The sequence below is a fragment of the Corvus cornix genome, chromosome 6, assembly GCF_000738735.6.
Source record: "Corvus cornix cornix isolate S_Up_H32 chromosome 6, ASM73873v5, whole genome shotgun sequence".
In the NCBI taxonomy this organism is placed as follows: Eukaryota; Metazoa; Chordata; class Aves; order Passeriformes; family Corvidae; genus Corvus; species Corvus cornix.
Window position 1 is genome coordinate 15,700,651 of NC_046336.1, and position 144,179 is coordinate 15,844,829.

Here is a 144,179-nt window from a genome sequence, read left to right on the forward strand (position 1 = left end):
ACCAGCCACTCTTCCCAATGCCAAGGACAAGACCTGTCTCTTTTAACGCTGCTGTCATACTTTACTTCAAGGAGCCCCCCTCAGAGGAGCAGGAGGGCCTGCCGACTTGTATCTTTATGCTGTCAAAATTGACATAATTTACTACTTTAACAATCACACACTCCTAACCTTTTGAAATGTAGTCTTCTGGTGTGCATAGAACAAAGAAAAAAAACAGGGAAAGTAATTTTTCAAAAGCAACTCTGTAAAGCTGCACTAGGCAATTCAGTCTGCCTGTAGCCATGGCCTAAATTTACAGTTTCAGATTGGATAATTAAAATTCTGTCTTGTGCAAATATTTCTACCTTTATGTTACTAATTTTTCATACACTTAGAGGGCAACAGACGTGGACCTACTTAAGAGGTGTGGGATGCCATATGGGGAAGTCCTCTGAAACTTCCCTAGAAGTGCCTGGGAGCACTTCTGCAGCAATGCTATTTGGCCTAACTAGTCCAACTGGATAGCGGAAAATTACATTTAACATCTAATAAAAAACATGCACAGACTGATAGATGTAACATTACCAGTATGCAAAAATTAAAATGAAACAAATTAAGAACTCCAAACATTAAATTCAGATTGTTTATTGTAAACAGAATAACTCTAGCACTCTGTCATACTGGCTGTGTCACATGCACCCAATTCCACATCAACTGCTTAAAATAGCACTTGCAAAAATTACAGTTATGTAATAATAATTTATGGTTTCTTACATAAACTAATTAACAAGCACTAAAATTGAATTACAGTGTATTCTAGGTAGTTCTTTATTGCTTGTAGACACTGCAGCTTTGGATCCATTAAAATGAACCCATTAGTATGCCTGAGTTTATCAAAATTTACTGCTATATCAAACTCAGAAACTGTAAAATGCTGGAGAACACTTAAAAGCAATTAAGAGTTGTGGGAAAACTACATGGGTTTCCACATCCAGTCACAGAACTTTGAAGTTATACATTTTTTCCTCTGGAAAACATGATTTGTGAGCTTGTGTTAGATACACTGCTATTCCAATTTATTTATATAATCTGTTAGAGTTGATAGTACTTCCATGACTATATATATATATTTATTTTTACACACAATAGGAGCCATTTCATTGTATTCACCATAAGAGTGGTATGTTTAAATACTAAATCCCAAAAAATATATTTTTATAATATGTTGTCAAAACTTTTACTATATATAATACAAATACTTTTACTAAAGGAAAACTATAAACAAAAGTGAAATGCAAGAGGCTAAAAAGCCTCATGTGAAGGTTCCATGAAAAATGTGAACAGAGACATCTTGACTGGTTTTGTTTAGACTGTATTTATTTTTTTTTTCTCCTCATCAGGCTAAAAAAAATGCTAGTGGTCTTCCCTGGCAACAGGTTACATCACAAACTCTCATCAAATTTATTAAAAAGACATTGAAACACGTACCATTTAACCTTTAAAACAATTTTTAAACGCACTGTATTTATTCAGTTAGACGAAACTCTCAGATAAACCCAGCTTAAGGCCCTTGCCCTGTCAAGCATTCATTTAATTTGGCCTCAGAGCCAATGTAGGAACCAACATTGAATCAATCACAGAACAGCCCTATTGACTACCCCAGGATTCTGATATTGACACACATGCCTGTCACATCAGGGCATTATTTTCAGGTTCTTTTAGTAAGAAGCAAATTCTCACTAACACCTCTGATGAGCCAATTTTGTGTCTTCAGTGCTTTACATACTTTCTCCTAAGTGCCATCTCTTTTATGCACCCCAGAGGTAGGAGAATTTAATGCTCCTTGCCTTTTCCTATGTGGGTGCTGTCCCAAGCACTCTGCAGAAGTTAGCAAAGTTGGTGAAGATGAGACACCATATATTGTTTTATCATTTTACTACACTATGGAATATCTGTATCTATATCTGTATGTATAAACATTATTTCAGCATAGTTCTTGATCCTTCTAAGTTCTGCACAGCCTTCTTCCAAGAAGTAGGAGCAAACCCTTTGTGATGTAACCTGAAGCCCAGGCTGTGCTGTAGCGCTGCTACCCCAGCACTGCACTGTCCCAAACACCTTCCTGAAGGACAAGAAGGACCCATACATGTATCAAAATAATGACGTATCTGATTCTGAGAACCCCTATTTGACATGCACCTGTTCTTTAGTAAAGAACTAGTGTGTGTTTAAAGTTATTTGCACTAGTGAGTGCTTTGCTGGACTGAGACCAAACATAACAGGTGAGGCAAAACGGACTGTGTTCTCCGTCAGTACATATGCAACTGAAAACAAAAAATGACACCAAATAAAGTATTTGATATACCACATGGACAGTTCACAGTAATGCTGAAAAACTGAACGGGATGTTGACAGTATCGAGAGACTGGGACAACACTTTTGATAACAAAGATAAGATGCACTAATAAAGTGTTTCCAGCATTTTACTAGTTTTAATATAAAATGTCCCCAAATTTGTATAGAAAGATTAAAATCATGCCCTTATCTTCATTATTCTCCTTAAGACAATTCTCTCACCTATTACTGTGTTGTCAAATTTCCTTTTTTTCAGCCCCACTGGTCTTCATAAAACTTAAATAGAAAATATGTTGGTTGCATTAAGATCAATTAAAAAAGTATCATTCAACACGTCACTTCAAAAAAATGTGAAAGTCTCTATTTTTAAGAAAAATTGTTGACCCCATCCCAAAAAGGACTTACTTCTCTCACCCCCTCCAACTCCCAATAAGATAATTATTGGGATACTAAACAGTGTTTTTCAGGAGTAACAAGCACGTTTCAAGCAACTTTGTTTGCTCTGGAGGGTTATTTCATCAAAATGAAAATCTGAAGGGATATGTTATTTTAAAAATATACTGCATCTACAAGTTTTCTATTATTACTGTTTCAGTTGATTTTGGTTTTTAACAGGTTGTCTGTAATATAAATGACACATGACCACAACTGATTTTTATATACTCTCTATCCCTAACACACAGCTAATGTCAAATGAACCAAGAAGGAATTCGGGACTTTCATAATGAACAGAACCATTTATCCCAATGATCTTTAATAATTTTGTTCATCACAAAAGTCCCCTGAAACCATGTCAGTACTGATCATTTGCATTTCTTCATCCATTGGGGTTCTTCACAGTTTTGCAGCCATGAAATTGATATGTGGTTTCACCAGTGGGAAGAGCGGCAGACTGCGCTTGAATTCTGTCATATTTTCAATCACACTTGGCTGCAAAGAAGCGCATGCAAGAAAAAGTCTGCTCAGTACCTTCAATCAGAAAAATGACCAATTCCTTGCTTTCCATTTTAACTGTTGCTACAGCTACATATAAACATACCTGTCTTGCTCTTTTCTACAATATTAGTGATTCATACTTCATTATTACAGGAACCTCCAAAATACAACGTTATTTCTTACAGACTAACCGGTTTCATATTTATGTCATTTAAAACAGCTATAATGCAGTAACTGCATTGCTAATAATATCAGGATCTCCAATAATGCAGCACTGATAATTTCGTTTACAAGTTCTGCTTCAGACCACCCCACCCGTCCTTTGAACATCAGAGTAAGATCATAACCACAATAGCTATTCTGTGCTCTATTATTTTTAGATGTACTAACAAAGTAAGTTTCTAATATTTCAGTCATAATGGCTAATATGTCCCCATATCATTCATACAGAAATTTCTACCCATGGCAGTTATTTCACCTGTAAGGTCTGATGAAGAAGACAGATCTACCACACTGTGAGAAGTTAATCACCTATTGGGACAAACACTGCCATCCTTCAAGAAAATTCACTGAAGGCCCAGTAAAGGCCCAGTGCTGTCCTATCCACCTCAGCGAAATCTGTAATACTTGTATGAACAGAATTTGCCAAATTGTTTTCCTCCACAAGTTACACATTGACAGGAATGTGTATTAATATTTTAGGCTTTAAGATAATGACCAAGTAGTTGGTTTTGTTGTTGCTTTGGGGTTGGTGGGTTGTTTGGGTTTTTTTAACAAAGATGATAAATTTGTTGCTGCATATGCATCTCTTTCTTGACACCTGATTTATCTGATCATATACAATCAGTATTTTCAGACACTAATCACCTGTATTTACTCCATAGTGCAGATACTCAGTGCAGTTTACTACTATTAGCTTTCACTTCAGAGGGCTGAAAGGAACAGAGGTAACTGGACAAACTGATAAAAGGAAAAATCAGGAAAAATCGCTGTTGTTAGTGAGGACAAAAATGCATGTAGGAAAGAGCTAAAACATCAACCCCATGACAGCAGGAATTTCCAGAAGTCTGTTTCTCCCTATGAACTCGTATTTAATGATACTAAACCTCTAGATTAAGAATACAGGCTAGGATTTTTTTGTGTGTTGTATCTTTTTACCTGTGGTAGTGGTGGTGCTGGTGCCAGGTTCACATCATTTTGGCATGGAAATTCTCCAACAACAGGGCCTATTTAACATCAGCAAAATTAATCTGGGACCATAATTTAATGAGTATCTTTTACATAATTAATTGTTTTCTCTTATAAGACAGGCATCTAAATAAAGCACAGGTTTTTAATTTTAAAGTATCACTAAATAAGGTTTTCTAAACATTTTGCTTTTATATACCATGGCTGTCCATTATTTTATTTGAAAACAGGAGCTGAGGCAGTGGCTTTTATTCATTTTACTTACACATAAAGAGAATGTAGAAATAGAAATTGCTATGTTGATCAATGAATACTTGAAACTGCTTCTCAGTACAAATTATGAGAACAGTAGCAAATGCCAGTGGTACACCCAAGAGCAGTGCAAGAACAGCACATCATTTGATAAGGACATGCCTACAGAAGTGTAGAGGTTACTCCAGGTACCAAAAATCTGGACAGCAACCCCAAGTATTCCCTGCCTGTCTCCATGCACGTCCTACTCCAATTACTCCAAAACTTCTTTTTGCATTTCTAATCTCAATTTTTTTCATGGTGTAAGAGAGGCCAAATGCCAGATTAAAAGATTTAGGACTGGGGAGTTGTTTTAGGATTTGTTATAATTCTGTAGGTAACCACTTGTTAGGTTGTCTTGGAAGCTCATCCTCGTCTTGGGAAGATACCATTCCAAGCAAATAATTAATCTGGCAATACAGTTACTACACTTTAAAAAGTTTTTTTTCTAGATAGGAAAAGTTTTAGAATTATTTCTATTTAGCAATTGCTAGTCATGAAAACTGGAAAGATGTTTTGAAGCAAGTCTTCCTTACTCAGCTGCAAAGCTACAATTTCTACACTACCATCAAAGTTGATCCTTCAGAGGCAGAAGAGTATCATGACACGCACGCAGTATCTGCTTCTCTCTCTACTACAGACAAGTCTTTAATATTTTTGATTTTGCAAATAGATGCATGTTGGAATTTAAGTCCAGTATAAAATGGTGGAAGAATTGCAAACAAAATCTTAGAAGTTTCTCCTCTCAGTTTACTCAAATTAACACTTCTAGCCTTTTCCTTATTGCATTCTAAAATGGAACAATACAGTTAGAATGCACAACTGATCTATATTACTTCAAAATAAAATCTAAATAAAAGTTGACTTTCTTAAATTTAAATAAAATGTTTGACATTCCCAGAAGTTTTGGGTTTTGTTTGAGGGTGCTTGAATACTACTGGGGACATTCAATGCTTCTCAGGGAAAAAAACCCCCACACTGGACTTATAACTGCAAATCCTAATTTTGGGTTGGTTGGGGATTTTTTTCCCCTGTAGGACTATTACAAAGTTTTATGTTTGTTTTAAAACACCTTGTTGAAAACAGAAGTGCTATTTGAGGATATATTGTTTTATTATCAATATACTTAAGACTGGCTGAAAAACTTCTCTAAAAAAATTAACAAAAAATTTGATGCATCTATGTGAACTAAACCTAGAAAAACCCCCACCTTTTTCCTCTGAAAGGTATGTCATCTCCAAAGCTGAGTTTTTCTTACAGTGTATTTGTATGATGTAATATGGCTATCTGTAACTGTGACTTGCTGGAACAGGAATTGATTAATTACTATATTGAGCACAATACTTACAGGAATCCATTTCCCTTGCAAGGACATGTACTGATACCTTGTGCCTTCTGGGAGCATCTATTGCCAACAGCACCTACAGTAAAAAACATCAAGTCCTTCATGTGTAGGAAGTATCCCTTAGACATATAAAATAGTAAAAAGAACAAGAGCATTTAAATTTTAATTTAAGCCTTGAAATGAGGGATGAATTTTGAGATGTGCCTTCAAATATCATTAAAAGTCATCCATACAGTACTCTTGAATTATTTTACAATCAAGTTAAGCAATTCATATACTGCTTGGAACTCAGAAAAACTGTAAGTAACAGAAATTCAGCATTAACTATCACAGTATCAAGAATACAACCTAAAATCGCTGCAGAATTTTCTGTCCCTAGCAGCCTTCTGGAAGCACATCACCCTGAACACAACCATTAAATTCAGCTAGACTAGGCTCACCAATCTAGCCTGTTATTTCTGCTCTGGAATTCTGGATAATCATGTATTGAGCATTGGTGTAAGTGAAAAAGTATAGATTCCTACAAATCCAGAATATGCATACTTGTTCAAGTTATCATTTATTAAACAACAGGTACTGAAATTCCATCTACTAACTTTGCATTTGCTGCATATCTTCACCCATGCTATCATACTATTAAAAAAATTTGAAGTAAACAACCCCCTCTGCCCAAGAGAGGAAAAAAAGAACACAGACACACACATGCCCATGCTTCTTCATGGGCAGAAATTTTTCCATCCCATAATAAATTCTGAAGACATTAAGTCAATTTTATTTTCCAAAGAACCCCCTGAGCTACCAACCAGCTGCTCCATAAGTAATAAAACTCCATGAGCACTTTGCAATATAGTGAAATACCATCATCTATTACACATTACAGAACAGGAAGAATAATGCCCAATTTTTTTTTATACTGGTGGGGGGGTGTCAGGGACACATTTTGATTGCTTATATTAGATATCTATCTGAGTTAAAATGTATAATTACTGCATCTTTATGCTGTTCCTTTGCTCTGCCTAACCATTAGAGAAAGAAAAAACACCACTAATTTACAGTGAACAAAGCTTTAAAAATATCTGTTTCATTCACAATTCATGCCCATAAAATAAGCTGAATCACTGATTGGTTGAAGAAAAAGATAAAAGAACAAATGTGCCATTTTGGCCAGGCTTGGTCACAGAGCAGCACATTTTATGCCCATAAAGAAAAGACAAATGAAGTAAGTAGAGTAAGCGCTGGCAAGAAAAAAACCACAACAAAACCCTATCATTCTGTACAATTTTTACAGTTGCTATTAAACTAAGTAATATTCAGGAAATAAAAGGTACCTGCATCGATTTTATCATCTGCCTAAAACAGGTGTCAGTACGCCCCTTCATAGCATACACAAAGAAGATTCAGCTGTACTTCCATCTCATTCTAAGTAACATTTTAGCTACATGACTAACTTACCTTGTAGAACTGTATAATGTCATCCTTGGTCAGGGTCTTTAGATAAGCCACTTCAATGTTATCTGCACAACAATAGTACAAATTAGAGTGAGTCTGCAGATCACAGCTGGTTATTAGCACACTGCTTATACAAATTCAATACAAAGTGAATTTCTTTCAAATTCAGATGAAATTGACTGCAAATGATAAGCTTTTCATTGTTATCTTTCAAGTTAATACTTGCTTCACTAAAAAGTGTCAGTAGAATCTTGGCAGAAAATTGTACTTCAGTAAGTCTATTTGATTGGACTTACTAAAAAATGCACAATTGAAGAATACTGATTGCACTGTAGGATATTCAGTAGCTAAAATAGATATGCCTACTCTTGTATATTATCTTCAAATCAGTTGCATATTTCTAATGCAGACTGGTTATAGATGGCTTTTATTCACAGTTAAGAAACAGGATGGTAGGACATACTTTTAAAGAAATGTGCCTACATACCCCTTAAGAAGTAGTCACACTTTTAAGGTATCTGCAGACAACGTGTCTCAGTTGCTACATTCCTTCATATTAATTAAACTGTCATGGACTAATCACCTAATATCATTGCTGCTTAAGCAGAAGGGTTTCTTGTTGTAGGCGTGCTTGCTTTTCTTAGGATTAGCAAGAAGATCAAGGAAGAAATATGTGCAAGAGAACAGGCAGCTTACAAGTCTGTAAGGCAGGCTGTAAGTAATATGAAGTTCTATATGGAGGAAATAAAGTCAACAGTACAGTTTGGAAAACTAGGTAAGATTTGGGAGAAAACAGTAAAAGTAGTAATAATAGAAATGTAAAAACATAAAAAATCCTTCCACTTCTTAAGGCTGGAATATGAATTTCCGATTTTGACAATTCTAGTAATACTATAATCATTAATGATATAAAATTACTAGTGGGGAGAGGGGAATTAAAGGTATAAAAGTCAAGGGAAATAATATGTGGGATTGAGATATGAAAAATATGGCTATACTTTGCAGTAAGAAATTCTAGAGAGATAATAGTGATCCAACTATGGTATAAACAGAAACACTTAAGGCAGAGGAAAATCAGACTATTTCATCAGACACAAAAAAAAAGTACTTGAAGTGAAAAATTTCCATGCCCCTTCTTATGCTCAGGCATGAAACCTTGTCAGTAGCTCTCATTCTCTCCAGACCAAGCTAGATGACAAGTCAAAACTGTTCATTATTAAACAGCTCAGTGAGTCATCGTAAAGCAAAAAGACTGTATTTGCTATCATGGAAAGCCAATAGAGTGCACGTAAAGCAGAAGAGAAGTCACGGACTACAGAGAGAATTTTATGGAGGAAGCATATTATGCATGAAGACAGAAAATTACAGCTGTGAATAAGAGTCGAGACATGAAAATGAGGAAAAGCTGATCTGTACCTAAACTGATTTTTTTTTAATGTTAGAAACTGCATTACTAATGTATCTAACAAATGTATTACTAATATATCTAACTGTATTACTAATGCATGTTAGTATTTTTTAAAAAAAACTTAAAATACATTTGAAAAGTATTTAAAAAAAATACAACTTAAACATTATGTAGGACCACACAGTAAATAACTGTCTGTCCATTTTCAGTAATAATACTAGAAGCTGGATTTTATTTGGTCTCCTACAAACCTATAACTTTCAAAGCATCATAAATGGAAAAAAAAAAAAAATTAGTGTTTCTTCAAATTCACTCTGAGACAGACTGCATGTTAGTTAAGATATCTGCTGTTGCTTCCGCGAGCACTCCCTCAAAACAGCTGCACAATGGGAAGAGTAATAGGGTTCATATGAATGTGTGTACTGTCAGGAAAGTCAGCGTATATCTGAATGCACCTCAGAGAAATAGATAGTAAATTATGCACAGCTATGTAAAAGTTTAAGTTGTTCACAAATGAATATGACACTCAACAGTCACAAATGTAGCCAAACTAGAGCATTCAGTTTTAAAGGAATTACCATTTGTCTTACCTCTGTCAAAGTTATACTGCTGGGAAATTATTTCTCCCCAGTATTTAGCACATTCTGCAGACAGCTTCTTTGGTTTGTCTAGACGACGAATTGCTAAAGCTTGGATGTGTTTTTGGAAGGCCTCTTCTGTCATGTCTTCTATGCATTTCTCCATAGTTTTTAAGAACGCTTCAACTCTGCTCTCTAAATAGTGTGGTGGCTTTTCAGATTGGATAATAAATCGCAGTCCTTGGATGCCATTTGCCCGACGTGGACCACTGAACACAATGTAACCTTGGCAAAACAAGAGCAGCCACAAATTAAAAGAAATCCCTTGTCACAGCACTGTATTTGCCAAATGTGACATGTTTGACAAGAATGCAATGCTATGCTAACTTAATTCTGTAGTATAAATAAAATAATGCAGGTTTTCAAAATGTGTCACTGTATTTTTTTTAGAACATCTTTATTTCACTGAGGTCAGTATCAGTACAGGGGAGGGGCAAGGAGGAGATGAGGCAGACTAAGACAACACAAAAGCAATTCTGTCATCAGGATCAGGATACCAGAAATGAAGCTGTACTCTACTGCTTCATTAGACTCAACATTAGAAACTTACTGTTTTTCCATAACATCTAACCCGAATTCTCTTGGTTGCAATGTAAGACCACTACTTCCCACTTTATCCATTAAAGTATTATTCCCTTCCTTTTTGTTGCAGGATTTGCTAATCTGAACAACTAATCCTTTCTGCAGTATTCCTCCACCCTTTTAATAGCAAATCTATCTCGTTTCAGTCTTAAATGTTGTTTTATAGTTCTCTTGTAGTTTCCTGATGCTCACATCAAATCCGTTCACAGTATTTCAGAGTTCTTATCTGAATGATTTAGGAGTATGAGTGCATCTTGAACGCTTCCATTTACATATCCCAGCACTTCACACAGCAGCATGACACTGCTGATTTATGTCCTACTTTTGATCCACTGTACCCTGCAGAGTTTTCTACAAAATTTTTACTTAGCCAGTTGCTTCCTAGCTTGCATCTGTGCCATCGGTTGTTCCTGCCAAACTGTTCCTAACAAATTGCATCTTATCTTCATTCAAGTCATGTTTCCAAAATGTCAAACTAATTTTAAATTCTAACTCTATCTTCCCACACACTTGCAGCCTCTCCCAAATTAGTATTATCTGAAGATTCAGTGAGTATCCTCACTCTTCTATCATCCAGAATTTTAATGAATATACCACGTACCACTGGATCACAGTAGAGCTCTGTAAAACACTGTTTTCCAAATGAACTACTCTCTGTTCTCCAGTCATGACCTTCCAAAGTCCTGCACCCAAATCTGTAGCACTTCCACCTAGGTACTTCAGTAACAGTGTCTCAGTAACCTTCTATGAATTTAGAACTAGCTTGAAAGTTTATTCCACATTTTCCTGGAATTAGAATTAAACTGACTGATCTATAGTTTCCCTGCTTTTTCTCCTTCCTTTTTTTTAAGGAAACATGCACCATTTAGCTGTGTCTATCTTTCCAATACCCCATCTATCATCCACAAATTTTCCACTATAAGACTTTTAATTCCTAGATTTCCTAATTTCATCCTTTGGAATAGAATGCAGAGTTCATCACACTTTGAACTTTTTTAAAGCTTCTAATTTAATCTGATTAATCTGTTATTTTCCTGTTCAAAGGTAAGACACAGACTTTGATCACCAGTGTTTATTTGGGAAGTCATCTGGCCACAGTTGACATTTTTAGTGCAAACTAAGCCATCCTGAATTTTCTCATGATTTGAACATTTTGATTTTAATGATTTGAACACTTTGATTTTTTTTCCATCATTGCCAACTTTTCTCCTCCACCTTCTCATACTGCTTAAACTTTTATTGAAAGAATTCTTGTTACTAATTGTACTGTTTAGCAAACTGCTAATTCCTGAACTTCTTTTTCCCTAAGATGTCTCAGAAATCTTACTAACAATTCCACAAAGTTTACTGGATTTTGATGGTATTTCTACTGTCTCCCCTCCTAAGTCTCATGAACTCTATTATTTGGCAATTATGAAGTGCTGGACTAAACCAGTTCTTCCTCAGTTCCCCCCCGCTCTCTTTAGCTGTTACTTCCAACTTCTATACAAAACCGGCCACCAGCACACTTCAAAAACCTGTTAAATACCCTGGGTTCTATCCTATTTTCAGAAGGTATATAGATAGCTGAAGTTCCTATGATAAATATTGTATGGCTGGTTCTGCTAGTTGCTCATGTAAAGCCTAATCTTGCCTGACATCCCTGGCAGTCATCACACTGAAATATTTGTCTGCTTCTTACCTTCAGGAAACCTGTACTCCTCCTCACCAGTATTTCAATCATGTGAGCTGTCATGCAAAGTCCCTGCCTCTCCTCCTTACTCTGTTTGGAATACCTCACCAGTTCTCAGGCTTACTGGTACAGGTAACAATTATTTGTACTTATTAGTGAACAGCTATAGTCTTAAAAAGCCTGAAATGTATTTAGGTCTTCACCAACATGGTAGCTTACTATTACCCGCACAGCAGTATTCCTAAAATAGGACTTATAATTTAACTCAGTGATCTTAGAGGTCTTTTCCAACATCAATGATTCTGTGATTCTAGGAATCATGAAGTGCACCTAGAAGTAGGATCACAAGCAGAAACGATCAAACTACTTCTGGTTCTTTAAGAAGATCTAGAAATTTAGGGAACTGATCCAATCTCCTTTCGGTAAATTCTAACACGAAGTTTTCTGTACAGTGATTGCACTTTTTTTAGTCGGAGTTGATTTCAGGTATTTCAGATACCTTAAAAATCATGCCTGCTTGCTCTTATTTTAGACTCTGTGCACAGTAAAATTTCTTTGAGTCATCAGCAGTTAAGATGATTTACATCTACCAAGTGCCCTTTAAATGGCATTCACTAAGCAGGGAGAGAACACCTCCTCAGGTCTCGTGTGAGCGCGTGACTGTGACAGCTTGTGTGTACACAGACACACGAACGCTCCGGAGAACTCACCTAACTGCTCCTGGGTGCGCAGAGTGTTGAAGCATGGTTCTGAGATAATCTGGCAAAAGAGCTCCAAAAACATATTCTCAGAAGTGCTCTGCATGTCTGTCTGGTAATATATTTCAATGCCACAGTTGTTATGAACTTCATTTCTCTGTTGATACACAAACCAACCTCCTAAAAGACAAAATTAAAACATTGAAGCTCATGAAAGTGTACATTCTTATTGTCCACAATTAAAAAGATACTGATCTAACATTTGTGGAATGGAATTACAATAAATGGTTGAGGACTGTAAAAGCAGAATTTCCACTAAGAGCATACTTTTCATGAGACAAGAAAAGACTGTCTTATTTTAACATCACAATGTCAGCACTTGGAAATATCAGCAAGTAAACTGGAACTGGCTGCTTCTCTTGAAGCAAATATTTTTGGAACGGCAGTGAAATTCTGCATTGCCTCTACTGTGTAAACAGTTTCTAAAGACAATCTGCCAGAAACTATTATGAACATTAAAAATAACTCAGCATTTAATACCAACAGCTTCTTTTGTACATGGTAGCTTCCACAGACAATCAACTATGGGTAATTTATCTTGTCTGTATAGCTACATACGTCATCACTCGCAGCAATACCTTGAACCTCCTTCTTATAAAAAACCACTTTTTTCACCATGGAAGTAAAAGCATACAAGCACTACAGGACCAAAAGAATTTGTGTAAGAAAAAAAGAGTTATTTGTTTAAGAACTTTTCATTTTTCCAAAGAGTCATTATGGGTAATTCTCAACTTAATGGTCAATTAATACTCAGAAATGTTCAAAGAATGGTGTTTATTCAAATGTATATACTATGTGTAGGAGAGAGTGGGACAGGGCTCTTATTTCCATAAATTATAACAAGTCACTTAGAACTGAATTGCAGAATCATATGATCACAGAAGGGCTTTGGGCTGGCAGTCACCTAAAAGATCATCCAAGTCATCCCTAGAAGTCCCATTTACATACACAAATTAAAAATGAAATCAAATTAGTTGTCAAGTAGCCTAGAAAGATCATGTATTAGTACATAATTTTATTAGTAAAACCACACCCTAACTATATTTCTGAAGCTTAAAATAACTTGGAGTAAGTTTGACTTCAAAACACACTCCTAGCAACACATTAATATGCATTTTAAAATTTTGTTAGCAAGGAGAATCTCAATTTAATGTGCCTTAAATATCGTAAATAAATAATTTAACTTACTGTCAGGAAGTTGCACTTCTCTGTATCTCACTAGCTGACTGGGAAGGAGTGGCTTTGTATGAGCATGCTCAATGAGAGTGTCCTCAACCATCTGCATAATTCCTAATGCAGCCTGGAAAAGAAAACAGAAGATGATTTTTAATAATCATTAGTTATTCTGTATTGAACAGCAAGATAAGACCTTCCAATTGCTGATGGTGCTGTGAGAGAAAAGAAAAAAAAAATCAGGAATAGAAAGTAGGGATTTTGTAATTCAATACAAATACAGTAGAAGTTAAGTAGATGAGAGAAAGTGGGAGTGTGGAGGGCAAAAGTTTTTTTGTGTCTTCTTTATGTTTGAATTGTTTACATGTTTAACTACTTCTACTTCTCCCCAGGGCTCAGTGCTTCTGAAATTAAAGCTCAATGGGCTGCCTTTTTTTTTTTTTTCCCCCCACTTTCCCTCCACCACTTCATGTGGTCTTCTTTCAAAGTTTGAAAATGAGATATCTTAAATGTATGTTTGCAAAGCAAATGGCATTTCAATAGATAAAAATTTTCAGAAAACAAATGGTTACGGTCATGGATGCATTTCATTGATGTGTTGGTGGTGTTAAGACTCATTGCCCAAATACTTTCTTTTATTAGATGGATTACAATAATAATTAAAAAAATATATAAATAGTGAAAAAAAAATAAAAGTCGTTAGTTTCATTCAAGGATTTAACTTCAATAGCTTCATCTCTTAAGCGTTATGTGTTCTTGTAGCCTGCACACTGGAAATTACAGTAACTTGCTACAAAATAGTTTTGGCTGAAAGCTAAAATCTCTCTCTCTGCATTGCCATAAACTCACACAAGTGATTTTATCAGAAACATGCAAAATGTTTGAAAACTTAATAAACATACACCCTACCAACACCGCCAAAACCCCCTCACAGTATCAAAGACAAAAAGATTGAGGTCTAAAAACCACAGTTTAAAAAGTTAGAGAAAAATCCTACGTATTCTTTCAATCAAGTCACCATATTAAAATACTGACAAGAAGACTGCTCAGACAGATGCTCTGAACAGGATTACTTTACTATTCATTCACTTGCAGCAAATTAAGAAATTGTCAAAGAAAAAGCAAGTATCAGAGTGAAATCAAAGAAAAAAATATGAATTTCATGCAGCTAGATAAATCCAATTTTTCAAGTCCAGATTCACCAAAATTTTTTTTCATTATTGAAAGGTGTCACAAGACAATGTAGATTTTGGTTTTAGTTGGAAAAAATCTTAGGTCCAGGTTAAAATTGCTGAGCTTTGTCAATGATTATCACATCATGGGTACTGAAGGACAGACAACTTTTCCTACTCGCATCTATTCAGGTTTGCAGATGATTTCTAAACACTACAGAGTTATGGGCGTACCAGGACATCATTCCCAGCTCTTTAGCTGTAGGACTTTCAATAGCCACCCACTATGCCAAGTAAAGAATACACTTCTCTGATATAACTGCATCATCATGGAAATCCAAAACATCTGGACATTCAGTCCTATTTCTAGAAGGAACTGACCTTCATATACAAACACAAAAGAAAGAAGTAAGGAAAAAGAGATTATTTTTTAATTTCTCTGCAAGAAGAATACTCTACAAAATTTTTTAACAAGTACTTTAGAGACAGTCTTGAAAAAGTTTGTCTCTCCATGCTATTAGCTCCTTCCTCTCTTATTTTTCCCTTCTGTACTAGTTAATTTTCTTCTCCATACATTCAGCAGTCACTAGCAGTGTATTTGTAACAGCTCCTGCTAGTAAACTATCCCAGAGCTGTTGCAACACAAAATACTGTAAACAAGCTTTATGAAAAAGGACTGCAAAAACATACAAGAAAAGTACTACATTTTGTATTGGTATGTATATCAAGTATTAAGATTTCATACGCAAATACAAGCTGTTACTATCTTAATGGAAGACAAAGCAAATGTTTTCTGAGTTTTACTTCCCTAACTGAGAGCTGACACTTGGCTTTTTTATGGTCCACCATTCCTGTATAGCTATGTGCAAACTACTTAATTTGGAAGGATACTGGATTCTTAAATCTTTGCTAGTTATTCTGAAAATTTTTAATGGAAAAAAGCAAGATCTGCAGAACACCATTCCTTTTGCGGCTTGATCACAGTAATGACATGCAGCAGACTTTCAAATATGTAGATCCTAAGTTGTTTTTATTAAATTTCCAAGAGCAATATAGAGGCAGCACTCAGCTTAATAAATCTAAAGTGGAAAAAATTACACTCTCATACTCCCATAAAGATAAAAAAGTACAAAGTTAAATTATGAAATCACATTTGGCAAAACTGCTTTAAGATCTGCAAAGATTAAACTAGTGTTCCATTTTTATGCTGCTTTTAAATAAAAATTGTTTTATTAAGAAAGAATCACACCAACCTGTTTTGTTATATTGCCATGGAGAAGAGCTTCGATGTGTAACCGTGACAACAGCTGTGCTATGAAGGCCTTGAGACGGGGAAGAGTGACATCTACAATAGATATTTAGACAGTTAAATCACTCAAATGCATTTTTAAATTATGAAGGACCTAAGCCTAAGTCATCATTATATACAGCGCATTTCTCAGGAGGAGAAATTTGTCATTATGAAGAAGTGAATCCCTGCTTAAAAATGCAACACTGGAATGCTTCCAGGTCTAAACAGCAGCACTCATCATATAGTTTATTTCACTTAGAATTCACATGCTGTCTTGACCCAGATTCAAAAAAAAAAAAAAAGGAAAGAAAAGCTGCCTTTCCAATCATGCTGAACAAACACTCATTCTCCAGAGAAAACAGTTGCAATTATTCAGGTGGTGTTCCAAGGAAAAGCCTTAGTTATTAACTAAAAAACCAACATGTAGTTTATAATGTTCAAGAAGCACACTGTGCATTTACCATCCGGACTAAAAAAAGAACCTCAACTCAAATATAATGTTTTAATATTAATTTTGCAACAAACAAGACACAAGAAAAGTACTTTGGCAATATATTCTAGAGGACACATGCACAACACATACACATTCTATCCAGCCTGCCCTTGCAAAGCAGTTTTCATATGTACTCAAAGTATAGTTTAACACATAGAATCAATGGAATAAGAGAAAGGATGGTTGAATGCATGGGGTGTTCATGGATATGTGTTCTGAATCAAATCAATATAATAATAAATACAAAAACCAGGTATTCTTGAAAATAATGTCTTGGTGTATTCCAAGAAGATATTACAAGACATTTTGCAAACTGTCCCAGGAACAGCCTTTTAATACAACACAGTAAAATGCAGGTAGGGAAAAGTTCTTCAGCTATTACTACAAAAATAGAATCACCACAGAATGGCTTGGGTTGAAAGGGACCTTAAAGATCGTCTAGTTCTGACACCCCTACCATGGGCAGGGACACCTTCCACTAGGCTGGTTGCTCAGAATCCCACTCCATCTGGACTTGAAACATCAATTAAATCTCTTAATTTGAAATTTCTTCTTCCTTCAAATATACTGGGGTGCCTACTCTTTGTTTAGAGCCACAATACTCTTTATTCTTCATCATTGTTGTCATTATCTACAGAAAGTATTTATTTTTTCTTAATTAGCTACAGTTCTTTATTACCTACAGAAACATAAGCTAGGACTCCCCAATAACAGAAAAAACAAAACAGTTTGCACATTGGGAAGTACAGTGCGGATACATTCCAATGTGCCTGTAAGATGCCAACTAGAGCCAAATGATTTTACCAATGTTGATTAAGTATTGGATTCACCATATCCAGGTTCATACCCACAAAGTTGGTCAAGTTTTGCCTGAACTTTTACCTGCAAGTTTTGCCATTTGAGACCTTTTCCATGACCTGCTCTACTTCCCTGAAACTGGAGGGCAAGTGCAGCAAGGCCAGCATCAGCTCAGGTCTGGCACTGCAGGGGGTTCACTTGAATAGTGAGCAGAGGTCAAAACAAGTATCCTCAATAGTTAAGTAACATAAAAAAACCAACAAAGCGGCAGAACATTACCATCTAGAGCTTCTTTTAATTCATCTTTGGTCCAAGCAACTTCTGTCATCAGGAGTCGGAGATAATACATTGCATGCTGGTGAGGCTGTTCAGCCCTGAAGTTGTTAAGTGATCTCATGTACTAAACCAAAATAATTAGGTTCAAATTAGAAATTTAGAAACAGAGTTCTGAACATAAAATATTAACACTGCACTCTCAACTTTGCATCAAAAAGATACAATTCAGATATTGAGAACGTTCTCTTGCTTGTTAGAACGGTTAAAAAATTGTGTTAAATGACCTTAGTAATAATGTGGGCTTCTGAGCCTTTGGATTCAGCAAAAACCATTAAGATGGTTGAAATGAGCATGAAATCAAACTTGTCCATAAAATTAACGTCTAGAAATTAAACTACTGCAATTAAACAATGACTTAGATCAAGTCGCTCTGCCCAGGAAATCTGCATTCTATGATGACTGACCAGGGGTGGGAAAATACTGCTAAAAGAAAATGTATTTTTCTCCCTGTTGCCTCCTTTGGCTGACTGGATTAGACAAAAACTGGAGCATCTGGAAAATTCTTTGAATTTTTTGCATGGATAAAGGAGGTACGAGAGAAGAACCAGAGAGCTTCTGCAAAAAAACCCTCTTTTCTAGTCCAGCTGCACTTCTACAAAATAAGCAAAACCTTTTTCCTCTACCGGAGAAACTGGAAAGCACAAACTAAGTCTGGCAAACTGGAAGCATTTCCAGCATAGGAAAAAAGTAACTCATTTCAGGGCACATGAGTGACCAACAGTGAGCCTCAGGTTGCTGAGGATATATCCTTATATCTGCTCCAAACAGAAGCCAGAAGTTGGTATCTCCCTTATCTTGTTTAATGTAGACATGAGGAGAAAACTGCCATCTCCCCATGTGATGTAACTTCTAGAAATCAACATGTACTAAACCAGGTGGTTACCTGTGCACCAAAGGATCTTGGCACAGGAGCCAAGACAAATTTGGGGAAAAGAAATGTTGCAAACTTTTTCAACACTTCATTTCCCCTTTCACCCATTTCCCACTTCTTTTATGGCTAGGTCCTACTGAAACCTTTCCAAATTGCAAAACAGGACATAAAGTTAAGATTTGCCCCTCCATCCCCCTACTTAGATTTCTACTCCTACCAAAGCAAGCTGTGCTTCCTTGATACATCATAAGAAAGACTAGCTAAAAAAATACTCCAGGACCAGTTATTTTTAACCAAACAATGTTATATACACAACTCTGAGGAACTCACAGCCACAAAAAAGAAAAAAGCATCTGAAGTCCCACTAACAGAATTTCACTGTCTATTTCCATGGATAGTCAGCCCTCAGATTTCCTAACAAGTCAATGCATTCAACTTGCAATTACTCCAAAATGTGCATTTCTCATGCAGCTTACCGCTTCCTTGATAATTTCAAATCGCTTTTCATCGATCTCAAAAGTAGCCATTTTCTCAATGATCTTCTTGAGCAAGATATGTTGCTTGTCATTATAACCTTTTACAGAGAGCTACGGAAAAAGTGCATAAGTTGCTTTAAATGTGGAAGATAAAAGAATAAAACCATTACCACGTTTTGCATAATTCAAGGAGCACTACATTTTCAATACTTACGCTAAATTCACCGTTACTGAACATTTAATAATTCTTAAGTTAAATCCCTTTACCCACCAAAAAGTTACTGACAAATATAATATTGCATATTTGCACAGGAGTTCTAAATGCACAAAATTAATGTAATTTCATGTTGGTGTAAGTAAACTGTACTCAGAATACAGATTTTTAATGATCACAATGTTGAGTCTTGGAGTACTGAAATGGTTTTAATTTAGGTTTCTCACTTTAGCAATGAAGTCTAGATTCACAGCCTTCTAAAACACTCTCTCCAATTTACTTTCACCCTTATCTCTGTTGTTGATCAAAGAATATTTAAGTGGAAGTAAGCAATACTACAAAAAAGGGTGCCGTAAACAGCAGCACATTTTATAATCAGGATGCTGCTGAGCTGAAACATCAGGGTAGTTATTCTGCAATTGTAATGATACATTGATCTGATCATACATATTTTTGAAAGTATAAATGAAATAAACTTGCTCATTTTAAAAATAACATAAAACTTTAAAATTACTGTATGGTTTCATCAAGCTACAGAAAATTTCTCTGGCAAAAAAGGCATTAAAAGGTCATTTTTGCAGGGAAAACTTCAAAATTTGGTATCTTGAACCAAAATTGAATCGATTGGAATCACTTGGAATCCAACTGCACAAATCCAATCAAAAAGGAATTTGATTGGATTTGTGCAGTTTAATAATTAAGAGTAAAACTTAACTTTAGAACACAAACCAACATACAGATGGGATTTCTGCTTTTCAGAAGGAAGAATTTTTTTGTTCTGTAGTTGCTGAAACACAGCTGAACTTGAATGAATTTGAAGAAAAAGTTATCGTAAAAGGATTTATGACAAAGGTTGGTATCCTAAATCAGCATAGGAACCCAATGTTCAACAATCACCATGGGCGACTTTTCAGAGTAGCATCTGCCTATGCTCAAAGCATCAATGTAATACAGTTACACTTATTAATTATGAAACTTCTCACACTACAGAAAAGAATATTACAAGTTCTCAATATTTAAACTAACTTTGACTAAAAATGAAGAAAATTACACTTTTTTTTTTAAAAGGAATTAACTCTGATCATAGAAACATCAGCAAGCTTTGAAACCATGTTTGCAATAAGTCAAGTGAATGCAACCAGGAAATTGGATTTATGTTAGATAAAAAAAAAATTGCAGCACTCTCTCATATAGAAAATGTAAAGCCAATATACAGTACATTCTTCTACTAAAATGCTTTGGAAAATAACACTTCTACAGGACATTTCGAAAGACATTCTAGAATGTAAGGGTGGTTAACAAAAGCTTTGAACGGAACTTCAAGAGAGACTACTAAAATCTCCTATCATAAATCCCATGGGAGAAGCTGAGTAAGAAATAACCATTTATCAGAATACCAGTATTTATCAAGTATTGTCAGCCCTTTATAACAGATTATAAAATATGTGATAAAAACAAAAGAAAAAGGCATAAATATCCAGCATTGCATTCTAATGAACACATGCACAATCCATTTCCACAGCTCACTATAGCAGAATTAGAGAATTATAGCAAAATCTGTAAAGTTGAGGATTCATTCAACAGAAAAGTTAATCTTTTTATACAGAAACCAGCAATAGTACTTTCCAGATTATCATGCAAGCAAGTAAAAATGTGAACCAGAATGCAACAATTGCACTACACCCATGTTCACAAGTCACTGCAATCTTAAACAGGTCACTCAGTACTGATTAAAATACAGTCTTGCACCGCCTTTAATTCATGAGATATATGCAAAGAAAAAAAACATTAACCATCTCATTTAGAAATGCAGAAGTCAAATGTTTCTCCAAGCTCAGCAACTCCCAAACTGTTTCATTTCCTCCTGCGTTTTTTTCTTACTTACAAGTATTGCATTCATTCCTGATGCAATGCCATAGACCAAACCTGAGAGGCGTGCTGCATATGTATACTCTTTTAAATCATCCTTCAATAACCTGATAAACAGGTATGTCATGTTGCAATGGAGAGGATCAGCATAAATGTAGCGACTAACAAAAAGAAAAACAAAAGAAATGCTTTGATACCTCAGGCAGTGACAAGGTAATGGATGAAGAAACATGACTGAAGAGTATGTATATGCAGCCTCATGATCAGTAGTTCTTGAACAGAAAAGCAGAAGTATACTGTTTATTTAATAGCATGAAAAGGGGTCTTTTACCCCATCAGTCAGAAAGTTTTGGTAGATATCTGACCAATAGATATGTAAGCTTGGATTAGGGTTGCCTTTTTTTTAATGGAGGAAGAAATCTTACAACTAATTAATTTCACAAATGATATAAAAATAAAGACAAAAATTTGCTTAATATGAACTGAAAGACTGTTGAAGACTTTTAACAAAATTCAACTTAAAATTCAAATCAAAGAAAGGATGGTTAATAACCAAGATCAAAAGGACTAACAGCCTTTATTTTTTAAATAGAAGTCCTTCCATCAAATCAATATAAAAATGTTGATGAGTGGAAGTAGTTTTAAGGCTCTAAGCTTTTCCTTGATTTGGGTACTTACATACATCCCATAGATGGTATTTTGGAGATCATAGTTCAAGCCAGCTAGTTCTGCTGCATATGCATACTCGTTGAGGGAGTCTTTGAGTAGCTCAAGGTACAAATAGGCCATGTTACAATGCAAGGGATCCACGTAAGCAAATGGGCTGGAAGAAAATGTTGAAAGTAAAATATGCAGTTTAAAATTATTTTTCTGTTTCTTTTGGCCTTTTAAGTTTGATCTGAAGGAAACAGTATCTTCTGTGATTTTATGCTGATGGATCCCATTATGAAGGATTCCTATTTCAAAGCCAAATATGAATATACCTGAAAAGAGTTACTTAGCTTGCTTATGGTTTGATGCCTAAATACAGTCAAGATCCCAGACATATTCTATTCGTGCTCATAAATCAAGACATGTTTTATTTACATGGCTGCACAGTCAGAATTCACCAGGAGTAAAAGAAACTAAACACACCAACATAATTTAACAGACCAAAATGAAAGTCCACGTACTGAACATTAATTAATACTCATACACAATCCGTTCCTATTACAAAAATTAGGAGTTCAACAATTTGTGGTATGAAAATATGCAGTACATGCCAAGTTCAGCTCTGGAGACAAGTCTGACATACCCATTTTCTTACTACCGTAATTTTTTGTGTTATCTTTTTAATGGCAATAACTCCCCAAAACCTACTGTTGCATTAGAAGCACATGATCACACACAACACTGTCGCAAATTTCTCAAAAAGAGAAATGCAACTCAAAGACTCAAGCCATGTTTCAACTGTGCTAATTGTTACATACCTGTGTGTTTTAAAGATTTGAGAAGTCAAGCCAAGTCATGTGTACTATATGTATTTCTAAAGTCTCTGAAGTGCATGTAAATTCACTACCAATTTCATGGAAATACTCAGCAGTATCGAAGCATTTGCTGTCAGGATATGGCTTGCAATTCAAACCCATGCTATTGGCATTTCTTTTCCTGAAGCAGTCAGATATTCAGAGACATGCTATTACATTTGTTTACACCTATACAGCAGGGTATTTCACTGTGTGTATCAACATTAACTTAGTAAAGCAAAGATCACACGACCACAACACACAAACCAATAACTTCAAAACACATTGCAAAGGTATTTTTAAGAAGGTTCCTCCTAGCTTTTAGCTTCTCCTTCCTTTTAGACTAAGAAAAGGAAGCACAGGAAGGGATTTTAACAAACTAAATAAATAAATTTAGAAATATCTATTTGAGAAGCACAGCCTGCTGTAGCCTGAAATCTTAACCCAGATTAAACAAACAGGTCAGTAAAAAAGACAAAAGGACGGGTATTTGCATTTCTCCCTACAATGAGATTTCCCCAAACTGAGCAATTTCAATATGCCCAATGATATAAATCCAATTACTATTGAAATTTTTAATTAAGATCAAATTCAAAGCAAAACGTAGGTCAATCCTATAAACCTTCCTCCAAACTCATTATATTATTTAGCATTTTGATACTAGAATACAGACTTAATCAGTCTGAGTGATTACTATGTCTGTATCAGTTATAAATTCTGTGTTCTCACTTAGCTGGCAAAGGCCAACTGGAAGTTTTGAAAAAAATCACAGCTACTAGATCATTAATCCTCAAGTGAAAAGTAACAGAAAACAATTATTACAACACTGTTCTGGGAGTTGCTTCCTATTACTGACAGTTTTGTAAACAAATGCTTATTTCTAGTTTACCTTTTTTTTTTTTACTAGACTCAAAGAAGTAGAACAACTCAATCACTAATGATGCATTTAAAAAAACCTGTGAAGTCTAGCCTTTGCCTCTTTCAAACAGCTGTTAAGTGACGGAGCTGGAATCAACACTGAAGTGCTAAGTTGCTACCTTTAAAGAATTTTCAAAACATCAGCACATTACATGGTATAGCCAAGATATCTCTGCTTGTTGCAGGAGGGTTGGACTGGACCTTTACATGTCCCTTCCAACACAAACGATTCTATGATATTGTGTGTATGTGGAGACATTTATACCTTTGTGTGCTCTACATAAACCAAATTACTATCTTCTATTCATTCACAAACTATTAGAGACTGGACCACTTATAGTTCACCTGAATTGATTTAAAAAACCACTGCAACTATAAACTCAGTGTCCATCAGTAAAATCCTTCATTGGATTTTGGCCAAACATAGTACAAGGAAAAGCACTGCAGCTATTGTTCTCCGAGTAAGAGATGGGGAGTTACCGTTTTGCTCCTCCACTTCCTGACACACCGAAGTTGAAACAGTTGTAACATCTGGCCTGTGGTTTCAAAAAGCAAAAAGAGAAAACGCCCAGGCAACCTATTTTCCCCAACTAGTACCAAAACCAGTACCAAGACATGACGCACTCTGAAAAAAAACCTCTGTAAATCTTTCTCCTGCAATAAAAATTTCAAGTGGTCTCTCAAAACAAGAATTCAACAGTGCATCTACGGGAGCCCCCACAATGGTCCTTCCAACACGTAACTTAATTAGGCAAAAGGAGAGTCCCCGAATTTTTTCTAGCTTTCAGCAGTTCTACACAGAAACAGCTGCACTCTAAAAACAGCCGTATTTTTTTTAATTGAAATGTTAGAAATTTATTACTTGAAAGGAACATTAAGAAGGTCCATCATTGTCATGCTCACTTAAAAAAGAAACATTATCTTCCTATGATGAAAATCATGCAAGACCAGAATTAACATTACATCATTTTATCATACATCTTGAGGTCAAACATTCATTGATAATACAGACAATGCTCTTCTAAAAATAAAATACAATCAGTTATGGGTGTCAGTTAAGTAAAATCCCAAAATTTTAAGCATTTTTTAAACTGGTTTGCATTATGCAAATGAAAACAGGACTTGAGCCTAAAACCATTATGAGAATAGCATTTCATAAAGAAAACACATCTTAAAATAGCTGTGATATAGTAATTAATTTTAAAATACATAATTATTTCTAAAGAGGGCTACTGCAATATGTAGTGGGTTCTATTGGCAGGTATATTTCAGGGATAGTAAATAAAATATAAAAAGAAAATTTGGCTTAAAATTATTCTTAGATAAACTTTTCCTGTTAATATAGAAGGAGCACATCCAATTTCTTGCTACTCAATTACTGCGTATTTTTAGATGATGCTACTCAATACTGCATATTCCTGCTATTTAAGCCTTATTACATATTCAAAGTAAGGATGAAGATTCTAAAGTGTCAATACATGCAAGAAAGTCTTTGCTGCAGAAACACAGATTCCCACTAAAGAAGAAACTTTTGGAGACTACTTTATGTGACATAGTTAACATTGCATACCTGAAAAATTCAAAGTTGAGACAAGCTTTTGGCAAAAAAAATTTGTCATCTTGCTTGAACCATAGTTTGCTCATAGCAGTGTCCTGTGTCAAGAAAAGAGGTTTTATTAAGTCATCTGACTTTTAATTGCAGTATATGCCACTATTTAAAAAAAAGTCTATTCACCACTTCAAATTGTCGCTTAGAATTATCCCCTTAAATTCATATTGCTTGAATTGCTATGTTCAATATATACAGTAAATATAGATATATTCAATATATTTTGAGATCATTAAATGACACTTCTCTCCCTTTTTCCATGCAATCACAGGCGTTCTCCATACAGTTACAAAACAGCCTTGTCTACACACTCGACTTACTCAACACTGGTCAAAAAAATGTAAGAGTGGCAGTCACCCTCCGGCTGAATAAACAGCTCTACTGCTATTTTTATCAATTGTTGACACACTTTCAAAAGGGCAGAGAGAGTTCAAGCTGTATCTAGATTCACTGTCATAGGAACACAAATTGTCATAATCCAAAGTTCAGCAAGAATGAACTTTCTACTGTCTTTGTAGCAATATATTGAAGTTTTGTACTTTTTTGTTTACTATACTTTGGAATATGAGATGATTTGTATTTTAAAAAAGAGAGGAATTAAATTCTAACTAACTTCCCAGAAGGTTAGGCAGCAAACACGACAAATACAGACAGTTTACCTTGACAAGGGCAGGGTACTGCGTTGCATCTTTTTCCAATGGCAAGATCTCAAAGTTTGTAGGAATAAACTCATTCTTCATTGGAAGCTTGAATTTCCCATTCAGGTCAGCATTTTGCCATTTCTAGATCAACAGGAGAAACAATGAGGCTATGCCAATTTCTGCTTAATTAAAGCATATATGTGCTTATTTATTTTATGATGGAACAAAAAAATCTAAAAATGCATTCCACTACCCTATGTGTAAATACTATTAAGATAACAGGGCAAGAGAGAAATAGCTGGGAAAACAAGTTGGAGTAGGCTATCTGCAGGATGAATTGCTTTTAGAAGAAGGATGACAAATAAAAAATAATTTTGAAAAGTTTACAGTAGAGACGAAGGTGGGTTTATATTTTATATTTTCTGCTATCATGAACTGTAAATTAAGATATTAAACTAAACACTTAAACAAGAATTCTAATCAAGCACATAAGTATGGTCAAGCTAAAGGAAGTGTTCCTATACAATGTCTTCAGAGCACACTCAGAAGGTCCAATTCAGCCCTAAGGTACATTTTACAGACGTATCTTCTTAGAAGATTAGAACAATAACAAGTTTCCGTAAGTATTTACCCACCTTCTTTTTTTGAGTTTTGATTTTTACAATCTCATTTAACTAGCAAAACATACTTGCTTTCTATGTTGCAAAAACTAACTTCAGAAACAGTTACATATAATAGTTTTAAAAAACTACTTTTTAAAGTACTGATCAGTTCATTAACATACAATAGAGAGTTTTAAGTTTTTAAAAATTAATGCTTACATTGTTAAGCAGCCACTGCATATTAGGGATCTTCTACAGAGAAAACAGTATAACATTCCCTGTACTTAACATGGTTTATAACCATTAAAATATGTCCAACCTATGTAATAAATATTTGAAATCTAAAAACTAATTAAGATTCTTACTTCCTTTAACATTAAACAGACTCAGTGTATGATTTTTATGCTATGAAGAACAGCAGATTTAAGCTCTCCCTTCAACTAAATGGAAAATTAGACAAAGGATTTACCACTGACTTTCATTTGCAGATATTGTAATGTTACAAATTTTAACATGCCTTAATAACTTCATCGGAAATTGCTTCTTGCTTGTACTGTGTTCCATACCAGTCCTCTGTTCGATCAGTTTTTCCTTCAAAAGACTTGGAAACGATTGCAACTCTGAAAACAAAGAGACAAAGCACTTTGGCATGAATGTGTCTGAGAAAAGACTCCGAGAAATTATTCCAAGCACTGTTTCTGCTCCATCACCAAATACCTTTACTTCTGCGAACAGCCCCTAGACAATTACAAGGTACAACAGCAAGTGTAAGTATACTGAACTACATGCTAAGGTTTACCATGAAATCAGGTTACCATTGTCATTTAATGTCACTGTTTATTTCTAAAGTGTTACAACCTAGAGTTACACACCAGTAGTGCTGCATGCAATTTCTATTTTTTAGACGCTGTTGTTGCTCCAGAAAACAGAAAGCAGTTCTTGCAGTCTTCTAAAAAACTCATGAAGTGATTCTGTTTTACATATCACCTGTATCAACACCCAAATACGTGAAAATACTGATTAGAGAAATTTTATCCTAGTCCTAGTGTCATAGAATCATAGATAACCTCGAGTTAAAAGAGACCCCTAAGGATCATCACGTTCAACTCCTCGCTTCTTGCAGGACTACCTAAAACTAAACCATGTGACTAAGAGCATCATCCAGGTGCTGCCTGAACTATAGAACACACCCAAAAAAAAGAAATCCAGAATAAAGAAAATTACAACCTTATCAGTACTTTAGTAGTCTACGTGATAGGTATCAAGAAAACTCCTCTAATTCTATTAAACAATCTACAACACAAGAGTATTCAATGGAAGTGGCTAGCTTCAAGAGTAAACAGATGTTTCTAAGAAATCAGAAATGGTCAGAAAGGTAGCACAATTACCTGTTCTGGGCATGGCTGAACACCTGCTTGCCCATGGGAAGCAGTGAATTAATTCCTTGCTTTGCTCTGTGCATAGCTTTTGCTTTCCCTATTAAACTGTCTTTATCTCAGCCCACAAGTTTTCTGGCTTTTACCCCTTCTGATTCTCTCCCTGATCGCACTGGTAGGTGAGTGAGCGAGTGGCTGTCTGGGGCTTGGCTGCTGGCTGGGGTTAAACCACAACACAGGTACGAAGTTGCTAAGAGATTACAAAAACCATGAAGTCTCTTAGAATTTCAGAGCAACCTAGCAGGTCTTTTTGTGCATAAATAAATAATAAAAATAAGACAAAGATGTGAGCGTTTTAAGTGAAAAAACTATCCTGATAAAATTCCAATAATCATATGTTTAGAGCAGCAAGACAAAGATGTTTTATGCTAGAATATACTGTTAGAATATGTCTGTTATTCAACATTTCCTCCTCCTACCCTTCTCCAACATACTGATGCTCAAGCAGTAGTGACAATCCAAGGACCCAAACATTTCCTGCACAAACACAGTAAAATTCAAGAGCTAAAAATAATTGTATACTCACTGTATAGAAAATAAAACTGTGGAAATCAAAATTGTAATTCTTCAAGCAGTTCTGCTTCAAGAAATCCTCCTGCCTTCCCTTTATCCCAAATCACTACTGGAATGATTACTGACATTTTGAGCTGTCAAGAACATACCCACAATAATAGAAACTAATCAAAAGGCATTTTGTCTGCCCAAGAATTACAGCTTAAGACAAGACCAACAGGAAAGACGACCAGGACACAAGAAGAGGGGAAGAGAAGCACCCCAGGTAGAAATACTACGCCATGCAGGTATTTCAGTACATTGCAATCCATCTCTAAAATCACCAATTATTATTTTTGTTTTTCATTTCCCTGTTGTCCTGTATGGCACTATGAACATCCGTATGATTTAAGACAGTGTGGAAATGAACCAGGAAAGCAAGACAGGCAATCAGGTAATTTTCAACAGCACCTGCTTAAAGTATATTTAGACACAACCAGTGCAATTAGGCTTGATCCATTCATGGATATGGAACACAACAAACTAAAAATGCAATTTACTTCTGTATATTCTTGTATGTGCAACTGGCTGCGGTCCCCAATTTCAAAAACAAGCACAGCTTCTATAATGTGATACATATTTACTAAATATTATCTTGTTTTTCACTCTCCTGAAATCTAAATTTAAGCTACAATTGAGATATCCACAGGACAATGTTACTTGGGAAGAGAACGTGTGCTTTAAAATGAATGTACTTCCACAAAAGATTATCAACTATTATACTCCAGATTTTGAGTAACAAAACTCAAGGTTCTAAGGGTGAAAAAGTAATCGAGTTAGAAAACTTAGTCAGTATTTGCGACATTAATAAAAAATGTGTCAAAGCAAATTTATTCTTATAAAAGATTAATTGATTTTTTTAGGACCTAATTTAAACTTGTCTTCCAAATTATGGTATTGTCAAACAATGGAAAAAATTACTTCTATCTCATTCAAACGCATAACATAACGTGACAGACAAAAATAGCAGAAGCCTACATTTGTTCATAGATGAACAACGTTCCCTCACAACCATTAGTAAAACTGATGTGAGGCAACACCTGCTATTCAAAGCCACTCACATAAAAATCCCCCCAGAAACCAGAGTAAGGGGAAACTACATGCAGAGAGATGCTGCTGGGGTGCAGCACTCTGATCACTCTGCAGAAGCACAAGTTATTTCTTAGGGTTCAGTAAAACTAAGTTGCTACAAAGGATTTGTAGGGGGAAATAAGTGAATAAAATTGTGATTTTCAAAACTGTTGCTCAGATCCAGTGCAACTAAAAAAAACCACATACATTTCTAGCACGTTTACCTTCAGGGGTGAGCATCACCAACTGCACTGAGATAACTTTGCTCAGAGTCTGTGAAATTCCAGTAGTTAGAAATCTCTCTATCAACATTTTTTGGCATTCATTTTATTTTTCTTCCCTCTAGGATAGTACTAGTGCTGCACTTCTGCTATCAAGAGAGGAAAAAAGCCCACTTACTATCCAGGGGAAAATGTTCTTTAGCTGCTTAATCTGGTGAGTCACTATCTTTTTAAATTTTAATAAGAGCATTTATTTTGCAGATGTTGAAGGGAAAAAATGTCTTGGAAATGATAGGAAAATAACATTTTTCAGCTAAGGTTGCAACACATGCCAAGTCTATTCCCTTATCGTCACAGATGGCTGGTAAAACCCAATATAGTTTGAACAAGTAAAAATGATACTTACATTTTAAAATGTTTCTCTCTTAGGGGAATTAAGGCACTAATTGCAACAACTAGTGCATGGGGGTGGGAGGAGAATATGAACAGTTCCTGTTATGGTTCAGTCAAATGGAAGTACATGTGCATACTTACTACCATCTGTATGAATTTTTTTTTTCATACTTTTTAAACTCAAAGTTTGTTAAGAAAATAGTATTTGAAAAACTGTACTTTTTAAAAAGACATTAAATGCAGTTACTACAATATAGCTATGCCAAGAAGTCCTTAGTATAGGTGAATGAAAAGGAAATTATAAATAAAACCAGAATACAAAGGAAAAATTCAAATCAATGCCAACTGAACCACCTCAAGACAGAATGCATGCAAGGCATAAAAAGAAAAAAAATCAAGAAAACCATGAAAACAATGCCAAACAACAGGCAAAGCTGGGATGTGGCACATAATAATTCTTTCATAAAAAGGGAGAACAGAAAGGTAAACAAGAGGATACATATCAGTAAATGGTGGATAACCAAACATATAGATATTTAAAGCAGATGTGCACAGGTTTTTTTATTAGTATATAAAATTGCTCAAGAAAAGACGAAAGAAGGGAGCAGGCTACCAGATTAATAATTCATTACGTTCATATAGATACAGATTAATTTTTTTAAAAAGTTAACACAAAGGGATGCTTTTATTAACATCTGTAATCTCAACTCATTCTTCAAGAGAGCCCGCCAAAAATAAAATCCACAGTGGCTTTCTTTAATCTTTGTAATGTACCATGAAATCACTTACAATAATACTTAAACAAGTTTCCCCTTCCCAAGATAATGTATCTTGCCAGAAATTTAAAATAAAAGATACTATAAAATTATATTCCCTGTTATATCATACTATACTTCGAAGGATCCTAGTTAAGTAGAAGATTTTTTAAATTGCAGTTCATTTCATTCTACTTCTAAGGATAAGTGCTTAAAATACATCTAAAAGGAATATAGTACTATATGTAAGTTACTATTTTCCTTCAATCAAATGAAAGTAGGAAAGTCTGATTAGCTCAGATCTTTAAACATCTGATGCCCCAAATAAAAAATTTAATTCCCAATTAAAATTGACTTATACTTTTAAATCCAAATAAAATCAGCTTCCACAGAAGCTACAAAGAGGCATAACCATAACTTTTTAGTCTACACTGAAAAAAATGTGTCATCTAGGGCAGCAGGAAAAAGCAACATGACACTTGGGAATCTTAAATTTAGATTGATGTTTTGGGTTTCTTTTTTAAGTTATACTTCCTTGAGAATACAAATAGTCTGAACATGGAGAGAACTAAGATGTGAATGTATAGTTGTTGTGGTAAAGACAAACACCAACAGTCTTAGTCTACACATAATAAGCAACAGAATTATCATTACTCTGACCATATACCATTCAAACTCAAAGCATGCCTGCTGCTACATCATTACAGACCTGCAGGCCTCATTCCATCCATGTTAGACTTGCACTGCTTTGTTGAATTTGGATGCTAAAAATGCATTTAATCAATCTTTGGACAGTCTCCATGTTGTACATATTTTTATTTAAGCCACAGCAGGACAGCTGTCAGCATAGCTATGGGCACTTAAGCTTCAGAGAAGTAACCCACTTGTATTTATTATCTTTAAGCCCTACTAAAATCTCTGCAACAAAGATAATATATAATTTCTTTAACAATTAACTGAAGAGGCCATAAAAACAGGTTTATTCCAGTTCTGGAAGTCCTTTTTTTCTCCCAATATTTAGCACCCTTTTTATCCAAAATTTTTAAATTACATATTTCTTCATCTATTAAATTACATCTATTTCTTAAGCAGGTAAAGTGAATAGATAACATAATTAGTCCTGAAGGAAGATTAAACATCACATACAGCATCCAAAAACCACCAGCTAGAAGAAAGCAAGGTGAGACACATGACATTTAAAGCCCACAATTACAGAGACCCACCTAAGTTACTAATGACCAATTCTGAAACACCTATCTCCATTATCTGAAGGATCAAATTATTATTTATAGTTGCTTAATATACCAAAGTTCATCTTCAGTTCGTATTTGTTCTAGGTATGTTCCATCCTGAAAAAAATCTAGTTTTTATTTAAAATTAATCCGCAATTACCAAGTGTGGAGAAAATGTCCATTTACCAAAAGTCACTTTGTCAAACGGGAGAAGGCTGATGTAACCTTACAAAACTACCACAGGAAGATACTAATACTAAAAAACAAAGCCAAGGAATATGTCGATGAGTTAAACAAAACTAATATGATAGTAAGCCATTACTTTCTTTGGTTACTAATGTTTCAAGAATGCTACAGCTAAATTCTGTATCTTTTTAGAATGACTATTTCCATTCCAATTAGATTCTTGCTCATCTTGCTCTTTTATTGTCCAACCCCCCTTTATTTCAGCAGTGGACAAAGAGGAATGCAGAATTGCCAGGTGCAGATATGGGCCTATGTTACCTACAGCAAAAGAACATTGGGAAATGGATGTTTGCTATGTAACTGAAAATACACACCACATTCTTCTAAAAATCATCGCCACTATTCTTACACTACAGGCCACATTCTACAGACTTGAATTTTCTCCCTCTACCAGTATTCTCTACACTTTCCTTTCTCACACCAGTAACTTTTGAACAAGGTTCACTATGGCTATCTTATGCTGAAGAACTGTCAGCTGGAAAGAGCGTCAAAAGACTGGCACAGCCAGCAACAGGAGTAACACAGAAAATGAGTGAGGAGTGGTCTGTAGCATCCAGTAGCATCTGACAAGCTGAAGAATCTATGAATGTATTCATTTCTTCCAGCAATTTTTCAGTGTTTAAGTAAGAAGGTGCTTTGTAAGTTCTCTGGGTAGTAACAAAGACACAATTTACATAATGAGTAAGATAATATTGACTATTTTCTTGCAATGTCAAGAGCTATGCTTCAAAGCTATGTGAAGATATAATAACATCAGATCTCATTAACACCTGCAGCTTCTTTACTACATCAGCAATAGCTCAGGTTTACCTATTACTTGTAAGCAATTCTAAAACCAGTTAGAAGTTCACATTCATGTGGAATTCGGTAAAGCTTTCTACAGAGAACAAGTAATTAAACATTCTCTATGTTAATTACTAAAAACTGTTTGCATGTTAGAGGAATCGAATTTTAGAGAACTTGGGTGGTAGAGCAACATGAAAATACATTCAAAATAGACAAGTATGAAATACTTTAGGAAAGAGAACAGGAAATTTTCATTAAAGTATTGTTTGTTCAAAATCTGATCTCTTGACATAATCAAGCTTCAGCTGAAGTATCCCACACACATTACACCCAGATGCACACCCACACACAAAGATAAAGGCCCTTCTTTAAAGGGCATTAATTACTATGGCAACTACTGTTGCTGATACAGGCAACTCCATTTATTCTATCATTACTTGCATATGCCTAGAAACACCAGAACCCTATGACATTTGCAAACACAGTTCACAACCCAAGTTTATCTGACTTTATCCAATAATTATTTGAAATGTATCAACCTTTGAAAATAAATTAACATATATCTAAGACTTACTCATCCAAAGAAACACAGTAAAGATTTTTCAATCACATTTCTTTTGGAGCTGCAAGAGACACCTAAGATTTTGTGTTTCCATTAATTTATCTGCTTTCTTATAATGTTTGTGTTAAAATAAAATTTAACTTACCGAACATTTTCTGGTCTCAATTTATCCAGTACCATCTCTATTAAATCAGGCCTGAATTCTTCAAGTAAATATTCAGCAGCCAATACTTCTTCTATAGGATAATACTAAAAAACAAAGCCAAGGAATATGTAGATGAGTTAAACAAAACTAAGCATGAAAAAGCTACGGTTCAGTACAGGAAACAAAAGCAAACACTTCTGGTCACTAAATCTGTATTACCTTGGTAATTTCAAATTAGGAGTGTGTAAGATGTTTTAAAATCACTCCCAAAACTAAAAAAGAGGGAGTAGCATTCTAACTATGCAATCATATTTCTCATGTGTTAGGCAATTTTATATACTGTATATTTGCGATTCTTCTCTCTTGGAATATTTTATGTCTCAATATAGAAAGTCACCCACCTCTAAATAGTATTTTGACTAAAGTAAAAATAACATGGTAAATGCTGACCCCTGCAGGATATTTCTAAAGATAGAAGAATACCAAGTACTCACTAGAGTGCATTTGGGGAAAACAAAACATAAATAAGCAAAATAAAACAAACAAAGAAACAAAAAATATAGGGTTTTTTTAGAACTCTCTAATCATTCAATTCCTATTTACAGTAATTTAAAGGAAACTATATTTCAATATCTAAAAGCATAATGAAACTTTAAACACTTTTAATTCTAACCTTTTTTATTTAGGGCCAAACTGAAAATCTCTTAAGGTACATGGCAATTTAAGAAGGAAAAAAAAAGTTAAAACTCATCTGAAAATTATTAATGTGGTTGAGAGGAGAACTTTCTTGATAAACACCTGTTTACCAAGGGAAAGTTACCAGGTGACATAGGCACCGAGTAGTTTGCCATATAGGTGTACTTTTTCAACCAGAGAGCAAAATGGCTTTCTGAATTACATACATTATACAAAAAATTACAGTGGAATGACTTCCAGAACAGAGAGTAACTCACAAAAAGGATTCTGGAAAAGAGAAAGCGTTGTGGGGGTGGAGATCAAGGACAATGAACCAAGCCTATGCTATAAAAAATTCAAATGTGAATGCTAAAGATCCAGAATCTGCTGCTCCTTTAACTACTAAAGCAGAGTGAAAATTACCATTCATACTGCAAAGCAAAGCAAAAGAAAGGCAGTTAAAAAAAAAAAAAAAAAAAAAAAAAAAAAAAAAGAGTCCCGATTCAATACCCTGCTCTTTGGAACACTGCTGGCAACTTCCTGGCCTGATTTTTGGAGACGGCAATTGTAATCAGAAATGATCCAACAAACAGAAGCCACTGAAAGACTGTTTCAGAAGTCAGAACTCCATCTCTTAGAGATTTTAGGCATTTGACAGAACCAAAGCAAGAGACAGCATCCCAAGCAGGAGCTCTTTAAATATCCATTTCCATGTTTTCAGCCAAGTCTAATGCTTTTTAGCAAACAGAAAGAAAATTTGAAAATTAAAGATCATTATTTTAGAGATTAAAGGTCTACAACCAGTAGCAGTAATTCCTGCAAAGAAAACAAAAATTTCTCTGAATAGATGCAGACACTAGCTATGCAATGAAGAATGGCTGCAAAAAGTTATAAAAGTTGCATAATTTCACTAGACAAAAAAACCCCTCAACAACCCTATCTAAATCTTCCATTTGTGCAAAATCAGGGAATTTTGTAACAAGTATTAAAGACCAAGTAAAAGCTACATGATTATTCTTTCAGTACCAATATGCAATCATATCAGTAAAAACAAGCATTTGTAATTTGCAATCTTAATACAAACATTTCTGCTTACTGCAGTATTTCAACACTGTGAACTAAGGAACACAGTGTTTATGATAAAATATTATTTCTCTAATACTGCCCTAGAGAACACTTAGCTCCCAACCAAACACAATGGCAAGGTACATATGTCTTAAAAAACACTGAAACAGATCAAACAGCACCTCCAGTTACTGTATTATCATTTCTACCTAGTACAGAAGTATAAAATGGTAGAGTGAACAGAACGTGACTTATTGACTGCCAAAACTAAGGTCTGTGCAGCATACAAGAAGTGCAAAGGACCTTTGCAGATGCCTGTATTTATTAAGTGGATAATCAAACATACTGCTAAATGATTGTTAAAAAAACCAACCAAACAAAAACAACCTCCTCCACTTACATGCAACATTCCTCCAAGCTTTGAAGTGTAACCTCGTGGTCGCTCCTTATCTTTAAACCTGAATGCCACAGCATTTAGATCCTAGAAAACAATGTACAAATGATCAAAGAGTATAAATTAAAGCCTATTTTAAGAATAATTACTGGCTACTTAATTCCTTTTTATAATGAAAGAAAAGGAAGTACTTTTGCTGTATCCATGTTATAGCAGTTAGACAAGTACCTAACACAAGTTTTCAGTAATATTCAAGTTGCATCAAATTCACAACCAATTTGTGATAGTCTCATAATGTCAAGTGTTATACAAGTCGTGTAAGTACTTTTCATAGTAAGAGATCTGCCCCACCTCTCATATATTTAAATTTCCTGATAATTTGAAAACACACCAACTCTGATACAACCAGTACACAGTGTTCCAGTGCAATGTTTGTCGTAAGTTAGCAAATCGAAGCCTCTCTCGTCCTTTTTCCTTGCTTTTGTTCAGTCAGCCAAGAGTAAGTTTAGAGCCAGAAAAAGTGTGTTTCTTTTTGCTGTCTCAGCCACAGAAATAGAACACAACATTCTCAGGATACAATGGCAAGGGTGAATTAAAGAGATTGAAGACTTTAAAGCCAGTGAAAAGGACGGTCCATCCTTCCATGAAACCATGCAGATAAACTGATTCATTCAACAGTTCAGCTGAAAGTAAACTCAAAAAGATTCTTTTCATACTGGTTTGCCAGCTCTCTGACTCACCCCACAGTCTCGGGAGTGCTGGGGTGGAGAGAAGAGGAGCAAGGGAAAGACAGAGGGATAAGACAGAAGAATTAAACTACCTTGATCAAACCTTGTATTTGCTTACTCTGTCAGTGAAACAAATCCACGGGACTTTTAGCAGAGGATAACAAGACTTGAGACTACTTTCACAGGTATACAGTGTTAAAGTGTAGGAAATAAAGCTAACCCAGCTGCAGAACTTCTACTTTGGAGAGACTCAACAGTTTTGATCAACAGTTTTGATCAAATAACACTAAGATGGAACAAGAAATCTTTACCCAAGCATATGTACTGAACCAATGACACTATATATAGAAATAACACTGGGTTTGTTTCACACTGACACTGAGAAGAGCAGTGCTGCCTGATAGGACACTTTACATTTTTGCTCTGTGCACACAGAACTACCCAGCCTTGAAAGAAGCATGAACAGTTCAGCAAAAACTGACATGTACTGCCAAAGTACTTCATGAAAAGCCTTTAGTTGATTTTCCAAAAAGGTGGTGGCAACAAACAGCAGATTAAATGTCTATTGCCATTACAATCTTAACGATACAATTTGACACACAAAAGGAGGGAGGGGTAGAATAACAGCCATTTCAATTTCCAATTCAATGTTACTCCTCAACAGTAAATGTTTTCCCCCCTTCTTCAGTGAAGACTAAGGGAAGTTATGTAAAATCCTTGTGGACAGAGTAAGATCCTTCTTCCTTCACCTCCATTATGCTATAGTAACTCCCAGCTCTATGAGAGCATTTCACACCCATGTTAAGACAATGTATTCTGAATGTACTTGTCATTTGTGTCATTGCATCTTAAAAATTAATAAACTTAATTACCACGTGATTATTAAATGCTACTTACAAAGTCAAATAATCCAATGATAAAAAAGAGTTTGTAAAAATACAACCACCACATATGGTACAGCCCCAATTACTTACCTTGCACTCTTGGAAAACCCATTCTTGAGGTCCTTCTGTACGTAGTTTTTGAATATATTGAAACATGTGCAAAATAATATCTTCAACATGCACTGAAAAGAAAAAAATAATTCACTCAGTTCTGCACAGAGAAGAAATTTAAGGAACACAAAAATGGTTTTATTTTTAATTACACTTTGACACATCAAGATCTTTAAGTACATCTGCAATCCCACCAAAGTTAAACTTGCTTTTCCCAAACATGAATTTAAGGTGCTTATGTCCCCAGCTAATTCCAAGAATTGCACTGAACATGTCTTTACATGAAGATACTGATTTTCAATATAATTTAACTTGCATCTAAATAGTATGAATAAGTAGCACACAAAGGTGTTAACAGCTCTTCCTTTAAAGAAATTTAAATAAAGTATTTAATTAAATAACTTAATATAACCTTAAGTAAGTTGATTTCTTATGTTAGGCGAAGTGTGTTAGCATACTTAGAGGAACTAAACACAGAATAAGAAGTTCACTAAAATAAATTGCCTTTTAAGCTACAATCACAATTAGTCTCTTCAGATACAAACACAAAACCATCAGATCAGCAATAACATGGAATACAGATGGTGCTTCACTTACAAAGTCCTTCTTCTGTCAAGTCCACATTAATGATGAAAAACATGAAACCTCTAGCACCTTCCTTCTGGCCTCCAACAAGAGTATTTACCCATCCTATGTCATTAAAAAGAAACTATATTACATAAACAAATCTAAAATAATTTATGCAACTTTTTGCATGCTTCAGCAACATCATTTTTGAAAACCCATTTTGATTCATTTACATGTTTTCCTTTACTTCCTTCATGCCTACTGCAACAGTGCAAGTTAAACATAACACAAGTCAGATCTATCCAATTTTGTATTCTGAGTGATGTAACAAACTCAAGATCATTTGATTACTGGATAATTTACTTCTGTTTTGAACAGAATGATACAAAGTAAAACAGCGAAAGGTACACCCTTGTAATCTTCCAGACATTAAGGGACCTGACAGTAGTCTCCAAGTTAGTGACAAAATAGAGACAAGATCATTACGTTAAAGTTCGTGTAACTCTCTAAATAAGGCACATAGAGGGGAGTCCAAGAAATAATAGCCTCAGCAGCCTGAGTGACTGTTACCTATTTATTCCTACCTGCTGCAGAAACAAAAATAAAGCACAAAATTGTTCAGATTACTCAAACAGATTAAGGCTTTTAACACATAGGAATCTATCTCAAGTGAAACATGATTAAACTTTAAATAACTGTGTGATCAAATATTTTTCAATTCTCTACCCTCAAAGGACTTACCTTTGGCTTTAAGCTCTGATAAAAGACTCCCCGGGCCTTCATGCCCAATCAGATGGCCAAGGTAATGACCAGGGTTTGATTTATAGTACTTTTGAAGGTCTGGTATAGGAAACGTGACATAAAGATTTCTAATGTCCTTAATCGGTACCACTTTATAAAGTTGCTGAGGGGAAAAACAAACAAGAAGACCCATGAACAAAGGGAAACTCATCTATTAGATTCATCTCAGGAGCATGTATCATGTTCCCTTCACACACACACATTACAAACACATCTCCCAAATCTCAAAAATAAAGGTATCTAAAACATAGGGCAACACTTCAGCCATTCATGGTACAAACAAAAAAAATTAATGATCTCACAGTTGCTTACAACTGCAACCAAATGTGCAACCTCTACTATAAACTATACAAAACTATATTCAGCATGGAAAAGTAGGTGGAAAATGAATAAAGAAACATGGAATTTAACAGGGACATTGATAAAAGAGTAGTGAAGTGCAAAATGTAATACTGAAACATTAAAAAAAAAACATTTAAAATATACACCCGGGATGGAAGATGTATCTCTATACATACCCGGAGATGCTCTTCTTGGAAAGGATGTTCAGGAAACTCGGGTATAGGGACATTTTTATTCTCTACTTCTGAAAATAACTTTACCACTAAGCAAGTCAGCTCATCCAAGGATTCTAGAATAAACATCAGAAAAAAATCAGTCATTATAGGAAGATTCCGACAAACTTTTTTTTAATATTGCTTGGGAGAGCCATGAATTATACAGAAAGGCAGTTTTAATGATGTTATGATTTTTAATTCTAGTACGGAAATAAATATTCATATTTGAATTTTGAAATGTAACATGCTAGAAGCACCATGCTTATTAAAGGAAAGCTTCAATCATGATTAAAATAAACCCTGTAACTGAAAATATATCTTTCTTTATGTTTTACAGACTAATCTAAGCTAGAACTGAAAGGTACATCAGGTATCAAACACCTACAAAAATAAACATTCCAAAAAAGTTTAAGGGACATGGAATTACAGCTGCAAATTTTCTAGAGTGAAAGTATCTTTGCCAAAGCTTGAATTTGCTTTAGCCTCAGTTCATGTCCAGTACTTCAGGTACACTGTGAGCCAGGTATGTCCCTAGCACCCAACACACACACACACACCTGCGACCTGTTCAAGCACTTCTAATTTTACATCCATTCTAATTTCAGTCTGTGACTGCAGTACTTCGCAAGAATGAGAGCAGACCTTTTGCAGAAAGAATGTGACAATGTGCATTAACTCACCTAAACTGACCTATAGCCTTTCTGTTGAAATTCTGCCTTCAAAATTGCTATCTGCCTCAAGAAATGCTTTTTGGAGCACTTCTCAAAGTGAGCATAAGATAAAAAAGATTCATCTGACAATTTTTTAGTGAATGTCTTTCAAGGGTGGTTACTGGAAGAAACAAAACATCCGTTTCTTGGATATCTCAAAGTACAGCCTTAATCCTTGAAAGATTTCTATAAGCAGTTACCTTGTTACCGAAACAATCCCAGTTAGATTGAAAAAGTAGAATCTTTCCTGCTCAATATATGCATGCTCCTACACTACACTAACTGAACTGTGCTGGGGAAAACAACTAACAAAATAATGCAAGCCAAGAGGGTCCACTATATATTACAATTTTGTGAACTGCATGTTATTCTATTAAAAACGACTAATTTTCATGCATATCAGCAAAATACACATTCATTTAATCTTGCAGTGACAGTTTTCTTTAGCACAGATTCACAGTTGCCAAGGTGATTCTTACTGAAAAAGTTTCCATGTAAAATTCCTCAGTGAATTTTGCTTTTGATTAGATAAAAAACTCATTTTCTTCCATTCATATTCACCATCCAAGCATTACTGTGAAACACCATAAAAATACCAGTCTGCCAGCACATTTACAAAGAGCAAACAGTTTTCAACACACTTATTAAGCTTTTGGCAAAACCATATAAAGTATCATCTCAACTGTGGAAGGTTCTAAGCAGTTGGAACCTCCTTTTTTTTTTTCAAGTATATACATAAAGTCTTAACCAACACAACAAAACTCACCTCTTCCTAAGACACAAATGGCCATTAAATTTGATGAATAATAAGTAGAATGGAACTTCAGTAGCTCTTGCCTTACATCTATTCCTTCTTTGGTTGGTCTAGTTTCCAGAGTGAATTTGTTCCCTGTAACATAAAACCAATTAACAATATTTTATGTTTAACAGTATTTAATGTTTATGAACTTACAGATCAAAAAGAAATATATAAATTCATCAGTCTGCTTTCCTTTGGATGGACAGTAATTCTAAAAATAATCAATATGCATAATAAGAAAATTGGATCAATAGTGTCTTATGTTTTAAATATTTTGCCTATACTCCTCACCATTTGCAGACAAATTAAATGGCAAAGTTCTAGACACTCTACTCTGTTCACTCCCACAGCATCAATACATAAGATAAAATAAAATAACATAGAGTTAAAGCTTCAGTTCAGTAACTGTGCTGTTACAGTACTGGAGTACATTAGGAAGCAACAGTCAGAAGACTGCAGATGTAGGAAAATGGACACTAGCCAGTGCAGAAGAGCTGGGAAAATTACTTGACACTGAGGGTAATGATGGAGAAGAATCACCATCATAAGCATTAATTCAGGGAGATCAGTGAAGGATATCTGGGCACAAATGCACACCCTTAAAAAGAAACCTGGAAGCTGCATTTGTTCCTATGGACAGACGAGGAATAATGGAAGGTTTGCTGACCAAACAGGGTGCACAGCAATGAGGAGTGACCTGAAGCATCAAATGGAGTAATTCCTGTACTCTGCGAGATTAACCTCCCAGCTGACCAAAAGGAAACAATAAGGATGCCAAATGCATCGCAGCTGTCAACTCTTTGGGTAAATAGAAACCATCAAAGCTGAGCTCTACTTCTGCAAAGTCACATCTACTGGAAGGCTGTGTGCTGTAATTTAATCTCAGAATCAGAATCTAATCTAAGGAGAAGAGAATATGACTACTGCTGTTGAATTTGAGCACATTTTAGGTATTCTCCCCAAGAAAACATTTCACTTCTGTGAGCTACACAACATTCTTAAACTGCACAATACTATTTCTGCAATTTCCACTTATGTTTTCTGTGTGCTACATAAAAATTAAATAATGTCTTCAGTAGCAGACATTACAGAATGTACTCTGAACACCTGCCTACTAATGCACAGTTCCCAAGGCTTTATTTTAAAATCTACCTGTTTGGAGAATGGAGTTACAGTTGCACTTTTACAGCCAGCCTCTCTTTACTGGTTAACAGAGCAATACCTGCTCTTGTGGCAGGTGGCTACCAGACCCACAACTATGCCCACCATCAACAGATGTAAAGGTATTCTTGTCTTTCTTGAGACAGAGGAAGAAACCACTCCCTTAAAGCCCATTATCTGCTCTCCCATCCTCCTACTATACCCAATATTTGAGTCAATTATTCATCGAGCAAACTGACCCATCCACGAAACACTTTTTTTTGAGCACATTATGCTCAAAAACAGCACAGTCCTGTAACTTTAACAGTTTCAAAAATAAATTCACATAGAAAATAATGCCTATTAAAAAAACCACCCAACATTTAAACTTCTACCAAAGCATCAAACATCTGTGGTTTTGCCCAGAACTATGGTATCTTAACTTTTATGCTTTTTGAATTGAGGTTTTAGGGTGTATATTCTCAATTGTTACTAAGCGTTCTGTGAATAATTAAGCCTGAACAATAAAAAAAATACAGCCGTAAGACTGGGATTTGGCCAAGATCACTCTATCTGTCTCCTCCTCTTGTGCTCTATGGTTCAGATTTTGTTTCTATATTCCTACTCAGTAATTTTCATGATGTTTTGCTGATCTTTCTGATTTGACCTAGTCACTGTCATCTAGTCTAAATGCAGTATTAGTTAACAAAAAGCATATGACTAACAACAATTTAAATACAATTCATTCACTTTGTTATGCACAAAGACTTAACAGTACCAAATTATGACAAATCCAGTAATTGGAAAACAGCACTCACTGCAGCAATTATCAGAATCATAAAGGTTGCTTCATCGTTGTACTCCAAGTCTTGGACCACTCTTTTTCCTATGCTTTTGTCTAGCTCTGTTTGGTCTATGATGTGAAAAATGTCATAAAGCGCCAAAATAAACATGTATGGAGAGGAAAATAGGAGAATTGTTTCAGTCTGTCTTTAGCAATTCTATATAAACAATAATACTATGTAGGTTACACAGAACTCCACTGGATAGATAATTATATTCTGACAAACCTGTTCCAAATTTACTGAAGGGATGATTGGGATTTCCAGTAGCCTTCTCCAACTGAAACAACCTCCAGGCATCATTCATTAGATTCTTCTCATGCTCAGAATCGACAGCGTTCACTTCCCTATCTTTGCAACTTTCATCAAACAGAGGGCACAGAAAAAACTGGGCAAATCTAAAGAGAAAAAAATTAATTCAAGTCAAGAGTACTGTACATAAATTGTAACAGAAAAGTATAAAGCTTGGTGCTTGGTACCTCCTGAAAACAGCTGAACAGATTATTTTTTAATGCAGAACTTACAAATTCTCTAACAGTTTTGACACTGATTCAGTATCCTTATTTCTCAAGTTCTTTGTGTATAAATGCAAACAACAACATATTCATCACATAAGGTACTACGAGAATCAAGGGCCTTGTATCACAATTCCCACAGTGAAAATTTCTCCTGTTTTGAGGTTTAGCTGCAAGAGGCTCTTAATTTCACCAATGAAATATGTCTTGTCAGACATCCAGGGAGAAGCCAAAGAGAAAACTCACTCTACCTCACTGACTACACACCTTTCAATTTCTGTCCCCTCCCAAATAACACTGAGATTTCAGCAGTTCCCTCTGCTAAGAGAATCCTATTATATTTCTAGACTTCACCCTTGTTTTGCTGTCAATAAGGATCCCATGGGAAGCACAGCATTTGATTGCACTATCCCAGTATTTGCACAATGTGTAAATTCGTGATCATATTCTGTGCCCCACATTTCCAAAAATATTCAGTGTAAACACAACATTTAAACTTCAAAAATTCTGCCTCGATGAAGAACTCTCCTAGACGAAAAAAATCTGAGTAAGACTTCTGAACTGAAAAATACATGGTTATCAGTTTTAACAAAAGGTATTTTTTACCTTTTTTTAAATATCATGTTAGAACTATCAAAAAACTTCTACACTAATAACTTCAAGTAGAACCTCTGTAACAAAAATGTATACTAACTTATACTAAAATACTAAATACTAAAAAGTATGTGTTTAATAATAAAATACTAAAAATATGTGTTTACCTGTCCAGTGCACCTTCTAGATGTTCATGTGATACATCAAAGTAATAGTTGGTATGTTCACCACTCGTGAAAGCATTTGAGCTCCCAGCATGCTCACTTAGAAATTGGCTATACTCATTCTCTTTTGGATATTTCTTGGTTCCCAGGAACAACATATGCTCACAAAAATGACTAAGCCCAGCAATGTTGGGGGGATCAGACAAGGATCCTGCAAGAGGAAAAATTTTATGTAACCAATCATAAAAAGTAATACTAAAACATTAAGTCTTAAAGTGCTTTATATTATAGTATGTTGCTTCAGGCAATTATATCAATTCTGTAGCAGTAAGAAGACACTTGTGCAACTACAGTCAACTAAACTTAATCTTCAAAACAATACTTTAAAACATTACAATCAGTAACTGAACCTATTAGTGTCTCAAATTGCCTCTCCAGATCAGCTTGCACCTCCTTATACAGACTATTTTCAATTGAAATTCATGACTCATAATCTGTAAATACCTGGCAAATCACACTGCTCTGAAATCTATACTTTGACTTTAGTAACTGCACTGTTAGGAGGCAGCAATTGTCAACCATAATTAAAGAGTTATTTATCCTGTTGTTTATAGGACGAGTGATAACCTGTAATTGCCTGAACACAAGCAGCTATGGATGACCAGCTAGTAGGTGTGAAGGCAAGCAGATTAAAATAATGATCTGGAAGAATGGAAGAGAGAAAGGTAGACGTTTGAGAGCAGCAGTCCCGCCCCAGAATGTGCAGCAATGTGCAGTGGGAGAGTGGAGATGAAGGCAACAGATACATCTCCTCCAGCACATGTGCAGGAACTGGATGCTGCAGTTGGCTATCACTGTCACAGGACCTAAATGAAACCACATTCGGGATCCTCTGAACTAGATAATGATGTGGGACAGCCATGCCCGTAACAAAAAGGGCCAGAAGCTTTTTAAGTCCCTCTATTACTTCTGCCCTAACGCAAACAGCAGCAAGTGCTCCCAACTACAGAAATGGCAAGAGGGTGTTTAGGTTATGCACACATGAATTATACTTTCCAAGCAACTGAAAAACTACACAAGCTTTAGAAATACCTCAGATATAATAAAAGGCTTCCATTATTCCAAAGAGACAAAGTAATTGCCTTCCCCTTTTATTTCCCTTATTTCTGTTTGCACACATAAGCATCACTGAAGTTAGGGAGTGCCTCTTCAACTTCTCTAGCACTACAGCATTTTGTCACCTCTACACATCAACAACTTCGCATGAAAAAAAAAGTCTGACATGACAGATGGAGCTGTCTGAAATAATTGCACTTACACCCGCCCCTTTTCTGCTTACAAAAGATCTTTCACAACAGATCTTAAATCTGAAACTTAATGGTTAAAAGCAGTCTTTCAACTGACTGAGCTACACTTGAGTAAACACAAGAGTACAATAAGAGCATTTAGCTCTAATAATTTTCAACTTGATGTGTCAAAGAATTAAACAAACTATAAACTACAGTAAAAGGCTACACTGCCAACTACATACCACTACTGTCAGTTTATTTTCATCAAGATACCAAAACTTTAAGCATTTTTATTAATGACATAATGAACACAACATAAATTGAATACCTATGTGCACATCAAGTGCTGCTGAAGACTTATCTGTGGTGGGGTCACTAATGAGAAGAGCTTTAATGCCATTTGCCAATTCCAGTCCACGATATTCTCGTTTATCCTCAGGTGATTTGATAATTTCATTTGTTATTCTCTTAATAGCTGGATTGTTCATTTTGTTGTTTGTCTCCTTCTGAAACCTTAAAGAAAACAGAAGAAATTTCTTATTATTTTCACTTAAGCCTTGCTAGAACCTTAATATTATGTTAGACAATACAGAGCAATACTGACAGCTAGAAGTTCTATTATGCGCAAAATTCACTGAATTTGCCAAAAATTCAGACCCTGAAAAATACTGCTGCTAAAACAAAAAAGAAACCTTGAAGAGCAAGAAACATGTAAAAATGTACATCACTTAACTGAATGCTTCAAGTATCACATTAACTGTAATTTAAACAACCCAAACTTAATAAACGTCATCCCTTTATTCGATTATGATCAAAATTAAATCAAATGAAGCATACACTGCTAACTCAAGTATACTTTCAAACTTCAGGAAAGTATTTAATGTATCTAAATTGTTGATTATATTACAAATGCTGTAACTCTGATTGTCAGATAAACAAAATTTTACTAACAGACCACTGGATTTGTACACTCAAGCAATAAATGGTAACACTGTTTGCATTACTGCCATAAAAATACAAAGACTGCAGAACTGCCACGATAAACAGGGATAGATTGTCTCACATGTTTAAACCTCTACCATTAGTTTAACAGATGCTACAAGACACCCTTCTTCAAAGGCACAATTTTGAAATGCTAAGAAAGTGTGACTGATTCAGAATCTGAATGTCTCTAAGCAAAAGCTATAAACAATATGAAGTAACTTTTTAAAATGTGCCATTCAATGCACTTTAGAAGGAAACATTTCCACTAGTAAAACATGGTTCTCTCACTATGAAATACTTTAAAAAAAAAAAGTGTAGTCAAATGTAATCACTAAACAGTAGCTGAAATGCTGAATTTAAATTTAAATGTGTACACTCTCATTTAAACTGATCATTTATCCACTAGTTTAACCCTGTGCTCAGGCCAATCCTGCTTGGAATATCTATGGGCCTTCTTCCTCTGAAAAAATGCAGATACCACTGAAATATAAAGATTACTCCAAGTACCACAACATCTCTGTTTCTCTGCATCAACAGCACTGATACAAACTGTACTAACGATTAAAAGATGCCTCCATGTTCAAAGTTCAGAATTTTAAGAAGAAATACTCTACTAAAGATATCGTGTAAAATTTTTGAAGTGAGAATAGATACTACTTTTCATATATGAAAATCAGTAACAAAACTGTTCCTAATTGTTTTTGACTTGCACACAAGTTGGATTGACAAATCTAAGTATGCAGGAGAACAAGGAGGTCCCTTAAGCTCCTGATTCCATGTCTGCTAATGAACACCTATAGCTTGGTTTTCAGCTAGAATATTCTATCTCAGTAAGAGACTAGTTGCTTGTCAGAAGACACATATATACTACAAACTATTCAAGTTGTGGGTTTTTTTAAAATGTTATACAATTTCCTTGTCATCTGGTATCTCCCTGTTATTTCTACACCACATCACTATAAGTCACAGAACTTTACTGTTTGCTCAGATGACTCATGTTTCCAACGTGATTCATCAAATTACGCAGCTATGAAATCTTATGAGATTTCAATTGATGTCTTGTGAAGCTGTACACCTCCACTTCATTTTATTATCATTCCCTACTTCTGCCTCCTTCATAGGCTACCTCCAGCTTGGTAGTAAAATTCCAGTACAGGAAAAACCTACAATTTCCAAAAGGACAAAATCAGTAATTAAGCCTTCAAACCAAGGACTGAAATTTTTATCTCCATCTTCACTGTTATTTCAGTGGGCATTATGAATACAACATTCTCTAAGTTCAAATGGGTTTGCATGATTACCTACAATTATTTAGCTGCAAAGTGAATCGTAGTACCAGACAACTCAAATAAAAGCAAGGGCTGATCAACTATGCAATACTCCTGGAAGGCAAATACATCAAAAGAACAAGACCAACACCTTCCTGCTTAAGTACTATTCCTCCTGGTGCTGTGTTACTACAATACAAAAGTGAGAAGAAAAAATTACACTTTAGAGAGAACTTTTATACCATTACATTTTCTTAAGGAGTAAACTGTAAGACCCAATACTAAACATTCCCCCCATGACTGTTTTCCTGCACAGTTTTCAAGTAAGTGCAATTGCTTTATAAAAATACCACAATCCATTCTTTCACACCAGAACCCAAAACTCTACAAACCACTTTTTCACAATAGAACTGCTTTTAACCACAGGCAAAAAAAAAAAAAGTAAGAAAACCAGAAATTCTGTACTTAATTTTTTGAGAAGTAGCTTAATTTCTAAAGTCATGTCCAGAAGCTGTCCTAAAGTCCATGTACTATAGCTACTTGCTGTACTGTCATTACAGTGAGCACTGGATACTGCTGGTCAGTAGCAAAGCAAGCCTTCCACAAAGGAGCTGCTATGTTTACTGCAGAGCTAATAGCCTAACAAAAACATTAAAAGAAATATTACCATACTACTTTCACAAAACAGAAGCAACAGAGGAAGATGTCTAATAAAGCCAAAATAGCAGGAACAATACAAAGCACTACCATGGCAGAAAAAATTCTTCCACTGGCTCAAAAATTACAGGTGGAAAGATGACATAGGTAGAAAGCAAAAAAGAATAGGGATGTCTGAACTAAGAACAGTGTCCCTACTCAATGAATAGGAAATATTCTTCCTCCTCATCAAAATTACTTCACTCGTACAGGAAAAGTACCAGTTAAAACCAACAGAATTTTCAATTACTGCACTTCTAGTGAAATTATATTCTATTCTTTGAGGTTCCACTTTTGTAATCATTTCCAGGCAGGCAGTCCCTTGGAACCAGCAAGGCTCTCTGGGGATGCCAGGTTTCACCTGCAAACTGAATATTACAGAGTGGGATTAAGTGATATATGATTCTGCTTCACTATTTTAATCTCTCAAAGTTATTTTAGCAAACTTACTTTAATTAAAAATTGGGCTGTGTAGTGAAATCTAAGTCCAATGTTTGAACAATTAAAGGACCATATTTGAAAACCAATTAACAGAAACTCCTGAGGGTTGCTTCAATGCAAGAATGTGACTAGCTAATAAAAATATGACCCCCAAGGCACAAACTCCAAAGTGCTTCTCAAGATTTTTTTTGTCATGACAGTATGCACATACTGAAGTCAAGTGCTAGACACAGGTCTGCTCCAGATGAAAGGCAAGTTACCATCTCAGCACATTTTGATGCTTGTTTTCTATTATTTCCCTTTAAATTCCTGTTTGCTTGAAGTTTTTATGCAACTAATTGCTTATCATTTACCAGAATGAAGTGAAACCTTAATTGCATGAGAACCTCTGTTCTGCCCTGCAAGGGAGCTACCATTGGTACCATGTTCTCTGTGTTATTCACTAATCCATCTTGGTTTACCTGAAGATTTCTCCAGCTGCCAATGTGTGGAAAAAAAGAAGTGCTGTGTGCTTTGGCAGGCGGCCCAGTGCTGCAGAACACCAGCCAGAGTTTTCTCACCTCTCTTACAAGGATGACAGCACCGAACTGAGCACTCTGGAAGAGTCCATGAACTTCTTCAGTTGCAAACTCATGGCCTTGCAACAACCAAGTAAATCTGCATTCTTGGACAGGTCTGCACCCCTTCTCTTTGTCTCTTGCACCTACTTCTGCTCATGATAGCAGTAGAATTTGATGGCATAGTAATAGTCTTTTATGGGTAACAGTCATGTTACCAGTAAGACAATCATGAATCTACCTACTCTCCTAACATTTCCATTCACCTGTATGTTTTAATAAAAACGTAATTTTTTTAGACTAAACTGTAGGCAGTAAAATTTTTCTCTAAAATCAGACAAATACTTTTAAGTTCTGTTACTAAGAATGTAATAAAAATGGAGCAGTGAAAGAGTAACCTCTAAAAAAAAAAAAAAAAATCAACAAATTAAATCAATTCAGGTGAACACTACCAAAAGGGATTCTTCAGGAGACTATCCATACTCTTTCAGGTTACAGGTTCAGCAATTCTTCTTTTAGACACTTAGAGATTAAAATACTTCATGATTCAACATCCATAAAGCATCAATCTTGTGTGAATTTGCTTGTCATGAAGCTAGAGAATGTATGAGATCCCAACACATTCCTGATACTGATCTAAATAATTCTGATTGCATGCACAGGCAGACAGACTGCATAAGTAGATAAACTGCTCAAAATGTTAACATGTTTTATCACTTTTAAACTCATCAGGAATTCAGCACACTACTTCATACACAAAAGATCCAACTACAAAGACCCACAATGATTTAATCAGTGCTCCCAAGTTATTAAGAACAACTAATCATGCCAAATCAGGCAAGTTTGAAGATGATGAATATTTATAAGGTTTTGTTATGTAGTTCATTTTGAAGAAATTCTAAAGTCTCGCTACAATTAAAGCATTTTCAGAACCTCAGTCTGCAGCTTTTTGCCAAGCCTGTAATTGACTCAGAAAATTCCCTCCTAATGATGGTGGCCAGGGCAGATGCCTACCTTGCTCTTGTTTCCCAGAGAGTCCAGCTTCTACAACTTCTAGATCACAGCAGTAAAACTTGGTCTGCCACAGGCTTCACTGCCAACGTGACAGCAGAAACACTGGTGTGTAACACCAGTGTACAGGAATTACCAGTAGCATTAATAAGAGCATACCACGTGTGACCTTGGCAAAAACAAGGGCCCTGGTACTTTCACACATAAGATCAGGCCCCAGCTGAGTAACTGGCCTGAGAAGTACAATGATGTGCTGGCCAAAAGAGATGGGATATACAATCAAGACACCATAAAGCTAATTTACTGCCCTAAATCTACATTCCTTAACTGGACCACTCCACAGTTTCCAAAGCACTGGGTAAAAAAGTCAAACAAAAAGGCAGGACCTTATAGAGTCTGATTTTACATAGAGCAATAAAGGATAACAAGTTTTTTTTAATCTCTAAATAGCTTGAGCTTACTTTTCCTGTGTCCTCAAAAATTGCCCCAAACAATTCATCCAAACACAACCTCTAAGGTAAACAAACTCTAACCACATTCACCAGAAATAAAACAATTAATCTTTCCCTAGCAATTCCCTAGCTTCAATATTTTACAAAATTCCAAAAGGGTGTTGAAGCCTTTGATTATTTGGAAGACCTGAGGGGGAGGGGGAGGGAGGGGTGTTAAGTAAAATTATCTGGTTTTAATCTTTAGATGTCATTGAAATATAGTATCATTAAAATTTTCACAAATCTGGCGTAGTAATTTGGCTTGCATCAGTATTTTCAAATTGCATGTTAAGAACATGACTGATCAGACTAGTTTCTGTGCTACGTGACCAACTGCTTCAAAGCGTATTTTACACATTTTCTTAAGAAATGTACTCACTAATTCAATTAATTGCTTTGTTCATTGAATACTTGCAGACCAGTGGTCCTCATTCTCTCTTCCTCTCCCCCTGACATTTTTCCTCCATCACCCAGCCTACAGTTGCAGGGCTTGCTCCACAGCCCCAGGACTGTGGTGGTGTCTAGCACGTGGCCCTGCACACACAGCAGGAAATGTTAAAACTAGATGCTACAGGAGAGACTGCTGTGCTTTGTGTATTTCATAGATTTTATATGCAAGTAGCACATCAGATTGCTCAAAACTCTTTGTAAAGCCAACTCACTTAATGCTTTATGCTACCATCTGTCTTGTATCCTCAAAAAGAAAAAAACTTGTGAGGTCTGAATTAAAAAAAAACCAAAACACAAGATGAGACTAATACTTCAGTTATACTGCATAACAACAAGAAATTCACAGAAAGATGAGAGAACTGGCAAGAAAATCTGATCTAGCAACAAAAACAGAGAGAATTTTAGAATTCTGAATCATTAAAAGCACTGTAATCCCACATTAAAAGCAACTGCTTATCTAACGCTAGAGCTTTGACATGAGCAACAAACCCATAACAACGAGCAGTTTACAAGAGTCAGTGGTGTGTTTCAACAAAGGAAGTCCTGGCTGTTCACCTATTCTGTAGGTTAGTTTTTATGATTTTGGACAATTCAATTCTGGTTCTACTGTTAAAATTATAAATAAACTCTCAGCCCTACAGCATTCTTTCCCATCTCAATTGTTCAGGCAAGCTATAGTTCTGACTCATTCTAAAAACAAGATGCAGAAGGTAAGATTTTAATAGAAAGCTGTAGTGAAGCAACTTTCAAACAGGATCCATCAAAAATCACCTTATTATATACATACAGTGCTACCTCATAAGAATATTTGAGCAACTTATGTGCATCATAGAAGTTGAAAGCAAAGATACTCGCTGACAGATCATGCATATACAAATACATAACCAGACACAAAACTGATTAAAGCAATTTCTCTAGATTTTCATTAAAAACTTTTTTATTTCTATGCAGTTAAAAGATCAGTAACTAAAGTTACTATAAAAGTATCTAATACAATAGAATTAATGTATCAAAAATATCAACCCCACACGCCATTTCTCAAATGGTCTGACTGCATTTTTAGTAAATGACTTCTACAATAACCACCAATGACCCCTATAGCTAGGAGCCTAATACCTTCCAGTACTGCGAAACACTGGAGGTAATGAACTTCTCGTCCCTTCCCTCTTTCTTCTGGATCTAACAGGGGTGGGGAGTGCTTCTGTATTCATGTGCAAAATATGTTATATGCTTGACACTTCAATCAATTCCCAAAGGTACCATTTCATCCAAGGATTAAGCCACAGCCTTACAGTGACTGAAGACAGAAAGGAGAAAGCGAGCAAAAAAAGCAGGAACATAGGAACAAGAATCCTTCAAGGGACTTCCAACTAGAATAGATAATTTTAATGCTGTACATCAGATGAAAAGGAGATAAGTTGTAACTAAGAAATTACCTTGCTAATTGACATAGAGATGAAGGTTAAAAATGTTATGAGAAGAAAAAGTTCAAGCATGAACAAAATACAGAAATGGAAACAGGGAACATGTAACTAAAAAAAGGTTCTTTATTTTCACATCTTAGAAGAATCATCACATGAAAGAACTATGCCTGCTCTCATTTCATTATCATTTATGTAAATCCTAATTCACAATTAAAATCAAATGGATGATTAAATCATGGTTGTAGGCAGTATGAAAACATAACAGGCCTACTCACATATATAAAGTTAAGTCCGAATACTGTATATATTCACATGCGTAAAGAGGCATAACCTAGCAGGAGAAACTACAGCCTGAGAAAAGCATTAGCTCCTAATATACACCGTGGATTACCTTTACAATTCTGAAGCATAAATAGCAATAATGAACAGTAACAGTGCACCCGAATTTTGACACACGAGCGCCGACAGTATGAGTCATCATAACTCACTTTTTTTCACCGGAAAGATGCTACTTTTGACGTCTCTTACTTGTGCAGTATTAAAAATAGGTTTGGCTACTAAGGTAACAGATACAGTGTTAATGAAAGAAAGACAACAACTTAGCCTTTGTCCCTCACCCCAGTTCCTTTCCCGGAAAAACTTTGCCGAGTTGTTACGCAGTTTAAATTGCCCCTAAAAGTGAGCTATGCCAAGCCTCTCGCCCGCTCCTCCCTTGACCGAGGTTAGTTGCGCTCTCTCCACTGGAGCTGGTGACACTGGTAACACAAACACGCAATAACAAGCCCCGCACAATGCCAGTGCCAGACAACTCGTCAGAAACTGAAGAGGCCATCAACTTTGGGTAACTGTTAGCAGTCTTCTTAAGGATTTTAAACTTTTTTGTTGTTGTTGTTTCCATGACTATGCCTTAGGAAGACATGGCAAGTTAAATAACACGACAATTCATAGAGGTTTTTTGAGGAGGAAGGAGAACAACAAAGCAAGCCCCCGGGCAATGAAAGCCGCACGGCTAATGACCAAGCCTGCTTTGTCAAGGGAGGTGCAGCTGCAAACACCGGAGCACGTCAGCCCGGGCTCTCCCGGGCGGCAGGGCAGGACACAAGGCAGGACACAAGGCAGGGCTCAGGCCTCCTTGGCACACACGGCCCCGCCACCCCCAGCTCGCCACCGCCTCCCCGGAAGGCTCCACCGCCAGCCCCGCTCCGCGACCCGATCTCCCCGGCTCCCTGCCGCACTCGGGGCAGGGCATTCCCCAGGACTCACAAGGTGCCCGCGCCCGGCCGCGCCGCCGCCTCTTACACAACACCGCGGGGGCTCTCCGGCCTCACGGCTCCGGGTCACACGACCCCAGTACCCGCGGCCCTGTCCCGGCCCCGCCGCACTCGCACCGTACCCGAGAGAGCTGCGCCGCTGGCCCTGAGGGAAGGAGCGCGAGGCCGGGGCGGCCCAGGGGCGCGTCCAGCCCGGCAGAGCCCGGCTCAGCACAGAGAACAGCCGCTGCCGCATATCCCTGGCGGCCCGCCCCAGCACCGGCCTTGCCCGCCGCCCGGCCCGGCCCGGCTCCGCTCGCCTCAGCACGCGCCGCTCCCCGGCGCCATGTTCTCCGCCCGCCTCCCCCGCCGCCCGGCCAATCCCTCCCGGCGCCCGCGGGGTCCCGTCCGCCCTCCGCGCCCGGGCCTGGCGGGACCCGTACCTGGGGGTGCTGGGAGCTGCCGCCTCTGCCGCCGGGAGAGCCGGGGCTGCGGCTGGGGAGGGGCCGGGGCCTCTGGGAGGAGGCGGAGGCGGCGGAGGGGGTGGGTGGCTGGGCGGAGAGCCGGGGCGACACTCGCCGCGGCGGGGGGGCCGCGCCCGGCGGAGGCGGACGGGGCTGCGGCGCGAAAGGCGGCCCCGGGCGGCACCCGCGGAGGGGCTGTGTTGCTGCCCGCCCGCTTCCTGGTGGCCGCGTTCCGCGTCCCTGGCGGTGCCTGCCAAGACAAAAGGTAATTAGACGCCTCGTAATTTGAGTACAGTGGGTAGAGTGCCGTCCTGAGAGGCAGAGATTTCGGGTGTCAAAATCCTCCGTCCCCCAGGGCCAGGTCACCCTCCGGCAGCTCTCCCTCCTTCGGGAGCTCCCTTTGGAGCCCGCTGGCCGCCGCTCACCTGCCGCGGAGTTCTGTGGCCCCGCCTCGCCGGACACAGGACTCGCCTCGCAGGATGTAAATGCTGGATAAGGTTGAACTTCTGTTATAAAACTGTAGATTTGGGGTTCTAAGGCGATTTTTTTTTTCCTTGGTAGATTTCCTTATGGGAAAGTCGTGGATATGCTAGTTGCTTGAATTCCTTGCTAGGAGGAAAAAAAAACCCAACCAAAACTAAAACAAATTTAAAAACAAACAAAAAAACCCCAAAACCAAAAAACCCAAGCAACCAAACAAACACAAAAAAACCAAAAAACCAAAAAAACAAAACCAAACCCACAAAAACCAACTAACCAACAAATCCCCCCCAGCCCCAAAAGATCCCCCCGCTGTTTGAAGTTCTGGTAATATGCTTTCTTCACGTGTATCTATTTTTCTGTGTCCTATTTTTCAGAGTTATGAGGGGGAAAAAAATAAGACAAAAACACTGTGCTACATTTAATGCCTGATTTTGGTTTTGCCACTGCTTGCCATTTATAAAAGGTGGTATCTCACAGCTGGAAAGTCACAGAACTCTCCTGACATAAAAAGGTAGAAAGACATGGCCAGATGAGTTAACTAAGGTTATATCTGAACCCAAAGATGGAATTGAAGAAGTATCAGCAGTAACTTTAAACTAGTTAGCTTTGGTTAAAATTTCTGTTAAGAAGTGGCAGCACACTGCTTCATATGGTCAGCAGAATCAACAGGGAATCAACAAAATCTGTCAGGAATTTGGGTAGACTGACATTCATCTGCTGGTTTCCAGGGAGGTCTGTGCTGCTATAGAGATGCTCTTACCCCTACCTGAGCTACCCAGTTTAAAACCTGTGTGCCTACATCAAGTACACCCACGCTTCTGGCCTCAGTTTAGACATGGAACTGTCTCTCAAGTTAACTCATCCTGGTTGGAGCAAGGCATTTGGTAGTTTTCACCTCAATCAACTGTTTGGATTTAGAACTGTGTGGGTGCCTAATTTTAACACAGTATGTTAACTCCTGTAAAAAATGTCCTCATGGGATTCTAGTTTGAGGCAGTCTGGGTTTTTTCCAGTTCCTAGTACATGTAAAAGTGAAGACCAAGCTGGACAGAAAGAGGACAGGATAAATGGTGAGGTGTTAAATCTGAATTCCACCCTGTTGCTATTGCCAGTGCATCAGAGAGGCTCATCTCATGGTGTCTGACAGAAGGACTGCTGGGTGAGTGCCCCTTCACAATCTGTCTCCTTCCTTTCTGAAGCACCTGGGGGATTAAGAGGTTGTATCATGTAGGGGTGAATGCTATAGAATTATACAGTTTCAGACAATTTACTCTTTTTTCGGGTCCCGACAGAGAGAACAGAGAGTTTGTTATCCTAATGTAGTATATATTTAGCTAATGCTGGCCTGATATGTATTTAGCTGCTCTAATAAGTCCCACCTTTTCCTGTAAATCTTGCCTAGTATACACAGGGGCAGTCCTGGGGAAGCAAGGTAGACGGTGCCAGCAAGGCTCTGGTGGTCTGCTAAAGCTGGATCTAAAACAAGCACTTCTGTTTCTGTAGTGTGATGAGAGATCACACCTCCTCATGCATTTAACATAGCTATTGCAGCAGAGGTATGCAATAGAGGTCGCACCTACTGTACACCTATTTTATCCATTGTAAGCTTATTTAGCAGCTATTCAAAGCCACTGGTGTGTCCTGGTTTAACCCCAGCCGGCAACTAAGCATCAGGCAGCCATTCCCTCCCCTCCACCCACCCCGGTGGAACGAGGAGGAGAATGAAAGGTAAAACTTGACGGTTTAAATAAGAACACTTTAATAACTGAAACAAAGTCAATAATAATAATAACATTAGTAAATAATGATAGTATTGATTAAAAAAAAAAAAGATAAGTTATGTACAATACAATTGCTCACCACGTGCTAACCAATGCCAGACCCTGCTCCAAGGCCCGATCAGGCCCTTCTGGGTAACTGGTAATATAAATGCCCAATTTATATTCTGGGCATGACGTTCCGTGGTGTGGAATATCCCTTTGGCCAGTTCCAGTCACCTGCCCCAGCTATGCTCCCTCCCAGCTTTTTTTCCCTGCACCTCCTCACTGGCAGAGCATGAGACACAAGAAAGTCCCTGATTTAGGATAAACACGACTTGGCAACAACCAAGACATGAGAGCGTTACCAACATTATTCTCATACTGAATCCGCAACACAGCACTGTGACAGCTACAGAGAAGAAATTAGCTTTATTCCAGCCAAAACCAGGACACACTGATGTTTATTCAAATCAGATTGTGTTGTTATACTCTGACCCCTCTCTATGTCCATTTATACTAGCTAAAATTACAGTCATAAACTGTTTTGGATATCTCTTCAGTGTTTTAAAGATATTTTTAATAGGACACCCTTAGCAAAAGTAGAGAGGACTTACAGTGAAATTCCTTTCTCAGTCTAGTCCTGCAACTAAGATTTCTTCCCTATGAAACTTTAATTGCTCATAGAGAATTGGTGCTTTTGGTCCTGCCTTCTTCATCTGCCCTAGTGGAAAAACAGGTGTTGTCTAAAAGACCAAATGAGCCTAAGTATAATTTAGAGTAAGTGTGGAAATTATGCAAATAGTCTCATGAAGAAAGCTTATGAAGTAGCAGTGTAGAGATCCCTCTTCAGGATATGTGACATAAATGTACAGTACAGGGAAAGTGATCTTCAAAGTAGGTAGGTTAAAAATAATTTAGACTAAAACCTGTATTTTATGTATGGCCTGAAAGCTGAGAGACAGTAAGTGTGAAACTCTTAAGTACAATCTTGGTAGGCTTCTAATGGAAGCATGTCTTTTCCACATAGATAAAATTCTGGACTAAATTCAAATTGTAATTGTGTATAATAGATAATAGAGCTTTGTAGCAAATTGGCCTCGGGCTGGAAATAAAGCATAACTTATTATTGTTATTTCCACTCCAAAATAAATAGCGGCAATTTCATGACAAGACGTATATGAAAGAAAGATTGTCTATTGGCTCTTCCCAGTATAAAAATTCTGAATGAATAAAATTAAATTAATAAAATAATTAAGTTAAAAGATAATGAGGCCAAAGAGATATTTCCTGTTGACTTCAGTCAGTCCTGTCAAGTCTGTGTGGTTCCAATTTTCCCATTCATTGTTTCTTTTCTTGTTATGTAAAGGATGTCATCCAGCTGCACGCCTTAACTGAAAATAGGTAACTGTGTGGAAAATTACTAGCTTGACTCTGAGCTAATCACACAAATGCATACATCCCCCTATGTTACTGTTAATTTTTTAATATAAAAAGATGTAAAAGTGCTACCATCTGTGTCTACGTCGGACAGTGATCTGGCACACATGCCTAAAAAGAAAAGAACTCTTTTATTCTGTGTATTTTCCTGGTTAGTTGAAAGCAGTTCTGGTTTTAATCCTGTTATATGCATTGAGTCCTTAATTTTTAACAATACGGTAGTTACTTTATAGCATTATCTCTTTTCAACAGTGACATAATTACCCTTGAACCTTGACTGAAGGAGAACCCTGTCCTCAGCTGAGAATATACCAGTACTCTGTGTGTGTAAGTCCTTGTTTAACTTACTGTATGTGGACAACACAGGGTGTAGAATATTACTGGCCAACTGGTCAGGCTGTTCAAAGGCTAGAATTTGCTCTACGTTTATCTGAGGCGCAGGTGATTTCTCCTTTAATATCAATATGCAATTAATCAACAATTTTTTTACTATGTCACTGATAGTATTAAATAATATTAAACTCTCCACATGCTCAATACAGTTGATATATTGTGTAGCATGTTGGCAATCAAATCAGGTATTACTAAGCCTTGAAGAAGTCTCACCCAATTCTGTAATTTGTATTAATTATATCTCTCCATTATTAAACCTTATATAACCTTTCTTCATTCATAGGTAATCATGTTCCATGTGAACAATTTTACTGTTTTTCAGGCCTCCACACCTACAATTCCCCAGGTGATCTGATACAAGCCCTAGGAAAACAGTGTTTGTTTTGTCTGTGAATATCACTGTAATTCAATGACTTTTTGTTTGCAAGCCTTAGTTAGAAATTGTCCTTCTTCATCCATATGCGGGGTTTAACAACCTCTTCTGAAGTTGTTACATTTGCTGTTGTGTGTATTATATAATTTAGTTTTCTGTAATGTTTTTGTCTCTCTTTAAACAAAATAAAACATTTGTCACAGATGATGTACCTGTCTTCTTAAAGGTTATGCTTCCAAATAAAACATTTGTCACAGATGATGTACCTGTCTTCTTAAAGGTCATTCTTCCAATGACTGTTAAGACTGTGGCCTAAATATTCTTGTTTCCTTTTTCTCATACTTACTTTTATTGCTTGTGTAATGCTAGCTCCCTGTTAATCAGTTTGTGTTTATAGTGTATTAGTATCTTTAGGCTCTATCTAGTCTAAGAAAATGTACAACCTGTGCTATAAACTGACCGTGTAAAACAGACTTGCAGCCATTAAACTGTATGCTTTTTTAAGCTAACTTGATTACCAGAAATACATTTCCCACTTATCATAGCTACAGCAAAGGTAGCTATTGGCCAAATTTATAATAATTTGGTAATCAGATAAGTTCTTGTTGTTTAAATGCAGGTTTGAATGATCTCTTTTGTGCCTGTGAGAGATGTTATATTTTGAGGAAAAATACGGCTTTCATATTAGAAAAGAACAAGCAGAAATTGGAACAATTCTTGTGTTCCAGTGCTGCCTTTGTTTGTATGATCCATATGAAGGAGTATAGAGCAAAAGGTAAATATTTAGATTATTTGCATACCTGCATTTGACTTTCAGTCTAGCAGTAGCTACTACACAATTGTCAGTACAAGTATCACTTTATGCTGTTAGCCTAGATGGAATACTAAAAAGCAAGTAAGAATAAAGGTGGTCTCAATATGTTTCCCATGGATTATATTTATTTTCCTCCTTCATTAAATCTTTACTTAGCTGAAGCAAAATGTGTTATTGTGATTTTAGTGTTTACTGTTTGTTCTTTGTGCCTAATGTAAGATTGATTGGCTCTGACATTGTTCTAACTCTTCAGATAAATGGTAGAGGAGCACAGCATGATGTTGCTTCATGTCAGGAAAATTACTTCAAGCCTTACGGGTTAAGATTGATTTGCTATTAACTTTAAGAATTCACAGAGAAGTGAAGTATAATAAGATTCAAAGCAGCTAACTTTAGGGGAAAAAAAGGCTGTGGACACCTGCAAAATTATAGATGGGCAGTCTAAATTTCAGAAATTACAAAGGCCCTAGAACAACAGCAAAGCACTGTAGGCTGTAACAGGTAGGTGACAGTATAAGTCTGTAGGAGCCAGTACAGATTTAACAAAAAAAGCACATCAGACCAGTTGAATCTTCTCTAACATCTGATTCTTCTCCTCTACCCAGAAGACCTGTTATCCTGTCATAGATGTCCACTTAGCAAAGCTTTTAATAGTGCCTCAGAAGAAGGTCTCACAGGGAAGCCAGGGTGACATAGATGGGAAAGTGGTTCACATGATTAAGTTTCAAAGTAAAAGGATGGATGTGGTACACCCGTGGTGCTTTGTCCTGAGCCTTTACTTATTTTCATTCTTCCATAGGATTTTCCCACTACTCGATAAGGCAACACCAGCCTGTGAACACGTGGAAAGTTAGGTGTGGAGTTCAGACTGACGTTGATGATTTGTGCTGGAGACCTGCCTGAGTTGAAGCATGCACAAGGCACAGAGGGACCAGAGCAGAGCTCTGCAGGCATGGCCAGAAATGCACAGCTGGGGGGTAGTGTCTGCCTGGCAACCTGCGCTGAGGCACCACTGGCCGAGGGGTCAGCAGGTGCCCTGCGGGGAATGCTGAGTGCTGTGCCCCACTGTGTAAATAGAAACCTGATCCTTTTTTTAAACGGGCCAAGTAGTGTTTCCATGCCACAAGGCATTAGCAAGGTGCGCTTATTTGTCGTGATGTTTAAAGAAATCGCGAGCCACCCAGAGAGCTAGAGGGAACAGAAGAACGGAGGGCCGGAGGGCTTGACCTGTGAGAAAGGGTTATATGGATGATACGACTCTTGAAGACTGATGTCAGGCGAGGAGTTCGGCTGCCCTCAGACTCGTAGGTATCAGCGGCAGTCGCAGAGGAAGCCGGACATTGTCCTGCTGGCCCCTCGCGGTACTGGCGGCACAGACGAGCCGCACGGCAGGTACGAGTAGACGCCGGGTAGCGCATCGCGGTTCAGCGGGACCAGTAGCACAGAGGCTTGGAGAGCCGAGCCGAGCCGAGCCGAGCCGGGCCGAGCCGGGCCGAGCCGGGCCCGGCCCGGCCCGGCCCGGCCCGGCCCAAGCCACCTACCTCACGGTCCCGGCAACAGGCCCGACACGCTCAGGGCGGGGCAACACCGCCACTCCCGCCGCGCGCCACCCCCAGGATTTGAAATCCCGTCCCGTGGTGCCCCGGGGCCGCCGCTGATTGGCCGGGCCGGGCAGTGCGCGGTTCAAAGCGGCAGTGGCGGCGGCGCGCGCGGCCGAATCGAGCTCCGGCGCCGCGGTAGCGGCTCGGTTCCGAACCCGTCCCGCCATGGCTTTCTCTGGCTCTCAGGGCGGCGGCACGACCAAGAAGGAGGAGAAGGGCAAGAACATCCAGGTGGTGGTGCGGTGCAGGTACGTGCGGCGGCTCTTCTCTGGGCGAGCGTTGGGGGCTGGTCCGTGGGGAGGTCGCGCGTCGGTGCCTCCGGGACTCGGGCCCAGACGTTCTCTGCGCTGCGCTCCTGACAGCCCGCGTGGCCGGCGGGCCGAGCGGCTGCCGTGTGGTATGCACCGTGTGGTATGCACCGTGTGGTATGCACCGTGCAGCTGTGGGGTCTGCTGGGCCGCTGTGTCCGGCTGCGGACACGTGCCCCGGGGGATCGCTGTGCCTGCCCGGAGGGATCGCTGTGAGGGAGCCGCCCGTACCCCTGAGCGCTCTCGGCACTGCGCTGGGAGCTGCCGGTCCGCGGGTGAGGCGGCCCCGTGTGTCCCGCGGGGAAGCGGCACTTCCGCAGAAGTAAGGCTGCTGTGAGTGATTTCTTATTGCTCAAAAAGGCGAAAAGCTGCAGTTTCCGAACTTGATTCAGCGCACACCCAGTATGAAGCTGCCTAGGAAGCTCAAGAAGAGCTACGTAGAATTAGTATGACTGATAGCCGACACACACAAAAACTCAGGCTGAATTTTGCCCTTCTGTGAGCTCCTTTAGGAAGTCGCTGAGTTTTAACAGCTAAAATTGTTGCTATATATATACATATACCCGCTGTGGTATTTCTGTCAAATAACTTGATTGATGCAGACTTTCCAGAGGGCAAGCAATGGGATGGGGGTCTACTGGTGAGGTAAAAATGACCAAATGTCTTGGTTGATGAGATGAATTTACTTTTTGGTATGAAGTGATAAGTTTCATATACCATAAAATTAGGTTCTCTTTGTAATTCTGAGGTGGCTTTGAAGAATTGCTTATTGATACTAGATCTTAAATAATCTTAAAACATTGTATGTTAAAACTGTAATACTGGTAATGCATTAAGTATAGTGTTTAAAACACCATTAGAAGTTGGGGTTTTTTTGAGCCAGACCTGCAAATATTAGCTTACATATTATGTTTTAATGCCTTTTGCAGTTATATTTTCAAGCTTACGAGTTCTGCGTTTACAGATGCAGAATGAATATAGAAATTAAAATTAATTTAGCCTTATCTTTGTAGTGCAACTGGAAAGCTTCTGAAACAAGTGTTGTGGGATTTGTGAAAATGTTGATGTGAGTCAAGGCTATTGCAAAAGAATAAGTTTATTGAGGCAATTGTATTTGAAATATGTCAAGAGTAACTGTTTACTTTTTATCTCTCGTAATTGTTCTGGAATAGCTTCGTTAAGTATAATATAAGTATCTAAATATAACGCTCGCTATGACAGTAGCATTGGGACTGTCCATGGTGTAGTGTTCTGCATTTTTTGCAGCTCACAGACTAATTGCTGTGTCAAGAGTTAGTTTCTAACCTCTAAAAACTTTATTGCCCACTCTTGCCCTTTGTAGAGCTGTTTTTTTTAATAGCTTCAGTTTATTTGAGCTAGTAAATGTTTCTTCCACCTTTGTTTTTCTTTTTCATCAAGTTAGATTCTCCTTATCTTACAGACATGAAGGTAGGTACAACTGTGTTCTTTGGTGTCCTGATTTGTTTCCAAAACCTGATCAGTCTGGGCGTATCAAAAAAATCTTTTCAAGCAACACATTTACTGAGCTTCGGTAAAACATGAATTTGGAAACTCAAAGTGCATGCATTAGCATTGTTATAATGTGCTTTATACCTAAGGGAATGAACCTGAGATCAAATGTCTCCATGGCATACCAGGCAGCTGCTTATGTAGTAGTGATGATCTGTATTCCTGCATCAGCCCAGCTAAATTGTTCCCCTAATATTGCAGCTGTGGGCTGTTGTTCCTCCTGCGATGGACTGGTTCAGTGTTACATGGTTACACAGCAGAATATGTTCATTGTTGGCCTTCTGTTACTTTAAAAGTCATGAAGCTGAAGCTGTAGCTTGCTCCTGTGAACAAGATTTTAGTGATTTTCTGTTGTCATCAGTCGATCTTGCACCCCAGTGTCCCATGGTCTGTTTAGAATCTGACACTTCAGCCTCAGTGATAGATTGAGGGAGAAATGTTAGCCACAAGGTTTAGGGAACTTGAGGTGCCATGTGCTTGTGCTTGTCTTTTTTTTCTTTATCACTATAATTTAAAGAGCATCTGAAGTGTCTCTAGGTTCAAGATATTTTAGAGAGTACAAGATTGTAAAAGTTATATTTTCAAGTTGACTGTTCAGGTCAACTATATAGGTAACTTAGACATACAGTGCAGTTGCACTACTATATGAAGAATAAAATAGGGTTTCATGCTTTTTAGGACATTTCCCTACATTTCAGGAGAAATAGTGGCAAATGTCTCTTTAAGGAAAATGGTGTGTACCACGTTTGAATTAACTTAGTGGTGAAACAAAATGCTCACTGTAAAGTTCAAAAGTTCTATTGTACCTCTTTTAAACCTTTTTACTATGGTTGACTTCAAATTAATTTGGACTTTCCCCCCAGCCCCAAATCTGATGATTCTGTCTGTCTTATTAAATACTATTCAGATGCATCAGCATTATGAAGGTTCTGGTGTTGATGTTTACTGTCCTGCAATTAGCAGGGTCTCTTGGTATTTTTGGTGCTTTAGAGTGTTGTGTCATCAGCATTTGATTCAGTATGGCATTAACTTGCATGTATAAGTGTTTTTCTTTTTTTTGAAGTTGTCTTATTTAGACAACTGTTTGATATGTTTGATCTTCTACCCCCTGGCTTTGAACATGTTCTAATGCCTGTTAGCTATGTGACCATCTAAATGATCTTAAACGTGGTTATAGGCTTGTTAAAAATATGTATATAACAAACAAAAAGCTATAGATACCTGAGTTGTCTCACAGTGGAAGAAAGGAGAAACTGTCTGTAAACTGCCAAATTGTGGCATTTTTTCTTAAACAATTCTTAAACAGATAAAGTTTAAAACTTTGTTCTTTTTGCCCAGTTATACTGTTCTAGAGTCTTAAACTGAGTGATATTACTGCTTCATCTGTTTATATTCTTGTTAGCAATGATTTCAATCTAATATTCTTGACTCCTGTCCTTTTAGGCCTTTTAACGCCTCAGAACTTAGAGCGAGCTCCTATGCTGTCGTAGACTGTGATCAAGCAAGAAAGGAAGTCAGTGTCCGCACTGGAGGAGTGACAGATAAGTCATCAAGAAAGACTTACACATTTGATATGGTTGGTAACTGCTTGTCAAGTTGAGAACTTCTAGAAACAAGCTAGTACTTAGTGTGATGTTATACATTATTGTATGGATAAATCAGATGTGTTATCTTTGTGTCAATAGGTTTTTGGAGCTCAGGCAAAGCAGATTGATGTATACCGGAGTGTTGTGTGTCCCATTTTGGATGAAGTTATTATGGGCTACAACTGTACAGTGTTTGCGTAAGTAAGCCACTAATTAGTATTAGGAAATTTTATTTGTATTTTAGTTACTTGTTTACATTTTTATTTTTATTCTCACAGTTATGGCCAAACTGGTACTGGTAAGACCTTCACAATGGAAGGGGAGCGGTCACCTAATGAAGAATATACTTGGGAAGAGGTATTTTTTCACTCCCGAGATTTCTGTTGTCTGTACTGTAGTTCAAAGTTGGAAACTGCAGAAGGCTAAAGAAAACCAAAAGCTGATGCCTTTCAGAAGCTGACTTTCCTTCAATGTTTGTAGATTAATAAATAGTCTCGTTCGTATATGTGAAAAGCACAACTTTACATCTTTAATGTATTGCATTCAGCTCATGGCCATTTTTGTATGGAAGGTCATCTTTATTCTTGTTTATATCCAATCAGACTGTTTAGTTGAAACTCTACCCCCTAACTACAAATCTCTTTCAGTACATTTATAAATCAAATATTTCTTTTTAATTTATAGGATCCACTAGCAGGTATCATACCCCGTACATTGCATCAAATATTTGAAAAACTCACAGAGAATGGTACCGAATTTTCAGTGAAAGTCTCTCTTTTGGAAATCTATAATGAGGAGCTTTTTGATCTTCTGAATCCTACTCCTGATGTCGGAGAAAGACTGCAGATGTTTGATGATCCTCGAAACAAGGTTAGTGCTACAAAATTTATTATCTTGAGGCTTTCAGGATTGTTGAGAGACATATAATAAGCATGTATTACTTTCTGACAGAGGGGTGTAATTATTAAAGGCTTGGAAGAAGTAACTGTACACAACAAAAATCAAGTTTACCAAATCCTGGAAAGGGGTGCAGCCAAAAGAACAACTGCAGCTACTTACATGAACGCATATTCCAGGTACAAATCTTCCCCATTTCAGAAACCTTGTTTTGTTCTTTCTTAAACAGAATCTTACTGAAGAAGTAAGAAGCTAGTGCAAACATGACATCATCTTGAGATTGTTATCACAGTGCAGGCTGTCAAATGTGGGTTAGAAAGCCAGAGTTACAATTTCTTCTTTATTACATGCTGTGGGATGATTGCAGTAGGCATATGAAGGGGTATCATGGTTTGACCCCAGCCGGCAGCCAAGCCCACCCAGCCACTCACTCACTCCCCCACCTGCAGGTTTGGGGGAGAGAATTGGAAGTCTAAAAGCTGGAAAACTCATGGGTTGAGATAAAGACAGTTTAATAGGGACAGCAAAAGCTGTGCACACAAGCAAAGCAAGAAATCAATTCACTGCTTCCTATGATTCATCCATCTCCATGAGAGTAGGGCCCCATCATGTGTAAGAGTGACTTGGGAAGACAAATGCCATCACTCCAAATGTTCTCTCCACTCTTCCTCCCTCTTTCCCCACTTAATCCACTGAGCATATGGTCTGGAATATATCCCTTTGGTAATTTGGAGCCACCTGTCCTGTGTCTGCTCCCAGCCTCCCATGCACTCTGAACCTCCTTGCCAGTGTCACAGCATGAAAAGCCCTGACAACAACATCTCTGTATTATCAAACCTGTACACAGCACAAATCCAAAACACAGCTCCGTACCAGCTACTCTGAAGAAAACTAACTCCAACCCAAAAAATCCAGTAGAAAGAACATCATAAAATCGGAATGCTTCTCAAGTTAAAAATGGACAAGCTGTTTCTCCCTGCATTGTTTTTAACGTGAACTTCCCCTCTTGTTCAGGGTTTTCCTGCCTTGTAATTAATACATCCTTTGAAAATTTGCGGTGTCTACTTGGAACAGTAGCCCTGGAATTCCACATAACTGTAGCTGAGATAAAAGCATCATAATGTTCTTAATTAGATGTCTGGAATATTGAAGTTTAAGTATAACTCAAAGTTATGAAGTGAGCATTTTCAAAGCTTTCTATGCCTATGAAAACAGAAGACCTAAATCTGACAGATAATAAGTAAAATGCATTGTATGTACTAGCATGAGATAAATACTCCTTGCAGTAGATACTGTACATTTTCAAAAAGAAGGTTCCTTTCAATTTTGGAAGATGTTTTGTTGATATACCTGTATCAGAGAGGTGGGTTGTCTTTATTCTAGCTGTTCTTGGTTGATTGGGTGTTTTGGCCAGTCCAATTTACTAAATAAACTTGGTGTAAGAGTCTTGAGTATCCTTTCCTCTCCTCACCAGCAGTAGAAAATGATACACCAGGATTTGTTACTGAAGTTTGTAATTTCAAAATACCGCTAAGATCTGCTTTTTACAAATCATCACAAGACCCTCATTTCAAAATCTAGCTTCTGCAAAATTTGTAAAGTAGGTTGTGGAAGTTGGGGATAAGGTTATATGGCAATAAGGGCTGCTTCATATGGTTGCAGGTCACAGAATGTGATAGAAGCACCTGGGTCAAAACCAGCATTCTTTTTATTATTGCCTTCACATTCTTGAGCTGCAGATGTGGTATTTGTCACTGTGAACAAGTAGTGGTCCAGTGTTGCATCAGTAAGGAATGTACCCTGCCTCTATTGTATTTTAATTTCAAGGTATACTGAGTATGTCTGTCTACTGGTGGAAGGAAATGGGTATTTTCTACCACTGATTAGAACACAGAACTTATTTTGTCTGAGATTCCAGGGAATTTCGAGAATTCATTGTGCCTGAGGTGTTGTTCTATATATGGTCAGGCTGCTGTAATTTGATGTCTATGGCTTTCTATATATGTCAGCTTCCTGTAATAAAAACTTATTAAAGGAATAAGCTGAACCTAAAATCATCTTTACTATGAAAGTGGTGAAACACTGGAACATGTTGCCCAGGGAAATTATGAATGTTCCATCCCTAGAAGTGTCCAAGGCCAGGTTGGATGGGATTTTGAGCAGCCTAGTCTGTGGAAGGTATCCTTGCCCATAGTAGGGGGGTTGGAGCTCGATGAAACCATTCCATGATTCTGTGATCTTAAACTGTATTACTATTTTTGATTGAAAAATTAATTGAACTTCTAATTTTTTAATATTGGATTCAGCTAGCTGCTGGATTTTCTTTGGCTGGATAAAGAAATTTACGTTCCTTAATCTCACATTCTGTAAAACTGCTCTTAGCATAAGGACTGGAAAAAAAAAAAAAATCTACAAGTCAGTTTTCATGAGATGCTTGTGAGTTGAAAATACACAAATGTAAGCAAAACCAAGGCATTTCTCTTGCTTTTCCTTAAAATAAAATTTTCAGGATTGAATGAGTCAAATGTCATCCAGTTGCTTCAGCACTGGTTTTAAATACCACATTCATATGTACGCACACAAAATTGTACTTGGCAGAATAACTTTGTGTATTGAAAATGTAATTTGCAGTTCATGGGCTAAATGTATTCTCTATAGAGAGCACAGAACTTGCAGCAGTCGTATAACAAGTAGATATTTGGTTTTAATGGAACATCTGAAACGGGTTTCTTTTGCAGCCGTTCCCACTCTGTGTTTTCAATTACCATCCATATGAAAGAAACAACAGTAGATGGAGAAGAACTTGTTAAAATTGGGAAGCTAAACTTGGTAAGTATTTGAACTAAATGTCATTGATAGAATTTTTAGTCGTGAACTAGAGTTTATTAGTTTTTTCCTGATAAGGGGAAAATGATTGTTTTCATAAAGTGATATGAAGTCTCTTTGTCAGCTGAAAAATGTCAGTCCTATCTATCACCCCATTGTCTCCTGAAAAACTCGTAAACTCTTTTATGTGTTCTGCAAGACTTTGGGGCAAGCATTCTTCGGGGTGCTTGAGACAGAAGCATAACCTGCCTTTCAGGTTGATCTTGCAGGAAGTGAAAACATTGGTCGATCAGGGGCAGTTGACAAGAGAGCTCGTGAAGCTGGAAATATCAACCAATCTCTACTGACACTAGGAAGAGTTATTACTGCTCTAGTGGAAAGAGCCCCTCATATTCCATACAGGGAATCTAAACTCACAAGAATCCTTCAAGACTCTCTTGGAGGACGGACAAAAACATCAATAATTGCCACAGTTTCGCCTGCATCTGTAAATCTTGAGGTAAAATTAAAGTCTGAAAACCTCTTCCTAAAATAAATATTTTGCTGATGATACAAAGGTATGAGTTTATTCCACAGCTTGACCTAGGGTTACATCTGTTTTTCACAGGAAACATTGAGTACACTGGAATATGCCCATAGAGCAAAGAACATAATGAACAAGCCTGAAGTTAATCAGAAGCTAACAAAAAAAGCTCTTATTAAGGTAACAAGACATATATGTCTTACAAAATGAAGTTACAGGTTAGGCTTGACTTTTTGTTAATGTAGTTTTTACTGTGTGGGAGTTATGAGTATGGGAGAAGCTGAAACTAGTAGCAGTGCTTTTCTGAAGTGATTTTAATTACTGAACTGATGCTTTTAAACTAGAGCTGCACTGGTGTAGCATTAGTCCCTGCAGATATTGGAGCTGTTAATAAGACTAAAGTTGAACAGAGGGCTATTGCTACTGTGACTGTGGGTATTACATGTCTGCAATTTTGCACTTCCCCTAGAAAGTGCTTGAATTAAAGTGAACTTGTCAGTAAGTACAAGTGGGGAGCCAATGTAAAGTAGCTCTGCCCCTAAGGAAGGTGTGATTCCCATTGTAAGCTGCTAAATGCAACCAAGTATGACCTTCAAATGGAAGGTTTCTATGCTCTACATATAGCCAATATATATCCAATGATATGAATTTTAATGGTGCTATACTGAACTTAGAACAGAAGTGAAGTGCTTTGCTCTTATGTTGATGCAAAACTTCTGTAGAGCACTACCTTTGTGAAGTATCTGTTAAGCTGAATATCAAAACTGAAATAGAAATTTTCAGGTTCACATGTGATTGTTTCTTTATGCAGGAATACACCGAAGAGATTGAGCGTCTGAAGCGAGACCTTGCTGCTGCACGAGAGAAAAATGGAGTCTATATTTCTCTTGAAAACTATGAGTATGTGTGCGAAATTTCTATAAAATAACTAGCAACAAATCCGAGATACTGGGTACCTGTCCTTATACAGGAATACCTTCAGATCTGTTTTCAATCCAGAAAGTTGAAGATAGTTAGGAAAACTGAACTGTTTTGTCAACTTGTTCTTTCAAAATTAACTATTATACAGATAAAATCTAATAGGCTTGCACTGAGGAATTTCTGTATGTGTGGAACTTACCATAAGCATTACCCAGCATGCAGATTTACACGTGGAACCTTTTTTTTTTTTCCAGTGGAAGCTCATACAGGAAAGCAAACTTGATGTATTTAACTTCACTTTTAATAGGGGTAGTTTGCATAGAAAGTTTGCAATGGAAAATTGCCTTAGATCTTTTCTGCCTTAAGTGAAAATTACCTGCTATTCATATAGAATTTAGCAGTACTTATTTTTTGAAATTACTGAAAATGTAGTGAAAAATCTTGAAATTGGTTCTTACTTGACTAATTTGTTTGTTTATTTTAATCCTTGCTTGAGAGCCCTTAATGGAAAGCTGACGGTTCAGGAAGAACAAATTACAGAGTATATTGACAAAATCAGTGTCATGGAGGAAGAAGTGAAAAGGGTAAGTGATATTTTTCAACTGTGTCTTAAATCTGCCAAAAAATGGAAGAAATTCATTGCTCCTTTCAAAAGGCGGAAAAAAGTTTGAGGAAGGAACAGTCAGAAGATTCTTTTTATTGTTGTTCTTAAAGTTCCCCAATTAGCTTACTGGTCCTTGAAGTTAGGAATTTGAAATAACATTTATGAAATTGCAGGTTGCAATATTTATTTCTAAAGCTGTTTTCATGTCTACTACTATAATTTGCTTTGCTGCATTTTCAGCCAAAAATCTGCTTGTAAAATGGTATCATCTCAGTTGACAGGCATCTGCTTAGGAGCAAAGAATATGGGGAGAGAGGTCATGAGCTCCCATTAACAAACTACATGAAAATTGGAGCTCCTTGTTTAAGAGAAATGTAGATATTAATTTGCTGGTATATGTAACTCTTCTATGTAATCAGCTTTACTGACGCTTTTCAATCTATCTGATTATGTTTGTTCGGTGGGTTTATTTTCCTTGTGCTGTAACAGTAGTTTGCTCTTGTATTTTGAGAGGGGAAGCAAGGCATTATCACAGTGAGTGAGAATGGTTGGCTTGATATTTTCAGTGATTACAAAGACTATACAAACCTGTAGTTTAGGTTTAAGACCTGAGTCCTACAGCTGAAATTGCATTGCTAGATGACAATTTGCCTTTTGGCATTGTCACATAATTTGAGAGATGTGAAATGAGACTGTCAGATTTATAAAAAGTGATGTTGTCTTTTTGATGATTGCCTTCCTATTTAGGTCACTGAACTATTCAGAGTCAGTAAAAATGAACTTGAACAATGTAAAACAGATCTGCAAATCAAGGAGAAAGAGCTGGAAGAAACCCAAAAAGATCTACAAGAAACCAAGGTTCAGCTGGCTGAAGAAGAATATGTGGTTTCAGTTTTGGAAAATACTGAACAAAAACTTCATGGCACAGCTAGCAAGGTTGTCACAGTTCTTGTACCTACTGTAAATCAGCTTCCTATGTTTAGGAGGTTCATGGGCTATTCAAGGAAACCCAATTGTTGGTAAAGCATGATGTGAGTGGGACAAGACCTGAATTTAAGATGGAAAACTAGGATTAGATTGCAGGACTTTCTCTGTGGTAGTATTGACAGTTGACTGCTAAACACTCTGGTTGGTCTGAAACTAACTTTACCTCAGGCCAGTTTGTCATGGGATTTCCAGTGCTTTGCAGTATCTATTATCATGAGTTGTTTTGCAGAATAAGTAATTTTCTTTCAAAATCTTACAAGAGGTCCTGCAAAACAATAAATTATACATAACTGAAGAAGCTGGTCTAGTGGAACATGTCCCTGCCCATGGCAGAAGGCTTAGAATTAGATGATCTTTAATGTCCCTTCCAGCCCAAACCATTCTATGAACTGGGGTAGAAAAATAGCAAAAAGCTTTGACTAGTGTTGCCCTCTGTGTTTTAGGGTATGGCTTTGATGTGTTTGTAGATTGGTTGTAACTATCAAAAAAGACTTGAGGTTAGGGAGAGAGAGTGTCCTGCTATTTAAACTGCAAAGTGATGAAACTTGTGTCTTCAGGCACCATGACAATTTCTTTCTATTTGGATTCCTGTAGGATTGGGAGGGAATGCCTGGTTTTTACATGTGGGTTGTGGAGTGTTTGTGTGAGACAAATAGGTGCAGAAATTATTTATGCTCACTACAAAACCAGGACTCCACTATTTATATGAATTCTAAGTTATTTATCGCAGGACTAGTACTAGGAACCTCTTGCTTGAGTACTATATTAAAGAATGTATTTACTATCAGACTGTTCAGAAAAAAGTTGAACTCCTTAGGTATTTTTCAGTTACTATTCTGGGATAAATTATACCTTAATTCCTTAAATACTGAGGAAGTAATTTATTAATGCTTTGATTTTAAAGCCAGACCAAATGGTCTCTAGTAGGTAACTTTTTCCCATGTTCTAAAAGTATAAATGACATAACAGCAGGGTCTGGAACAGTTGTAATTTGATGGTGCAGAGGGAAATACCTGTTTCCTAGAGAGTTAACTCCTTTAAGTCAGAACTATTGTTGCTTTTCCTTATATAATATATGCTTGACTCCTTGTTTAAAGACTTACTAAAATACTTTAAAAATTATAGTTACTTAGTACAGTGGAAGAAACTACAAGAGATGTATCTGGGCTCCATGCGAAACTGGACCGTAAGAAGGCTGTTGATCAGCACAATGCTGTTGTCCAAAATACATTTGCAGGACAAATGAATGCTTTGTTCAGCAAAATACAAGATTCAATTACTGAAAACAGTTTGAAGCAGCAACAGATGTTGACATTTTACACAAATTTTATAGGTAAGTGTAATACCTGTATCAGTAGTCATCCTGAATTTTTGCAATAGTGATCTCAAAGACCACTTCCTAAAATGTACCTGTTTTAGGAAAGGAGAACTGGCTTTATTTAAGTGACATATTGATTACAGTTGCACCAGTAGTAATGTATCTGGGATGATCCACAGCCTTCCTGTGCTGTAAGGGGGATTAAGGTGATGAGTAATAAAAAGAGTTCCTATTTTACAGTGGAACTTCAAAAAAATTTGTAACTCTTGATTTCTTTTGTAGGTGACCTCCTGTCTACCAGTTCTTCTACAGCAGATATTCTTGCATCAGTTGTATCAGCATCTTTTGCCTCTTTTAAAGACTTGGTGTCTACTGAAGTTTCTCACATGTCTGAAAAAATAACACAGCATGAGAATCTATCACTTGATTGTAAAGCTGAACTGCTGAGATTAATTGTTAGTACATTTGCATACTCTTACTTAGATACTTAAAACTGGTTTTGATCAAAAGGGGTTCTGTAAATATATAGATTTTTTTTCTGATGCTCTTTACCTGTATCTGCTTCACCACCTAACCATGATTATGTCCCTCCCCACTTCCCCTTCCATGTCACCCCCACAGGGGGTAATATACTATATAGCATATACTGTCATAACAGAGCGCATGGGTATGTACATAATAGCTTCTTACGAATGTAGATGATGGAGCAGCCATATTCTGGTTTACTTTTTTTTTCCCCCTCTTCCTAGGAGGAACACAAAACTGGATTAGGAAGAGCAGTAAATAGCTTGACACCAGTGGTAGAATTTGTCTTGGGGTTAAACAGTCAGTTTCAGAGTAACATGAAGAAATATTCTGCTGTGGCTGACCAGGTAATGCACAAAACCTGCCTCTTTGCCTTGTGTTCTTCTATTTTATTTAATTTACAGGTAACATGTCCTTTGTTTTTCTGCAGTATGTCAGTGTTTCCACTTCTTGTCTGGCCTTTTCCCCTTTGTCTTGTCCCATGAGTTCTACCTTTTAACTTTCAGACATTTTTCCTCTCCTAAGTGTGGTAAATTTGCCTGTTACCTGTATTGGCACAGCTGCTTGCCTAAGTGCCACAGTAGAACGGTAAAACATGGATGCTTAAATCTTTATATAACAAATATTTGATGATACATTTAATATACTCTCCCCTGTATTTTAGAAATCTAAAAAAAAGTCAACTTAGACAAGTCTTACCACTCCAAATTTTTTCTGCTGTCATACCAAACTTCTTCTATAGTCCCTTTGATTCCTGGGGAATGCGATGCTTTATCTTGTTAACAACTGTAAATGCAAACAATACTGTGCTTATTAAAGTCCTTTGCTTCAATTTATAGTTCTAGTCTATCTCATGATACTTGTGTAGAACTGCAGCCTCTTTAATTTCTTTTTTTTTTTCTTTCCCTTTTATCTTTATTAGATAAAATTTCTGGTGACCTGTTTCTCTTACTGAAACACTTTTCCCTCCTGTCAGTTACAGCTCATGTGAAATAACTCTCCTTGTCCAAGAGGTTTTTATTGGACTTAGACAGGAGATAGTCCGTGGCTTACCAGCTCTTGCTGTACCTTGTCTACTTCTCTATTTTGTTTACCTTGCATGCCAAATTTTGTGTTTGGAATAGCCCCCACACTAAGTTCCAGTCTCAAACTTCAGATTGTTCCAAGTGTTACTCTCTGCCTTTTATGCACAATACTTCATTAATGCCTTTTGACAATTTCCTTGGGGTAGAGTTTGTTTCTGTATCAATTTTGCTGGGAAAAAATATCAGTTTCTTGAATAAAGATATAAATATCTAACTGTAAATAAAACTTTTTTTTTTTAAGATGGAGGGCCATAAAAAGGAAATGGATACTTTCTTTGGAGATCTTTTTCTCACTCTGAAAAAAATACAGGAAGAAACAGCCACTGGCTTTGCTCAGCTCCAGCATAATTGTGACAGTTTAAAAGAAGAAGTGGAAATGACGAGGTTGGCACAAAGAAAGGTATCCTTAGAGTAAGAAAACATCCTAACATCAAGTGTGATTGCTTGCTTTGATTTAAACTCTTATGTGGTAGTAAACCATTATACTTGCTTCAGGAAAAAAAGCTAGGAGGCCAGTAACTTGATCCTAATTATTTTTACTTCTCGTTAAGCTGCTTTAAGTAGTTTATGTAGGAATGTAACAAATAAATCCTTCCCCTTGCTGTGAGCATATCCAATATATGTGCATTTACAAATGTCTCCGAAAGCTAAGAGTCTGTATCTTCACAAAAATTGTACCTTCTGCTTTAGAAGTGCAAAACTCTGCATTTTCTGCATTTTTAATTCAGGCATTCAAGTACCCTTTAAGACTGTTGAAAAGTGCAGAATAACAGTGAAACTTGTGGTATTTTTCTTAATAGAGCGCAGCCAAATTGATGTCTTTACTGCAAAGCCAGCTCAACCTCTTTGCTCAGGAGACTCAGAAGAACTTAACTGATGTACTCACAAAGAATGGAAGCCTGAAGACCACCATCACTGCTATGCAAGAAAATGTTCACCTGTAAGGAGTGCATTATCTTTGCTGTACACTTATGCAAGATAAACTATATACGAAGAGAACTTCAAAATTGGATGCTCTTCATATTTATGTGCTTATAAAGCCTGCTGGGCATGGCCTGCACACAGAGTGTAGATCATAGTTTGCCTTTCCCCAGAGTAAACTAGTTCTGAAAGGCTTTCCCTCAAACTTGTCTCCTGAGCATGTCCCATAAGAGTGTATCATTTTGGGAGCAATGTGCTGAGGAGCGTCCCTCAGTGTCTGGACTTCAGAACTCCATATTGTAAAGGTTTAGCTTGAAGCATAAAAATGTATCTGTTGCAATATGCTTCATTCAATTGCAGACTGAATAGCTAAGGTCTTGCCAAAGTTGTTCTTAGTTTGTGGTTAGGGTCTTTTGGTTTTCTTTTGGGCTTTCTTGGTTGGTGGGGATTTCTTTAACAGTCCTGCTCCTGGAAGTGCTGCAAATTTACTAAGTAGAACAACAGCGTTATAATTAACTGGTTGGATAGAACTGTGCTGTTTCACTGCTTCTGGTCTCATTCTTCTAAAAATATACTGTGTTAAAATCTACCTTTCAGAATCTCTGAACTCTTACAAATATGTTGTTGCAGGAAAACTACAGACCTAGTCAGCAGTGCAAATTCCAATCACAGCAAATTTACTGCGTCTCTGGATAATTTCTCTCAAGAGCTCAGGAGCATAAATGCTGAAAACAAGACAATGCTAGAAGAATCCAATGACCACTGTCAACATCTTCTCAGCAATCTCAAAAATGTATCTCAGGATACCAGTACATGGGGTGAATTTACAACTGCGCAGATGGTCAACTTTACTAACCAGCAGCTATTGTCATTCAAGGATGAGAAACAGCAACTTCAGTGTTTACAAAAGGTACCTATACTCCTTTGGAGTCTAATGCAATCTCCTGAGACAAAGTTTACTGCAGAATTTGTAGAGCTGAGAATAAAAGTTCTTGGTTATAGTCAGAACAAAAGTATGTTTTTTTTGATAGCAGACTCATGTTACTGAGCTTAAATACATGTAATCAGAGGAAATCAAAAGCCTAAATTAAGAGGGAGACTTTGAACTTCAAGTGCACATAACCTCAAAAAATGGTGTCATGATTAATGCCATACAGCTAACTTGCATTTGTAATCTGGGCATTTTACATTATCTCAGTAGTGTTTATCTCTGATTCTAAAGCTTTATCTATCAGTACTGTCCCTGGGAGATGCACGGTGATCAAATGCAGGCTATTTTCTGGAGGATGCAAATTACTTTACTGGTCAGATTGAATCAATATGGGAGAAAGCATTCCTTTTCAGTATCTACTAGTTCTGGCCTCTTAGATAAGAGTTTCTCTCTCGGTTTTTTGGGTTTTTTTCATTTCCATCACAAACTTCCCATCCCACCCTTGTTTTATTGTTGAAATAGACAAATTCAGTATTTTGCGAACTTGCAGGAGGAAAAACTCAACCAGAAACTTCCTTCATGCAGAATCACAGAATATTCTGAATTGGAAGGGATCTCTGAGGATCGAGTCCAGCTCTAAACTGTTAAAAGCATTTGTGGTCTCAAGATGTCTCTGTATCTGTTGTACCTGCTGAACATTTCATGAGTTTCATTTCAATGGGAATGGCTAAAACCATGTTTTCCTTTTTCCCTACAAATGCAATAAAGGTTCTAGTGCTTGTAGGATGTTCACGTTTGGTTGGATATCCTAATTCTGTGCAGGGTTTGTGCATAGAAGCATGAGGAGTCTGATCTGAGCCAGATGGCATCATCTTTATTCTTATGACTAGCTTTATAAAATGATCATACTTTCTAAGAAACTGATTCTCTTCTGAAGGTAGCTCTCAAAATGAGAGTGTAAAACTGGCACTGAAACTTCTCAATTTGAGGTCTCTCAGTTGTTTCGTTTCAGGTCATGTCATTAATCACGCACCACATCTTAGAAAAGAGGCCATAACCTTACCTTTCCTGTTAACTTGGTGTTCTTAGTTGGGTTGGTTTTTTTGTTTCATTTTCAGAAAAATGAAGAAAACTGTGATAAAGCAATAGCTGAAATTGCTGACCATATTGGCAGAAAAAAGGCTGCTGAGGGGAAGGTGCTGAATGGCCTTCTTGATCAGATAAAGGTGGATCAGGAGATACTTGTGGAGCAGAAGCTGGCACTTAAGGAGGAAGTACAGCATGGGCTAACTCAGGTTAATGGTTTCCTGCAAGAGGATCTTAAAGTGGATATTTCAACAGGTATTTAAGCAGGCTGGGGACAGAATTCTTACAGAAAACAATTTGAGTTCCAGAATTCATAAGGAAGGTTAATGTCACCAAAATATAACTAGCAGCCTTACATCTTTAAGATGTGTGCAAAGAATGGAGACTGAACAAAGCGTGATTTCTGTATTGAGTTGATGTATAATTGAGGATTTGAAATTAAAGCAAACACTGAAAAGTGTAAAATCTTCATTGAAGGGACAACTCCACAGAGAAAAGACTACTTCTATCCAGTCACACTCGTGAGAACAGAGCCCCGGGAAGTACTTCTAGAGCAATTAAGGCAAAAGCAACCAAATCTTGATGCTATGCTAAGCAGTGTGATAAAGGAGGTGGAGGATAATGCAGGTCAGGTACGTATATAAATGGCAAATGAGGCTCTTGAATGAAAATTTCACGTCTTGGAGGTTTTTCCATGCCCTTGTGGAGGTTGACTGGAACCCCGGGGCTGTTGTAGCCTTTGTGTTTTATGGTGTACTTGGACTCAAGTGTGTTGAGCTTATGACAAAAACATTCTCTTGAAAAATAAGCAATGATATTAATAATTTAGATTTCTCTTCTCTTTTCCAAAAATGGAAGTTCCATGTCTTTGATTGATCTGATCATGCTTAGTAAATTCATTGAGGAAATTCAGACATTAAATATATTTTCTGAAAAACTTCTATTTTAGGACCTGTTGGAAGAGGAAGGAGAGTTGCAAGAATCCAGTGAAAGCCTTGCTTGTGACAAATACTTAATGGATACCAATGTCTATTGCCACACAAATGGTGGCATTCCTTTTTTCCAGGTAACTTCCACAGATAAGCAAAACAGCAATGTATTTGAGAGAAGAAATATTGTTCTGTAATAATGCTGTAGTTTCAAGTCACTTATATTTTAGTGTAGTCTCACAACTTTAAATCTTGTAGATAATGAATGCTTTGTTAAACTTGAGCTAAAGCAACAGCAGATTCTGGTTGCAGTTAATAGTGGATAAAATAATGTGGATTTCTGACAAGCTGGACAGACAGTTGAAAACTCCTCAGCAAATAATCCTGCATGAAGAAAATGGTCATAATTTGCTATAGAAATGTGTGTTAATGGAAGAGTTGAAATTATGTGGAGTGTTTTTTAGAGGCCTGACAGAAATATTGGCATTCTTGAATCTTCATGGGTTGGGTTTTTTTTACTTAAATGCTTCTGACCCTTTTGCTTTACCAATGTATCAGTGTAAACTTCTTGGTATGTTAGTCTAGGGGTTTTCGTGCTGGGGAGAGCATGTGTTCTTGTTGTGGATCCTTTAAAAATAGCTGCTGAGGTTCTGTATGTCTACAGTCAATCTCTTTAGTAAATGCAATCTATTAGGAACCTTTTTTAGGAGTTATGTCAACTTTTTTCCTCAGGGCACAATGTACTGCATTGCACATGAGCAAGAAGTCTTTAATTTCTTTGTATTCTCTTAACATTGGGTATTTTCTTTAAATCCCAGCACAAAAGAAGTGTCAAAAAAGGTAAAGAGAACAAATCTGCAACTACAGTGGAGAACAAAACAGAGGATATGACGGAAGAGTTTCTTCAGAAATCTAAGCATCCTTTAAGATTGCTGAACTAAGATATATTCACTGCAGATCCCTGTTTTTAAATATTCCTATCTTACTGTCTTACTGAGCCATAACTTTTTTTGGTTATTCTCTGTCTCTCTATATAGTGACATAGTGATGCAAAGTTGAATCAAAAGATGTCCCTGCTCAATCTCATGCCTTGGTCCCATTTTTATATGTTGCAGCTTGTGAAGTTTTAAGAAAAAAAACCCCTGCAGATTATGGTGCTGTTATGTTAAACATATATGTATGTTGTCAAGTAAGAAATTATTTTCTGTTTCTCAGTAGATCTAAAATACCAGAAAGGGATGTGGAAATATGCTTTGTTAGAATTATCAGTTACCATTTTATGTATGAATTAACTGTAAATAACTGTTCTGGTTTTTATACCTGCTTTTTATTCCAGTTCCTCTCTTTTGACTGTGATACTTCAAATAAATTGATACATGGAAAACAAATGTACAAGCACCTCACTCAGAGTAACTTACCTAATTTTCTTATGGTGCTAGGTTTAACTTAGCTAAAATGTTACCAGCTATGTCATAAGTCTTGTGCTGTCAGAAGAGGATTGTTCTCTCCCTTGTTTCATAAAATACAATAGCTTTATTTCAGTGCCTCCTCATTCTGTGAAATTTAGTCATATTGCTGGGTCTTGGGCTTTTTGTTTGCTTGAACCCCACTTTTCTTACCTTCCTCTTAACTTGTAGATGTGAGGTGTTGGTTGGGACACAATGCTAGTCAGGTTCTGTATCACAAACTGTGGTAGCATTCCTTTAAGATCTAGGTACTTAACATTAAAACACACAAACTTGGTTACAAATGCAGCTTCTATGTTGTATAATAACGGTGAATTTCCAGTAATCTACAGTAGCATTTGACCAGCTGCTCTTTTCATGCTCCTTATCTGGAAATTTGAAGAAAACTTCAATCTGCAACATGCTAAAGAAGTAGATGAATAGGATTATGATGGGAGTAGGGAGAGACACTGGAAGGTAACCATAATTACATTGAAGCACTATTCTTAGATAATTGTCCAAACATGATTTAAGAGATTTTTCCCTTTTCTGTATTGAGCTTGCAAGCTTACATTGATGTTTCTTCAACTAGGTGATCGGTATATTTATTTGTCTTTGACCAAGTATGTCAGCTAGTTATACCCTGGACACCATTCAGACAGCACTTTGCAGTCCTGCTGCTAGAGCCAGAAAGACATCATTTGAAGTGTACCCTTGCACTGTTTCTCTGAACTGTAGTATGAGGGAGACCATTAATCAGTTGTCTTTCTGAACTATCTTGCCTCTTAATTATCCTCTCTTTCACTGCTGTGGGCAAAGCTAATTGCTTTCTGACAGTCTAGTAGCGGGAAGAAAAGCATTAATTCCCTTTCAAATGACTAAAGCACAAATACAGCTTTGTTTTTTGGGTTAAGTGGGAGGCAGCTTAGTATCATCTTGGTACCTACTTTTATATACTGGGTCTTTCTCCTGCTGTAAGGGACTTGAAGCACTGGAAGGTGCAAGACTTTTCAGTCTGTTTGGAGTATTGTCAAATTCTGGCACCTAAAACTTAATGGGCTTAATTCTCCAGGGTCTGGGATCCATTTTCTTTTACCACATGCCTGTTAACACTGACTAGATATTAGCATAATCTTCCACAATGGTTCAAGAAATCATTTATTAACTAAAATTAAACCGCAAGGGTTGATCCCACAGCTGTACTGAATAGCCTAAACCAAATGGAAGAGGCTTGTGCAAGCCTTTCACCCTACTACATTTTCCCTGTGGAGTTGACAGGATTAGTATGAATAAACAAACTGGAATAGCCAGTGACTGAGGAGGCTTGCATCCACAAAATCATACCATATTTTGTGCTCCCTATCTTTATCCTCTCTGAAACTCTACCTTGGCCGTTTGATTCCTGCAGTGCAGGCACAGCCTGCTTTCCTTAGCAGGTGTATGAATTTCAGGGGCTGCTTCACGCTTTCTCTTTTTCTAAAGTAGCCCTTGGAGTCGTGTTGTTCTTTGTTTGCAATACTGGCAGTGATCTGCTGATCATTGTTCTGTTGGCCCGGGTATCCAGAGGTCACACCAAAGCCGAATAGGATGAAAAATTGGGATGCAGAGCGTGTCCTGGCTTCTGTCCGTGCCTCCTCTCCCACTAGATGGCTCTAACACTAAAGGTTGGTCTGAGCTCAGGTACTGCCTGCTAACCAGGACTTGGAAATACGGGGTTTGCCAAGCTTTTCCTCAAGCATCTGTCAAAAAACCATTTCGAAAACTAATACTGAATTTATGCTTCCATATACAGAATTCTATACTCAAGCTTCAGTAGGGGGTGGTTTTATGAAGAGCTACATTTGTGTAAAAGATGATCTACTGCCATGTCTTGGGTTTTACTGTAGGGCTGATAGACCATTTTGGTAACTAAATTCTTGTCCTGGCCTGCTCTCTGTGTTCCTCACCACATGGGCATTGCCCAAAGCAGAAAGCAGTGCTAATTTGTTTTGGTGTATTGTATGATGTATAACAAAGAAAAGAAGGGTAAGAAAAATAAAGCAACAGTTGCTTCTTGTGCACACTCGTAAGGGGAGAAAGGGCCATGTCCAGGCTAACTTACCTGGTGGTTTGATTTTATCCTTTACATAAAGGCATCCTTTACAAGAAGGGTACAAAGCCCTTTCCACAGAATAACTAGCCAGGTCACACCCACACTGACTCAAGCCAGCTGAGCATGAGGGAGAGTTGTGACTGGGGCTGCAGTGTATGGCCACATTCTAATTAATCTGATGATTATTGTTTGGATTCTAGATTAATGGTTAAGTGAGACAGCTCTTGATTTAACAAAAAATTTAGATACAATGAATACAATGTGGGGAAATTAAATAAGGAAAAATAAGTTTAAATGCTTGTAAAGGGTGAAATGCAGATAGAACAATAAGAGGGCCAAAAGAAGCACAGACAACTAAGTCACCAGCTTCCTTTTCTAGTGAAAAATGAGCAGCCAGGAAAAAGGAAGGGAAACTTCCTGCTTCCTCCTGGAAATCAGGGAGTTGCAGCACTTGCTGCATCAGAGTTGTTGGGGGATGCAATGTTTATTTGAAGAGAGAAAAGAAGACTAAGCTTGACTGGCTGCTATTGATGACTGCCTTTATTTTCGGTATCAAACAATTGCATGGGGCTAGAGAGGAGTGAGGAGAAGGTGCAGAGTTGCTAGACTGCTTTTCTTTTTTCTGCTAGGTGTCAGTCAGCATTGCAATTAGCTGTTAAAAGGGTAGAGGAAATAAGAGGAAGCCTTTAACTCTTTGGAGTGATAAAAGAAAAAAAACTAGGAAGAGCTGGAAAAATAAAGTTAACATTCCTTTTCCATCAAAAATAAGGGGAGAAAATAAAGTTCTAATGTTTGAGAGCATTAGAAACAGGAAAAGAAATATATTTGCTAACTATGTATTTTAAAATTTATGCCTTTTAAACAAGTGTTTACAACCATTTGACTACTATTTTTTTCTTCCCTGTTACAAACTCCTTTTTATGGTAGAGGGCAATGCTCTATAAACTGCATGCCCACCCATGCAGTTACTTTATAAAGTTAAACAATAAATCATGCTATGCTTTGCATTCATAGGCTTGAAGTGACAGGGTTCTATAGGTGAGATGCAGACCACCTAGCAAAGCAGGCTGGCCTTGGAGGGTGAACACAAGCTCAATCCAAGCAGCATTGCTGTGCTCAGTCTTGAAATCGTTAAAGGTACAAGCACAGCGAATGCAGTGAAGTGAACATTTACATTTCTATGTTATATTTCTAGACTTCTCATATACTCTTTGGCTCCCTAGAAAAGGGTCTAGCTACTAAAAGGACGGCATTGGGATAGCCACACAAGTGCTCTTCAGACAGGTAAAAAGGAGTAAATGCTTGGTCTAGCAGTCTCTCATCAGGGAAGAGCTTAGAAACAAGCTGCCTCTTTCACATTATGTCTGAAAATCGTTCCATTTTTCCAGCTTTCTACAACTTTATGATTGTCAGTTTTCAGGTGGCACAAAGTTAAATTTTATAAAATAATGGAAGTTAACTGGATTGCTTTCTTTTTCTCCAAAATATTAAACCTATATAAATATTCCCTTGACTTCCTTAGTTATACTTGAAATGCTTTTGTCACTCTTGGTCTGTTTATAACCTAATCATTGTAATTCAAAGAATGAGGCACAATGAAACTTTGAACTTGACTAGTGCATTTCCTTTATTAAAAATGATCAAATAAAGGAATGAAATAAACAGAAATATCATATAAAAGTACGTTCGATTTTTGCAGAGCTTCTCAGTTCTTGTCAACATATATTTTTTTATTATAACTTTATTCTGAGAATGTCCAGAGCACTAAAGTTACTATGTGAAGCATTTTTTTAATGTGATAAAGAATTTTCTTTTCATAGCCATAGGTTAATTTAAAAAAAAATTTTCCCTAATTAACATCGAAGTTTCGTAAAGCAAAAGATAACAATTAGCAGGAAAGAATATATTCTTTTTTAGCATTTTTAAAACAGATTAAATACACTGTAAGATACTTCTCTTCCTCCCCAGCCTTTTGAGTAATAGTAACGACTGTTGCTTCTCCAAGGACTGATTTCCCCACTGCACAAGTCCAGTCTTGCTAATTCTGCTACAATCACTTGACTTACAGTAAAGTGGTAAGATGGAGGATCAGAATCTCCATTTTCAAAAGTACACACTGAGTGTGAAAATGATGCCTAAAAAGCCCACAAAACAATTTAAGGCCCTGTTAGGTCTCTATGGCCAAAACATTCCATGGTGTTTGGAAGGATTTGTCTAGCCAAGGGGGGAAGTCGTTTTCATGCCTAGTTCTGTATGCTCTTTTACAGGTACTTCAAGCATAGCTACTTCCCCTACTTTGTAGAATCACTTTGGGATCTTTCAGGATTGGTAGGAAGTTATTGTTCTGCTCTTAAAGACTGGACTCAAATTCAATTGAAGCTTAGCACTGTGTGCAGTGGCCACTGTATCACGCCGGTGTCCTTAGGCAAAGTGTGTATCACAGGGAGAGGAACCTTTCAAACTTCCAAGGGAGGGCAGAGATATCTTCTGTCTTATGGTACATAACTTCATGCTGAATCTGAGCACCACTGCTGCCACATCGGAAGAAGAAATTTGTGAATGTGTTTCTAAAGGAGTAAATTCCAGTTTGGGGGGGGTTTTGGGTTTGTGGTTGGGGTTTTTTGGTGTGGTTTTTTGTTGGTTGGCTTGAGGGGGGGGTTGTTTTGTTGTTGGTTTGGGGCTTTTTTTGATGATACAGAAGAGCTTAAGTAACCTCTGTCATATGTAAAGATTGTTTTGGGAATCAATTTTTCACATTTCAATTAGCTTCCTTTAATGCTCAAGCTAAAACCTAAGCAGCATTGTCATTATGTTCAGAAGGTAAAGAAAACAAAGAAGTAAATCACTTATCATTTGCTATAGCCACCATCTTCTCTGACTTAATTAAAATATGACATTAATTTGAAAACCATTCAGCTACAGATATATATTTAAATGGTTATAATATAATAATGATAGGCACCAAAATTTTATTCATTCACTCTAACAGTTTATTTTAGGAAACTCAGTCCAGCAGGATGAACCTTAAATATACAAATTATTGCAAGGAAGAAAATTTTATGGTGTCTGTTAGTTAATACAGAAGCCAATCTTATTAATCATGGATTTACAGAGGGCTGTTTTATTAGATGTTAACCATAGCTTATGTTGACAATTGATTTTCATTGTAGGACAACTAAATTTATTATTTGTAAAAAGATAAAGATAATTAAATTGACTTTATAAAGGTTACTATCATAAATGTTAGTACCTGAGAATAGCAAACATAAAACTGCCTTAGCAGCAAAAATTCAGTTAAGTGATAGGTGCTTTTTTCCATTACATTTAATAGTCCCTGAGCATCTTTAGCCTACATTTTATTTTCCAGAGTTTACACCTACTGCTGTGAAAAACTGTTTGGGTTGAAGCCTCACTTTCAGTTTATTTTCTTTCCAATAAAACAGGATCAAAACAGTCTTCAACTTAGAGAAGTGAAACAAAATAAAGCTTAAAGTACAAATGTATTATGTCACCCTGTCATTTATCATATTTGTCATGAAATTATTCAGACTCTGTTGAAAAAGATGCTGGATCTACAATAAAATCTGACACCTAGGAGTTTTTAAGAATTAAAAGGAGTAATTATTATGGAAGTTAATTTGGACCTTTACGTCTTGCTCTAAGGGAAGTACAAATCTTGCACTGCTAGGATCCAAGTATTTCAGCGAAATTCCTTCTCTCTGTGGCATTCCTGCTGTGTGAAGAGCCCCTGACAAGTGAGTACCCACATTGGTGAAAGTGAGAAGGGCGTGAACACATGAGTGCTGGCAATCCATGCTGCCATGCTTTGAGAGCTGCTTCCCCAGCCTGCCAACAAAAGCTGCTGTCAAAACACAGCCCATGTCCCTCTGCCCATGCCACCACAGTTTGGTCTTGTCTTCATGGAGCTGCAAGCATTTCCCCTTGTGTTTAGTGTGCTGAGGGGCCCAATCTTAAACCCATATGGAGTTTGGTGCAACAGAGGATGGACTACAATCCTCACCACCTCTTCAACAGCTGTGGTCGATTTTGATGGAGCTCAGCAGTTCAGGTGAAGCTTTGTTGGACATTGTCATCTTGGTGGTCAAGCCACCTCTTGGTTCCCAGTTCTCCTCCCAAAGCAAGGCAGGCCGTGAATTCAGCTTTTCTGTGTTAATTTAGGCAGTTACACAGAGGTACCCAAGCCAGAGCCTTCTATACCCTGCTCTCTCCAATGCCAGGGGAGACAGACGGGAACCTCATTGGATGATTTATTGCTAGGTGCCCTGTGCGTTTCTCCTCATCAACTGCAAGGGAGCCTCAGGAGGCAGTGATTTTAACTTGGATGCTATGAGTGCATTGCTGAATCTGGGATAAGCATCACTCCCCTTAAATTTTCCTATTGTGATTTTTTTAATGTTAAAGGCATTTATTGAAACATAAAATACAGATGCCTTGGCTGAATTTTAACTCTTCACAGCTACCTCACGCTGTCCTGTTAGCCACCTTCAGGTCGTTATAAATAGCACTTTCTGATTCTCTGTGTGCACATTTGCAGTGAAAGTGCTGAAGCCATTGCAAGAAACCAATATTGTCTGGTTTTAATACATTACTTAATCTGTGCAGGACAAGCCAAGGCAGACTTACTCTTCAGGCAGGTTCCATTTTGATGCAGTATTTACTTTAAATGAAAGGCCATGATCCTGTTCAAAGACATGATTTCCCCTCTCTCCTCTGCTGTCATTAGAGTCAGATAACAGGAAGAGACAGTAAGATAACTGCCACTTATTTAGATTTCACTGAAGCTTTCAGGCAGAAACGGGGACGCCAGCCAGCGCCAAATCAATTCATTTGAATGATTTGCTGATTATCTATGTTAGTTATTCCCTGATTATCTTGCCTGTTGTCCAGGACTAGCTCTTTGCCTTTGGGCTTGGGTTGGCTGTTTATCTTAACCTATTATTTCTAGGGAATATTCTGCAGCATAAGTAGTGCACCCCAGTCTGCAGATACCAGAATAATTTGCACTGGAAAAACTGAGGATTGGTATTTTAATAACTGATTGATGGAAATAAAGCTTGATCATATTTTCGTGGGAGCATCTTAACTTGTTAGTGAAGCAGGGTTAATAAAGACTTAGATAGTTTTTTTCAAGACTTTGGCTTGAACATTTAGATTGCTGCTTTCGTATTATAATTGGTGCTTAAATTATGTGCATTCCAAGAGCTTCCCATCAAGATACACTGAATGGGGATCATACCTGTAGAAGAATTTAGTCTAAAATACAGGGAGCAGGTGAACGTGCACAAACAGGCATGGATGTGGTGACATGAACTCCAACAGCAGCATAATGTGACAAAGGTAGGTGTCCAGACCTCCAGTTTCCAGTCCAGAGTTGCTGAACCACAGTCCTCTCCCTCTCATATGGCAGCACAGTGCTCCTGTAGTCACTGCTGCATCCCTCCAGAGAGTTCATGCTCACCATCCCAGTACCACTCAGACAAAAAAAGAGAATCAGTGCTGCTCCTAACACTTTGCTTGAATTAAGCTTTCTTTCCACAGAGTCTACAAGTTCATACTTCCAAGAGTCATACAAGATGATGAACTATAGCAAAGTTTAGGAAATTTGAGTCAGTAACATTGAGATGCTAAAGTACTGTGTGATGGAGCTACAGTAGCAGGTGGCTAATTCACTCAGATTGTGCAGTCTGTCCTCCTTCCTGCAACCAAAGGATCTGAAATATTCTTCAAAATCAAAGGTAATGCTCTGTACTTTGGGGTTTCTGGTGACAAAAAGACAATTAAGCCTCTGAATTTGGTTCTGTTGCATTGTCATTACTTTCCAAGTGAGGCAGGCCCTCAGCCAACAGACTGTTTTCTGGCTTTTAACCATGTGCATTTTAACAACATAATGTAGATAAATACATACCGCTTTCTCAACAATAGAAATAAATCACTTCAGTCTATTCATTGCCATGCCTAAGTGAATTTTTCTGCAGTAACTAAGGCAGTTACATACAGTCTGAGCTAATGGAGGAGATGTTTGGAAACAAGGCTGTGACCAAAATGAGATATTGTCATTCTAAATGATGAAAGAAAGAAACCTCCATGACAAAGCAATACAGATGAAATCAGACATGTTTTGCAGCCAAACACAGAATAAGAAATGAAAGCAACTCATGATGCTGTCAAAATTATGGTCCAGTTTTCCCTCCCTCATGGACTGGTGCAACAGGTGCAGCCTGTGGGGCGAGGCTCTCTGCCTAGACAAGAGTGGCAGCCAAAGGGCCAGGGCTCACTCCCTGTCTCACCAGCCCACCCTCCTCTCCTTCCTCATCAGCCCACCCTTCTCTCTTTCCTCACCAGCTTGCCCTCCTCTCCTTCCTGTGTGTGTGCGTATGGCTCTGTTCATTTTGCTTGGCAGTCAGGACAAATTGAGAAGTCTGAGGAGAGACTGATAAACCAGCAATTACAGAGCAAAGTCAACAAGAAGAGATGGCACCACAATGGCCGGTGGGAGCATTTGTTCAGTGAGGGGAGAGAGCTCCAGGAGCAGATACAACTTTCACAGCACAGATAACAGGTTGCCGCTTGACATCGGTCCCCAGTGAAGTAGATCCAACCTGTAATATCTGTAAAATCAAACTTTTGGCTGGGCCAATAAATCTAGCCATGCTGAAACCTTAAAATACCCTTTTTCACTCATACACTTTGCTGTAAACAGCATGTATTTAAGTCAGCTGGATCAGATCTGATAGAAACATCCAAAGAGAAGTCAATTTTTGGCTTAAAGATTGTATTTTTTAAACTTACACGCATCTGTTGACATCTGTGTGTCTCGTTAGGAGAGGAGCACTAGAGCTGCTTTACTAAGACCATTAACTCCAATGTCTTCTTCCTGGCAGTTACCAGAAGAGACTACTGAGGGGAACTGTGGGAGAAACAGGCACCAGTAGAAAAATCCTTTCCTGCTTTCATCATGCAGCTCTGAAAGGGCTTCCTGAGCCAAACACTGTGAGCAAGCTACTATGTTTAATACTCATCAATGTACCTATCCTCCATTAATTTGTCTTTTCTTTTTCTGAACCCATTTGGACTTTTGGCATCCAGCGCTTCCCACGGCAACAAGTTTCATAATTTAATTATGTGCTGTGTGAAAAAGTACTTCCTTTTGTTTGTTTTAAACCTACTAAAAGAGAATTACAGGATACACAACAGAATTGCATGAGCAGACTTAAATGGGAAGATAATGTGGAACGACAATGGAAAATCAGTCTCACCACAGAGAACTGGAAACCAGCTTTGTTTTTGCTTTACTCTGACCACCAGTACAGGGTTAGTTAATACTTCCTATCGTTCCTCTCCCTGTCATAAATAAGCCAATTCACGTGATTTGTGTGAAAAGTTAGAAAACATTCTGAGGTTTCTACAGAAATAGTAATGTTTGTTAGAAAGATGAGATCCAAGGTCTTCCTTTTCTCTTAGGGCAGAAAATATGTGGTGACTGCTGTGCTGAGCAAGGAGAGCCTCTGAATTTGCATTTGAATTTTCTAGGTGATGTGACAGTTAAATATGTCAATATGATTTGGGGCTCTCGTGGAGATGCACCACAGGGAAAGAGCAAGTGAGTCTCTCTTCTTGGAACTGACGTGCGATAGCATCTGGAAAAGGTGAGTGCAGTTCTCTGTGCCTCGTTACCGGGAAGCCAAGCTGGAGGAAGTTCAGAGAAGAAGAGCCAACTGTAGCTATATGCTTGGAAGAACTGCCTGATGAGAAAAAGTACAAAGAGCTGACAGCACAGTTTGCTAACCAATGCTTAGGGTGTAAGATGACATAATAACTGTCAACTAATGTTTTAAGTGTAAACCTGCAGGATTGAGAGGAACTAGGTTAGTGCAGGACAAGAGAGTAGCATAAATAGTGACAGGCATAACTTATGCTTAAACAAGGCTTTATCAACCCTGGCCTTGCCCCATGTGTGAGGTTGACCTGGGCGTTCCTGGTCTCAGTGTGTAATGTTTGCCAGGAGCACACAGCTTGTGATGCTCTCGCCCAGCAGAGAGAACTGTGGGCACAAACTGAGCAGTGCCATTGCCCACACTGTGAACAGGGGCTCGAGTGTTGCTTGCATGTCCCAAAAGCAACAGAAGCACTGTTCCTGTCCCATTCGCATTACTGACTGTGGCAATGCTGGCAGAACTTTGGTTCAGGTGTTCTCTGGAGAAAGCACATCCCTGGGTCTAAGTTAAGGTATAGGCTGACAAGGAAAGACTGATCCTGTTTGGGCTTTATCGATAGAAACTCTAAGAAACTATTCATGTCATGAAACCCACAGACAGTGAGACTTTAGTATTCAAAGCCCATATGTGAACTAAATATGAAGAAAACTGTAGAAAATGCAACAGGCAAAATTGCAAGTGCGTTGTATTGCAACAGTTTCAACTGCAGCAGGGTTTGAGGAGTGTGCACTGTGGGCAACACAACTTCCTTCTGCTGCTTTCTGTGATTGAATGGTTATCTACAGCATCCTGACTCTTTAGGAATTTACCCTTCAGTGATACAGACAGAGGTTGTGGTGCTCTCTCCCAAACAAACCCATTTATCTATAGAACACACTTATCCTGGCTAACTGACTTTAACACACATTCTTACAGTTTAATATTTTACAGGTGTCAGATGGGTGCTATGAAGGCTGCATAAAGAGCAATGTCATGTCCACCAATAGATTCAGTCCTGAGGGGAAATGTAATGTAATGTGAAAGAGACAAAAACAACAGAAAAGCAGCTTGGGAAGACACAGAGATTAAGTGACACATAGGGCTCAGTTTAGGCACATCTTAATATTAAATTGCTTATTTGTCTTCAAAAGTAGAGTACTCTGACTTGATTCTGTAATCACACTCCAATTAAACCTGCCTTTATTTATGGCCAGTACATCTGAGACTGAAGAAGACCTCTTTTCTTCACAAACAAGTCTCTTAGAAGGTAATGTGATGGCAAAATTCAGAAAGGGTTCACACTGTTCCTCCCAGACTGGTATATGTTCTTCAAAGGACAAATGTGAGCTACCTCAACCTTCAGTTTTAATTGGTTGTATCATGTTAATTAATCCTTAAACTTTACTTTGCAGTACCTTCTTAAGAAAATTACTGAAAATGTATAGATTTCCCAAAGATTACACAAAATCAAAACACACAGCTACACAGAGAGCAGTGTAGGATCTGTTCTTCTAAATGAAGCTCTTTCTCCAGTTAATTTCTGGTACATGTTGGTAATATTATACAAGGAATAATTTTGGTTGATTATGATCCTGTAACTAATGGGTCTCTTCCTCTCTCTACAGGACCTCTGAAGTCTGTCCTGGCGACCAGTCTGCTTTCTGCATCTCCTCCCCAAATGTTCTATGAGTCTGAACAGATTTTTAAAAGGCCATTTTTGTTCAGATTATATCTTTGGCTGTACCTTGACACGTGAAGAACTGTAGAGATTGGCACATGATCTATGTGCATAGTATTTCTCATTGCTCTTTGTATGAATGACCCCCACAGCCTGCACTGTCTGTGGCTGCCTTGGAATCCTTGGAAGCAGACATGCTTTGGAATAGTGGGGATTCACCAACAGTGCTGGGGAAGGGGACCCCCAGTGTAGTGCAGGATCCTTCTCCAGGCATTTCTTGCATGTGTCTGCTCCAGCAGAGTTAGGTGCAAAAGTGTGGGCTGTAGATGTGCCTCTGAGTTACTGTGCAGCAGTTGAGCTGCACAGGTACAAGCTGTCCGTCTTCGAGGATGTAGCACTAAGCTCTGGGTTAAGTCCAGCTGCCTCTTCTCAGCACCTGTCTGTATCACCTGTCTGTCTGCTGAGGATACTATTCAGACACCTATTTACATATTTTCATATTAATTCTGCTGTAAGGTTTTAAAGTAAGCATTTTAAAATAAACAAAGTATGGTTAGAGATCAAGATTTCGATTAGCATTGTATCAGGTTTGACTCTGATGTCATGGTTTGACTTCAAGGGAACATCTGGGCTATGGTTTAGACTCCGCAACACTAAAACTTCTATGTCTACACCTACAGCTTTCAACCCCAGTACTGGAACGAGGTAAGTTTATGAGATGGACAAACTAGGGAAGGATTAAGAGCAAGCAGCTGCTCCAAAAAGTTAGTGAAGCCCAAAGCTTAAAGTATTTGGGAGGTACTGCAATGTTTTGAATATAGATTTTAAATATATACAGGTTTTATATCGGCATATTTATTTTCATGTCAAGTGCAACTTATTCTTAGCTTTTACGAGAAGTAGTATAATAAGTAGTTGTGTTGTGTAACTCTCCCGACACCTCTGGCATGAACTAACAGTGTAATTGAAATGATGAGGTCTCTGGACTCAGAGACTCGAGGCTGGGTACTGTCTGTGACTGACGCTGCTGTGTTTTGTCAGCCGATTCTGGGTTATGCAGTTTCTGTTACAGGGAGACCTCAGCTCAGGGGCAGGAGCAAGAAGGGGAGACATCTGCCTTAGGAAAAAATTATCCTTCCCTTCCCTTCCCTTCCCTTCCCTTCCCTTCCCTTCCCTTCCCTTCCCTTCCCTTCCCTTCCCTTCCCTCTATTTAATATTGTACTTTATGAGATATTTCCATGTGCAACCACTGAGGCATATTCTCTCAGTCTGTTACGAAAAATAACTGATTTGCCTATGAAAATCATCAGCTTCAATGGACTCCAAATCCATTGCACGAGTTCTGAATTTGGCTCTAAGGCAATTCCTCCTCTAGCTCTCTAGGGCCAATTCTACCCAAGTATTTTGGCTTCTACCTGTGAGAATGAAGCCTTTTGAAGAGTTTCTGCACCTGAGAGTCTAGCAATCTGTTTTTAGATGAGGACAGATTTCAGGTCCATCCTTCTAACCCCACTATTAAACAACCATTAATAGTTAGCTAGGTGGTTATTGTAAGCTTCTGTATTTGACTATTAACAGCAACTGCATGTGTGTGTCTGCTCCGGATAAAACAAACCTATCTAGGGATTGATTTTATGATGCCAAAATGATAAAGTTTGCTAAAAAATGTAGAGTGAATGTGTAAGCTCTGGAAAACATTAACAAAAATAACTAAGTAACACTCCCTATTCATACCTAATTCCTACATCAAATTTAGCTGTGTGTACTTTGGACTCATTGGAACTACTACTGTGAAAAATCTTGCTGCACAAGTCCTCTTTGAAGCATATAATATTTTGTGTTCTGATTGCTCTGTTAAAAAAAAAAAAAAAAAGTTTTGTCATCACTGTAGTTCAGGCAGATTCTCCATTGTCTGGTGTCTTGTTATAGTCATTTATATCAACACAGAGTGGGTGTACAGTAGCCAGCAGTCTGTGTTAGCAGCATTTTAGATTCAGTTTGCACTTACGTAAATGATTGTGCAAGATGTGAGAGGTAGTCTAGCCCCTGGGAATTATATATGGTTTTGGGCGTAATCTTTATGTGTGTAGCCAACACATAAGAATATAGAGAAGTTTTAACATGTTACCGTTGCCATCACCCCAAATAAATATAATTAAACAAGCAGCTTTCAGTTGCACTTATAGGCAGGATCCAGAATAGCTCATGTTTTTGGTGGCAGATATATAGGAAATACGAGCCTATAAGGAACAATATATTGCTTTGTTTTTCATAGCATTGTTCACCACATTCTCATAATGGTCAGATAAGAAAATCTTCAGACCAAGGAAGGGTTAGAAAGTGCATTTCAGTAAAACATTACAATCTATGTAGTTTAACAGGATGCCTCTTCACAATTCAGAAGAAAACTCTGGTGAATTATGTCACATTTCAACTGAATTAAACTGGTTTAGAGATACTGGTATCACAGTAATCACTAAGACAGCCCAGTCCAGAAAGAAAGTGGTATTAAACTGTGTTTATAATGTGGGGCCATGCGTTCCTTGCTTTTACCACAGAGCCATAAATGTTGCATATTCCACTTTGTAAGTCAAGGCGTCCCAGAAGAGATATTAATGATATTGGGGGCTACAGGAAATGGAAGCACCTTAACAATGTATTCCCCTGAGGGTCTGGCATGTGCTGCCTTGGAAATCCTTGACAAGACTCAAAAGCACCATTAAAGCTTTTCTGTAGCTTGCTTTTCTTTTTTTTTCCACCAGACCTGGTGACAGCATATGGAAAAAGAGCACTTGCTGGTGGCAGCACATCTCTCATACCCACAAATATTCAGTGCTGGGAAAGGAGAGCTCTTCAAATCATCAGAGAGCTAAGTCCAACCCATGGGTGGCTTAAACATTCCTGAGGTGTCTCTCTGCAGAGGTTTAGGATCTTTATTTCGCCTGACTCTAAACCACAACCCGTGTAAAAGAGCAAAGGAACAACTGAAGAGACAACCCCTGGTCAACTTTTTGCTGGTTGCTTTCATCTCTTGAAGTTTTCCGTGTGATGGGGCTCTGCAGGTTTTCAGGGCAAAGCAAAGATGTCTAAATGCCAAGGAAAAAAAATCTGCTTCCTTCTAACCCAATGCTCAGAATCAGCTGAACCCATTTTGCTGAAACCTTAAATGTACTCATCATGATGCAGATTCCCTCAGAACAGAATTTTTTTCACTTGGATGATTTAAATTTGGCAAAATCATAGGGATGGAGAACAAAACGCTATAAGCTCCTGCTAGCTCTGCCTAGAATAATAGTTTATATGTTGTCCACCCCTTTTTAGACAAAGATTTATCTTGTTCTGCTATATATGATGAATGCCTTTAAGACTGACTTGCCTTAATGTTTATTACAGTTGTAACTCATTTATTAAATCAAATCACGATGGTGAGGAGGAGGAAGTTGTGAGAAGTGAATATCTAACAGATGAGTTATCTGGAAGAAGGCAGCACCTACTGACATCACCCTGCAACGTGCAGTGACTCTGTCTGGAGCAGTCTGGCTTCCATGATGCTAGGAAAATCAGAGAGGTGAACTTCCTCCTATTTCCTCCTTGGAAGGTGTTCAAGGCTGTGGCCTCACCTCTCTTGGAAGAGTCTCGAAATATTTTCAGTAATGGGAAGGGGTGGAATGGCTGTGGGCTGGATCCTCTTGGAAAGTGCCCTGTAGCATTAAGGAATGACGCTGCTGGTAGCCTGCTGCAGCTGTTAAAAAGATGGAATTTTGCTGATTTGCTCACTAATTCTGTACAGCCAAACGCCGTTACTGCATCTAGGATTGATCCGTCACTGGTGTAACTCTGCCGAAGGCTGCAGTGTCACAGACGGTGCGATTGTGGGTGAAAATCCCAGTTTGGAGAGCAGAAACCGGCTAGATACACATTAGTGATAACAATCTGTGAGGCAAAGGATAGTTGTTCTGTGATTCCAGACACGCTCACTTATAAATTGAGGGCCGGTTTATGTATTGCCCGATATAACCACTCCAGGAATCAGGAATATTCCGTTTATGGGGGCATTTATCACAGATAATCATGGGTGCGGTGGAAATATCGCCTGGCGTGTGTCGCTGGTTTTGGAAGCTTTCATTTCCTGATTTTCTGACACTGGGTTTGTGGTTTTGGTTTTTTAAAATTATTCTTATTTTATTTTAACGCACCAGCCTGAGGACAGGCCGGCACAGCTCAGCGCCCTCCGCCGCAGCCGCCCGCTCCCGCCGTGCGCGCCCGCGGTGCCGCCGTCCAGGTGTTTCGCGTTACCGCCTCCCCGTAAAAGCCGCTCACGAACACGGTGACACATAAACGCTAAATTAAAGCGGTGCTGCGCCCCCGCCCTGGGGCTGGGGGAGAGGGAGATCCGACCACCCGCAGCCGGGCCGCCGAGCGGGCCCCGGCCCCGGCCCCGGCCCCGGCCCCGGCCCCGGCCCGGCCCCGACCCCGACCCCGACCCCGACGCCGCCTCCCGGGGCTGCAGCACCGGGACGGAGGCGGTGGCGGCCGGCGGGAGGCTCCAGAGCCCCACCGGAGCCCGTGGGTGCCGCTTCCTCTGGCAAAGGCTTCCCGCATCGGCATTCGAGGCACCTGTGGAGCGCCGGCCTTGGGGAAAGCTGCTCCGGGCTCCACGCAGGACAAGGGCTGGGAGGGAGGGAAATAGGGTCAAAGCAGCCGATGGGCGAGGCTGGGCCAGGATTACAGCACAGCCCCGGGAGCACCGTCCTGCGAGGCCAGCGCGGCAACATCACTCATGGGGCGGCCGGTGACAGCCGGGACCCCACTGCTTCCCCCGGGGAGCCCGTCTGACCCCTCCCCGCCAGCCCCCGACCTGGGGGACACACGAAGCAGCACATTCGCACCGGCTTCCTCCCGCCAGAGCTGCTCTTTCTGTCCGCCCCGCGGGGAGCGCGGCCGGGCGGCAGCGGGGGAGCCCGGGTCCCGCCCGGCTCCGCCGTCGGGCTGGCAGCGGGCCGCCGGCAGCAAGTGGGGGCCTTGATTTTTATTATTATTTTTTCCTTGAGCTCAGAACCCCTCGAAGGCGGGTGATTTCACGGAAAGTGAAGGGGAAGACAGGGCCCCGAAGTTATTACACAAAATAATGAGTTCTCCAGCCGATCCCTTCGGGCTGAGACCGTGCCAGTGCGGGGATGCACGCATCCCGCCCCGCCGCCCTCCAGAAATCCCGAGATTGGCAGGAAAACTTGGGGGTGTTTCAAGTGCATACCAAGAAAATTAATTTGAAAGGATCCCTTTTTTTTAATCGGGAAAGATGTATATTTTCTCTCTCTCCCAAGGCTTCTCTCTCTCTCGTCCCCTTCCCCCCCGCCCAGGGTTTTCCAGATAAATTGGAGAGCTTTCCAGAGGGAACCTGGAGAAGAAATAATAGAAATACTAAAGCACTGTCTTGATTGCCCTGATCTACAGCACCTTATTTGAAATGCCCATTAGACTGTAAAATCCGGTCAAAACTGTACTCATTGCAACAATATTGGTAATAATGTATTTTGTCCGAAGCTGCATTATCTCCCTCACGACAGAAACTACAAACAAAATGTATGTTCCAAGCGAAAAGGAAAAGGTTTTATTTAATCCAGAAAATAATTAAAATCTCATGTATTTTTATTGGTTTTAGTATCCAGCAGAGTGAAAATATTGAAACTCCGAGACCCCTTGCATTAAAAAGTCACAACTGTTCTATTTTATTAGTTCTGACTGTGTGAAAAAAATTATAAGGACAACATTGAAAAAATCCGGGTTTTAGAGCCCCGAATGGCCATAAAAACAATAAAATCAACTATAAAACCTGCACTAGTGATATTAAAAAATTATGTAGTTCAATAAATGTGACATTTCATGAATGCGGATTTAATAGTCTCCAACCCGTGGAAGGAGGAAGGCTGAGGTCTAACAATTGAATTTGAAAGGGGCGGTTCTGTAGAACTGCAAAATTAAGTGCTTCATTTTTCTTGTTAGGGATTATGCAGTGGTAGTGGAATGTAATAACTGTGTCATTAAAACTTCCTTTTAACAAGGCCTATTGCTTGTATAAAAGTCAGAAAAGAATAATCTCTTCCTCTATTTATTTGTTTTCCAATAATACAGCAAAACATTTTTTTTTCTTTTTGCATAAACTTGTTCTCAAGATTTTGAATCGACAGCTTGTAAAATATTGTGGGGGCCCTCCATTCTGCTGCCTCATATCATGCACGTCGTTATTCCAGAGGGCAACGGGTCATGGGTTTACTGTACATTTATTAAGTAAATCAAGCTGCAAATCCAACACTTCCAGATGAAAACATTAACTAAACCCCTCGGAAAGAGGAATGCCTGGGAGACTGAGCACAGAGAAAAAATAATCAAAACTGTCAGCTCGCTTTACGTGTACCTGATATTTACAAGGCACAAGACCACGCTTTAAAGGTGAGTTTTGGCATTTGCTAACAATGTAAAGAAAAAGAAAACCCAATCTCTCTGTATTATTAAAAGATATATTTTTTTGTTTTTCATTTCACCAACACCCTTTCTTCTTGCTCTGAGCCTCTCAGTTATTAAGATCTTCGTGGGTTTGAACTGGAGACCTTTTTTTTTTCTTTTTTAAAAGAAAAAAAAAAAAAAAGAAGCAAAGTTATACCAGCACCTGCTATTCCTTAACAGCTTTCTGTGCTTGCTGTCAGCACGGGGGCATGTGAGTGAGACGGTGCACGGCGGGGTCCGCGGACACGGAGGGTGCACCTGCTGCCTCCGCTCGCACGGAGGGGGACAGGGCTGCGCCAGCCGCTGCCGTCGGGGCGAGGCCCCGAGTGCTTGAGGGGCGCGGGCAGAGCGGGGTTCGCTGCCCCTTCCACACCGCTCCCGCCACCCCTCGCCCAAGCCCGGCCGACAGCGGTGCTGGCAAGGGGCAGCCCCGCGGAGCGGAGTCGGCGACGCCCGGACGGAGAGCGCGTCTCTCGCTCGGGGCTGCGGGGCAGGGGGAATCACTCGGCGGGATCTTAAAAATTTAATCGATGGAGCCCAGGTGGCGCTGCTCGGGCCGTCGCGCCGCCTTCTCTGCCAGGGCTGCGGGCACTGGGACCCCAGCCCCGCGCGGTCCCCGGACGCCCCATCACCCTCCAGTTTTCTGCCCGATGCCGGCCGTCGGTGCCAGGCCGGACGCGAGAAGTGCGGCGCAACTTCCTGCTTCGCCACGCCGTGCTCTCGGCCCTGTCCTGGGCACGGGGCAGGAGCCTGTGCGGCCCCGCCGCCCACGCACTCCCCCCACCCGCTCCCGGTCCACGCAGTCAGGCGGAGCGCTCGCGCGGACCTTTCCAAAGGAGAGCTCCCCGGGCCGGGTGGGAGGTGCCCATCCCCTTTTTGCTTCCTCCCTCGGTCCGCACCAGGGCCACGCTGCAGGGGTCAGCGCCCACCCCCATGGGGAAGCCCGAGAACCGGGTGACGCTGTGTCGTGCGCGGGCAGAGGAGCGGGAACCGCTGCGGGAGGCGCCGGGCCCCTGCGCCGTCGGGGTCCGGCGGGTGGCGGATCGCGCCCCGCTGCCCCGGGCTCCCCGGGCTGCGGCGGTGGTTGATTGGCGCCGCGGGGAGTTCGCTCGGAGAGGCGGGGGGAGTGTTTGCCGGCGGGGGGTGGTTTCCCCCTTCCCTGGCCGGGCTCATTGGCCAGACGGCGCCGTGGCAGGAAGGGGACAGAGACCACGCGGGCTCCGCCCCGCGCCAATAGAAACCTATCGAAGGGTAACCCGAGCCCAGAGAAACCCGCGGCGGCGGTGCCAGCACCCAGCCGCCGCGGTCGGGGCCGGCTTTCCGCAGGGGCGGCCGGGGGGCGGGGGTGCGCGGGCGGCGACCGCGCCATGCAGTACCAGCCACCGGGCGCGGCGCCGGCGGCCCTGGGCGTCGGCGTCCCGCTGTACGCGCCCACGCCGCTGCTCCAGCCCGCGCACCCCACGCCCTTCTACATCGAGGACATCCTGGGCCGCGGCCCCGCCGCTGCCCCGGCCCCCCACTCCCTGCCCGCCCCGCCGCCGCCAACGCTGCCGTCGCCCAACTCCTCCTTCACCAGCCTGGTGTCCCCGTACCGGACCCCATCTACGAGCCGACCCCCGTCCACCCGGCCTTCTCCCACCACCTCGCCGCCACCTATGGCACCGGCGCCTACGCCGGGCCCCTCTACTCCTTCCCCCGCGCCGTCGGCGACTACGCGCACGCCCTGATCCGGCAGGACCCCCTGGGTAAGCCATGTGCCTCCCCTCCGCCCTCCCGGCTGCCGCGCAGCTCGCGTCCCGTCTCCATCCCGCCGTCGGAGCAGGGGTAAATGGGAAGTGCCTGAAAGTGGTCCCCTTTCCCGCCCGCCCCGCTGCTCTGTGCTCCCCCGGCTCCCTCCGGCCCCCGTCTGATTTACAGTAAATTAAAGACGTGCCGCGCTCCAGGTCTGGCAGCGAGACCACAGTGCGCGGCCGCGGTGACTCAGATTTGTTTTCCTTCAAACCAAGTGACTCTGAGAGTGTCCTTAGTAATGTCGCGTGTGGTTTTGGTGGGGAGTTTTAATTGTGCTTGGAGATCGCATGGCAGATCTCAGTCTTTTCCTGCGGATGACTTGAAAAACAGTCGGGAGGCCGGCTCCTCTCGCTGGGGCCCCTGAGGTTCCTCCGCGGGTCGGCTCGGGCCGGGCCGAGCCGGGTCGGGTCGGGGGCCCCGGCGACCACTTCGCGCCCTTGGCCGGGGGAAGCGACCCGCTGCGGGGCCGAGCCCCGTGCCCGGGCTGCAGCACTTGTTCTTAGTGATTGCAAAACTGGACCTGACTCACCACATTTGTGCAGTGAAAGAGGCTGACCCTTTCCGTTCATACAGGAAACCTTGAGCTCTCGATAGGAGTAAATCTGGTTTCAGAAGCTGTTAAGTGTTTTCCTGGCCGCCTGAAGCAGGCTCTTCCCCGGGAGTCGTGCACATTGCTGATTACTTTATCGACATCCTCAATACAGACAAATTCAGGAAACACTCGACTTCTGATAGCCGGGATCCGTTTTTCTGATATTGTTCATTTCCTCTGTGTGGGATGTGACTTTATGACAGCTAAAATAACCAGTTGCTTCCTATTTTTTGAGTCTGTTTTGCACCAGAATTACTAAAGCCTGACGCAAGCAAAATCTAGAAAAACAATGCAGCAAATTGCAAAGGGTGCAGGCAGAAAGACAAACAGCGTGACTCAGTAGCACTGGCTAGAGCCTCCTGCCCCGGGACGCGGCCGCGGCTCCGCAGTGGGGCAGGTTCCCCGGCGTGTCGCTGCCTGCACCGCCTCGCCCCTCAAGCGGCCCCGGCCCGGCGTTCAGCCTGGCGGGCACACCGCGGCCTCTGGCGGGCAAGCCCCCAGCCGGGGGTGGGGACATGGGGCACTTCTTCCTAGAAGCCCAGTGCCCTCGTGTTGGCGCATCACCCCTGCCCAGCCCCGCGATGTCCCCACTCTCCGCAGGTACCCGGGCACTGGCTCAGAGAAAGGGAGACAGTTTCTTTAGGGCATCGCAGTGAAAGAGCAGAAGGAAGCAAAGGTCTTTTTTTTTTTTTTTTTTTTTTTGGTCTCTTTTCTTTGCGAGATAGACCAACAGGAAACACATTGACGGAAATGTTGCCAAAGCCCGTAGAGTGACTTTAACTGGTCTGCCCGCTTGGCGAAGGGGAAAAATCAGAGAGGGGAAAGATCAGAGTAGGAACTGGGGGAAATAAAAATCAGGCGAAGGAAATTAGCGAGCCCTGGACCCGGCCCGCTTCCAGGCCTGGGCCCGGGCAGGGCCGGGGCTTCCCAGCCACGCGTGTCCGCGGCCGGCCAGTGACCCTCGGCGCTGTCCCTCTCTTTGTAGGGAAGCCGCTGCTGTGGAGCCCCTTCATCCAGCGGCCGCTGCACAAGAGGAAGGGGGCAGGTCCGCTTCTCCAACGACCAGACCATTGAGTTGGAGAAGAAGTTCGAGACGCAGAAATACCTCTCTCCGCCGGAGAGGAAGCGCCTGGCCAAGATGCTGCAGCTCAGCGAGAGGCAGGTGAGGCCGTCCCCACCCCGGGGAACCGCACCCCCTTTCCGGCCGCTCCGGGCCCGCCGTGCGGCTGCTGTTGGTGCATCGCTCCCGGGAACCTGGCCGGCTCGGGGTCGGCAGGGAGGGGGTGCTTGGCAGGCTCTTGCTTTTTGCTTGTGGCTTGGGTAGGGCTCCAGGCACTCACCGGCTCCAAGACTACCCCGCGCCTTTTCTTGTTGTCGTTGCTCAGGTGAAAACGTGGTTTCAGAATCGCAGAGCCAAATGGAGGCGTCTAAAGCAGGTTCGTGGATGTTTCTGTTTCTATAGAAATAAGTATTTTAATTGTCTTATCTTACGCTGTGCTCGCCTATTCCAGGTTGTATGCAGAAGTCATCTGAAAGGCTGTTTAACCTCTTCACCTTGATTAAAAAGACAAATAGTCATGCTGGAATCCATGAGGGCTCGTTCAGGCAGCACTAATGTTAAAAGCTTCTAATGTAGTTCCTATATCAATTATGCCCGTCTTTCACACACCACCTATTAAAACTCCACGCTAATTGTTTTGTAAACCCATATGTTGTTTAGCCAATTAACGTGGAGAAGATAAGTAATTGTCAGTAAATTACTTAGGCGGTTTTTTGGAGAACGATATTGGTGTTTTAAAATGCCCCCTCTTAATAAACACAAGTCGATGTATTTTACTAATGTTGGGAGAAGGCAGGTACAAACACCTTTTTAGTTTTGAGGAGCCACATGGAAAACTGAGTAGCTTTTACTTTCTGTTCACAAGGAGTTACAGTGTGTGAAGCTAAGAGGTTAAAGCAGTTTCCCTTCCCTTAGAAATCATACTCAAGCAGATAATTATTTGGGGGTTTTATGGCACTTAGGGCCCAATCCTGCCTGGCTCAGCAAAACTGAGGTCCCTTGGCTCAAATATTTTTGAAAAATTCCAGCATTTTGGCCTGAGTCTGGCTTCAGCAAGTCTGACATGGACACACATGTTTTACTGGCAAATTGGCCTTTAATATAAAAGTAAAAACAAAAGAAAACTAATCACAGTACCATGCTCTAGATGAATCTGTTCTGTGACCTTCACCTGAGTTTAACTCAATCTTCAGTTGATTTTTTAATAAAGTCCTATTATTCTGGCAAGCGGCTGGCTAGGGCCCAACCCATGCCACAGTGTCTGGAGACCTCGCTTGGGATCTCGGCCATTTTAAGTCATTTCCTCCTTTTCATTCAGTCACATCCATTTCTCCAAGCCCGGATGGTTATATCCTGGGTACGTGTCTCTGCCTGCTTTCTCTTTAGAGTAGCATTTAATGCCCCCTTAGGGGACTGGGCTCTCCAGACAGGTGCCAATACACGGTACTCTTGCCTTCACAAACAGGGTTTGGGTTCGGTTTGTTTTAGTGGTGAGTGTTTTAATGTTGAGCTTTAGCTTAATTAGTAATTTTTTTCCATTTGCTTTTGGGCCACTGATGGATTCAGCCTCCCTCCTCTTGCTGTCGGGTGTAATTAAAGAAAGATCAGGGCAGGAGGAAGCTGTGTGTCGGTGTTTGTAGACTCATAATAAACATTTGCTTTGCTAAAGACAAAAGTTCAGAGGTTCCTGGGCTCCAGCAGCTCCTGACTCTTTTGAAGTGACTGCGATAACCATCGCCAAGGAGCCTTATTCACGGCAGCAGCCCCTGTGGCTGTGAGGGAGTGCAATCAGAGCCCTCGCCCAGCCCTGTCCCACTCAGGCAGGTTTATAGGCAGGAGGCCCGGGGAGGTAGCGGGACACCTGCCTCTTTCTGCAAGAAACCCAAGGTGGTTTTCCCACACAGCACAGCTGGAATTCCCAGGCCTCCTGACTCTGGCCTGTAGTTCTGTACCAAGCAGGATTCTTTCATTGCAGGAGAACCCCCAGGCCACCAAAAAAGAAGAAGTAGAAGGTGCTGACAGTCACAGTGACCAAAGGCCGGAGAGCTGCCAGAGCCCCGAGCAGAAGGGTAAGGAGGTCTCTCTGGATGGCTCACAGTACACCCCCTCACCAGCCTCACAGGAGGACCTGGAGTCAGATGTCTCTGATGACTCTGATCAAGAAGTGGACATTGAAGGCGATAAAGGCTATTACAATGCTGCCCACTAACAGCCCCATGCAGAGAGCGGACCCTAACTCGGCTTGCACTTTACCAGGGGCTGGTTTGAAAGAATATTGTGCTGCAGGAGAAAACTTTCACCATTACACTGAAAGAAAAAAAGCATCACCAAATAGACTCATTTTATAATAAGCAGAGAAAGAAAGATGTATTTTCTGCAAACAGTTCAGTTTTGGCATCTCTAATTTGGTTAAAGGACCATGGTTTGTATTTAATTATTTGTAAGATATGTTTATACAATAATCAATGTTCTAACTGGAATATAATTCTGCACCCTGTCCTTGCTCACGGTGGTGGAGAGGGTCTGAATCAGCTGCTGTCAGTGATCAGGCAAAACTCTAGCTAGTGTGGAAGTGAGTATGGATTGCAGGACTAAGCCCTTTATATGTGTAAACAAACGTACTTTAAATAGATTAATTTAAATGCCCTTTTTAAGCAGAAAATTATGTTCTGTGAAATAGGGAGGGATTTGACCATCCCAAGAAGTGCCTTATGCTTGCACCCTTTTATGTGCCGTGGTGCTCTCTACTGAGACATCCCTCCATTTGTCAGGTAGAGTTGTTGGACAGATTCCTTTTTCCTCTTGTGTGAGATGAAATGTGCCTTCTCAGATTTTTGAGAACCTTGCCTCACAGTTTGGATGGTTCCATTTGCAGAAAAAAAAATTACTTTCCTCCTTTAAAATCTCTAGCACTGTTTTTTATGGATTTCATATTTGAAGAGAAAATGCAAGGAGCGATAGGGCCCTACTGCAGGAGAGAAACTGGCATCAGCTGTGGGGCATAAGTGAGGCACACAGGTGTGGGAAGATAATGCCTATCTGCTTCTGTACATAGTAGTTTTGTTTAAAAGTCTTGTGGTTTTATACCTCACATTGTTCATATTTTGTACATATTTGTTCAGTGTTAAAAAAAAAAGGCAAAACCTGGTATTTAATTTTTGATGGACATATCTGTGAAATAAACCTAAATTCTGCACCACTCACCACTCTGGCCATCCAGTTACTGGCAGGAGAAAACCCAAACCTCTCCTCTACCAGCAGTGCCCCAGGTGTGTTGTAAGCGGGCTTTTCCCTCACTGTGCCGGTCACCAGCCACCCCACAGCTTTCTGGGTGCCCTTGGTTGCAGGAGTCTCATGTGATCTCACTGCTATATTTTTTTGCTGTTTTTCACCCCACGTTTCAGTTTTGCCCATGCCCACACGGGAACAGGCTCTGTGGCAGGAGGAGGAAAACCTGGCTGGCAAGCCCAGGCTGGAAGCATGGGTGTTTACCCCCGAGTCGTCCCGACCTCGGGGGGCCGGAGAGGGGGTGCGGGCTGGAGGAGGAGCTGGGGCCGGCAGAGCCTGCTCAGGGCCGGGCATCGACCGCAGCCGGGGCAGACGCTGACCCACCTGAGTCAACAGTGGTTATTCATCGGCCTTTCTCCGAAATTACGTTGAACTGGGGAAGGAGCACGGACCCCGGGGTACGAGAATTGCTCCCAGGAGCGGGCATCCTCGGTGGGCACCCGCGTGGGTATTCAGCCCCTCCAGGTGCCGCAGTGAGCACCCAGGGAACAGGGACTTACTTAACCCGGCCAAGTGTCACGGAGGCTTTTAGGGACAAAAAATGTTTTTCGATAGCAACAAGTGACTATTGTTCTGGTGAGGGAGGATGGCCCTTATAGCAGCTGAAATGTCGCTTCTAATCGAGTTAATGCTTTGAGAAATATCAGCTGAGTTTTCTGAATAAGTTCAACCCACTACAGTGGGGCTTTAGCTTTGGTTTATTTTAAAACCGCGTTCATGAACGGGGCCCGAAAAGACGAAGCGATCGGGAGGTTCTGTCCCCCTGCCCGTGCACGCCGTGCAAAGGCTCCGGCTGCCCCCCGAGCTGCTCGGTCGGGGCCGCGGCAGGGCCGAACGCCTGCCGCTCGCATGCCGGCTCCGGGGACGCGGGCACCGGGCCCTGGTTTAACGCTGCCCGTGAAAAAGGGAGCCTGGAGACGCTCCAGGGCGTCCCTGGGGCTCCTCTCCGCCTTTGCGCCCGGATCGAGCCCAGCGCGGTGCGCGCCACGCGAGGAATCGCTGGCGGGCGCAGACAGCTCCCTGCTGGGGAGGAGATCGCTTCTCCGTCCTTCGGCTTTTCTCTCGCTCGGGTTTCCGTCGAGGCTCTCAACGCGGGTCCCGACGGGGACGGGAATAGCCTACCGTGAGTCCTGGGAGCTGCGGGGGGGAGGGTGATGGGGGTGGGAGGGCCGGAAGCAGAGCAGGGAACGCTCGGGAAGATGCGTCCCGACTGTACGCGTTTGTTTTTCTTTCTCGGTCTCTCTGTCCCGGCCGATATCAAGGAGCACGAAACCGGCCTTACCTCTTCACCGCAACTTCGTGTGATGGCTGTGCTTTGGCGTGGGGATGGGAACACGCGTGGGACAGAGCGGCCGTGGCGGGTGGGCAGCCGCCGGCGGCCCGTCAGAGTGGGCGCTGGGGCAAACCGCATTTCCAGGAGGGCTGATGCCGCCGTTCCCGGCCGGGACAAGCCGGGAGCCAGCCAGGCCCGATGCGGTGGGCGGGGCGGGGGCTCTGCCCGAGGCACTACTTGGGGTCGCGTCCCGGGCGAGGTAACGGGGTCCAGGGAAGCCGGGCTCGACAAACCCCGGCGCTTTCCCTACCGTGGCAGGGATTTGGCGGCTCCCTGCAGGTGGGGAGCTCAGATGCGCTGTCTGCAGCCGCCTGGCCAGGGATGTGGATTTCCAGGATGTCGCGACAGGTGACAAACAGCGCTGTAACCCGGGCTGGGCAGTCAATATGCCCTTACTCATCCGCCCACCCGGGGAGGGGGCTTACGGAGGCAAAACACACCGGTAGGTCTGGCCGAGCTGCCAGTCAGAAGTAGCCCCCCAGCAGCTGTCCCTAATTCCCCCAGCTCGTTTTCACAGCGGGGGAGACCGACGTGGGGATGTCCACTGTGGGGCAGACGAGTGTCCCTCCACGGGCAGTCTTTGCTCCTTGGCAGGAGGAAAAACAGCCAAAGCACTTTACACCGTTCGGGAAAACCTTCGAGCCCCTTCCGTGCCACCCTGCTCTGTCCTGTTTGTTTGCCCGTTGGCTATTCCATGCCGAACTGGCACGTATGACCTTTCCAGCACAACTCCCGTCTTGTTTTCGACTTTTTTATCAGCCGATTCAACTTGAAAATGGTTATCATTTAGCAGAAAAACAAACAGAAAAGCACATTTTTGTAAGCAAAACGTTAATGATTGGAAGAATTGCACCAATTTCAGCTTGACAGTGTGTGATTAATCCTCCGGGTCAGGTACTTATATTTTTAGTCATTAGGTTCGTCGGCCTTTGATATGCAGAACTGTTTCTAGCCTAATAGGCTATCGACCGAGCCGCTGTGTACTTTGACTCCTGCGCAGCGCGGTCCCCGGGCCCGCGGCGGGCACAGCGCGGGATGCGCGGGCAGCGCCGGCCGGGCGGGGCCGGTCCCGCAGGGCCGGTCAGGGGCAGCGGCGGGAGCCGCCCCCGGGCGGGGCAGGCCGAGCCCGCTCCCGCGGCCGGGACACGCGTGGGGCTGCGAGTTCGCGCCCGCCGCCAGTGCTGCCGCGGGGGCGCGGAGAGGAGGAAGGCGGATACGCGATATTTGCAATGCAGGTCACTTTAATCCTTCACACTGAAATGTCCAGAGCCTCTTCTGTTGCACAATAATAGGAAATAATAACTCATGGCTGCTAATTGTTTGCTTTCGCTGAAAAGGACCTTCCTCTGGTCATATCGGATAAAAGGAGTTTTATCCATCCACTCAGTTTAGTGGACGACAAGAAATGGTATTAGGCCTGGAAGATATCTGCTATTTAATGTCGCCTCAGAAGACAAAAAAAAATAAGAAAAGGGACAGACAATAAGATCTGTGCACGGGTATTATTGTCTTTTAGCTACGTATGTATATATAAAAAATGTTAGATTTTGAAGAAATTATTTTAGCACATGAGAAAGTTTCAAGACAGAGCTGTAAACCTGAAAGATGCATGAACAGCAGGTCAGAGCATGCTGATCTGAATCAGATCAACTTCCCATTAGCGTTTAGCAGTGGTTTGGGCTTAGTAGGGACTTTGTCCAGGTCTTTGGGTGACAACTGCTTACCAAAAAGCCTTTGCTGGTAGTTGAGTCTCTGTCTTATTCTGAATCATGGACTGGCTCCAGAGCTCCTGAGCACAGGAGGTTTGCTTATTCCTATTTATCCGAAACAGGAAATCAATGTGTATTTCTAAAATATTTCAGATGGTGCATGTCAAGGCCAAAAAAACTTTACACAATCATGTAAAAGCCTTATCATGTTAACTTAAGTGGCTCCGTTTCACAGCTCCATTGTTTGAGAGCTATTGACAAATGGCTACTAAACCCCGGGAGTCTCAAGCACATCCAGGCTGTGTTACCTTGGTCACTTCGAGTTATACCAGCAAATTATTATTTGGTGGAGTCTTTCAATTGAGTTGGTGACTTGTGAATTTTCCCCTGAATGTTAGATACCCACCCATGTTATAAAGACTTAATCTCTAATGTGACTAATTGAGAGGTAGATATTTTCCCCTATCAGATTGATACCCGCCTATGCCATTAAGCCTTAATAATAAACAGAACTAATAGGTTTGTTTGGGTTTGTTGGTTTTTTTGCTTTGCTTATTTGGTTTTGTTGCTGTTTGGTTTGTTGTTGTTGTGGGTTTTTTTTTTTACATAGCAAAACAGAGCCTGATATTAAACAGTCTGAGAGGCTGTTCTTATGCTTGTTTTAGAATTGTTGTAATGACTTTTTAATTTTTATTTTTTTTTTCTTTCTTTCTTGAAAGTATTGTTCAAGATGTCACAGATACTATTACAATTCCGGGAAAGAGATGTTCTGATTTTTTCACTCTCCAGTAAGCTGGATAGGAGCAAACCAGTGTAAGGATATGTATTAATGACTAAGAATTTATCTGCTGACTTTTATAAGTCAATTGCTAGAGTGGGTATGTGTGCAAGCATGTGAGCTAGACACATTCAAGTGGCTGTTTAAAGGAGCAGATTTGATCAAGGGTTTTGTCTGAGTGCATTTTGGTGAAAACAAAGTCAAAGTCAAAACTAACTGCTGTGGTGGCCTGTAAGAAAGGAATGGGTGCTCACAGTCAGCTAGAAATACTTACGCTAAAGACAAACTGAACTTTGCATTTGTTGGTACAGTTTAGGCAAATGATTTGGGTTAAAAGACTGAATGGGCATGAAAAATCATCTGCCATCTCATCAGCCTTAGGGAAGGAGCCATTTCTAGGAGACCAAATTCAATCAAGCTTATTTAAGGACTAAAAATCCCATCTGACAGACACATAGACCTCAACACTTTTAACATGATTTTAGCAGGCTTAGTTGCAGTCAGCCAGGAGCCTAGAATATGACCTGCTAAAACTTGGAAGATTATATCAGTATACCCTTAGTTGGTCTAGCTTTTGACTGAACTAAATCTACTGAAAATCTACTAAATCTACTGAAAAAAGGATCCTTTTCCCCCTTGTTGTCTAGACAGGCCCTTCACGGTTTCCCTGCACTTCAATCTGTGCCATTGCTTTGAAGATCTATGTGGAGAAAATTCTTACTGATCCTTTCCTATGCTATTATACTCCTTGGCTGTTGCAGTAGGCATGCCATTGTAAGGAGTATTCTGTCATTGTCTAGACAAGTATAAATGTTGTATTTTTAGAATGACTTAGCAAACACTTTTAAACACTTTTTAGGATTTGACTTGTCCTGTCTATGCAAGGTTTCAGATCATGGTAGTCAAACCTTGTTAGCTAATATCTTTAAAAAAACAAATTTTACCCTAGTCTAGGCATACTGAAAGAGAGTTCTTGTCCTGGAATACACCCACGTGAAGGTAGAGCCGTTTTAAAATGAGTCAGGATTGCCCACTACCCTGCAATTTTATCTCAATGACTTACTGCAGCTACCAGGATAAAAATCACAGGTTAAAAGGGGAAGAAGTAACTTTCTTTTATACACATCAGTTCTTCCACTTCCTTTTCTGTGTAATAAGGAACCCTCTTACACAGCCAAAAACCTAATCTAGCACACAATCAGAGAGACCTGTTGTAGTCCTAAGGTATAGAAGGACCCAGTCCTGCAAAAGGATGGACCAGTGGCTGAGGTTACTTCCCAGGTACTTATCCTGGAAGTTCTTCCCAAACGTACCTTGGAAATAGCCCAAGTTGCTGTAAGCAGTTTATAGATGATAACCCTTTAAGGAAAAGGTCTGCACTAATTTGGTTCATTTTGGCTGGTGGGTGTTGAAGCCCCGCCAGCACTTCAGAGAAAGTTTGGCTGATTGAGGGAGTTTCGTTGGTTGGTTCTGGGCTCCATGGCTAGTAAAACACCAGATTAAACTTATCTCTGAGCATGTCAGTGCCAGTTAAATGTGGGCAGGAACTGCGAATGAGTTGCTCTGTTGGCTGAAAACAAACACAGGGCTGTATAAGTCAGGGTGAGAACAGCCAAACAAGTTGAGCTGTAGTAGAAGAGGCTTAGGGGCTCAGAGGCAAAAATAATGGGATGGGGTAGTAGCTCTGCAGCCCCATGGCATACTGATGCAGGCAGTGGAGCAAACCAAGAATTTCTTCTGAAGTTTGTCAGATAATGGTAAATTATTGTTTTGGGTAAAGGGCTGAGACTGATCTGGCAGTCTGGCAGGGACCAGACTGAAGTTTTCCATCCAAGTAAGATTTTGGGATAAACTAGTGGTCAGCACAATCCCTAGGAGGTGGATGGGGTCTGCCCTGCAGAGCTAAACCTTTTTCTGTGACTTTGTCCCTGGAGACTCACACAGACAGCATTGGCTTGGTCACCAGTAATGCACCTGGTACAAAACTGTCTCCTTGGTGCAATACCTCCTGCAACTTCATGAGCATTTTACCCCAAGTGAAGCACCCTAATTCGATTCAGTGGAATAGCAGCAACAGTGGCAGCAGCAAAGATGGCAGCCCTTGGCAGTCTCTGTCACCTGAACTCACATCTCTGAGCAGGCAGGAGATGTGCAGCACTTCCCCAGAATCATGTCTGTTTATGGTAACTCTTTTCTGGGGAGGACTGAACCCCATCAGATCACTAGTTGCTTTTGAAAATCTCAGTCAGAACGGTATGCAGATAGTCTTTGTGTTGTTCACCGCTTCCCATACTGTGGTACGAGAAGAGAATGCTGACACTGCAATAGCTGAATAAAAGACACCCATTTTCTGCCAGTGTTACTCTCATAATGAATATTGTTCAGGCTCGGGGCTGGTTTGCTCCACCAGCTACCCCTACCCCGCTGCCTTTGGGAGTGTCTGGGTGGTCAGGGTATACTCACAAAAAGTGCAGGTAGTGAATATCAGCATACATTAAAATATATTTATGACTTAATTAAAAAAACTTACGCTGAAAAGTACAGTTTTTTCTCCCTTTTTAACCTTTGCCTGATACTTTTGCCGTAGCAAAATATATGCTACCTGCATATGGAAACAAATGCTTTTTCTAGAGAAGAGAATTATGCCACAGAGGCCTGTGGCTGACATGACACCGGAACTCCTCTGAAAGTAGTGTGTGGTAGGATGCAACTGGCCAACTTCAGAGTCTTTTGCAAGACAACAGAAGTTCCCTGTGCTTGAAGTAATAAACATCTGACATGCACAGTTGTGGTTGGGGAGGGCGGTTTATATTGATTCATCAGGAACCACTCCAGAATGAGATTGCTGTGTTGTAATATAACCCTTGGAAGGAGTTTCCTGACAAAATTATTTTCTGTTATTTTGTATTTTTTTTTTAAGGATGATACTTTTGCCTCATGACTGTCTCCTGAACTATCAATCACATGATTCATTAACACAACATGTACAATCTTATTTCCTATGCATATGTGGAATAATCTAGCACTGGCAAATGAGGTACACATGATGATACTTTTAAATGTTAAGTATTACGTTATTTGTTGGTTGCACCAGAACAAATGTAGGATAAATAATGCCATTAAATAACAAATGGATTAAGGCCTTATTTCTTCTTAGTTGATTACGGAATCTGCATTACTACATACTTTCCATTATTTGCAAATTACACCAGACAGATTGAATAAATGCTTTAAAATGGGTCCTGAACACTGGTTTAGAAGCACAGAGGAAGTGGTTTCTTAGACAACTGCTACCCACATATTGATTTAATAACAGAGAGGTGGAGGGGCAAAGATGATTATGTTGATGTACTGAGCTGTTGATTGTTTAATTGAAGGTAAAATTTTTAGCTTCACTAGTCAATTACCTGATCTCATTAAGTTCTTAAAAATCACTAAAATACCATTCTCGCTGAAGCAGCTGCACTTTGCTACTATATTGTCTAAAGCATTAGGAAAATCATTTGCTAATGGTGATTTACAAGTGTAAACATGGGATATTTTTAGCATCTGAATAAGCTTTCCCCGTGTGAGAGATTTTCAATGACTACCATGCACCAGGTATGTAAGGGCAAAGAAGGATATGAAATGTTATGTTCGCTTAAATGAACCTTAAACTTCTAAATATTTTAAGGTTTTTTTCTATTTGAGCCTTATCAACAGAGTGGAAAATAGAAGTAGAAAATAACAATTTTTTAGTATTAAAGCTGTTTCAAATAGAAATGTAAGAAATGATTTGGTGCCTGTCACCTAACGGAGGCTGTTTTAAGGATAAATGTAAACTAAGACTAAGCATTTGGCATCCCTGTGGAGGAAGAAGTCCCATGCTGTGAAGATGCTGAAGATGCCAGACTGGCAGCACAAGGTGATGATGCTCTGAGGACTCCAGAGCAGCAAGGACAACTCATCCTTGGCCTCGCCTTGTCACTTTTGAAGCTGCTGATAGAGGACTTTGCATAGACCTCTTGGATTCTATATACCGTAGTGTGTACTGTACTGACATGAGCACTGCTAGCAATAAATGGCATTTTTTGTATTTCCAAACATCTCAGGAACAGATTCTTTCAGGTTAACACATTTTCATTTTGCAGGATGCCTGTCCCAGCAAAGGTAAGTGATCAGTCTATGTTTATACAGTAATGTAAGAAGCCTTTTTCAAAACCTGTGTGGAAGAGTTCTGTCCTTGTGTACTTTGTTTGGTTTTTAGATCAGTTCAGAGAAAGACAGCTGGTTTTCCATGCAGAAGGAATCTGGGATGAATTTCTTCATTCCTGCAAGCAATGTGATTTCAGGCACATGAACTTGATGAACTCTCAGAAAGGAGCTAGACAAGTTTTCCTCAGTGCAAAGATGTAATGAAGTTATGAACAAGTCCCAGAATGTGAGATGAGGGAAGACCTAGGTTGTATTACCTTCCCCCTTCACAGAGGGTTAATGAGACATGGTAGTAGTTGAGAAACAATTTAGAAGAAATTCAGTAATACCAAGACTTCCCAGTTTTTGGGGTTACTCCCACTGATGTCTGGTTCTGGTTCTGTGCCAATCCATGTGCCACTTAAAATCTCTTTGAAATGAAAAATGACTGTCAAAATTTGAAAAGAGGACAAAACCACACAGCATCAACTAGGAAATGTGCCAGTTTCCCGATCCTAGAGAACATGCCTCCAGACTTCTCAGGAAATATAATTATCTTCCTGTAACTACCTATTATTGCTTGAAGTTCCCATACATCAGTAGCTCCTAAGCTACCCATATGGTTGTTACTAAAGTTTTTAGGTACTTGAATTGAAGTGCAAAGTGCAAGGCAAATAAAACTACTAGTGTTGCATTTTGATGTTATGTAAATTGGCAATTGCATTCTGTACAAGGCATTGATATAAATTATGAGATCAAGTGAAATTTGAGGGCATTCACAGGGAGTCTTCCTTAATATTAGGTAGGTGCCAGAAAGTATTTTGTGTTGTAACACAGACTGTGGGCATGAAAAAGGCAAAACCTAGTTTTTAATACAACAACATTGATTTAGGTATTTCAGACTGCAAAACGACTCAGGGTCTGGAGTTTGGCTTTGCTTTCTATTTTTTTGACTGGCTATTGCCTTTTTAGGATGTGGGGAGGGGGATGTTTTGGCCCTGCACTGTTTTGTATTGACTGTGGAATAGGGCAGAAAGAGTAGGAGGAGCTGTATAGAGCTACTCCATGACTCACTCGTACTGTCAAGCCAGAGAAGTTTGTTGTGCCAGTGTCCAAAATGGTGCTGCAACCTTTCTCAGGTTTAAATAGCACAAACCCGTTTTTGGAAGGAGTATAGCCTGTGTTACTTGGTTAACCATTGCAGTTTTCGGAATGATAGCAAATTTGGCTGTGATTTGTTCACAGGAACTATTAAACCATTTTAAGCACTGATTCAAAGGTAGTTCTTGGTGATAGGTGATATCAACAGTGGGTTGACTTCCTACTTGGTAAGTGGGCCAGGAAAGCCATCCTGGTGGAAATGAGAGCCTGGAAGGTTTCCTGTGAGTAGAGCCCTGTGACCCAGGAGATCCTGCAGAGAGAAGCTACAGGAATAGCCAGCTCAGGAAAGTGCCTGGGGCCCAATACTTGCAGAAGTGTTCTGAACTATCGTTCTGCTTAGGGTCTTTGTGGTTTTGAGATAAGAAAATGAGGAAACTGAATGAAAGCAACTACCCACTAAAAGGGTGAATTGTATAAGGATATCACTTCTGTGCGCCATATCCTCCCCCTTGCAGACCTGTACACTGGCAGAGGCTGCCTTGCTACTCTTGGTAAACAGCTTTTGAGGTGTTTGACTGGCATTAAAGTTCATGCAGCCTTTTCGATGCCAAATATCTTGTAACCTGCACCCTGAATATTGCATGCTGATACACAGCTATCCATTTCATTCATTTAATTTCTATTTTCAAAGTAGAATAGAAGAATCAGGGTGTAATTTTCTTAAATATAAAGAGTACTTAATTCTGAAGTCCACCTTTTAAGGTCTCGTTAGTTTGTATTTTTGTTTGTTTGTTGTGTTTGTGTGTGTTTATTTATTTTTATTCTATTTTTATTTTCAGTGATTTTTCATGTTCTTCAGAGAAGGAAGAACTACTTCTCCGGTAGCATGAGCTATACTAGATCCTGCAGGTTGCACTTGATGTTGATTTATATGTAAAACTTAGCAAGGAGTGTCAGCCTAGAGAGACCTTTGTCCTAACAAATAAATCAACATATTTCCTAAAATGAAGGTGCCAGGTGTTTACTTAATTTGTGGTTTTCATTCGTTTTTCAGTTGACTTGAGCTCATGCCAGCTTATATTGCACTGGATTACATTTTAAATTTTCTAAAACATATTCTCTAGGAAAGAAGCAATTACAGTGCAGTGTATTTTGAAACTACAAGAGTCTGTGGTCATAGTACTTGCCTATAAAACACATTTCTCAAATTTCTGTCTTCCAAGAATCAGCTAAAGCATAATGCTGGGAATACAATGTATAATGAATGAAGATATTTCAGTGATTTGTGAGGATTTGTCTCATTCTATTTCTAGATATGAGTAGGTCATTAACTAGCCTATACATATGTATACATTTAAAAGCAGAATTTTCCCTTGCCCACTAAGATCAGTAATATACGATATAAAAACACTGAAATGTTTCATTATATCTTTTCTCTGACTGGGTACGTCTTTATTCCCAAGATGATAAACTTTCTGAAAAACCTTTTCATGAGATCACTCACAAATATTAAGGCTTTTAATAGTCACATCATGCAATGCTTATATTGCCTAGCCAACATTTATTGTGAATCTATTAATGCCCTGCTTTTAATTCCTAATGATACTAAAATTAAATTAGCTGTGAACTCCCTTACAACGTCTTTCTCCTGATCTGGAAGACTGTTTATACAAGCAATCAGGGAAATTAGCTGCTCACTGGCAGGGCAAGTGTCTGCAAATAGTCTCTGCAATAACATACTAGCCACTGCAAATGGAGGAATATGAATTAAGCATATAGATTTTGCACTTGTTTCCCTTGTGCCTCCCCCTTTCCTTGACATGTTTACTAACACATTTATAATGTCAGAAAGAGCTCTGAATGCTGAGCATTAATTACATGTGGGAACTGGAGCATAAAATAACATCTACATTTTATCCTTTTTAATCAAGAGGAAATGCCCTAATGTTGGATTTAGATTTAATACAAATATTTAATACTAAATATTTGACTCACTATATATTCTGTCAGTAGATTACCTGGTATTTATCACACTTTGCAAAACTAGAGCTTTAATGCCTCATTTGACATGATTTTGTCAGTCCCTGGCAGAAAGCTGATAAAATGTCCATTTATGCCATTACAGCTGCCTCTTGTAGCACTTGTGCTGCTATGGAGAGGGGTCAGTTGTCTTTTGCCTAAAACCTTTGGTTTTGATAATTTTATAACAGGTTGATCTCTAAAGTTCACTTGGCTGTATTACAGTAGATAAGTTCTAGACTATAAATCAGGTTTTAATGGTACAAAAATAGCTTAAATTGACTAAGTGGCCAAAAGTTATCTAAATAACTGCATTCTTTCTGTCAAGGTAGCTGAAACTGGAGTTAAAAGTACCACTGGATTTCCATTTCTTCCCTTACTTTGAGTTTCTTCTTCATAGGACCTTTTTTTACCTCTTGCTGGGCATTTTTAAAAATTTCCTTTTATGCACTGCTAGCAAGAAAAAAGGCTTTCCACAAAAAATGGCAAAACTGAAACAGACCAAATTATATGATCCCTGCTGACCAAACAAGATGATTCCAGAGAATTTTCTAGCTCTGAAACTCTGTCCAGGTGTGTGCTTTTACACAGGCATTGTTGTCAGAATGGGCAACATATTACCCTGCACCCCAGCTCTTACACGTAATGTGGATATGCCAGTGCCGGGTACCCTGTGCTCAAAAGATCTGCATTGGGAATGGCTTGTTATAAATGCAGCAGAACTATTTAACACTTATTTCTAATCCACCTCCATCTTTATTCGTGGTTTTAGAAGTGGGTCCTGTGTCACTGATCTGCTGACTGGGCCACAGCACTGCTCACCCTAGGTCACCTGCAGCCCTGCCCATGCACACGCTGTGGGCACTGAACCTGCGACTCCCTTTTAATTAGAATAAAAAAAGAAGAGCAAATGAAAAAGAAAAAAAAGTGTATATAATATTTTGGCTCTTGAATAAGCTGGGACAGCCTGAGGAGGTAAAAATGAGACAGGGAGTTCTGTTTCTCCCATGATACCTTCCATTTCATCAGGCTCTGCTCACAGGGTGACAGCTTTACTGGCTCTATCAAAATCAGTAAAATAATAATAATAATAATAATAAGACAAATGCAACAATGAGTAGCAAGAAGGGCTACTCAAACATGCAGTGCTTTGTCCCTCACCTGCACCGGCAGGGAGAAGCTTCCTGCAGGACTGGCTGAAGCCCTCTTGGATAATTAGTGAGTTAGTTGCACAACAGCCTCCATGTCCAGTGTAGTAACACCATTGGAAATACGGTATGTGTGTCTCTTTAGGAAGACTGGCATATTCTTACAATTACCTAAGCAAAATGAATTGCAGAATTTCAGGTCAAGCCTGATCTTTGCCCTGTCTCCAGAAGTGCAAGGACAGTCAAGTTACTGACTCGTAAAGAGTACAATGCATCCTGCGTATTTTCTTTCCTTTTTTTCTGGTTGATCCCATTGAAGCCAATGTCAGCATCCGCTAAATGAGCATTTACCTTTGGTGGCTGGATTTTGGTAAGGAAAGTATGTGGAAAGTCAGATACTCTAGGATGTTGAAAACAGTGCTTTTCAATTTATGGGCATAAATTAATTTTCCCCCCACCAAAACAGAAGGAAAAGTAGTTCCAGCACTGACAGCTTATACTCTGTGGAGATGTCCAAAACCTGAGCATACAACCTGTTTCAAGAAATTCAGGTGCCACTTATCTGTGTTCCTGGCCAGGTCTGTCCTTGCTGACAGTGTTCAGCCACCACCAGCCCAAGGGTACGATAATCTTCCCCTGCGACCGGTGGCGATTTGGGTGACAGGGCTTTAGTTTCTCCCTCTGCTTTGGGAAGGACAGAAGATGGGCAATTAAAACAATTTCCCCAGTAAGACCCATTCAAAGGTGGAAGGAGAGTCATGCATACTTGTGCATACTTACAGTCCACCCACTCCTTCCTTCCCTGGGCCCACCCTTCCGCCCTCCTCACTGTCCCCAGGGAGCAGTGGCTCTGCCTTTGCTGGATGCTGTGGCAGCACTGGGGGGCTGTCAGAGAGCCTGTCCTTTCTGCAGGGCCTAGGAGGAGGGGCAGAGATGCTCTGGGGGCCACAAGTCCTCCTCCATCCAGGAAATGGAGTAATCTGTGTAGCTAAAAGCGATAAAGAGCTTCCCTTCTACCGATGCCAACTCACATGGTATGTGTTTGACAAGGCCAGGTAGCTGCTTTCCTCCTGTGCTCCATGCCCGACAACTGGAGCTACAAATTCTCTAATATAACATATGTTTCTGGGTCATTATCAAGAGGAAATTATCTGTGTGGTGGGTTGAGGTAGGCATTTGTGCTAGCATGGAGATTGACATTCTCATGGGAACCTGCAGAGGTGGCATCAGCCTCTGGGACCACTGGAACAGCACCTTTTGTTTGCTGACCTGGTGGAAAGGCAGCTCTTCCGTGCTCAGCAGTGCTAGTCAGCAGAGGCCTCAGAGCTTGTGGGATCAGCACTTTATTCACATGAAAGACCTGATGCCTTTGATTCAGTACTTCTGTCTTTCCAGGATGATGACACCAAAGCAAAGGTCTCTGTGATCTCACTGTCTCAGCAGCTTTCACGTGTGAGCTTGGTACACAGAGAGTTGCCCCTCTGGCATCTATTTACTCAGCGGAAAGGGAGCAAAAAGGCACAGACTTGCCCAGGGTCACACAACAGAGGTGTCGCCAACTCTTTGCAGTGCACTCTTTATTGCACCAGGTTTTAGAGTTCGTTTTCAGCCTTGGTTCTTGCTGTTGTGTGATAACCTGGTCCTTAATTAAAAAAAAAAGAAAAAAAAAAGGTGCAAAGACCCCGTAACACTGTCAAAGAGAAATTAGAAAATGTGTAGCCAGGGACTAAAAGTATCATAATGCAAATAAGAACCTATGTGATATTTAAAACAAATATGCTTTTCTCAATTTTCTGACTTTTCTGAACAGGGCAACTCACAGTTTTAACATTGTTACTGGAAAAGGTGAATGTTATGCTTTGAAGTCCTCTAATGTGCTGAAGATGCTCCTGTTCACATGCACAGTTCTCAGGGTTGCCCTGGCCACAGCTTTATTGGGGCGATGATGTGGGTGGAGATACCAAAAAAAAAAAAAAAGACACAAACCAAGGGCAGGAAGAACTCACACAACTTCTTTTTTCACTTCTTGTCTCCTTTGATTTCCCACACGACCCCTGCTGCTGGTGCCATACTTGTTAGCTGATGGGCCAGCATGGTGGCTGGCCAGCGTATTATTTACACAGCCTCCATTTAGATGGGGCAGGCGTAGTACCAAACCCCAAACCTCTGTGTACTCACCTAGTAGAACAAAACAGAGGATGAAATTGCCTGACTAGGATGAGATTTTAAAAAGTATTTTGTTTTGGCCTAACTGCCTCCAATGAATTTCTGAATAAAATCCCTCCCTGCCAGTGTGCTGGACAAAGCCATCCTGGCCTCCCCTTGGAGATTTGACTGTCAGCAATGTCTCATCCAAATTATAACACAGCTCATTCTTCCAGTCAGAAAATCAAAGGAAGAGACATTCTTCAGTTAAGATTTAGAATAAAATTATAAATATAGATTAAGGTTATAATCTCAAATATACTCAGAAATAATAAAGGAGCAGTCATCAAACTGTTTTACAGACTTCAATTTAAAAAGCACTCAGGTTTGTTGAAACTTTAAAGCCAATGTGTTTAATGCAGAAGAGTTATTTTTACTTTGCTCCTCTAATTAAACACTGAGAGACACTGTTCTCCACATGTGTTGATCTTGTGAATACTTACTGTTTACTCAGGCAGCTGGTAGGATAGAGAAACAGATATGATTATGTCTTTGCCATCTTAGGCTGAAATAAATGAAATAAAACATTGCTTTTGTTACGTGGGGAAGTCTATTATGGTTCTCTGATATGGCATAAAGTACTTCCAAACAGTGTAGATTTAAATCTGCAAGTCTAATTTCTTCTGTATTTAATTTTATAAATATCAGATGCTATTAATTCCGACATAGGATTAGGGTGAAAAACTATGCAAGGTGTGCAGAGTCAGGGGAATTAGAATCTTTGTGCTTGAAATTTGTCGTGTCTAATATAAGAAACCAGACTTCTCTTAACTTTGCCAGCCAGAGGAGAAATAAAGTGAATAAAATCCATCTTTAAAACAAAGAAATGTTCTACTAAAGTAAAACAAACAAACGAGCAAACAAAAAAAAACCCCACTTAATTTTAAGTACTACATATATATATATATACTAAAGTTTGGAAAAAGCAATGAGCATGCTTTTTTCCATTCAATGTCAGATTCAAGTCATGCTGTTGAGATGTGTTGGATAACTGTGTTAAATACTGGCTTGGAAGGGAAAAATTATGTGGGTTTTAACCTGTTGTGTAACATCAGAATTTTGTATTGATTTGAAATTATAGAGACATGATGACAGCACTTTGCATTAACATGTGCAAGGTCAAAATCATGTAGCCTAGAAAATAAAATGGCTGAATATACAGTACAGGTGAAATATGAGCATATAATAATCTCTTCATGTTCCAGTGTAGAGGAGGGAAAAGCTCAGCTTAATAAAGTTACACACCCCAGGATTTCTTATGGGGTCTGAGTTTCGCTTCAGGAGATGGCAATCCTACTACTCACCTACCACCAAAAAAAAAACCAAACTAAAAAAGGAACCCCTGTTGTCTCTTTGTTCTTAATTTACTTCTTCTAGCCCAGTTCGCTCCCTTGTTTTCCTTCTGGAGATCTGTGAGGACTAGTGCTTGGGTCCTTCTTGTCCTTTAGCTTTTCTGATGAAGTAAGTAGGTAAGTGTATACAGTTGTAAGAGGTTATTTCACCTTGCTCTGTTTTGTTTAGGTTTTGGGTTTTTTTGTATTCTTTTTCTCCCATTATTTTGTTCTTGCCCCCTTTCTTAATTATCCAGCATAGTTGTAACTGCTGGAGGATACTTGCTTATCTGGAGATTTGATCTGACCCAATATGGCCATTTTTATATTCCCCAGTTTACTGTCTTACAAAATTACAAAGTCTAAACACTGGGGAAAACTTAACTACTTGGTATTTTTTATCATCTTGCTGTGACAGGTGTATTTGTCATAAGTTTCTTTTCCTTTTATGCCCAAGTCAAACAAAATCATGTAGATTCTCTGTAATTGTGAGGGCAGGAATATCAAACCCCTATGTCTTCAGTCCTGTGACTGAATGTGTTCCAGTTAGTGACACACTGGCTGCTGCTTCTGAAAAATCTGTTCAAGGTATTGAAATAAAAGGGGAAAGTTCTGTCCACTGTTAATCATAGTTTTTTTGTAAAATAATTCAGCATCTAATTTAGAATGAGTAATACTTCCTGTTATGATACAACTGGCTTAAGAAAAATGGAGCTAGCACGTATGTTTGTCCCTTCTGTGTGGAAAAACCCACCTGATTTGGCTGCTTTTCTTTTTTCAAAGAGAGCATTCACACATCCTAGTGGTCATGTAAAAGTCACTATAATTGTGTATAACTATATATTATCTAGGCAACAAGAACAAAGGCTTCTATATGCGCTAAATATTGTTTCATTCAGGAAGTTATTCTTATGTGTATGTTTCCACAACTATTATCAGTAGAATTGAAGGGTAGCAGCAATATCCACAAGCTGTCTGATTTCCTTCCCACACTATCAAAGATTGAAAGAACAAAGATGAAAATGTCAGGGAAATGCCTTTAACTATGACATAAATTTCTTTCCAGGAAAGGTTTTAGGAAGTTGCCTTTAATATATTGTTTATAGTATGGCACTCCTGCCTGAAAGGGTTTGGTTGTGTTGGATCTTCTAAGCATTTCCCAAGTCTGGCTTCAGGATGTCCTTCAGTGGGTTATGTTCTGCTCTCAGTCAGGGTAGTGGAAGCTCAAAGCTCCTGCACTGTTTCTAGGTTGTTTATTCTGAATTTGTGCAGATGCATCTGAAATCAAGCTGTAGCAAATATCTGTAAAAAGGCCAGTCCAACCAACTCTGGAAAGTTCAGAGGATAAAATCACACAGGAAATTATTGCTCTTAGAGTGTTTATTTTATTTTATAAAGTTCCATGATTAATACAGATTATTTACTATTGTGACTTCTCTCACAATGTTTGCTAGTGCCTGTGCCTGGAGTATTATGCAGCGGGAAACTTAAAGAAAGAGGAGCTGCTAAACCCTGTGGCATTGATGAGATGTTGGAGCCTACGTTTTCAGCTCCTGCTCCTGTCTGGAAAAGTTCTCCTAAAGTACATCACTTTCGATGGCAATCCATGCCCAGTGAATGGTTTCAGGCATTGCTCTGCTCCCTTTTATGACTTTATTTTGTCTAAATTTCATGGGTCAGTTTCATGCACATCCTGGTGTAGGAACTGAGAGGAAGCACTTGGCATGGCAGCTAGGTGGGAAAGACTGTCTAGCAGAAAAATTGGACATCCAGATGCTTCCTTGATTAAGATCTCTAGACTGGTGTTCCCCTGGAGTCTGGGAAGTGATAAAGAATGGAACTGTTGTCTGCCAGGACACAGGTTACCCTTCTTCTCCAAAGAACTTCTGTCCCATCCTTGTCACTGCTCCCACTCCTGGGCTTCTGCCAAGGCAGAACAAGAACAACTGCAGAGATGTGTGTCCACTGTGAGCCCCTGTGAATGAGCTGGCCAAAAAGAGACCCTGAAGCAATGTGTCACCAGAGCCCTCAGGTTTGTTGTGAGGTAGTGTCCCCATCCCCCGTGGCTACCATCACTGTTGTCCTGCTGCAAAGTCCTCACAGAAATACCTGATTCTGATGAGTCAGCTTTCTGGGTCAATAAACCAGCATTTCTATTAGTGGTTAGAAATGCCCTCCCATAGCATCTGATAGAAAACTCATGAGACCAGATATCGGGATGTGTTGAGGTGGGCAATGGTGGTCAGATTGGGAAAGGCCTGCCTGCTCATACACACAGCAAAGGGTCAATGCCAGGGAAATTAAGTGTGCCCCCACTATTAGGGGAAGGAGCTGCATTACACACTTTTAAGTTTAAATGCCTCAGTTCTGCCAAAGTCTTTCTCATATGTGATATTTTTTTCAAAATTGAACAGTAGACATTGCCCAAAGTCTGGATGAATGAAATATGGCATTTTTGGAACTAGCTGAAGGAAGAGTTTGGACTTTTTTTTTTTTTTAATTAAGCATACGTTACAAATAACTGGGTCCTCAGCTGGAAAGTTTTGAGAGGTGAAAAGAGAATTTCGTATATTAAGACGTTAAGATGACTTCTGCAAAAGGAAAAACATACTTACAAGCACCACTATTAATACTTAAAACAGGTGAAAATGAGTTAGTACACAACAATCTTACTTGGTGGACACAGTTGCTTTGTGCACATCAGCTCTTGTTACCTCTGTGGTGCCACCTCAAAGGCCCATGTTAACTCTGCAACCTTCATGGTTTCAAGGGCAGAAGCATCTTGTTTACTTGTTGAAGTGGAGGTTATAAAACCACAAGATAAAAATATTTAACAGCCAACTAGCAACTCCCTTTTTAACAGGTGAGATCTGAATATCTATTACCTCACAGTGTGTGCCATTCTTCGTGTCAATACAAAGTGGTGTGAAGGAACAGCAGAAGTGCAGGGTCAGAAACTATGATAAAGTGGGTGTTAATCTGATTTTTACCACTCTATACAGAGCATAAAGCATTGCTTTCTCTGTTGCAGCATATATTTTTGCACGGCTTCATATGGGCTTTAAAGCAATGACAAAGATTTTTGTACCCTTATGTAATGTGTGTTTGTAAAACGGAATAAAATGAAGTACTTCCTCCTCTTTCAATAGCATTATAGTCGTAGTTGTTTTCCCGGGTGGGAGTGGTATAACTTAACAACAACCACACAGGGCTATGCACACTCCTCTTGACTTGTCAGGGATGACAAAACAGTGGCTCCCTCCTGTATCTTGTGACCAGCAAGATCCTGTGCAGGGTGCAGAGCCCCACCATGGGCAGGACAAGGTCAAGACCAGCCAAGGCCCTGCACCCTCAAGATGTGAACCTGATGTTAGAATCTGCTGGGGTTGTATCCGTGTCTAAATCCTACCTTGTGCCTTTCCTGGGTTTCCTACCCTTGTTTGTTCTCACCAGACTTAAGGGTGCCTCCTCAGGGAGGGCGCAGAGCCCCACGGGTGCTGGTCCTGTGTGCTCTGCTCTCTCTGCTTGTGCAGCAGAGCAAGCACTGGTGTGGCTACGCAGCTGCTCATTTGCCTAACCTGCTAGTAAATGCTCAGGGGGCACTTCTCAATGTTCTGCCTGTTGGTCACAATCGATTTATTAATTAACACAGTGGTGGGAATCAAGGATCAGTGGCTTTGTTTTTCTGTCTCTCTTCCACTAACTTGTTTTTGCTTCAGGCAAACAATCCAAGCTCTGTCCACATCCTCGATCCTGTAAAACAGGAGTGATAATACCTACCAAGGAGCCGTTTGTGAGCTTTGCTGAGCTCTTTAGCATCCTCAGCAGGAGGCAGCATAGAAACATATGGCAAACACACTATTTCCAAACAACCCAGTTTTAAGTCATTGCAAAGTGCTCCCACTAGTCTGGGCATAGCTCTCAGTACCGTCCTGATGGTACCACCATTGCTTTAAGAAGTTGCAGCCAAAATAGTTTTTCTGGCCCTTTTCTCCCCAGTCATTGTTCCCACACATTTTGTGAAAATTCACGCTGGTGAAAACTCACTACTTTATTTGTATTTTTTCAGGTTAATTTTCAGCAGAAGTTCCCTGATCTAACTGGCTGCATAGTTTCCTGGCTACTCATACTCAGAAGAGGCACACTAAGAACACTCATCTGAGCAGGTTATGGGGCTGCATCTTTCAGTCACAGCACACATTTAGGTTAGCTTAAATTTGCTGGGAAACCTAATTTTCAGCAAAGCTTCTCCAGGTAATGGTAGGTAACCTCAGCAAGCCCTTTGAGGCATGTAACCTCAGAACATTTGTTAACCATGCATCTTAACCTTCAGCACAGGTGAAAATTTGGTGTTGTGGGTTAGCTGAAATTCAGTGATCCACCATGTTTAGGAAACAATGATTTACACAAATCATATAGTCAGCCTTTTCCTTGCTGTCTGGCTAGAGATAGAAGGGAAGCAGGCCTGGCTTGTGCTCTGACACAGTTGTCCTTGTACCCCTGTCTGAGCCATGGCCTTGCAGAGAAGGAACAATCTCGGTATCTCAGCGCGGTGGCTCTGGGTAAGCTCATTAAAAGCTACAATTCAGCTGAGGTCTTCTGTAATCCCCAGGTGAATTGGAAGATAAATGGGTTATATAAGTTTGTGAAAGCCATGGAGTTAAGGAACTTTTCTGGGACAGTGACAGACTTCACTTAACACCTTGGAGACATAGTAAAGTAAGTTAAATAGAGTATCAAGAATGTCTCACATAGTTTTTTGTACTGTTGAGGACCCCACTCCCAGATAACAGGAAAATAAAAGCAAAGTACTTGAATCAGCATTCCTGGCTGCTAAGGTGAAAATCTAGCAGTAGTGCCCATTATACAAAGTGGTATTTTTATCATAAAATATGGGAAAAGCTTTGAATTCTCTTTTTTTTTTTATTACAGAAGTATTTTTTCAGAATTAGTTTTGTTTGTTTAGAAGGATATATATCCCAATAGCAATGGGTGACCTGCATCATAAAGTAGTGCACCATTAAACAAATGTAAATGTGGAAAAAGGTTTAAAAAAATGCTGGGAGGTTTCTGAAAATGAAATTGATAAAATGGGTTTAGGAACTAAGTGTCCTAATCCAGACAAGAGGTTCATAGCCGTTCCCTCATGCAGTAAGAGAGAGTGGTAAGGGTTTTTGGTGCCTGTTTGTGTGAAGCTTGCTAGCTTTTGTTCAGCTCTGAACACAACAATAATGGTAGCTGGAAAGAAACAGTCCACACGTGATTAAAAAGAAAGTACTGCAGATGCTATTCCTGCTAAAATGGGTCCTGGGTAGCGATGGCTGTTTTCTCATAGTTAAGTGTGTCCATTAGTGTGCATAATGAACAGCTAAAGGCATTAAATTACATTGTTGAGGGGCTAACCTTCTGTGACTAATGTGGTGCTTGACCAAGAATTGATTTACTTCAGATTCTCTTCAGGTTTCAAAAAAAGGACTACAAGATGACAGTTGGTAGCTTTTCACTGAAGTTTAAAGAAATTACACTTGATTGATCAATGTCCAGAGAATCCCAGGACTGTTCAAGTAGGCATTGAAAACAAACCCTGCCACTACTCTTGGCTTTACCAGAGTAAGTCTATGATAACATTATTAAGGTCACTGCATAGGAAGCATAGACAAATACATCAGTTTTGGAGTATGCTTTTTCACTGTGCTAAGCAGTTCTTTAAACCAGGTAGAATTACATGGTCCTAGATGTCTAGCCTACTTCAAGGAAAATGTTCAAAATTGTCTTTTACTATGCAGTTATTAGGAGATACTGCCATGTCTCCCAAAGTATGTGAATATTATTCAAACTTATTTTTATATTTTGTTCCTTTTTCTGTACAAATATGATGGAAAGAAAGTACACACAACTCATAGGTCATGTTAAAATTACCTTTGGAAAAGTTTGAGATGCTCTTGTTTCTTTGGTGTGACATAATTAGGTTTTGGTCCTGAACAAAGATATTGGAAAGCTGGGTTGTATCACAGTAGTTTGCATTATTCTTTTACGTTCTTGATGGTTTACTTTCTTGATTAGGAAACAGAGTGTCTCCCCTGGGAGCTCCAGACAGAAGCTCCCCTGGGAGCTTCTGACAGGAAAATATACTGATTCCTGTAGATCATTGGTTTTTGCACAGATAAAAACATGTGGAGAGATGAATTGCTAGAGCAGCTGATGATTTTTTTAAAACTTGTACACAAGACACTGGTTTTTTGGCCTTTTTTTTTCCCTTTCTTTCTTTTTTTCTTTTCTTTTTTAAAGCAGCTTATTCATCTGTAAAGATTTGGGTTTGCTGCTTAATTAGCTGTTTAGAATTGTACACTTTGCATAATCACTATTTGACTACACTTTGAAAAAAAAGGAAGTCCAGTCTATTTGTTACTCAACTAAAACAACCTAAAAGGCCAATCATACTTTCTGATTTCTCTTCATTGCAATGAAGTTTTGAGGTAACTAATTATTCTAGGCAAAGACACTGTGACTTCTGCCTGATCAGTATTTTCAGTCTTGTGCATGGTCTTATCTTCCAAGTAGAATTTTCTGTAACGGGCAGTCAGTATATTTCAAGATACTGGGATGTGAATAGTTTACTTGACTTGGGGTATGTGTGTGGAAACAGCAAGCTGCTCTGCAGTGTTCAATGTAAAAATCAAAACACAAACTGATATGTAAGTCTGTGTATGAGTTCTTCATATCCAAGATTTTTCCATATACGCATACAAGTGTATGTGTATCGAGGTACATGAAAACCTCTTTAAAATGTTTTGTGCTTGCTTTTCACACTGCAGTGGGACCTGAGCACACCTGTCAAAGTTCTTATTCTATCGTACTAGAACAGAAAATTAATAATATTTTCCCTCCAAATTTTAAACATGCACATATCTTTTGTAACTGAGAGCATAATAGTATCAGCATTTCTCTGGCATTCCCAGCGGTTCTGAAATGTGCAGTTAAGATTAGCAGGACAGTTACAGTCCATTCTGAAATTCTCTGCCAGACTATATTTGAGAGAACCACCTTCATAACTATAAATGCTGATCAAAAGAGGCTGGGGTGTGAGACAGACATTTCCAAAAGCATCTTAGCAGAGCCCTTTTTCTGCCATCCTTGCACTCAGATTCCCACTCCAAGCTCTCCTCTCCTGCATCACTCAGCTGGTGCCTCCTGCCCGGCCCTTGCCCCCTCCCAGAGGGGCAGCAATAGCAGGATTTGGGCCCCATTGTCCTCTGCTTTCTCTCAGGGGGATTTAGGGTACTGGCACTTGTTGAAGACATGGACTGAGGGGGAATGTAGGGGTCGACTGGGGCTGAAGCACTTCCAGGCAGGTGCTCATAAAGTTTGCAGCAGTATTCCTGAATTCCTGTTATGACTGTTGTCTATATTGATGAAAAGCTCCTTTCACGACAAAGGCAGGAAATTTTTAACATGAAAACAGTCAAACTGTTGTCACAATTCAAAGCAAATATGAAGTCTGGATAGAAACACAATATAAACATTCCCAGGAGAGCTTTTTGAGATTTGTTATGCAGAGCAAAGTTGGCACAGTGTTCCATTGGCAACACTAAAAATCAAATGAGTTTTTGTTTGTTGTTTTTACAATATTTAAGTGACATTTTATTTACTTTAAGGATCAGTTGCTGACGCACAATATTCCTCTGTCCACTGATTCACATCAGATGAGCACTCTTTCTGTAGCCACAAGTGTCTGCACGGCAGGCTTGTATTTGCAGTTGAAAAATCAATAATTAATTCATGGACAAGATAATGAGCTCAATCCCATTAAGAGATTACCACCGATGTGCAGATTTTCAGCTGTATTGATAGTAAAGGAGGAGGAGACTGAGAATGTTTGCCACTTATAGTCTGGCCTACTACCTATTTTTGTTCTTTCTAAGGTGCCTATCACTGGGCTATCTGAGTAACAATAAGCTGGTCACTCAAGTGTTATACTAAATATTGGTTTCAAGATAACTCAGTATAATGAAAATGAAACATGTTTTGACAATGATAAAAATGTTTGTTCAATAATTTTTAAAGTGAATAAGCAGCCCTTGAGTTCCCAAAGAAAAGCAATTTAATTATTTTTTTATTCAAAAACAACTTGCACCTGAAAAATACAAATTGTTATCTGATTACATTAATTTATCTGCAAGAGAAATCTCTCCAGGGAAGGGAATGTCAGAATAAAATTAGCAAGTGTGCAAGCTTAAAGGGAAAACAATAAATTTTGAATTTGATTACAAATGAGTGAGTTTCCATATTTTTAATATAATGTAGAGACGATGGAAATAGGCCAAAAATTGACAAGCACGTGCGTATTACATTATTTATTTTAAAACTTTTTATCTATTGCTGCCACCATGGTAGTTACTGTCTCATAAATCACAAGAAGCCTGTAGTCATCCGTAGCATTTGGTTCTTTGCTCAAGTGTGTGGCTAAGAGGCTATCAGAAAAAGAATCATTCAGCTTGCTATTTTCTGCAGCCACATACCCTGACAGCATAACTATCAGCAACCACTGGACTGTGCTTTCATTTACCATTCCTCCAGAGCTCAATCTGATTCTCCTTTTCTCCTCCCTGCCTGACACACAGATTAATGCCGGGGCTGGTGCCCCATTGGTGTGGCTCTGCTCTGACCTAGCCTCTGAAATGGGTCAAATAAAAAGGCTGCTGAAAAGGTGTTTTGTTTTTAATAACTTGGTGTTTCGCAGACTGAGAGCTCTGTATAGCTCTGCCTTGGTTTGCCTGAGCTCAGCACGGTTGTGCTGTGGGCATCTTCAGCACTGCTCTGACGGTAGCTGGGCTGCAGGGACACTGGAAAGGTGTAGGCCCAACCAGCAGCGTGTGGGGTACAAAAAGGACCAGAAGAAATGATGATATTATGGCTCTTTATGTGTCAAGGGCAAGTCCTTGACAGTATCACCAGAGAGCTGTCACATTAGTTTCATCAATCATTGTGCTTCCCTTATTACTTCTCAAACTTGCAATAGCAGCAGAAGCTTTTTCTAAACTTTCCAAAAATAGGTAGAATTTGATTGATTTTTAATATACTGCAGTTGCTTCTCTTGCTTGTAACACAGTCTGAGCTCCTCAAAAAAGTAGTGTAAACAGAAGGTTAAAAAGAAATGCACAGAACTTATGAAAGTTAGCAAAGATACTTTATACAGAACAGGTTGTAATGTCTGGAGTCTGGAGCCTTCTGGTGCCTCAGAAAGAGGACTCGATGTCAAGGCTGGTTCTAGGACGTCCCCATGTGAGGTGAGAGTAGGTGTCTGCATAGTATGTGAGCTGCTGTGGAAGCACCTGTGGAATCTCTTCCAGGCTTCAGTGATCTGTCTGTGCTTTTGACAACGTGTAAGTCTATTTCTCAAGAGTTGCTTCACCCTTGAACAGTTTGTTACAAATTCTTGACACTTTGTATTAGAAATTGCACGTGCTTTGGATCTTTAACTTCCATGGATTTTTATTTTGTGCTCTAGTCAGTTTGTATATGAGGAAACACCTCCATATTTCAAATATTTTCTAAATTCTAATTAAAAAAACCCCAAACAACTTCTGGTGTATGTTAAATACGCACATTTGAAGCTCATTTCCCCCACGGCTTTCAGTGTGAGGAAAACTGCTCAAACAGTCACAAAGTGAATTCAAAGTAATTATAAATATATTAAATTTCTTGGAGTTTGAGGTGACATTGATGCAAAATTGGGAGGAAATTCCATGAGAAGGAATTAATTCTATTTCCTATGGGATTTTTTCTTCATGGAAGACAAATCTAGCCTTATTCTTTAAACAATCCCTCCTTATTTCTTCATTTGACTTAAGTTTTTAGTTTCGTTTTCTTTAAAACTTTCTTTAAAATGTAAGTGAAAATATTAGCCAGGAGATCTCTGAATTGCAGGGCTCCAGCTGCAGCACAGAAGCCTTTTGGAGAACATGGATCTGGAACTCAGAATTAAGTGCAGTTCCTTAAAGAATCATTTCAGCAATGTGGGAGTAGAACTTCTTTGCAGCTTACAGAATCTTAGTCACTTGTGCTTTGGCTTTTGCAATAGCCACGTGAAAAAGAAAGGGTTATTTATTAAGAGCAGAATAGTTCCCTTTTAGTTCTGTAGCAATCATGTCTCTTTTTTTCCAGTCCATGGAAAGTGTTATCTCAGGCAGCTTTGTGCAGGAAGTTCTGTTTATCACTTCCTCACAGTTGCAGTTTGTCTAGGACTTAAATATATGATATCAGATTGCATCAAAATGTGGGCCTTTGTGTGCTTAACTCATCAAAGGAGTGGACCCTCAGGACTTGATATCACTTCACTGCATATGCAGTCATGTAGCAAAACAAAGTCTATCTAAACAGGACAGGACTATTTCTGTTGGTAGTGTAGCAAAGCTAGCAGAATTGGTGTAGTTTCAGGTATCTGCACTGTTTCACTTCTTGTTTTTAAATTTATCACTTTTTAAAGAGTGACACGGTTTGCCTGTTTTTACTATGTAAACTACAACGAAAACAAAAATATTGCTTCTACAATAAAAAAACCTCAAAAAACCCAGACCCAGATGGGATTTACTTGGTGTACACTGTTGGGGTGTCTGCTTATGTCACAAAAAAAAAGAACTCTAAAGTTTTGAATCCTTGTATTTTCAGCTGGCTATTGTTCCCACAAATCTGAAATGGTAGATGGTTATCTAGACAACTACGTGTCAAATAAGCTTAATGAGACTATAACAAATAACAACAGTTACTGTAGGAGGTTGGGTACAGGTTACGAACCTGCTCTCCCACCTTCGTGGTTATGTTTCTATTTTCTCTGGGCTTGCCAGAGGAGTTCCCTTTCCAGTACAGCAGGCTGCACTGCCAGATGTTGTCTCAGGGCAGCCACAGGAAGTCTATTCAAACTGTGTAGCAATATTTCTGCTCCAAGCAGCAGCTCCTCTGCGCTGACTCTGGTTTCTAACACCACCCTGTCCCACGCCCCTTGCAGTATCTTACTTAACTGTATTAGCCCTTCTGCTCCACACAAGTTGGCTTCATGTTGTCTGATAAATGTCTGGGCATTGCACAGCCTGATACCCGCTTGCCAGGCTGGGAAGCTGCAGCTTCAGGTCTATTTCTGCCCCTTCCCACACACTTCTGGTGCATGTTTTAACCACATGATAGATGCAAACCTGAGAATATGAAATTAAAATAGTATCCACTCTCAGGTCCATGATGTAACACGCCCTCTGATTATTAAAATCTTCTAGTACTATATAAGGGAGGGAAAAAAAGTTTAAATTACTCAGCAGTAAAAGACAAAGTAAAAGTCTCTCCTCTCTTTATGTCTCTTTTCTTACCTGTGAAGGAAAAAAAAGTTATTATTAGCAGGTGGACGCAGAAACTGATTGAGGGCTTTTTCCTTCTCCTTTTTTCAACTATTTTAACTGAATATTAGTAGTTGATGAACATGATCGAGAGATTACTCCAAATCCCATCAAGCAACTGCTGGGGGAGCCAGTCAGCAACGTGACCTGAGCAGAGCCATCCCATCCGAACAAAGGGGCCCCAAAGCCCAAACCTGTAGGGATGACTCGGTCTTCTGGCTGACACTGGTAGAATCCTATCAGTCCTTGAATGCAATCCGGGAAACAATCGAGTTTTCTAATTCCACTGTTTTCCACTCTGCCTTGCTATGCCAAGGAAATCCTGAGAGGCACTTCTATTTTGTCTTCCTGCCTTTGGTTGCTGCCTCCTACCACTTTCTCCACAAAGGGTGGTGTGGACCCAGCACTCAGGAGAGCTAAGGAAGTTTTTGAAAAATGTGGGATGTGCTGCTGTGTGCTGTAATTTTGAGCCTTGTCGGCCCTTTATGAGGAATGAACTCTCACTGCTGGCCGGAAAACAGGAAAGCACATAAAACCAATGACTTTTTTAAAGAAGTTGAAGTTTCCCCCCCCTTATAGATTGTATATTATTGTAGATTATATAGCAAAAGCGAAAGTCTGGAACTTACCTCAAAAAAACCTTGTCCTGCTACTTCAAAATAGTTTTACTTTGAAAATAACAGTACTTTGCAGGAAGTAAATATGCACTGTTGCCTCATGAAGAATATGTCCATTTTCACTGGGGGTGTGGGAACCCCTGCTTTTGTTAGTCAATATGGATAATCAGTGTTGTGAAAAAGAGTTTACAGCTACTAATCAGCCGTATAGTTTTTCACACGCACACTATGCCTTTAAATAGAAATCCTTTGGTGTTTTTTAAGAGATTTATTTATTTTTATTTTAATTTTAGAAGGGTTGTATTTTTGGGCGGGGGGGGGGTGGAGGTTGGTGTCATCCAGTTTGGGGTTGTTTTGGTTCTGATTCAGAGCCCCATATCTCTGCTTGGAAAAGCATGTAAGGTGATGTCAACTCTAAAACTCTGCTTAAGTCCCACCAGGGTTAGCCAGGAGGAAGAAGAGCCAGCTTAACGATTTCTTGGCTTGGGGCTGCTGTAGGACTCCCAGAGATGCTAATGAATGTTAATTTAAACTTCTTATCACTACACTAGCAAGACCGTTCACACATTTTCCAGAGCCACCACAGGATTTAGGCTGTTGTCCTAATTGCTATTGTTCTGGCTGCTAGCTATTATATTTACCACAAGCTGCTTTCATCTTGTTGGGAGCCTGGTGCTAAACTGAAAAAACACCTATCTTAGCAATTTGCTGCCTTCTGGAAGCTGAAGCAATTACAGTGGAGTATGCAGACAGGCTTCTATACAATGTGTGTAAATTTCTGTCTGTGGTTCCAATAGATAATAAATTAGGGTTCCTGGAACCTTGCACCTGATTAGAAATGTAGGGCTCCGTAACATAAAGCACAGCCCACAGTCTTTCTGTAAATGTTAAAGCTCTTTTTGTTTGATTATTTTTAAAAGATTAAATAGAACTGATTTACCAAGCTGTATATGATCATGGTTTTCATGCCTGATCAGGTCTGAACTTATCCTACAAGACAGTCTAATGGTGGATCCACAACCTCAGTTTGTGTCTGTGTTGAGTCAATGACTCTGTCAGAGATGGATTTCTCTGCCCCACAGAAGTTGTAGCTGCTCAGAAGACCACAACATTTGCACTGTCACGGTGGTACCATTCTGGAAAATTACTTCAGGCAAGTAAGAGCAAAGGAGAGAAGCCCTTCTTCATCTCAGTCTGAAAGAAATGGCTACCTTAATCTGGGACCAAATTTTTCTCACTTAATGGAGTTTGGAGTTACATTACCTACTTGTGGCAGCTACATGATATGGCAAAGCACAGTCCCCTTTCAATCTTTGTGCCACAATTTTCTTCTGCTCTTTGTGCACCGGGAGCAATGTCTGATCCAGCAGCCAGCCAACTAAGAGAGGGACAAACAAGAGGAAAACCAATAGTATCCAATATATTTTCTGCCATTCTCATTCCTTGATCCAGTTTGTGGAGAGGTCAGGAAATTTTTGCTCTGGGCAGCAGATCCAACATTTTGGGCAACAATGCTCCATAAGACTATGCTCAGCAGTAAGTTAAGGTTGAACCTCAAATGTCTAACTTCCTAAATTGCTTTCTTCTCTTTCATATTTTTAGGTACAGTTATTAATCTGCTTTAAAAAGGAAAGTCAGATCACAAGTCATAGACTTTTATTTAAAGATTAATTTGTCCTGGAAACAAAACTTTCTAAGTTTAAACCAAGCTTAAGGTTGCCAAAAGAGTTTGGTTACCTGTGTATTTGTTTCATTTTTCATACTTGTCTCCACTTCCTTCTTTTGCTGGAATATTTCCAGCCTCATCAGAACCTGAAAGTACCAGAAATTAATCAGAGGCACCCACTTTTGTAAAGCACAGGTCTTGTGCTGAGAATCCTGGGCTAGGACTTGGGAAATCTGGGTTAAATTTTCTGCTTCGCCACTCATTTGCAGTTTGATATTGGATAAGTTATTTAGTAAAATCAGTCTATGCTTCAGGCACCCATCTATGAAACAGCTGCTACCTCCTTCCCTCGAAGGAGCACTAAGTTGGGTGGAGCAGGGTGCTCATAATGCTGAGATCACAGGTTCAATCCACGCACAGGCCATTCACTAAAGAGTTGGACTCAATTTTGGGCCCCTTCCAACTCAGAATATTCTGTGATTCCCAGTAGTTAATTCATGGTTCCACACTGCTGCCATACTGTGGTGATTGGAGCTGTTTGTGAGCACAGAGAGGCTCTTTAAGAACAACAACAAAGTGCTGTCACATTTAAATAAACATAGGATTAGTTTTGGTTTCCCAAATCATTATTTTTATCTTGTTTCAACATGCTGGAGAACAAGCTGTTGTGTTTGTTTCTGGAGACATGTTATCCCAGTCCTAAGCAGCTCTGTGCATGTGTTGTGACTGTCACTCCCGGCCAGGTGACCTGGAGTGGGTTGGGCTACACAGCCCATTTTCAAATTCCATTTGAATCAAATCCCATTTTTAAAGGGATTCACTGAAGAGTGCTATTTTCAGTAATACATTTGTAAGGTTTTTTTCTTTAAGACCTAAAGGTTAGCAAATCTTGAGCAATGAGTATATTCATGCTTGTATTCAGCAGTGTGATTTACTGGGCAGTGCATCTATAAGCTACATATCTGGCTCTGAATTTAAGCAGGGAAGGGGTGATCTGACCCTAAGATTAGAGATCCTGGCTCTGCAGATCAACTTGTCATCTCACATACTCAGTTTCTGATGACCGAGTCTGAGTGTTCTGCACATAGAGAGTTGTATTCCCAGATGTACAGGAGAACGTTGCATTTGAAAGGTGGGATGTAAATGAAGGTCTGAAGGGTAGCCACAACTTCTCATCAACCTTGACTCCAGTTAATGATCTGAAGACTGTGCTTGTTATCTTGGGGAATGGTGAATCAATCCACTTGCCAGTTTTAATAAAAGAGTTTTGCTCTTTAGAACTTGTATTTACAAAAATTAATAGAATAAGTGTAGCACAGAGCCAGGTGTTGACAAGGATTTTTTTAGCACTACAAGAATCCTCAGCTATTACATTAAGACCACATAAAATTCCATGGTCTTTCATCAGTCAAAAGATAGTAGGAGGCAAGGGTGTAACTTATCATAGGTATGAATAACAGATTATTAACACATTACCCCTTTTCATGACTTAGCACTTAGAATATATACTGCTATATTTCATGAGTCAAATTTTTGAAGGGGCTAAATAAATACAAAAATTAAAACATTTAATCCTGGATATGCCATTAGTTAGAAGTGCAAACCATACAAACAAAACTATGTGCAGCAAACTACTCAGCAAAAGATATTGCAAAAGAATGCCTTACAAGTAATTAGATTCCCAGAAAAAGTTTCATCACAGCTGCTTCAGCAGTTAAGAAGAGACAAGTATCAAAGTTTATTATAACATTGCTGTGTAATGGTTTACATATTTCTCCATTGTGCTTAAGAAGAACGCAGACTTAAAATTATTCTCAAGCAAATGACTAAGCTCTTTATTAAGTGCTACTGCACTCACTGAGTCATTTGTCTTCACCATTAGACAACGATTAAGCTATCTTTTGATCATAGCTATGTACCTGTATAAATATATTACCATGATAGATACTGTACTATTCTATTTTTAAATTGTCATAGTATTGCCCACTTTTATATTACGTGGTCTTTGAAAAACTATCTACAAGAAAGAACATCTGTATGCACATGTGAGTTTAGATAAAAAGACTGAAGTTGATGTCAAAGGTATTTTCTTTGCAGTATGTTCTAAGGATGAATGGAAGAATTCTTTGAACTTGAAGCCAACTGGACATCTAAAACTAAGTATTTTTGTTATAGATGCAAAACCTGGAACCTGGAATTGTTGCTAGCTGCTTCAGAAGCACTAAGAAAACCAGAAGTTGAGTAAGCTAGAGTAAGATGATGTAGCTTTCAGTGCTTGGCACACTTATCATTCTTAGATGAATGTTTGCCAAAAGCAAATATGGTTATTGGTTACTGAGGTGTTATGACATTGTATAATTGACACAAGACCTTTGAAAACCCAAGCAAACTGGTTTGGGTTGAGACATGTTGCATAGGCCACATATGTTTCTGAACAGTTGCATTGCATTGCAGAAGTAGTGGGTGAGGTCCTAAGACTGGATTCGATATTGAATATAAACCAACATTAAGAAGTTCAAAGTTAGTTCCACAATCTTTAAGAGTTTGACAGTAGTCCTTGTTGGAGTAAGTTCATGTCTTACTATGTAAGTTGGTGAACTGTGTATAGAAGACCTGTGTCTGTATGGTTATGTACAGTCTGATTTATGAAAATGTGGGGGTTTATGCTAGACAAGAGTTTTTGTGGGTAACATACAAATGTTCTTCACACCAATCATTGTTTCAAAAACTTCTTGTGAATCTGTTTTGAGGAACTGAGTTTGGAAGCCGGTTTGGTATTTGAGGGTTCTCCTATTTGTATAGCTCTCTCTGCTTCCAGTTTGGGAGTAGGATGCTTCTAAGTCTATAAAAACCAGGACTCTGCTAAACACTCCCTTTTTTACAGCCTGTCTAGACCTCTAGAAATTGGGAGTGCCCAGCACTTTAACAACGGATGGCTGAGTGTGTATAGCCTTGGTTAACTGCATAAATGCCATCTCAATCCTTACCTCTGAATTCTTGGCACTAGTCAGTGAGTGATTTACTCTCAAATTAACCTGCAAGTGCAATGAGGAATATCACACCAGGCCTGCTGTACTGTACCATTAGCAAAAGGTAAATACAAGTACATTAGCCAGAATCATCATAGATTCATAAAATCTCCTGAATTGGAAGGGGCCCACAAAGATTGAATTCAGCTGCTGGCTCTGCACAGGAACATCCCCAAGAGTCACACCGTGGGCCTGAGAGGATTTTCCGAAAGCTTTTTGAGGTCTGTCAGGGTTGGTGCTGTGACCACTTCCCTGGGGGCCTGTTCCAGTGCCCAAACACCTTCTAGGTGAAGAACATTTACCTAACATCAAACCTAAACTTCCCGTGACACAGCTTCAGGCCATTCCCTTGGATCCTGTCACTGGTCACCAGAGAGAAGAGATCAGTGTCTGCACCTCCTTTTACCCTCACCAGGAAATAGTAGACTGCGATGAGGTCTTTCTTGCAGGCTCTTCCAGGCTGAACAAGCGACCCAAGTCACTCCTCATGCAATTTTCCCTCAAGGCCCTTCACCATCTTTGTTGCCCTCCTTTATGTGCTCTCTAATACCTTTATATCTTTCTTGTACTGTGTCAGCCAAAACTGCCCCCAGCACTTGAGGTGAGGCTGCCCAGTGCAGAGCAGACCAGGACAATCCCCACCCTTGCCCGGCTGGCGATGCTGTGCCCGGTGCCTCCCAGGACACAGATGGCCCTCCTGGCTGCCAGGGCACTGCTGACTCATATTCCCTAGCCATCTACCAGGACCCCCAGGTCCCTTTAGCTATGCTTAATGATATTTAGCATAGGGTTTTCTTTTTTTCCCTTCAGCTATGAGATACCAGCAGCCTCCCCTTGCACAACTGTGTGTAACTATGACATCAAACAAATTTAATTAAAATATGCTCATGCGCTACCTGTAAGGGATTTAGCAGAGCAGAACAGTTCTGATCTTGTCTAAAAGATGTCAGCTCTATGTACATGGCCACCCTGTTTGCTAAATGCCACTACCTTCTAACCTGAAGAGAGTTGTACATCTTCATTTTACTGGCAGGTGCTTCAATACATTTGATTATTTGATGCCAGTTATATTAATAATGCAATCTGAATGTTTTATCTGGAAAGTATTTCTATATTTTCAAAGTTCCCTGGGCAGGTTTTAAAATTCATTCACCAGTTTTCAGAAATATCACTACATTGTTTTGGTAGAGATCACAGCTACAGTTAATATAGTTGGGGTTCTCACAAGGGAACATACAGGGAGTGGACAGGAGAAACATGATGTTTCTGCTTTCTTAACCAGGCATTTCTAAATTCAACAAATGCTTCCATGCTGCCTTATTAAGAAATTTAAGAATTAACACTAAATAGAATTAACTAGAACAAACAAGTGGCCTATAAATGTGAACTCCACTGTCTCAAAATCTCTAAGGTAAAATAAGGGAAAAGTAGATGGGATAATTTTCTGAAAGAAGGGACAGATGATGAATATGATTCTTTGCCTTTGGAGTCCTAATAACATCAACAAATTTGCATGTTAACTTTTGGGAACATAAGATGTGAGAAGTCATTTAGCAGCTTCCTGGCAATCACATAAAATCAGAAGGCATTATGTCCTTGTCCTCAAGAGAGAAAACAAAGTGACAAAAATTAATTTTTTCCATAAGACAAGAGCTTGTTCTAATGTACAAAATGAGAACTTCTAGGAAGAGACAGAGCAGGGAGAGCCTTTCCTCTATTGCCGAGTCCTTCAGCCTGGGAAACCCATGCAATTCCCAAATCCAGCTCCAAGACACACCTGGCCCAGGCTGGAGCAGCATGTGGTGGCCACCTTGGAGGTTTGGCTTCCCCATGAAGCAAAGGGAGGGCTGTGCTCCTCCTGATTCTTTCCTTTCTTTCCTCACAGACATCTCCCACAGTTGGGTGTAGGGATTTTAAATACTGAGAAAATATTTTCTTTTTTTTTTTTCCATGACTTGACTCAGCGAAGTTTTTGAGGGAGGAGAGCCTGGTTAATTTGTTCTGAGACCCTGGGAAGGTTTATGAGCTTGTGGGATATTTAGGGCCAGGGATTACAAGGGTGAATCTTCAGCAAATCCTTCCTAGTACGCTCTTGGGGAAATGGTGCCTGTTGGTGAATTTCTGACTTTCTGATCCTGTGAAAATTTGTACTTGTGGGTGACAGTGGTCACACCAGTATCCCGGGTGCAGCTGGGTCTGAGCTCATGATATCTGCCTGGCTGCATCCCTGTGGGGTGAGCACCAGGATGGGGCACAGACTTCTAATGTCTGTTTTGTTTTATTGGCAGTTGTCACCTGCAACCACCAATTTTCCTCACTGCAAAACCTGGTCATGTCTCAGGGTGTGGCAGAAGCCACTGCTCGGTCCCAGTGGTCAGAAAGAACGAGGCCATACAGTACAGCAGGAGATTGTCTGGACGTGTGGATTGAGCTGTGTTGTGCCATTTGCCCACAGAGCCCCGCCACATGAATGCCTACCGAGGTGACAAGGTTGTGCTGAGGATGCCCAGGTATGGGATGTTTGTCCTGCAAACGGCGCTGCAATGACCCCTGTAGCTAAGGAAGGAGAATTGAAGGGCTCAGTAAAAAGTGTTCTGAGACTCCCAAAGATGTTGACTGGCATTGGCATGGGACTTTAAGACAAAACAATAAGCATCTGAGTGATTTAAAGTGATCTTCAAAGTAAATATTTAAAGAGATCTTAAAATGCTTGCTATCTTGCAACCAGTAGAAATGTTGAAGTAGCAGGTAGGGAGATGGAGTCCATTATTTTTCTGGACCTTTTGGAATTGTTTCAGCTCTGACAAAGCAAATCCCCTCGTGAATGATGAGCTTTCTTTAACTCTGTTTGCAAGGGGTCATCCTAAAACTGAGAGGTAATCCTGTCTCTGTCTCTCTGCTAAACCATGCTGTGCTTCAGTCCAGCTGCCAAAAAGGAAAAATGAAAAAAAAAAAAGAGAGAGGGGAGAGTTTATAAAATTTATTAAAACAGAACAAACCAAGAATGTTCAAATTACTTTTTTTTTTTAACACTTAACTGCCTGGATTTGAACTAGCTATTTATTGGCCAAAGTTTATTTTTTCCTCTCATTTTTAATCCTACTAACGATGAATTATTTTAAGTAGTATTGGTTAGTTCTTGTTTCTTATTAGAACATTTCCCTTCCTCTTCCCCCTCTTCACCTCATGCTTTATATTTACAGAGAACATCAGGTAACAAGACAAGCCTGGCTTCTGACCAAAAAGGTATTTTAGCTAGAGATTCATTAGTGGGTATAAAAACAGCCAAGCTTGTTTAAAGGCACTTCTTGCACAAGAAGAAAGGGGTTTAATTACCATATTTCATTTAAAGTGAAGATTAAACATCTTTACCAGGACAGTGCACTAATCCCATGAATCCTATTTATGTTGAAATGTAGTGCTATTGGCAATAAACAGCAATTTGAGAAGTCATAACCCAAGGAAATAATTGTCAAGTGACTTTAGAGCTCCCTATAAATTTCCTCTTCATGACTTTGGCAGTAGTGTTCAACAACAGAGTTAAATATTTGTTTTAGGTACTCCTGCCTTTAACGGACTAATTAAAAAGATGGAATTCTTTGATTCTATCTCAAATAATTTTACTTCTAATCTCTCTCAGGCAAAGTCAGCTCTGTAAATGGAACTAAACATATTTTTTTTCTGAATAGAGACTTTACAGTATAGCAATAAATTCAAGCACTGGGAAAGTAAATGCAACTGAAGTACCCTTAATGATGCTATTGTGTCGTTGTTATGGTTGTAATCCCATTACACAGACCTTTACCTTGAAGGCCATAAATTCTTTGAGAAATAATTCTAATGGGAAGGCACATTACTTAAACATTGTGTTTAAACATGACAAAAAAGAAGATGATTTAAGTTTGAAAAACTAAGTCACACTAACTAAAGTAGTAATAATGGAAGGAGATTAAATTTTTGCCTATCATGCAAACCTTCTAAATTTGTATTTCCTGAGAAACTGTGCAATGGAGCTGTTCCCGGAGCTACTTCTTGTAATCACATGCATGCCTGGAACTTGACATTAAAGATCAGGCCCCCATTCTCTGGGAGGCTCTACTCCTGCAAACTTAAAAACAGTACCTGAACCAGAAAATTGTCAGTCTAAATGCCTGACCCAATGCCCAGTGAAGTCAATGGAAGATTTTTCATTGATTTTAATGATTTAGTTCAGGAGCTAAGTAAGTATTTCTACGACAAAAATCAATATTGTCCCACAGTGGTAATGTTTTCATGTGCTTCTATTGATCCTTTTGACACAGATTACAGGATACCTTGGCACTGTCAACATACCAGGTTTTAACAAACTGATTTGATTTATTAACACCATTTGATTAACATCTGAAGCAGCAAGTATTTATCAAATGTCAGCAAACAAATGTCCAGCAGACAGATCACCACAAAAAATGACTTATTGCACAGTGTAAGCTGAAGTTCAATAGCAAAAGGCTTTCTGTAAAACCAGTTTATGTGAGAGCCCTACACAATATGCACAGCATAAATTGGGTATTGAGAAACTGGTTTTTTTTTAACCAACTATATCATCAGGCCTAAAAAAAAAGCTCTTACCTCTCCTGGAGCATCTTAATTTACCTCTTTACATGAATGGTGAAAAAACCACTGCCGTGACAGCAAGGCTGTAAAAATTATGCCAAAGTTTCCAAATCCAATGGAACTTGCTTAGTCTGTCAGTTAAGTTTTATGATTTTATAACCCATCTTCTAAATAAATACAGTGAAATGCATTATTCTCATTCAGAAATCCATTGCTGTGTTTGGAACATCTGACTTACAAATGGAAGTCCTGGGGCACCAGAAATGGTACTGGTTGTCAGTGATATTTACAATGTGATTGTTCAATTGACCATCCTGTAATTTAGCTTTGTCCCTTTATAAACCAACCAAAACCCTTCAGTCATTTCTTGAGAATGACTCTTTGAAATCTCCAATTCAACTTGATTTTTGTATGGTTATTTGAAAAATAAATAATTCATACAATTTAACAATTATGTAGTAGTAGTCTGTGGTGCACAGCTTTCCTACTACATGACCAAAATCTACTCTTTTAGGATATCAGACTCTTCCACATGATATTGTTTCTCAGTTTATTAATAGTCACCAGAATGATCCCCAAATTTAAAATATCATTTCCTCCCTTTGAAAGGATCTTTTTCTCCTGGAAGAATATTTGAAACCTTTCAGAATTTTTCTGATCCAAACCCAAAACTACAAGTTATATCTGACACAGACTAGGATGGGTTATATTCATTTGCGATTTCCAAACCAAAGTAAAGCCTAATTTGCTAATTGAATTGGTAACCATTTATCACACATATATGAATATCTCTTACAGTTAAATCGATCATACCAAAAATGTGCATATCATGTAAATCTTATCGGGATCACTAAAATAATGGGACTTTTGTTTACAAGGTGTCGATTGGTTTTAGAAGCTTTGATAATGACTCCAGACAGTCAATAAATACAGAGACTTTTACATAGCCAGTAGGAGCCGAACTAAACTATCTAATCTTTTTAAAATGACAGACAACACAATGAACTCTGAACTTAATCCCCTCCAAACATTAAGGAGACAGTTCAGTGCTTAAAGTACTATTCAAACTCAAACCCTACATTAAAACAAAATCACTAAGTGTCTGATTTAAACACACAGGAAAATTCAGAGGTGAGGCTGATTTTCCTTCCCATTGTGCCTGGGCAGTGGTCTGTGGTGGGCTCCAAGTCTGTCAGTTGCTTGTCTTGGGCAAGGAAAATACTTCTGTGCCTTTTGAAAGTTTGTAGTCAAAACATTAAAAAAAACCCCCAAAACTGAAGCCTTGATTGCTTTTTGTCTCTATCAGGCAAATTTTCCCATAATGTTTTGAAGCAGACGTGGGAGACAATGTTATATGCTACATTTCAAGTTGCAAAATTTACACTGTTGGGCTCATAACCTCTGAAAATGATAAATTGCCTTTAAGAGGAAAAGGAAACTGTAAATGTAAAGCTTATGTTACACTGAGAGATGGGGGAGGAAGGTGGCAGGTAATGGCTAACATACAAGTTGTGTATGTATGAGCATATAAATATGTTAAATCACCCTTTATTTCAACTTGTCAATTTTTGAAATAGATAATAGGACTGTAGGAAAGTTTTATCTAGTATTAATGAAGTAAGAGAAGAGAAAACAAAAATATCCTTTAAATTATCATTAGCAATTCTTTTGACATAATTGTTTGCTTTCTAACATTATTAGAATCTCTATTTGCAGTGTGAATATGAATCCTCCCAGTACTGCTGAAGGTTCACTATTACCCTGTTTTCCATGAATTGCATCTTGTGTGAGCCTTTTATTAGTTTGTCTTATAAATGTACCTCTTGGGGTAATGAAAAGAGGAATGAATCCATTCTAACCTTTTCAGTGCATCCCTCTTGCTTCCTAATGTAAAGCCTGATGTGAAAAAATGTTTTTATTCTGTTCTTAACATGACCCAGATATCTTTAATGTCTTTCCTGGTTAATTGGAGATGGGATGTGTTAAATATTTGTATTTGTTATTAATTAATTCCACTGGATAGATAATATTTCCTGAAATCTTTTTGATGCTTCTTAGTATCCCAGGTAGATTGCTGTATGCAAAGGGGGAAATACAATTTAAATAATCACTTGGACTTTAAATCATAGATTTTTTAATTAACAAAATCTGCTTACATTATAGAATGCAATTTGTTGTTCTACAATTTTGTAAATTTGTTTTATAGTATCCTCATTGTCTTGGTAAGTTTCAGTATGTGAATGGCTTCAAA

At 39.5% G+C, this 144,179-nt stretch overlaps 4 protein-coding genes and 1 long non-coding RNA gene across 9 annotated transcripts; 3 read left to right on the forward strand and 2 right to left on the reverse strand.

Annotated features, from left to right (window-relative positions):
- Positions 1-592: 592 nt before the first annotated feature.
- On the reverse strand, positions 593-54,881 carry IDE (insulin degrading enzyme). Of its 5 annotated transcripts, none has more exons than XM_039554377.1 (25): positions 54,819-54,881; positions 46,132-46,316; positions 44,518-44,725; positions 43,470-43,639; positions 41,227-41,349; positions 39,712-39,824; positions 39,134-39,296; positions 38,423-38,515; positions 37,805-37,896; positions 36,109-36,189; positions 33,969-34,072; positions 27,087-27,189; positions 25,986-26,108; positions 25,288-25,370; positions 21,973-22,117; positions 19,212-19,322; positions 17,808-17,928; positions 16,200-16,291; positions 13,790-13,901; positions 12,554-12,721; positions 9,542-9,814; positions 7,547-7,608; positions 6,098-6,170; positions 4,429-4,496; positions 593-3,264 (listed from the first exon to the last, which is right to left on the reverse strand). In XM_039554377.1, exons 2-25 carry the CDS (start codon positions 46,289-46,291, stop codon positions 3,169-3,171), a joined length of 2,937 nt encoding a protein of 978 aa, XP_039410311.1. In that variant the 5' UTR covers positions 46,292-46,316; positions 54,819-54,881; the 3' UTR covers positions 593-3,168. The 5 variants fall into 5 exon arrangements, with proteins under 5 accessions (XP_039410311.1, XP_039410310.1, XP_039410309.1 ...); XM_039554376.1 differs by lacking the exons at positions 21,973-22,117; positions 54,819-54,881 and adding exons at positions 21,311-21,455; positions 54,519-54,670; XM_039554375.1 differs by lacking the exon at positions 54,819-54,881 and adding an exon at positions 54,519-54,669.
- Positions 54,882-54,974: 93 nt separating this feature from the next.
- LOC120410237 lies at positions 54,975-61,194 on the forward strand. Its single transcript, XR_005602226.1, has 2 exons — positions 54,975-55,104; positions 56,336-61,194. It is a non-coding gene; the product is annotated as an uncharacterized LOC120410237 (long non-coding RNA).
- Positions 61,195-61,793: 599 nt separating this feature from the next.
- KIF11 (kinesin family member 11) lies at positions 61,794-82,716 on the forward strand. Its single transcript, XM_039554374.1, has 22 exons — positions 61,794-61,948; positions 64,982-65,114; positions 65,224-65,321; positions 65,403-65,481; positions 65,809-65,994; positions 66,076-66,200; positions 68,760-68,850; positions 69,104-69,346; positions 69,455-69,550; positions 70,182-70,270; positions 70,788-70,875; positions 71,643-71,831; positions 73,008-73,215; positions 73,483-73,655; positions 73,950-74,072; positions 75,052-75,210; positions 75,611-75,750; positions 76,362-76,641; positions 77,781-78,003; positions 78,226-78,380; positions 78,698-78,814; positions 79,496-82,716. Exons 1-22 carry the CDS (start codon positions 61,866-61,868, stop codon positions 79,616-79,618), a joined length of 3,201 nt encoding a protein of 1,066 aa, XP_039410308.1. The 5' UTR covers positions 61,794-61,865; the 3' UTR covers positions 79,619-82,716.
- A 13,616-nt stretch (positions 82,717-96,332) lies between these two features.
- Positions 96,333-99,284, reverse strand: LOC120410208 (basic salivary proline-rich protein 1-like). The gene is made up of 3 exons (XM_039553992.1): positions 99,063-99,284; positions 98,275-99,020; positions 96,333-96,465 (listed from the first exon to the last, which is right to left on the reverse strand). The coding sequence occupies exons 1-3, from the start codon at positions 99,282-99,284 to the stop codon at positions 96,333-96,335; spliced, it is 1,101 nt and encodes a 366-aa protein (XP_039409926.1).
- Positions 99,285-99,435: 151 nt separating this feature from the next.
- HHEX (hematopoietically expressed homeobox) lies at positions 99,436-104,757 on the forward strand. The gene is given in 6 exon segments (XM_039554348.1): positions 99,436-99,710; positions 99,713-99,856; positions 101,480-101,531; positions 101,533-101,656; positions 101,880-101,930; positions 103,530-104,757. Coding segments are annotated over 6 exon segments (837 nt in total). The 5' UTR covers positions 99,436-99,478; the 3' UTR covers positions 103,764-104,757.
- Positions 104,758-144,179: the final 39,422 nt, after the last annotated feature.

Bases quoted from the DNA above. Each gene is read 5' to 3' on its own strand.
- LOC120410208 (XM_039553992.1), bottom strand. From the start codon at position 99,284: ATGAGCCCGGCCAGGGAAGGGGGAAACCACCCCCCGCCGGCAAACACT. The intron at 99,021-99,062 runs GTTCTCGGGCTT...TGACCCCTGCAG, and splicing joins GCACGACACAGCGTCACCCG to CGTGGCCCTGGTGCGGACCG. The intron at 96,466-98,274 runs GTGCTGGTATAA...TGTGTCCCCCAG, and splicing joins AAGCTGTTAAGGAATAGCAG to GTCGGGGGCTGGCGGGGAGG.
- KIF11 (XM_039554374.1), top strand. From the start codon at position 61,866: ATGGCTTTCTCTGGCTCTCAGGGCGGCGGCACGACCAAGAAGGAGGAG. The intron at 69,347-69,454 runs GTAAAATTAAAG...TGTTTTTCACAG, and splicing joins CTGCATCTGTAAATCTTGAG to GAAACATTGAGTACACTGGA. The intron at 74,073-75,051 runs GTAATGCACAAA...TTTTTTTTTAAG, and splicing joins ATTCTGCTGTGGCTGACCAG to ATGGAGGGCCATAAAAAGGA.
- IDE (XM_039554376.1), bottom strand. From the start codon at position 54,631: ATGCGGCAGCGGCTGTTCTCTGTGCTGAGCCGGGCTCTGCCGGGCTGG. The intron at 39,825-41,226 runs GTGAGTTTTGTT...TGTTTATTCTAG, and splicing joins CATTTGTGTCTTAGGAAGAG to AATCCTTGGATGAGCTGACT. The intron at 21,456-25,287 runs GTATGCAATGTT...TCTTTTTGTTAG, and splicing joins CTCAACTTTGAATTTTTCAG to TCGCTACATTTATGCTGATC.